This window comes from Molothrus ater, chromosome 3, assembly GCF_012460135.2.
Source record: "Molothrus ater isolate BHLD 08-10-18 breed brown headed cowbird chromosome 3, BPBGC_Mater_1.1, whole genome shotgun sequence".
In the NCBI taxonomy this organism is placed as follows: Eukaryota; Metazoa; Chordata; class Aves; order Passeriformes; family Icteridae; genus Molothrus; species Molothrus ater.
The window spans coordinates 56,855,715-56,984,462 of record NC_050480.2 but is presented as its reverse complement, the minus strand read 5'-3'; the positions used below and the strand labels follow the sequence as shown (position 1 = coordinate 56,984,462).

At 42.2% G+C, this 128,748-nt stretch overlaps 3 protein-coding genes across 3 annotated transcripts; all 3 read right to left on the bottom strand.

Annotated features, from left to right (window-relative positions):
- Positions 1–24,552: 24,552 nt before the first annotated feature.
- Positions 24,553–34,854, bottom strand: LOC118685174 (solute carrier family 22 member 2). Its single transcript, XM_036380595.2, has 11 exons — positions 34,444–34,854; positions 32,148–32,251; positions 31,051–31,205; positions 28,770–28,938; positions 27,683–27,797; positions 27,473–27,579; positions 27,142–27,356; positions 26,765–26,873; positions 26,270–26,382; positions 25,114–25,213; positions 24,553–24,619 (listed from the first exon to the last, which is right to left on the bottom strand). Exons 1-11 carry the CDS (start codon positions 34,852–34,854, stop codon positions 24,553–24,555), a joined length of 1,665 nt encoding a protein of 554 aa, XP_036236488.1.
- A 2,511-nt stretch (positions 34,855–37,365) lies between these two features.
- Positions 37,366–94,214, bottom strand: IGF2R (insulin like growth factor 2 receptor). Its single transcript, XM_036380012.1, is given in 49 exon segments — positions 37,366–39,047; positions 39,479–39,548; positions 40,156–40,320; positions 41,088–41,274; positions 41,645–41,829; positions 42,248–42,394; positions 43,264–43,378; positions 43,899–44,035; positions 45,008–45,242; positions 45,375–45,521; positions 45,909–46,110; positions 46,599–46,760; positions 47,774–47,923; positions 48,901–49,113; positions 50,704–50,966; positions 51,955–52,077; positions 52,449–52,575; positions 53,144–53,334; positions 53,920–54,056; positions 54,896–54,993; positions 55,676–55,806; positions 56,169–56,375; positions 57,777–57,864; positions 58,228–58,406; positions 59,719–59,862; positions 60,419–60,586; positions 61,909–62,083; positions 62,749–62,850; positions 63,730–63,831; positions 64,872–65,051; positions 66,539–66,701; positions 67,086–67,201; positions 67,759–67,936; positions 69,308–69,455; positions 69,849–69,980; positions 70,883–71,035; positions 71,386–71,526; positions 72,195–72,359; positions 72,735–72,838; positions 73,576–73,756; positions 73,909–74,071; positions 75,597–75,714; positions 76,841–76,899; positions 76,901–76,962; positions 77,965–78,094; positions 78,471–78,569; positions 80,209–80,333; positions 85,719–85,852; positions 94,108–94,214. Coding segments are annotated over 49 exon segments (7,410 nt in total). The 3' UTR covers positions 37,366–38,645.
- A 12,188-nt stretch (positions 94,215–106,402) lies between these two features.
- MAS1 (MAS1 proto-oncogene, G protein-coupled receptor) lies at positions 106,403–107,392 on the bottom strand. The gene has a single exon (XM_036381160.1). It carries the CDS (start codon positions 107,390–107,392, stop codon positions 106,403–106,405), a length of 990 nt encoding a protein of 329 aa, XP_036237053.1.
- Positions 107,393–128,748: the final 21,356 nt, after the last annotated feature.

Here is a 128,748-nt window from a genome sequence, read left to right as displayed (position 1 = left end):
ACATTATATTCCCCTCCCTCAGTATTTCCATGGACTGTAAGCTATTTTTACTGTCTTGATCCCAGGAGCAAATATAAATAAATGTAGTACTTGGAACTGTAGAATACAGCAACCAGAGGAATCTGTACTCATTGCTAAAACAGCAGCTGAAACAGCAGAAGAAAATAGAGACATGTGGAAAGAAGGGAAAATCAAAATGAGGGGAAAAAAAACATGGAGAGTGAAAGGAAAAGCAAAAGAGTAGCAAAGAGGTTCCTGTTTCTCTCCTCATAGGATAGGAAAAATCAGACATGACCATTTTGAAGACGAGCCTATATCTGTCATTTTGAGGAAGCCATCCTAAATCTGCAGTGTGTGCTCATTCTCACACTCCCAGCTTTTCCCCCCACTGCCAAGGTGCAGAAGGTGGGGGTCACTTGGGGTTTAAGTGCCAACAGCCCCTGGGGCTCCCCCAGCCTCGTCCTCTCTGCATCCACCAGGTCTCCCTCCCTGACACCCCACACCTTTCTTTGCACAGGCTCTTTCCTGGGGTGTAGCAGTCTCTGCTCAAGGCCAATGGGATCCTGCTGGATCCCATTGTGTTTTGTTACCCAAACCCAGTGCTGTTTCACCCCCAGGGTGGCTGCACACCACTCATCTTTCCTGTTGGAGAATATCAGGTACCACACATTTGGGTGCTTGCAGATGATAGCCTGACTCTCAGCATACTGAGGGAAAGCAGCAGAAATGTGTCTCTGCACACAGGGGTGGAAACACCTGCTTGCCAGGATTTCAGCTCAGGATCTGAGACAGGCTCGGGAACTGAAAGGGCTCACCAGTTTCCTCAAGGCCAGCTGAAGGAAAGGCAGCCAGAGGAAAAAGGATTCCTACACATGCATTTTCAAAGTCTATGTGTGGCTTCCCTCATCATTTTTCTTTTCAATCAGTCACCCAGGAGGTCAGTGAAGAGGTTACACCAGGCTCCACCTTCCTGTTCCTATAAATGTGCCATAATTCCACAGCATGTTTATCAGGTTCCTTGCTAATGACTCAGAATAAGCAAGCATTTCAGCCATAAGATAAGACAAGCCAAGTTCACCAGAGGATATTTTACACAATGGAGTAAACAAGGTGTATTTCCAGAGGTGGGTGTAAAGGTGTAATAAAATGAAAATGTTCCCTCTCACGTTATCAGACAGGTGTAAATCACAAGGTTGCTTCCTCTCTCAGCTGCACTGCCTCAAGTTCTGCTTAAAAGTCAGAAAAATCACATTGGTTCTGTTTGTGATTTCTTCATTGTTGCACGTCCCTCCCCTATGACTCAGTTTCCACGAAGCTTGGAAGCCAACATTTCTAAATACTAATAAATGGACTTTACTTTAAAGTTCATTGATCCATTTTGTGAGAATAAAGATGAAACTTTTAAATCTTATCAGTGATGGTGTCGGTACAATGGAGAGTTCTGAGGGTCCCTCCTCTCTACCTATTTACTTTCCTAGCTATTTATGAAAAGGGAATTCCATTTTTTTTAAAAGGAGAAAAAAAAACCCTCATTAAACCCCTTACAAGGTTTTTAACATTGGACTCAATTATTTACTTTCATACTGATTCTCAGTTTTACTTTTATGTTCAGTATTCCCAGCAAGCCTCTTTCTTTTTGGCCTTTCTATTGCATTTTTTTGACTGGGAACCCTCAGGAATGTAAAAGACCACTAAGGTGGCCAGTGTAACAAAATGCCAGTATTCATATACATGAGAAGAAAGTAACAGAGAAATTCCCCCAGACCACCACTGCCCATCTTATGGGCAGCTTTAGGTAGAAGCAGTATGATCTGATGTAGGAAAGAATTCGGGTTCAAAATACCCCATGAACCTTAAGACTTAGTTGATCAAAGTCCACATGGGAGAATAAATATACATTTTATATTTATGTGAAAAATTATCTAATCTCAACAGATTTCTGGTTTCTATCTTTCCAAGACAATAGCAAATTATTTTTAATGCCACTGAAAAAGAACTGAGAAACAGCTCTGCAGAAACTAAAAAAGCTGCAGGATGAGGGTGAGTTCAGAGCAGCAGCAGAGATCCAGCACACTCCAAATGGACCAGGGAAAGTTCAAGTCATCCTGGAAGGATGGATGGGAACTGGTAATTTCTCAGTGCCTTTCTCTATTCTCCCTGTCGTTGCTTTTGGAAACCCTTAACAGTTACAATCTATTTATAGTTCACTCTGTTTTTGTAGTTTATCTCTGCTATAACATCATGTCCCTTGTCCTGACTGCACAATATCAACCCAAAGGAATTCTTCACAGCTGGGTTCTCACCTCCTGCTTTATTAGTATGCTTTATTAATAGGAAGAGGGACGAGACTACTCTCATCAGGCCGCTTGGCTGGATGAACCTGCTCTCTGTTCATGATCCAGCTCTTAGCACACTACTTAAAATGGACATTTTTGGGTATGTGGCCCTACCACAGGGTACTTCAGTTACTCAGTTGTTTTAATGTTTATTTGATTTTAAATGTCAGTGTATTTATTACACAGGATTTATTTTGTTTTCCTTTCCCAAGCAAATATTCCTGAATGTATCTGAGTGTATTTAAGAAAAAAAAACCATAAGGATGTAAATATCTGACGTGAAGATGCAAAGCAAGAATGATTCAACAAATTCAAAAATGAAGAAATTGTTTACATTGGTCTAAGAACCCCAAATCCTGAGTAAAGAGATGAACTGAAACAAAGGCTGCACAAGCTGAGTGGCCTGAAAAGGATGCAGTACTTGTATCCATTTTCCCATGCAGTGACTGGATGGCAGTGTAACACCTGTGTCACAGGGAGCTGGCCCAGCTAAAATAATGGAGCTGGCAAAGGAAGCCCCTGAGATGAATTCTGTATTTCTAGGCTGAGCTTTCAGTCCCCAAAACCAGGCCTTGACAGAGGACCCTGAGTGAGGGGCGTGCAGGGACCAGGAATCTTGGAGAGTTGGTCCCTGGCAGCGTCACCACGACACAGCAGGCGGAAAGCCCTGGGCACTGGGAGCTGAAGGCATCACCTGCAAAGACTGCTCTCCCTGCTGCAAGGCTGCTCCCACTGGCATGGGGTGTCAGCAGGAGGAGTGCAGCCCTTGGCTCAGCCCCAGCAGACATGCAGTGGCCAAGAGCTGAGGCTGCTGGATGATGAAGGGACATTTTCAACCACAGACAAGGGATGGCACCACTGCTCCCCAGCTCCTTGCTGGCCAGCTGCCCTGGAAAGGGGAACCTGGGAGATCCTGTAAAGTCTGGGATAGTGCCATTTGCTGCCAGGGTGGATAGCACTCCTTGGTTGCAAGCCCACCCTTCATCCTTCAGGGGAGCAAGGGTTTCCAGTCCCACATATCTGCTCCTCTGCACGGAGATGAGGAGATGGGCAATAGACCAATTTCAGTAAACAAGAAGTTCCTGGACTAACTGCCAGCTCCTTGAAACTTAGATTTAGGAGACTGATTCAGAGATGAACTTTATGAAAATATTATTTAGAGGATTAGTTCATATGGTATTTTTAGCAAAAATGATAGCTGAAGACAAGCAAAAAGGATTGCTTTGAGTTTGTTTAATAAATGAAAAGAGCAATGTTACCATATAATTTCCATATATGCAGCAGTACAGCAGCTGGCACCCTCCTGACCCCTCAAATTACTGTCCCCTTCCAGTCCTGTTACAACAGCAAACTGCTCCTGGGTCAGTGGGGCCAAGGAAATGTTTGTGTTCCTGCACAGTCAGCAGGCACCAGCATGGACCTCATGCTCTCCTCATCTGCAGCAGGACTGCAGACATCACCCCCTTCCCATGGGGTGAGAAGAGCCTATCCCAGACTCACTGCCCACCCAGCACAGGGTGGCAGAGCAGGGATGCAAGGGGATACACCTGTTGGAGCACTTTGTGCAGCTGAGGAAAGCTGTCTGTCACACACCTCATGCTTGGCAGGCCCTAGATCTCACTCTCCCAGCACGGGGGAGGTTTAAAGGCAACTTCACCAACCTCCTTCTGCTTCAAAATCATTCTTCTTCCTTCCTTTCAGCAGCATGATTAAAATGGCAATTTATACTAAAGTACAAGGAATGCCTCATTCACATTCTTCCTGGTAACAGCTTTTGCTCAGACAAGTGGCACTGCCAAGCAATTTGGCAGCTTTCAACAAGGAAGATCCTTCTTTATCTTCTGGAAGTCTAAGGTGTTCCCAGCCAGTCATTCACTGACTTTTCTATATCCAAGGAAGCTTCTCTCCTGATTTTCCCATTACATAATGTTTTGTTCTTATATTATTCTGCTGCACTTCTATTTTCCTTCCTCTGAGAATGAATCTTTCAGGAAAGTCCTCTTTCGCTCCTGGACAAAACCAGAAACTTGAAAACCTCTGTGTACAATATGAGAAATCCCTCCTCCCATTGCTCTCCTGTTCCATACAGCCAACAATCCTGGAGGAAACACTGGCCCTGAGACCAACATAAGGAGGCCTTGCAACCACAGTCCCAGTTGTGATCCCTGATAGATTATACTGTGCCAAGATCTTCTGGAGATTCATTGACTCAGGCTGTGTCCAGACTTCTGTGTACAGACTGCAGAATTTTTGCCAGGAGAGGATTAAAGCACATTCTTAAGAAGTCTGTTTTAAGAGGCAATAGGAACAGGCTGAACTGTTCCCTTTGAACATCAGGATATATCTTTCTAGCATGAGGGTGACTGAGTGCTGGAACAAGTGGCCCAGAGAGGTTGTGGAGTCTCCATCCTTGGAGATACTCAAAAGCCATCTGGGAGTGATCCAGATTCTAGGTGCCTCTGCTTGAGCTGGGGGGCTGGAGCAGGTTATCTTCACAAGTGCCTTTCAATCTCAACCAATCTGTGATGATTCTGTGTTTCCTTTTCCTTGCAAAGCTCCAAGCAACTGCAGTCTGTGTTACCTGTGCTAAGCCAATGCACCGGAAAGGCAAGCTGGGCTTCTCTGACTTCACCTCTGCTTTCTTATGCTTTTGTCAGAAAATATTCTGTGTGTGCAAAAACAAGTACAGGACTGCCAAATAGCAGGAGGGACTAATGAGGTCACAGAAGTGAGGGGAAGCACGATTGCTCATCCAGTGGCTGTCACTGTCAAGTAGAGATAGATAATATTGAAACTCAGCACTGTTGACTGTTACAGCAGAATTAATACTGCCACCACCTCCATATGTCATCCACAGGGACATAGCATTCCTGCACCCTCCCATTCAGCCTCTGTCTCTGATCACTCCTGGTGCCTGCTTAGAAAACCTTGGCTCATTACTTTGGAACTTCTGAAAATTTTCAGACATGTTTCAGCTTCCCACTTGCTATGCAACAGTTTCATTTAGTGGACCTAGGGGCTATTCCTTAAGATTTTTTCAGAGATTTCACTGTTCCTGGGAACACCAAGAACACCACAGTGCAAAGAGAAGTTTAAACAAAGTTGTTACGTGCTATCATATGACTTTCTCAAAAGCTTTCCTCTTAACTACTGCCACCTTTAATTATCTCAGAGCACACACAAGTCTTATAGGATGTTCCTGACCAGGTCAGAGTTTGGGAGTCTGCAGTGTATTTCTCCCTGCTCAGTAGCTGTCAGATTTATTTTGCATTGGGCATGGCTCTACTATCTGTTGGATCAGCCCAGCAGAGCACCTGTATGTGAGCCACCACAAAGTACATCCACCCTGGGAAAGAGCCTCTGCTGAGCTCTACTGTCCCAAACTCAATGAAACTCCTGCTGGGTATTGTCCTTGATTACTGTATTTCTATTTATTGGCCTGTGGCATTTAAGAAAACAAGGAGTGAAGTCACACATATCCCACACACCAGAAGTGCCTGATGCACAGAGTGTCCATGCACCACCAGCAGCAACATCAGACAGAGTCTCTGGTCAGCATGGCTGTAAGGCTTCTAGTGCTGGGTAAAAATGGTGCATAAACGTGCTCAGCTGATTTTGGTTTAGCCAGAAAGTATTGAAGAGACTTAACAGTATCTGGGCTGGCTGAGATCCTTCTCTGTCTGCAGGTTGGGTATGACCTGTCATGCTGGGGCTGGCCTTAAAACTGCTGTGAAGGCAGAGCTGGCGTAGGTCCTGTGTCATGTGCACTCATTTGACAGAACCGTGAGTTGGGCTCCAGGCCAGTTTCAAAGGCTGTCTGAACTGGGAACCAGCCCTGGTGTCACTGGTATGGGACAATTCTGCTGCCGGTCACAGAGGAAACACACCCTGAAATTAGGAGGGAAAGCTGAGATCACAGTATCTTCAGCTCTAACCAAGGGGCAGATGTAGTTAAATATTAACATTGCTGTGATACAGCTATGACCTGGCCCAACAGTATTACATACACTGTGTTTTATGTGCCTGTATTACATACCTTGTGGTTTATGTACTTTGTTGCACATGTGTCTAAGTGGGTGGTCTCCACAGGTATGACTAACCACCCTGCCCACCCACTTTCAACCTTAGGGACTCAGAAGGATAATTAAATGACAATTTAGGCTCACAATTTCTTGGTACAATCACAGTCCACTTACGGGAGCAGGCCAGTAATTCAGAAGTTATCAATAATCTCTTGTTCTGAATGGGCAGCTTGCCCCACAGGAGAGTCAGGACATACATTTTACAAGGTCACTCATTCCAAAGTACCTCCCTGGAGAGCAGCCTGTGCATTGTAAAACTGCCTGTGCTGCTGGCTCTGCAGCCTGAGCCTTGGTAAAGCAGAGTTGCCCACCAGTGCTGTGGGCATGGCTGGCCATGCAGGTCATGGGGAGTCTGTTTGGCCATCACCTGCTGGGAAATGCAGGATCCCCCTGCACACACACTGTCCCGTGTACACACACACACAGGGACAGGCTGCTGTCCCACTGTGGCTCCTTCGGTGAATGCTGCCTACACTTGGTCCTTGTTTTTACCTAGATCTGATTAACAGGCTGAGCTCCAGTCACTTAACTTGCTTGAATTCATGCCTTAGTTTCAGGCCACTGAGAATGGCTCTTCCACAGGGAGCTCCCCTGCCTTCACTTCACCAATTCCTCCTGAGTCAGAAGTGGACCTGCTCTGGCTCAGCAGTGTCCCTGTGCTGGCTTTATACTTCATCCATACAAAGTGCCAAGTTCAATGATCTCATTCCACCCACTCCCTTAGCTGTAAAGTGGCTCAGTTTTCCCTTGGATATTTCACTTCAAAAGATGCTTGTTGAAGAGCAGACCAACCCTATGGTGCTCAAGGGTCACATCTCACTGAAGCACGTGGGCAAATTAGCACTGCTCCAAACAGGATATCTGCTGGTGACTATCACTGTCTCACTTCCACCACTAAGGTCCACCCACTGCCTCATCTCTTACCCTGCAGACCACTATGAAGACATTTATTGCAGCAGGGAGAGAGCACCAAAGCCCACTGGGCAGCACAGACAGGCAATTAGCATGGGAAGACTCAAGCAGAAAACATTGCTCTCTGTTTCTTATTTCGTGTGGTATGTGTTTGGCTTCAAATTTGCCTGCTAGCTAGCGTCCTTATGCTTGACTCCCCCACTGCCCTGAGCAGCCTCTTTTAGTGTACTTCTAGCTAGTCACACTGAAATTTAGTCCTGGGGCTAAAGTGAAGCAGGGCTGTCTGCATTCATGATAGATTGGCAGAGTTCAGTCTGAATTCCCTACCAAAGGTTGACTGTCTGTCTATGAATGTTGGGTCTGTATGTTCCCTTTGGACTTAAACTATGACACCTTCTTGCCATTGCTCCTTGATGGTTTTCTTTACCCTTGAAGATCCTGAGAAACTGTGTTTATTGTGTTTGTATTACCCCACTTGTAGCTGCAAGTGGATTTGCGTCATCATTATATTTCATTATCTCTCAGACGTGTAGACAGATACCCAAATGTTCACAAAACTAAATTACAATATATCAAAACCCAAACATGTACAACACAGACCAAGAAATGGAAATAAAAGTTGAGAGCAAGAACTCTTAGCCTGTCCTGAAAGGAAGACTTTGGAGCACCTGAAATGACAAGTAGTGTTGGATCCCTCCTCCCCTACTGGGGCAGCACATCACTTCCAAGCACCTTGGATGTCAGAGGCATCAGGCTTGAACACAAAATCTCACAGACCAATGTGCCGTTTCTCAGCTACAAAAGGACTATTTTTTAAAAGCAGTTTGAGCAGAAGAAATAGTTTCATTTCCTGCTGAGCAGAAAGCTCTTTTAGAAACATAAATGTCCACTCTAATAACAATTCTGTAAACAAACACTGACAAACTGCATCCCAGATGTGTGCTTATGATACTTAACTCCCCAAAGATTCAAGTTTGCGAAATATATCTGAACTCCTTTTGCATTCAGAAAAAATATTCAAATGCAGAGTCAAGAAGTCTTTCCTTAAATCTGTTGCTTAATTAGAATTAATCCCCAATTACAATTTTCATAGGTCAGTATTAACTGCTTTGTTGTTCTTTTCAGCAAGTGTTTTGTGTTTGATTCTAAGCTTTTGGCAATTTAAAGAGCAATTCATGATGCCAAGAGATATAGGTGTGTTCACTCATTTCACAAAAGTGTTATAACAATAATTTAGCTGAGGACCATATGGAAGATCCCAGAATATTGTTCATAATGACTCTGAAGTTGAAGTCTTCTGGAATGGTGTAGTTGGGGGAATTCTGTAATTGCCAGCCTCTCATTAGACCCCATTCACACCAGTGAGCCTAACAGCTGCATGGTGATATGCAAGGAGCAAGGCTGTCAGAAATTCAGAAAAATCAGTTCTCATAATGTTATACCATCTTTTATTCTACTGGGGCTGGGTTTAGACAGCCCAGTCCTCTGGTTGATGGCATTTTGCTGCCTCAAGGATCAAACAGGATTTCTGAAGGGGTTGGGCCAAAAACAGGGACGGCAGGACGAGTCAAAGGGGACTGTCACAGACTGAGGCAGGGCAGAAAGGTGAGTTAGGGAACTTTGACTGGGAGCAATTGGTCTCAAAGGACAAGAGCAGTCTCTCCTCACGCCCTCTTGTTCCTGTCCATCTTCCCATGGCCAGGACACTTGCTCCAGAGCAGTCTTGTCTGATGAGACAGAGGGTCACCACCTTTTTCAGAAGATGAAGGACCCCTCAGAGAAGCACCCCTGTCTCCCCCTCCCAGTGGGCACCTCTGCATGGCTGCCATTCCCACTGCGGAGGTGGGGAAAGGTGTGGGCCGGGACAGAGCTCCAGAAAGCAGGGATCTGGAGCCCCCTGATGATGGAAACTGTTATAGGATGTGCTGCTCCCTGTCACCTTCCCTCCTAGGCTGCTCAGAGCAGCAGCACTGGGAGCAGAGACCTGCAGAGGTGGGAACAGGACACCCCTGCTCTGGTCCCTGCAGGACAGCCTCAACCCCTGCTACCACTTTTGGTCCTGCTCTGAGCCTGGTGAGGAGCCAGGGATGGCCCCATGCCTCCCCTCGAGCTGTGCAGCTGTGATACCCTGTCTGAGCACAGCAGTAAGCACATGATTGATATGTGTAATCTAGGAACCTATTAAGCAATCACAGTCCCAAGACCTTACTGCAAAATTAAATGCTTGTAATTAATTCATTTTAAAGTCTTGGAACAGGCCCAGTTCCAAACTGCAAACCTGCTTGCTACTTGCTGGTTTGCTTTCTCCTATTCTTTTGGTTTTTTTCTTTCTTCCCTTTTGAATTTGCAAGCTTTCTTCAAGCTTTGCTTCACATGACACCTACTTAACTCGCCTCTTCCTTCTTATCTGGGCATGAAGCAGCTCCCAATCCTGCAGAGCTGGTGGTCCAAAAGAGGCTTCTACACATGGCACAGAAGGAGCCAATGTGCTTAAGCCAACTCAGAAGTGACCATGCCCAGGCAGAGATCAGTGAAATAGGCTCCACCTCAGCCCCTGACAGGTACCTTTGGGTGCAGTTACCCAGTGTGTCATGACAGCAAAGCCTGCCTTCATCACCAGCAGCAGAAATGTATGTTATGATGCAGCCTCAGTCCCCAGCTGATCCCAGCCAGGCTGTTTATCAAGTGCTCTGAGCAGGATCTAGCCTTGTAACACCCATACTGCTTGCACTGATTGTCTCAGGCAGGTCCTGCTGCCTTTACAGCAGGTATCAGCAGTTGAACTGAGCAAAAGAAATAACAAAGCAAAGGTTAGGCTGCAAGCTCTACAGGCACACTGGGCTGCTCTACAGGGAGCTGAAGCCCTGGGAGCCATAGACTTCCCAGTCTGGGTGGCTATGGTGTCACAGAGATAACCATGGATGATGGTGTGTGCTGTACCTGTGCTGTGACATCCCAGAGCTGGGAAGGCTGGTCCCTCAGCTCCATCCTTGACTCTGATGATAGATGTAGTTATCCCTTCCAGACTTGGAGGAGTTTTGTGAAGTGGATGGGTGGATGGGCTCAGGACAATTCTCTGATCAGCATTTAAAAAAACCTGTGTGTTTTTCCTGAGGTACCTAGCACACCCTCCAGGCTCTGTGCCATGAGTTACAGGGCTGCCTGGACTCCTCTGCTCACTTTGGTAACCTGTTATCAGTGCCCTTTGATAAGAGTAGCTCTACAAACCCCAAGAACACTGTGGGGTGACCTTGCCATCTCCTTGGGAAGTCAGAACAAAGCAACAGCACCCTAGGGACCATGGCACAGGTTCACAACAAGCCAAGCTGTCCCAGGGTGAATTTCCTCTCCCTGGGCAGCACAAGCATCCTCATCCTGGCCAAAGAGTGCTCACACAGCACTGCAGCAGCCCAAGAGGCCAAATGCCAGTGGTACAGCAGCTCAGCATGCTCCTGGTCTTGGCAAAAGCCATGCCACCTCATGGCTGCAGAAATGAAACCTTCAGAGGACAAACTCCAAGAACATGTCGGGCTCTGTGCCACGGCAAAAGCTGAGGAGTAAGGACTGAGCACTGAGCTGTCTTTGTCACCAAGGGAGATATTCCTGGGTTGCACAATACTAAGTGGTAATTAATGTGCAAGGAAGAAATGAGCTCAAGCTGTGACTTTTGGATCTAGATGCAAATAATCTTAAACTAGAGGGTTTTGCCAAATACAGAGTGATTATCATCTGAGAAAAATGTGTTAGTGGTATATGAGCCAGTCATAAAGTACACTTTGTTTCTCTCAGTTATAAAATAAGTTCTCATGGTGCAAATAAATACCAAGTGCAAACATGAGCCTTTTGAAATAATTTAAGCAGCCTAAAAACAAGGTGCATAGGCTCCCTCTACAGTCAGTTCTTGGGTATCCAGCTCTCAGTGCTGACCTGAAGAGCTGAGATCCCATGACTCCAGCTGCCATTAGCAGCTCTGGGTGCACAGATCTGCCATTAAGCACCGCTGTAGGCTCCTGCTTCACGTGTGGATATATATCCAGAGGTAACTAGATGCTACCTGTTCAGCTTTTACATGGCTGACATTAGCCCAGGTGAAACCCTACCAAAAACTACAAGGCAGATGGTTTTTCCATCACCACAGGGACATCCTGCTTCTTCCCTCTTCTTTCCTGCTTCCTTCTCCCAGCAGATTGAGCCATGTGATCCTGTGCCTTCCTTTGTGCTGAATTTTCCTCATCCCTTCACTGAACCCTACAACTACTACTGCTCGTAGGATTGGCCTCCGTCTTCATAGAGAGCTTCAAGCTGAGTCAGTTAATTGTATCCAGGATTAACAAATGCCACCACAGGCTGTAGGAAAGGGGATGGGGCTTTGCACCAAGAAATTGGACTGGCTCAGCCTGGCTGAAGTAGCTACATCCCAATGCACAGTCAGGGCATCTCAGTGGGTGCATTATTTGATGCTTCCAGGGATGTTTCCAGTGATTCTCCATCACATTCGTGTGAATCAAGCATGTCCTGCTCCGGTACAGAGTAGCATGTGATTCTGACAGACAGCATGCTCAGAGCTCCCTGTTAAAAGTCTATGTTCTTGGTATATTCACAGGAAACAGAGCTATGATAAGATCCAAATACACAGGGAAGTACTGAACCAAAATCATCACTAAGAATGACTCACTAGAAGGAAATCAATGCAGAAGTGTTTACTCATGCAAGAAGGTTTGTAGGACATGTCAGCATGCTCCTGGTGGGAAACTCTGAATGGGAAAGTCTGTCTAAGGTGCCTCTAGAAACTGTTTTAGCCTAAATTCTCAAAGATCTGAAAAGCAGTTTCTCTGAAAAGCTAACCTGCTAGATCTCTCTGCCTCAGTTTCTCAGTCTTCACGAGTGATTTCATGAGAGGATGCTTTCAGATCTTTGAATTGGGGCTATTGTTTGGCAGCCAACAGCTATTTATACAATCATTATCAGTATGCCTTTCATCTGTAATTTTTTTTACAGGAGTGAGGTAGGCTTGGCTTTGCTCACATTTCACCAACCCTTCGAGCCTACATCTAAAGCTCAGGAGGTCAGAGTACAGGAACGCTCACCCCAGCTTTTGAAGGCTGACTTGTTTTAAAGCAGTCATGGTAATGCTTCACTACTGCAGACTGAAGGGATTACTGATTATACCCAGCAAACCTGACACACTTGACAGTGTTTCATGAACCTGCCACTGCAGAGTGATATAGGTCTTCTGTCAGGGACATGGATGCCCTCTGCTAAAAGAGCTGCTCTGGCTTTCTTCCCTTTTCTCATCTGGCTGAATTACCTGCTGTAGGGTGGTGGGTGCTGTGCTGCATCTGTGCTAATAAACAGCCAGAAACAGCCTGCCTGACATCATCTTCCCAGACCTGCCTGGGTGTTGTGAGGTGCTAACAGGAATCAGGCAAAACAGTACTGGGGAGGGTAGTAAAGATGAAGCACAGTGGCTAAGAGACAGTGCTTGAGCCCCTGCAGAGTCATGTTTTTCAGTACAAATGTCAGCCAGCTCTCGTGCTGCCTCCATTCTCATGCACTCAGATCCACCAGCAGAACTGCATGCATGCTCCCTGCCTGCTCTGGCCCCAGCAAAGTAGAAAAAAAACACCCTAAAAACATCTTAAAGACATCGTACTCAGGGATATCGAGGTGAGAAGAGTCGCCTGCCTTTATGTTGGTGGGATGGAGCACTCAGTTCCCTCAAGACTGGTGAGACCATACACAGGAGAGAGTCTGGCCAGGATTATTCAAGGGCAGCTTGGATGACGGTAGCCAAAACCTCTGGACATCCTGCAATATGTCAAGCTACCCATGGTCGCTCCCACTGTAGGACAACACTTTTCTTCCTGGCAATAAAAGAGAATACTCAAGTGACAGTGAAGGTTTTCCAGAAGAAGTAACATTAATCATCATCAGAGATCCAACCTTCTGCCAGGATAACTGGCTTGTGAACACCACACTGGCAGCTCTCACTTTCTCCAGCATGAAACCACAGTAGGCAGAATCAGGAAAGGGAGTAAAGCAGATTTCCAGAGTTTATGCACTTCCTGTTGCACTTAGTTCAGTTTTGGCTGGGACAGGCTTTAGCTGGTAACCACTGCATCAGATACGTGCACTGCTGAGCAGTCTGTGTGCAGGAGGGTGCAAGGTTTAAAGGCTGCTGGTGCAGTGAGCTCCTTGAGCATTAACAGGGGGAATAGTCCCTTCTCTGCTTCTAATGAAGCCAGACTGAACAGAGATAGGTAAACTCTTCAGTTGCACGCAGTCAAAGGGCTGCTCTTTTCTTAGACCAAAATGTCACAAATCACAAACGGGACTGCTCCTTTGCAATAAACTTCTGCAAAAGATGTTTATTGCAAAGGAGCAGTCTTGTTTGTGATTCGTGGCATCTCCTAGGAATGCTGGTCATTGTAACTCAAGAGTGCTTGTTTGTAATAGCTCTTTTAAATATTATATTACTTATCACCTCTGTTTTCCTCATTATTTAGTTTTGTGCTTCATAAAACACAGAGAGGGCACTGAGTGCTCCTCAGGAGAAAATTAACCCAGGGACAGCAGCCTGCTCAGAGATTCCCTTCAGAAGCACTAACCAAGCTATAGAGTCTGTGTCTGGCTTAGAAAGATTTGCAGACAGAAAGATGGCAGAAAATTTTCAGGCAGATTTCGTTGCCCATAAATTTTTTTTGTCCAAAACCACACTTTCGATGTTCAGCTGCACTGAACCTCTTCCAGTCCTCCATCATTGGAGGAAATGGGGAACAACATGAAAGTACCTTATGCAATCATGGCCATGGGAACACAACATTCATTGAGAGAACACAACTCCCTCTAAAGTAAAGGAGCTGAGGATGTCTCCATTGCTTAATCACACATTTACACATTAGCATTGTCTAATAAATTCTCATTAAACAGCTGCAAACTGTTTGTGAGATGGGGCTGTATCTTGCAGCAGCCTCTACCCTCTGCCTGCCCAGGGTGCAGGGCAGGGCAGGAGGCAGAGGGCAGGATGGGCATGCAAGGGCTGGTGACCAATCTCAGGGCCACTCTCAGTTCCCTGAGTGTGGGTCAGCTGCACAGTGAACCTCTGCAACTTCAGTTTGGCCACCTTTGACTCAGAGGCCCCAGCTCATACTGCAGTGACTGGTCTGCTTCCCATTTGAGGCCCAACACTATTCTTCAACCACTAAGGAGCTAAAAGAAATTTGCCCTGCTGTGTTTTTGCTGTATTGTATTCTCCTATTCCCTCAAAAGAGCATACAAGTAATTATCTATGTCCACTGTAATTTTAAGATTCTCCATTTGTATATGCACATGAGGAAAAGGATCACATTGCTTTAATAGTGTTTATGGCCTCTGAAAATGCTGAACAGAGTAATTACCACCTGCACCATCCTGTGCATGGGCAGATTGTCAGTGACAGACTGAAATGGCCATAAGCTAAGGCTACAGATCTTGCATTTCAAGTATGTCCGATAACAACAGAAGCCAAAAAGAAGAGCCAAAGTGTGTTTAGAAACAGCATTTAAGAAACAAAAGTTGCAATGTGTGACTTGACAATTGACAAACTTAACTGATTATATGAGTTTAAATCAAACACCTCAGCTCTTATTTAGGCATGCAGTGAAAGCCAAAGCTCTGGAAAGCAACTGAGTTGGATACTTCCATGGTTTGTGACACACAAAGATGCCAGCCTTGAAGAACATTTTGGAGCACGTCAGAGAATTTGACTTCTTTCAGAAGAAAGCCTTCTTTATCTTATGCCTGCTTTCTGTTACTTTTGCTCCCATTTATAAGGGGATATTTTTCCTGGGATTCACCCCTGAATATCTCCAGCCCCGGGGTGGCTGAGCTGAGCCAGCGCTGTGGCTGGAGCCTGGAGGAGCAGCTGAATCACACAGTTCCCGAGTGGGATGGCCACGGGGCCAGCTTCAGCAGCCGCTGCAGGAGGTAGGGGACTGGAACACAACAGGCATCAGCTGCACCGACCCCCTCGGCAGCCTGGGGGGCACTGGGGACCCCGTCCTGGTGTATTTGCAGGGATCCTGTGGCAGGGAGGAATGATGAATCTGACTCCATGTTCTCAGAATGCTAATTTATTGTTTTATGATACTATATTATATTAAAGAATCCTATTCTAAACTATACTAAAGAATACAGAAAGGATACTTACAGAATGCTAAAATGCTAATAGTGAAAACTTGTGACTCTCTCCAGAGTGCCAACACAGCTTGGCACTGATTGGCCATTGAGTCAAAACAGCTCACACCAGAATCCGATGAAACAATCTCCTGTGGATAAACAATCTCCAAACACATTCCAGATGAGCAAAACACAGGAGAAGCAAATGAGACAATAATAGTTTTCCTTTTACTCTGAGGCTTCTCTCTTCCCAGGAGAAAAATCCTGGGCAAAGGGATTTTTCAGAGAATGTGAATGCCACACTGTCCCCCTTGGTCCCTGCCAGGATGGCTGGGTCTATGACTCTCCAGGGAGCTCTGTTGTGATAGAGGTGAGGCATAGCTTGTCCAGAAAAATCACTCTTGTCTGCGCAGCTTAAAGATAGAACATGCTGGACTAATAAAGTTTGCTTTTGGTGTACAGTCTGAGTTTGACTCCTAATAAACACTCAATGTCAGAACCTGCTAGGCACTTAGGGCAAACATCCACCTACATTAACAAGGGGAAATGATTGCTTTTCCTGGCACATAATACTGCAGTCTTGTCATAAATGGCTATTCTCATAATTATTATTTCCATCACCAAACTGAGGGTAGCACCCTATAGCCCAAACCAAGGAATTGCACTTTTGGATGATAATCCAGACACTCATCCATAATGAACAAGAAGCAGAGGATAGGGCTACATTTCTCACATAATGCTTTAGCTACAGCAGTGCTCCTTTATCTCAATTTACAGTATCTAAACCAGATAATCTAGAATATGAAAATTAGTGCAAAGCAGTACTAATAGTCTTAAAACCATGTAGAGACCTGAAGTACTGGACTATTAGAATGATCTCCAAACAGATCTCTTCTACTTCCCCTCCACTGCTAAATCTGTATTAGATATACCTAAACTGTGCCTAGCAGATGTTTGTGTAGCTCGACCTTAAAAAATCTCCCAGCTTCTCTGGGTAGGGCATTCATATTTCCCTGCTTCACTATCATCACTGTTACAAAGCAAGTCCATCTCCTTTTCCCTTGGGGCAGAGAAGAGCACTCCAGCTGTCCTCCACACCAGGGAAACCAAGCTGAACTCTTTGGTATGGCCCCAGCAAACTTGTCTGCGTTAGGCAAAGATTAAATAAACAGCCAAATACATTCATGCTTCTTTCTGGGCTGAAGGCTAATTACACTTGAGTGAATACTTCCAGCTGTGGAGAAGTTATTACCAATTTGCCCTCCTCCCTTTGTGGGGTGTGTCCTGACAACCTGTTAATTGTAAATCAAAAGCAAGTTTACAAGTGCCCCTTCCCTTCAAAGAAAAGCCAGCCAAATCCTGGGCCTTTTGCCAGTGCTACTGAGGTGAGGGTCACCCCAGCTCCTGGCTCCACCCCAGCAGCACCTCCATCTCTCTCACCTGGCACTGCTTTTGCAGCAAGCTTTTGCACATGGTTTGAGACAGGTCTTGGCATCTGGGAAGGAGATGATGTTCCAAGTGTCCTCCAAATTTCAAGCAGATAGGTGATGACAAGAGGATGAGATTTTTCTGAGCTTTTTTGTTTGTTCTTTCAGAGTTTTCCTCCCTTTTTCAGTTTCCTTATGTGTTGTTATGCAATCATTTTCTGGGGTGAAACTTTCACAAGGTTGGGGAAAGTCCAAACAAGATGTAATGCCCATGTCAGCTTAAGAAGATAGAAGGTTTCTTTCCCTCTGTTTTCTAGTTGATGCCATTGGTTTCCTTCCTTCTCAAACAGCCATGGTTTGGGGGAATGCCCCTGAGCTTCTAACTGTGTTTGCCCTTACAGTTTAATCTGGTGTGTGAGGACTCCTGGAAGCTGGACCTCTTCCAGTGGTGTGTGATGCTGGGATTTTATTGGCTCCATGAGCATTGGCTACATGGCAGACAGGTGGGTGTGTGTAGACAGGGATGGAATGAACTCTTTCTTCTGGTTGCTTTCTGATGTTGTTGAACAACATTCACAGTCCAGAAAGGAAATAAATGCAACCAAAACCTGATTAAAAAGGTCTGTGTGTCACTTAAAAGGGAGATGGTGGTGGTTTCTAAGGTCCTACTTTCAATGGCTGTTGTGACCCAAAAATCCACAAAAATGCCAAGGTATCACTCCACTTTTACAACCCTGAGGAATTCACACAAGTGGAGAGACTTTGTTTTCTCTCATAGGTGCAAACTGCAACACAAGCTCAGAGTCCAAGATGAAATAGTTCTTGCACCAAGAACTATTTGCTCATCTTTGCAATAAATTTGTTTCACATTAATTTTAACAGTATCCAGATGGCCATAAATCAGTTTCAAACTAGGAGAGTTTTTCTCTGAAAACAGAAGCAGAAATATTCTTCCATTTTCTACAGAAATAGAAGCAGTTGTTCCTTCCTAAATTTTATTTGATCCTCCTTTTTTTTTCAGCTGAATCTGTATTTAGCCAGTTCTAGACATTATTGTCCTTCATTTCCTCTTTTCCATCATAATTATCATTGTGCCATATATCTGCCCAGTGAATTTTTTTTAGGTTAGACTTTGAACAAATTCAGTGTTTTGTAGCTGCTCTGTCTCTGCATATTTACTAAAAATAACAAGGGAGAATGAAATTGAGATTTCAAGAAATGGGGGTAAGAGGAAGTGAACAATCCTTCTGGAGATCCAGTCTGTCTTGATTTTTTTTTCTTTGTATTCTCAATAGCCTTTTCCTCCCAAGACTGCCCCAATATTGTCTCTGTTGAACAGATATTGCTATTGTTCTCTTATTTTCACTGTCCCACTCCTCCAAGGGGAAAGGTCTATGGGAAGGGACATAGCCATTCCCCTGTAGAATTTCTGCAGTGTCACAAAATGAGGATGGGGCTGTGTTTGTCTCATTTGTCCCTGCTCCCTGGTTTCAGTGCAGGCAAACACACCATCAGTTAGGTTGTGCAGATGAATCTGCTTGTGAAGGAGCTCATCGATGCACAGATTGCTTTCCCATCCTCATTAAATCCTTACCATACTGCCAGTGAACCAGACAGGCTTTTTTAGAAGCTTCCTGCTTAAATGGATTTTTCATCAGTAGATAGTGATTTATTGAAGTAACTCTTTGTGGCCACATCTTGTGTGTGGCTACACCTTTGGCAAAAGAAATTCTCAGGTGAAAACCATCAAATGGCTACAGCAGTACCACAAAAATCCTACATCCAGTCTTCCATCCTGGGATGGAGTCCTCTGTCCCATTCCAAGGACAAAAGTGGACAGACTTATGACAATTTCTGCTTTTCTTCACATGCATTTTGGAAGACCTTTGTTTTGTTTTAATCAGAAACATTTGTCACCTCCCTCATCCTCTCATTCTCTTAAATCCAAGTCTTGATTTCTGACTAATCTCCTAGTAAACTTGAAAACATTCCATCTTTTTTTCCAGAACTGAGGCTTGGGTGGTGATGCACCCACATCCAGGCATAACAGGACATGAAATAGCAGAGAGCAGATTTCATGGCTGTCAGAAGCACCACTCTTCAGAGCACCTTTCCAAGCAATCATTTTCCCTAGCCAAGGCATTTCTTGCCACCATATGATGGTGAGAGCCAGCAGAAACCAGAGCTTCCAAATTCATAGCCATTTATAGCCAAAACGCTCTTCTGTCTCTCTCTGTCAAAATACCGCAGGATCTTTTTGCAAGGCTTTTTGTGAAGCATGGTAAGACATGAGGGAGTAGGATACAATTCCTCCTAAGATAAAACAAATACATGTCAGAGTGTTCAGAAGGGGTCTGCACCCTGCTCACACCACCCTGTCCCAGCTCACTGCTGCTCCTGCACTGAGAGCACCCAAGAGCAACACAAAGTACTATAACTAGAATGCGTTGTGCTCAGGGTAAAAACAAAACCAGAAGTCTCAAACGTGGTCTGATGAGGCTCTCATGGGCTAAACTTTAAGTCAAGTAAAAAATGTCTCTATGTCGGGCTCATGACAGGATGAGGTTGGAATGATGGGATCTGCTGATGTTACTGTGAAAAACAAAAGACACTTATTTTGGCTGGTAGTTATTTTCATGCTATTTTTGTTAGTGGATACTGACTAATTTAATGGCTTTTATAATTCATACTTCTAACTGAATGTGTATCTCTGTCAGCCAGAAATCAAATGCCTTTCCAGTGTTCCAGTCATCTTGTTTGTTTTGGAAACCCTCTATTTCTGACTACCAGTGAGTCACAGTGAAAAAGGGAATAACAAATGACAGTGATGTACAAAACCCTACTCAAGAAGAGCTCAATAGTCAGCCAGGGTTGATAAGAAAATATGAAAAGATCACAGTTAGCAAACAAATCCCCATAAAAAAGCTATGGCAGCTTTGAAAGATGGGTTGGGAAGCCATATCAAAGCAGTCTTGAATTCATTGGCCAAGTCTGAACCAAAAGTGAGCAATGACCTGAAAACACAAGGCAGGGTGTGACCATGGTCACAGGGGTTTTCAGGATGAGAGGACAGATGAGAATGTTGACTCCATGATCAGAAGGCTTGATTAATTATTTTATGATATATATATATTACATTATAACTATACTAAAAAGAAAAAGAAGGACAGGTTTCCTCAGAAGGTAGCTAAGCTGAGAATAGAAAAGAAAAGAATGATAGCAAAGGCAGCTCTCTCAGACTCTGTCTGAGGTAGCTCGATCTTTGATTGGCCATTAATTATAAACATCTAAAATGGGCCAATCACAGGTGGACCTGTTGCATTCTACAGCAGCAGACAACCATTGTTTACATTCTGTCTCTGAGGCCTCTCAGCTTCTCAGAAGGAAAAATCCTAAAGAAGGATTTTTAGTGAAAAGATGTCTGCGACAGCAGGGGAGTTCCCTAGAGGGAAATTCCATAGAGGTGGTTAATGCTGCAAATGAAGAACAGATATAGACTCCTATTCAAAATCAGCTCTCCTAATCAAAATCACCCTCTCCAGCTTCTTCAAACCCTTTGGTTTGCCCCCTACCCTTCCAGGACCTGAGCTTCTTTCTTCTCTTTTTTTCCCTCCATATTGTTGTTCTATTTCTAGAGTCCCATACCTCCTCAGTGTGTTCTTATGGCCACAGATCTTCACAGCACAGACTCCTTCTTCTGCATACTGTTCTTTCTCAGTTCAGGGCTCCATCAAGGCCCTCCCTGACTGGCTAACCCACCCCCTTTTATCCCAGTTATCTTCATTGGTCACAGCTGCAGCTCAATTAAGCACATCACAACTGCAGCCCATCAAGGACAATCGGGACCTCCGGGGACAAAGCCTCTATACAGATATTCAAGTACAATACTTCTATTTTGCTAGGACTCAAAGGCCACTTCTACTGTACCTCCACAGATTTGGGCACACATTCTGCCTTCTGGTCACAGTTCTCACCAATGTGGTTTCAGGGGTTCTGATGACCTTTGCACTGAGCTACACCTGGACAGTGACATTTGGCCTGATCCAGGGACTGATCAGCAAGGGAGGCTGGCTCACAGGCTGTCCTCAGGTACTCAGTTTGCAATTGCACCTTCTGGGCAGGCACCCCTGATTAGCAGCAGGCCTGACCCCCACTGACACCATCTGATTTTCAAAGCACTGTCTGTAACATGAGCAGACTTCCTGAGCCAGAAGCATTTTTGCTTTGCTCCCTCATGGACCACCCTGCAAATTTTTTCTATTTGCCTCCTGAACACTTTCATGTTTCTGATGTTCCAGAGCATCTGGCAGCAGCAACTCATGTGGCAAAAGTGGGAAATTCATAAAGGAACACTTTCTTTTGCTTCTTATAAAACTAGAAATTGCTTTGGGCTGCTCACTCACAGCTCATTTCTGCAGCAAGCAGGAGTGCAGTCATGAGCCCAACTCACTTCCTCCAAACTACATCTGACTCAGCACAAAAGTAGCATAGAGGCAGTATCTGATTTACTGTCATTTACTGATTTACTGTATCTGACTCCCTCTACCTCTGTTAAAATCTTGGTGCTTTTGGTCTATAATTCAGCTCTGCCACTCAGCAGTGAGCACTGCCACTGTAGAACCCACCGTGGGAGCCCGAGGCATCCACAAGCCCCTTTTCCTTCCTGCTTTTGTTCCTCTTCTTCCAGAGAAAGAAGTATAAAAAACAAGCACCTCTAAGCCCAGGCTGGCTTTTAAGATTTGACATTCCAGAATTAGACTAGATATTAGGCAAGCTGGAAAATGAAAAAAAAAAAAAAAAAAGGACAATCAGGAGTTGGAGGCACTGAATCCTCAGGACGTGTTGGGCCATGTACAATTGCATCAACATTTGGGATCAGTGACAGGGAAGGGGCAGAAAGCCCCATCACAGACATCCCCTGGGACCAGCACAAACAGTAACAGGACACTCTGCCCTGCATATTAAAGCACATTAAAGTTTGTGTTTATGCATGAATGTTTTCCTAATGCCCTCAGCTTGATTATTTACATGGCCAAACTCCAAACATCTGTCAGAAATAAGTACTGAGGCAGGGGGAAAGATAAGCCAAAAAAGGAGTTAAGGATGTGGCTTTTAAAGTAGTTTTCTCTCCATACCATGGTGGAAAAATCACTGCTGTAGTGCCTTTGAAGGTTGATGAGTCCTCTCCCAGAGGTCTTGAGAAGCTGTGACTCACAACATGTTCATCAACTTATATTTATTCTCTGGATTTGAGTTTGCCTCCTGACCAGTGCTCATTGTGGAAGAAGGCCCAATTTCTTAATATTTTAAAATATTAAGGATGTAGGCCGACACAGTGCTGTAGACGAGGGATGGGGTAGGAAAACAGAAGTGTCCAAACAACAGCTATGCTTGCATGTTGGCATTTGGATTTAGGTGCTGACAGCAACAGCAGAGGATGAGAACAGTGCTTAGAAAGGTGCAGCCCTTGGCCACAAGATCATCTGCCCATCAGATGATGCCAGGGAGAACACCAGAAAATTTGTTAAAGTAAAGCTGGTTGGCCAAAACCCATTTGGTGAAGGCTGGTGAGTATCCCAAAACATGGAGCTTTTAAGTTCTCTTCAGGCACAGCTGATGTAAAGTCCAGGTTTAAGTAATTAGGTGAGGAGGAGGGTCTTTTTTAGGGGTCAGTCCCACTTTAATTAATCTGGCCCTGTTTACTTGCTCCCAAGCTCCTTACCAGAGTCAGATGGTGCTTGGTCCTGAAGTGCTCCTTCCCAAGCTCCACTGGCACTGGTTATGCTCCAGCAGCCCCAGGAGCAGAGAGGCTCCAGCTGTTCTTTAGGGGAAGGGAAGCTGTCAAACTGTATTACCTGAGGCAGGATGTGAGCTCCACCCACAGCCTGGGGGTGACACACTCCTGCTACCCCCGGAACACAGTGTGGCTGCTCCCCATTTTGAGAGCAGCCGTGTGCAGCTGGACCAGCTTTTACATCCCTCTGACTTCCCAGCTCCAGGAATCAATCCATCAATGGGCAAAGGTCACTAGCAAAGAAATGAATGAAGGACATTTGCCCTTGTGTTTATTAAGCTGCCAGCAGAAGCAGATGCCACTATCAAATGTAGATGACTTCAAAGCAAAGGTGTGCCAGAGCCTGCCACCTCTGTAGCTCCTGCTGTGGCAGTAGCAGTGCTTGTGGGAATAAATACCAGTGTGATGGGTAAGGGTCTTGGGACTCAGCTTTTGTAATTATTTATTTATTCATCTCAGTCTTTGCTTTGCTTGACTTGTTGCTACCACCCCCATTTTCTACCTGCAGAGTTTTCAACAGGTTTTAAATCAAAGAATTGTAAGTCAGAAGTTCTGACAGATTTCTTTTAGTGCAGAGAAGAGACATGTCTGCAACCAGAGCAGGATATCAGCTCTACCAGACACATAATTACACCCCCACTGTTCCTCTTGCCCTCTCAGGACAAGCTCATTCCCCTCTGATCCTGAAGCAAATAGTAGTTTTGCAACTGCCTGGGCCAAAGTCATGTCATTCCTGATCTGCCCCTACTCTTCTCAGGCAACCTTGCCATGGCCCTGCCTCTCTGGACAGCACACTTCCCTGCCCCGGAGGCCCTCACAGCAGCACTGAACATTAACTGAGGTTCAGGTCAGCTGAAAGCAGGTGCAAGGTCACTGGGATGCAATCCTGGGGAATTTCACCCTGCCTGCTAGAGTCCAGCAGTGTCTTGCTCAACTGGGAGTTCTCTCCCTGCAGCTGATTATCAATGAGCAGAGGTGTATCTTGTACCCTGCTCACAGTATCCTTATGGAAAACCAGTGGTTTTTCCAGATAGGGACCAGGAACACAAACAGGGAAGGGGAGCCACAGGACCATTGTCCCTGTTTTGCCCTGCAACCACAGGTCTGTTACAGTCTCTCAACAGGATGGACTAGGACGTTTCTGAAGGTGCTGGACATTTCCTGGAAGACCCAGTGCTGTTCCTGATTCTCCTTGATGCCCAGAACCCTTGGTAAGAGTTCTGCATGTTCCCAAGCCTGATCCCAGCTCACTACAAAGGAATGCCCTGCAGGGCACATGTACAATGCTATTACCTCGTTAAGGATTAAGAGTGTTTCTCCTATGCATGCTCTGGAGTTGCCACATGCCCATCCTTGTCAGTATACATCCTTGTGAGTAGCCAGTAAAATAGTGGAAAATAAAATCAGTCTTTTTAAAAACTGTGCAAGCTGTCACACGACTGAACCAGGTTTGTAGTTACCTTGATTCTACCATGGTGATAAATACCATATTATGCTGCTTCTACTTAAGAGAAACCAACAAAGTCAGACTTTATGGAGACTTACAAAGTTTTGCTGGTATTGATCCTACCATACTCAAGTTAAGCCTCTTGAAGTCCACGTTGGAGTCCACACAGCTGGTACAAAATTTCCCAGCCCTAAAATATATTTCTCTTAGTGTACAGAGGTGGAAGCAGCTATGCAGGAATTGGGACAATCCCATCAGAAAACCCTAAACACTGTAAATAAAGGATATGCATAGAAATTGAAATAAGAGAGGCAAGATTTTGAGAGGGTATTTATTCTAAGTGGCATTTCTGTGCTACTGCCCTAAAGCAGACTACCCAGCAAGAGCTACACCTTCTTCAGCCACGTGTTACTTCTGATCCTTGGACGTGGAGATAGATTTTTTTGGCCATTGGAGCACTTTGCCTGCAAGAGTAATAAGACATGAACATCAACCAGGAATGAAGTTGTTCAGGGAGCATCCAAGTTCTTCACCTGCTCTGCCTTGGCCCCAATAAAATGACCATATACATTCCCTTAGGTTTGCTCTGGCTCCTCAGCAGACACTGGTGCTTCACATACCACATATGAAGCTGCTGCCAAGAATGCCCTTTTCCTCTTCAATTGTTAAGGCATTTTTTTAAACACAAATACCATTTATAATGGTGTTGCAGAGAGGACTTTTGAGAGACTAGTGCAGCTATTTACAGGCCAGTAAAGGCTTAGGCTACCTGTTCTCAAGATGCTTAGGTAGACATGGGATAAAAGGAGTCTGGAATCTGTCCAGTGAGAGTCTGGAAATTACCCAACAACTTATTGGAAACAAAAAAGGCAGCCAAGTAACCCCTGGGATTCCCCCCGGACAGGGATTTTGCCCAATTTCAAGTGAAAACTGCTACATGTTCATCATCATGACTCACCTGTGAAAGTTTTCAACATCCTCCACAGTCTCAGGCAAAACTCTTCCTTTAGTTTCAGGCAGAAGCAGCACCAATCCACCCGCAATCAAGCCAAGCACAGCTTCAAAACAGAGGCACAAAGACCTTGTAAGCATTTAGCAGCCACTAGCTACTGCCAGACTGAATGGACTTGTCACTGACACTTTATTTTGTCCTTTATACAAGGTGTGCACCTCAAGCCTCATATGCAAAACTGTCATGCTGCTGCAAAAATGGAGGATGTGGCTGCCCTGTGGAGACAGCACCAAGCCAAGTCCTCTTGTGAGTTATGCATGAACTAGGACACCTCAAACTGGGCAGATCCTTCCTTTGTAGAGGAAAGAACTCTTTTCAGTGCTAGAGCATGACAGGAAACACATTCCATCTTTATGCCATTCACATAAGATTAGAAAATGTACACTCAATGTATTATCTTCTAAGCAACACAATCAAATTCTCCTCTGATAATTTCTCTTATCCAGTTTGTATGTGTTTGGCATGTATTTTAAAACTACTAAGCAACCTTCTAGATGTCCTGTCAGTCAAAATCTGCATATTGCCATTCAAGGTATTTTTCTGAAAATAATGTGCTGACCTAAAGATTCATAAAAGTGTTGCAGGCCCTGACCTGAGAGTTCAGGTCACTAGTCTGTAAAACTTATCTTGCATTTATTTACCAGCCACTTTCCAAGTAGTTGGAGAAGAGCCAGTTGACAAAGTGTCAGAAAAGCTGAAGCATAACAGCCATACTTGTGCTCCATTAAATAGGGAATTACATTAAATTCTAGGATTTGACTGCTGGACAAAGACAGTATAATTCACAGAGGAGCAGCAAATCAGCTTTTCATCCATCAAATATTAAGCTCATCAAAATTTTTATGAGTTCTTTGCCATGTGTCAAACACGTATTTGACTCAAACTTCCTTTAAAATGCAAGCAGAAATCATAGGGGTAAGGGAGACATGAGTGCATAAACAAGTTCCAGCTTGTCATAAACTGAAGGCTAAGGCCTTGTAGAGAGCAGGGGGCTTCTGTTGAACTTAAAGCAGCTGCGTTGGTGGCTTTTCCCTCCCTTTGGAACTTGGGTCCCCCACTGCACCCTGGAAGGGGCTGGCAAAGGAGGGAAGGTGGCACTTACTGAAGACAACCAGTGGCAGATCGTGCCAGATCTCCACCAGTCTGTAGACAATGAATGGGGCGATGACTCCACCAATATCACACAAAGAGGAGCAAACCATCACCCCAAGGTTCCTGGTTTGGCAGCAAAGGGATCATGTTAGTGTCAGAGTACTGCAGTTGGAAGGGGATGGATCACAACTCTCACCCTCACATAGGACAGATCCAGGCACTATGTGGAACTTCAGATCCCTCACCCACCCTGGTGAAAATTCTCCCAAATTTTCCCTTTATTTCAGTCATGTGAGTTTCCCCTTGTCTAAAAGTACATTTCTTTTCTTTATTAAACTACCTTTTTAAGCATTTTAATTGTGCTTCACCTACGTTATGTTCAATAGTACCTGTGTAGTTCTGAAACATTTGAGGATAACTGAATTTAGCATAAAACATAACATACACATCAGCCTCAACTATTTGTTTCCAGGCCAAATGTCAACTGGGAAGAGGATGCACTTACCTGATATAAGTTGGATACAGTTCTGTGTTTACAAAGCACACCATTTCAAAAGCCATTGTAATTCCCATTCTCCCAATGCAAGCAGTAATCACTTTTAACCAATGTATGTCTGCAGAGAAAATACATTCAACACATTTAAAAGCATCCCAGTGATTTAGCAGGTGTCAATTGACACAACAGTGTTATTGTGTGGGACCTCTAGTCCCATGTCAGTTAATGTTTCTAAGGGATGTTTGGTTTTTTTTGTTTCACCCGTGTGAGTGAGGGAACGGGAACAGTGAGGACTCATGAACAGTGGCAAAGGGACCCTCACAAAGCAGCACAGAGGTCCCAGAGGACACGGTGGGACCCCAGAGGGTTTCATTCAGGTGACTCACCCTCTGGAATGAGGGCTGTGGCAAGGCAGGCAGCCCCAGCCACCAGGTTGGACACAGCCCAGGGGTAGCGCCGCCCGACACGGTCAATAGTGATGATGATGAAGAAGGCAGCTGGGAACTCAACGAGTGCAGAGTAGAGGAAATCCAGGTACATGTTCTCAGCAGCCATTCCCATGTGCATGATAAGCCCCTGGTAGAGGACGGAGCTCGTGAACCTGGGCAGAGAAGAGCATCCTGGATTTGTTAGATAGTAAGAGAGCAGACATCCATGTCCTGATGGAGTGATCAAATCCAGAGCTCCAAAACTAGCTGTCTAGTGCTACATTCTTACCAGTTGTACATCAAAATGAGTGTGTTTTTTCTTATCTGTGGTGTCCTGAAAAGGTCCATCAGTGAGGGATTCTGCTTTCCACAATCTTCCTCTTCAAATTTGATATCCTATGGAAGAGCCAGTACATAGCACATTAAATTTCACTGGGTGAACTGATGCAAGGTACTGTCATGATGCTTACTTGCACGTACAAGCAAACCCTGAGCTCACCTTAAAATGGGAAGGCATCTTTTTCTGATTTTTTTTAGCCATATTTCTGACAATTTTCATAGCTTTGTCATTTTTTCCTTGAGATATCAGCCACCTGGGAGACTCTGGGAGGCACCTACAATGCGAGTGGATGCCATTATACAGCAAAACATAAAGCCTACCTATTCTCCCATGGGTAGAGACTTTGGAGGGATTAAATAGAGGTAGATGGATTTTTTTTTTTGGTTGGTTGGGTTTCATGTGATACTTCCCACTCCCCCAGTGAGGAAAAGTAGTATATCCCATGGCTGAGACTGGAAGAGGAGGCAGTGGCTTTGGTCAAAGAGGAGTTTACTAAAGATAAATCAGGGAGAAGTTTTGAGTGAGAGTAGTGCTGTCAGCTTATCCAACCCATTCACCACAAACCAGCTCCTCTTAGGGAGCCATTTTTCACTTCTGTCAATACAGGTTAAGAAGTACTAATTACCAATTCAAAAATATGGAGAAAGAAGGCAACAAATTTCTTTCTACTGTTCCTAACCCCTTGACCCATCCAGACAATTTCTCAAATCCAAAGCACTCAAACCAAAAAATATTTATTAAAAAGAGAAGAGAGAAACTAAAATAAAGAAGTACCCAAGTGCTGTTTTTTTTCAGTTGGACCACAAAACTGCAATTTCTCTGCCTTAAAAGAACATGCTAACAGCCTGTTACAGTTATGTTAGCATTAGACAGTTTGTGAATAATCATATTTTCAGTGTAAGACAATTAAGTTATGCCAAGGCACCTATTTTCATTTATGAATTGCTTAAAGAAAGGAGTAAATTTTACTAGTCCAATTTTCCAACAGTGTTTTTCCAAGTGGTCTGATTTTTAAACACAAGAAATGGATTTAGAAATGGATGAGGTGCACAGGCTAAGATTCAACAATATCTCAGCTGCTGAGGAGTCCTGTTTCCCTCTCCTTTTTGCCGGGAGCCTCCTCTTTGCACCAAGAGGTGTGTGCAGCAGAAAGGAGCGCCCTGTTCCTCCCAGTGCCAACCCTTGGGAGGCAGGAGGAGCTGGGATTTTTGGGTGGTGGGCAGAGGCGCGCCGCAAGGGCACTCACCAGTAGTAGAGCAGGAGGAAGCAGGTGGGCAGGGTGACGGTGAGCTGCAGCCACCGCCAGTGCGGGAGGGCGTAGGCGAGGCCGTCGAAGAGCAGGAGCCCGACGGAGAAGGCGGCCTGGTAGAGGATCCCCACCATCCTGCGGTACTGCGGGCCCACCACCTCTGTCACTGCGGGCGTGCACAGCGACACGTCAGCGCCATGCCTGCCCCACAGAGCAGGAACCACCCAGGGGCACGCTGCAGGACCAATGCTATGGTAACTCCTTGGAGAAACCTCGGTCATCACAGGCTTCCCGGCATAATGCCTCCCAACAAAACCCCCTGCTGCACTTTTCCGGCACCCAGACTCCAGCAGGGAGGAAAACACTGCTGCTGGCCGTGCACTGGCCTGAGGCATCCAGGAGTGTCTTCTGCTGCAGAGATCTCAGAGTAAGTCAGGCATTTGTCACAGTGCACAGATGGATTTTGTTGTGAAATCTAATGCCAACATACATTATGTCTCCAACCCAATAACAAAGCTGAATATTTTGTTTACAAAGAACAGGCTTTCAGCCTGCTTCTCACTCCAAGTAATAAGGAAAACCTGTGTCACAGGATGGCTCTGAGCTCCCAGGCCAGGGTGGGATCACTATTCGTCTGCTCTTTGCTACTCCACACCATAGCACAGAGCCACACATCTGTGGGTCTCTGTATCTTGTGGATACAGAGTTAAAAGTAACTATTCCAGCAGGCAGGCACAAGCACATTTTGCATCCAGTTGTGTGACTTCAAGAAAGCAAATTCATTAGAAAAACAGCAGTAAGGAACTAATTAGCAGCCAAATGAGCTGCTGAGTTTTGGAGCCACAGATTAGCTAATGCTGCTCAGCTGAAGATGCACAAAGACATCTCTTGCAAAGACAGGCTCAGCAGCACTGAGCCAGAGGCAGCTGAAGGGTACATGAGCAGGATAACAAGGTTGTTCTGTCCTTGTATCCTTCCCTGGACATTTAGTATTGGCCACCCTCAGGGAGAAGATACAAATTTAAGGGAGCTTTGGGGCTGGTTCATGATCTTTTGCATAAGAGAGTTTCAAGAGATTCCAGGAGTAACAAGATATAACAGAGAGAAAATACCAGGATGGGGGAAAACATTGTCATGAAAAGGACTTCATGTTCTAAAACAGGTTCAAGTTCCCCAGAAGAAGGGATAGAGCTTTCATACATGCCAGGAAAAGATTTAAGAGGCCAAGCAAGCACCCAGAAATGCACAGGAAGGAATAATCATGTCTTAGCAGAAGACAGTCTGTAGGTGCTTTTATTTATATCAGACATCTGGATAACTGAATTAGCAAGCTGCCCAAAATGAAAGATTTAATGGAAGTTTAGGGCACTGACTTTTACATTTTTACCACTATCACAATGAACTGCATATCTCTCAGAGATATTTGTTGGAGCCACCCGCCACCCTAACCCAGTTAATGTTCTGTGGGTCAGCTTTTAAAATACTTAATCTGCTGCTTCAGTGATTGCTTGCAGTTGGGTATTTTGGACAAGAGGCTGAACTCCACTCCTGAAAAATCAGAGAAATCCCAGGCAGCTCTACCCTGAAGCAGAAAGAGGTCCTGAGATGGTCCCAGACCCAGCCTGGCCACCCAGCTGTGCCTCACCAGCAGAAACAGCTGGTGCAGGGCACTGGGAGAGAGAGGCATCCACACGGGCTGGCTCCTCCATGGCTTGGCCTCTGCTCAGCCCAGTGCATACACACAGGTACACAAATACCTCGCCTTCTTATCAGCAAATACATGCTGTTCTTCAGTTATTTTTATGTTCTCTGTTTCCCTCCTTGTGTCATAAAAATGTCTCAAGTTTTTCCCACCCTCTGCCTGCTTCTTTAATGGCCTCCTCTGTCCCCATCCTGTCTGCACCTTGACCAGAGGGGCTGTGACTGCCTGGTTACCTTCCCTAGCCAGAGCCTGATGGAAGGAAGAGGAGCCATGGGGCCCAGACAGATCTGCAAGGGTGAGCTGCACCATAGGGGAAAGCCTATCTCGAGGTAAGAGCCCTAATACACCACCACTTGCTTGAGCTTTGAAGGCTACTGTTGTTTCTCCCTAATGACAGTGCTTGAAAACATCCTAAGGAGTCAAAGAGGGAGAAAACTTCTTAATAAAATACCATGGGGGCATTTTTAAAATGGCTTCTTTTTCAAGTTTTTTGGAGTTGAGTTTTGTTCCTTCATCATCTGCAGCTAGTCTAGCATAGAAGCTAGACCTTCTCCTGGGAGCAGGTCCTGCACTCACCCAGGATGTAGCCTGCAGTCCAGCAGCCCTTGCTGACCAGCCCTTGCAAGAACCGGATGATGACAATCCACACGTAGCTGGGCACGAAGACCAGAAGGAGCCCACACACTATATTGGCAACGATTGTTGTTAAAAGGCAAAATTTACGGCCAAACCTGGGTTGGAAAGTGATAGGCATGAAGCAAACCACTAGTCATGGAAGCATTTTAAACTAGCAAGAGCTTTGTGTATATTCAGGGGGAAAAAAAACAATTTTGCTATGCAATATAGAGACACGTTTGGGTTTTTTTGCCCATTATTCACTTATCTGCTTTTCTATGCCATGAAAAGCTACTGTGCCAGTTGCTCAGCAATTCCACAAAAACTTTAAGGAAAAAAAAAATAGTCCCATGTTTACACATATTACGTTGGGACTGAAAAATAAGTAAGGGTTCCACATGCACCAGATTTATAAGGGATTTATTCACCACAATCTTAACCTTCAAAACAGTAGTAATGTATGGATCTACTTGTGAGTGGGCTGCATTTCTCAGATGGAGCAACTCAGAGCCTGCTGTGCTGACAGTCCTAGGGGAACAAGGGGGAAAACAGGCCCTCGAGTACTGGCATTTGTTTCTCTTTAACCCCAGGTGCCTGAGCCAGGGAGTCTGACTCTGCTGGCTCTGAACAGGGAGCTGGAGGGACTATCTTCTTTTTTCACAGTGACTGCTGCTGCACACATCTGGCAATGTGCAACAACTCTTTCTAAGCTTCTCCAAGCTACAGCCACACAGAGTGTGGCAGGTTAAGTGGGAGATCCAAACCATGCATTTCCTGGCTTGGTTAACATCTGAGGGCTCTGATACAGCACAGTAGGAAGTTTGGAGTGTACAATTCTAAAATAGAATGTGCTCTGCAGGGCTCTCTGAGCAGATCTGTGCTAACCACCAGGCACAACCTAAAAGGCAGGATACTGGCTCATGCTGCCACTGAAGGTCCAGGGGATGACCTTATTTTCAGAAGAGCAGAGATGTATCACTTGCACAACCTTTATCTAGGTTTGGCTGCTGAACATTGATAAGGGAGGTCAGAGGGTTTTGCTGTCAGCCCACACATACCTGTCTGCAATGTAGCCAATGTTTAAGGAGCCAATAAAAAACCCAGCGTTCACAGAAGACTGAAAGAGATCCAACTTCCAGGAGTCCTCACACACCAGGTCAAACTAAAGGAGCAACCACAGTCAGAGACAAAAGAGTGAAATGAGGAGCTGGCTCATGTCCACAACTCTCCTTCACTTCAGTTAAAGATTTAAACTTGTTCAAATGGGTCATGTTTCTGCAGTTAAAGATTTAAACTTGTTTAAATGGGTCATGTTTCTGCCTGTTTTGCCAGCACACAGAAATCCTACTAACTTAACTAATTGTCCAACATTAAAAACTGGAAAAAGCCCTTGAGCAGTTTCCTAGCATCTCCCACTCATGTCTCATCTCTCTTTTCTGGAAAGAGCATAAGTGAGTTATTATCTGTCAAAACTGGCACCCCAACCTGTCTTGGCCCTCATTGATCAAATCAGCATGGATCTGACAATCACCCTGAGTTTTTCAAACAGCTTCTTTTTGTGGCTGATGGTGAACATTTCTAAGCAGTTCTTGTTGCCTCATACCCTGGCATGGTAGATTACTCCCCACAGACCACCAAGTGTGATGCTTTTACTAGAAGCATCTTAGATGCCTTCAGGAGCCTGCCTTGTCCCAGGTCCCATGGAGCACTGGCTTTCTGGAGGAGGATAGAAGTATCTGCATCTGCCCTGAGACCACAGCATTTTCTCTCTGCTCTAGTCTTTAGCTCAGCTACATTGTTGCATGTGTCTGGAGAGCAGACATTTTTTATCCACGACCAAGCTTTGTACCGCATGGATACCGACATACATTTGCCATCTAGTCTTGTCCTACCTTACTGGTAGAAATACATAAAAGCTACTAGAGAAAAATTAATTGCCAAAACTTCTCCTAATATGACTGAGAATCCCTTCCCTTCCTCCTGGTAGCTGGGTTTAATTGAATCTATGCATCCATAATTAACATAAACCCAAATATTTCTTCTGATGCTCTTATGGGACTTCCCATGAGGACCTTCTTCCATATGCAAACTTTTGCTTTGAAATAACACGATTTACACTGCACTATCCTTTTCTTAGCTATCAGAGCAAGGGACAACATATCAGAACCTGAGAAGTTTCACAGAAACTGTGACAACAAGGAACTCACTGACAAAATGCAGAGTTATGTGATACATCTGGTTACCCCATAAAGGAAGCAGCCCATGGGCCTGGCCTTGCAGCCCTTCAGCAGGAAAGGGGAGACTGCTGATGTGAGAGCATGACTGCATAAGCTCACACAGACTGCAAGTGCTCAGCTTCCCACAGCCTCAGGAGATGATGACGGGGGCATCTGACCACGGGATCTGCTGGAGCATTTTCCAGTGAGATGTGCTGCTGAGCTGCTGCTGCATAGAAGGCCTGGCTCAGCCTGCATTTGAGGTGCCTCACTTCCTCCCTTTCATATCTCACAGCCCATAACCTGCTGAAAGAAGTACACTTAGAGTGCACCCCCTTATATCCAGGGCCAATCTCTTACAAAACTATGAATGCTGAAGTTGCTCAAACACAGATTTTAACTGCTTCTGCATTAGACATATAGGGGAAAGAATCCTGACTGCCTCTAAACATTTGGTGGCACTTTCTATGATGAGTTCAAGCTTGTTATCCCAGTAACTGGTTTCTTCCTTAAGGTAAAGCACCTGAAGTGCTAAAAGTACAGCATGTAGTTAAGGTACCACTTTCAGTTTATTCACACCCCTTCCAAAAACACAGTTTCTACAGTTTCTTCCTGACTTAGGTTGTTTAATTGTGGGAAGCAATACCTTTCCTCACACTGACTGCAATTAATTTTTATTTAAAACCAACTTTAAAAGACATTATTCATTAAAAAAAAAAAAAAAAAAAGAAAGAAGAAAAAAGGAAGGGGGGGGGTGAGAAATCAAGACCATTACATTGGCCAGTTTTGTTTGCAGCACTGCTAGCTGCACTGTTTACACACCTTCACCAATTGGACCTCTCATGTGACAGGAATTTCATTCAGAACTGGACTTTATCTACCTGGGGATTTATTTGCTGAAATATGCTTTGCTCCCCAGCTGGAGATATAAGCCTCCTGAGCAGCCAAGGCAGCACTTCACAGCAAGGACAGAGGGACGATGACTCGTAAACTCCCAAGCGCAAGTTCACAGTAAGAGCCAATCCCTCCTCCAGGTAAGCAGGGCATATTTTAACACAGCCAAGGCTCCACCAACCCTCTCCCCCAGCCCTCACCTGGTCTTTAACAGAGGGGACAGGACGAAGGGGGTTGTTTTTACCTCTGTCACGATAGAGCTCCCTGGGGAGTCGTAGACCCAGCCATCCCGGCAGGGCCCGAGGGGGACGGGGTCCCCAGTGCCCCCCAGGCTGCCGAGGGGGTCGGTGCAGCTGATGCCTGTTGTGTTCCAGTCCACCTCGTACCTCCTGCAGCGGCTGCTGAAGCTGGCCCCGTGGCCATCCCACTCGGGAACTGTGTGATTCAGCTGCTCCTCCAGGCTCCAGCCACAGCGCTGGCTCAGCTCAGCCACCCCGGGGCTGGAGCAGCGGTGCTCGGGGGTGAACCCAAAGAAGACAACCCCCACGTACACTGGGGTGAAGGAGGCAGATAACAAACATAGGACAAAAAAGGTTTGCTTCTGGAACCTGTCAAATTCGCCAACATGCTCTAAAATATCATCTAGGGTTGGCATTTTGGCACCCAGACCACCTCAAAAACCTCAACTAGGTCCTCTCTGCAGCCCTGATATATTTAGTTGGCAACAAAGCTACTTAAGTTACAAAGATATTTGACCAAAAGTCAAGACTAACTCTATAAATTATTAAACTACATGTTGCAAGCTCTATTTTTTAGGTTTCATTTGAAATCAGACCTTAATTCACCCAAGGCGAATTTCCTTTTAACCCTTAGTCAGAGCACTTATGCATTCCTGTTGTCTGGAACAGCCCCTATGGGCCACAGCCCTTCAGATTTTTTGGGGAGTTTTGAGGTTATTTTTTTAGTTAGGCAAATCAGTTCCTCAAATAATAAGCATTTTTAAACAGTAAACATAGGTGGAAAATTCTACCAACATACAAGCAACACATGGGTTTAGTGCAGAATGGCTGGGCACCACATGAGCAAAGCTTCATAACCAGGATCTGTAAAAAATAGGTGGGTACACTATGAAAAAGGAATGTCTACACATTGAGCCATAGAGCAGTAAAGGAACAGCTTTCCTGAAAACTCTGTCACATGTGTCTCACCCCTCACCCTGCACACTCCTCCACTCCCAAGGAAAACCTCTCCCCATCAGGGAACACACTTTCACCTGACCATAGTTTTGCAGTGATCCAAAAGAGAAAAAGCATTCATTACAGAATTATGCACTGGGAATAGCTGTGGAAAGCCATACTATACAGTGTCTATGGCCAAAACAGCTATTTTTTTTTTTTTTTTTACCACAGAAGACCTATAGTACTTCAGTTAGGCTTCATTGCAGGCACCTCAAATAAATGCAGTTGTATTAGGCTCCAGTGGTACATTGTCCTGCCTATGGATAGATACCAGCTACTCCCATACCTTTTACTGACAACAGCAGCCTTCCATCAGAAAGAAAAGCCTAAGTGGAGGTAACATTTAAAAGACGTTTTTAAAAAGTGAAAAATTGTCTGGAAAGCAATAGACAACAAGGAAAAAAAATTAAAGACACAATACACTCTGAAAAAAATAAACCAGCTTAGAAAGCCATTCTGGGCCAGGCATTGCAACAGAACTTGGTCTCACTGCTCAACTACAGACCAAGACTGGCCTGAGCAGTTGTGAAAGCTGCTTTGCAAACCAGCACTTCAAGACCATTCCCCGCATCACACAGATGTGCTTTCTCCTCTCCTGCTTCATTCTCTTCTCCATCAGGAACATCTACACCAAGTTAACAAGAGCTCCTCTCCTGGCCGCTCAGAGCTGCGTCACCCTCAGCCAAGCACAGCACCACCCCACTGCAGACCTTTGCCTCTCCAGCTGCAGGAGTTCCATGTGGAACTGGGGAGGGGAACAGGGACACAGACGTGCACAGCAGTCACCACGCTAAGAGCCAGGCCCTGCGACCTTCCTCAGCAGGGGGAAATGTGCAGTCAGCTGGAGCCAAGGGAACTGAAGTCAAAGCCTGCCTGGGATGTGGATGAAGCTAAGGCATTAGGCTGCATCTTAAAAACACACCCCAAATCCCCTCACATCACTTCTTTTCCAACAGTTTTATTTAAACAGTTGGTAATGGTGTGGAAAAGTTTCCCTTGAACTACAAAAGTTTGATCCAGACTGGGCCAGTTTTCCCCATTTCCCACCCTTCTCTCTACAGCCAGCCCAGAGGGGCCTGTGTAGACTCTGCCAGGCAGGGGGGTTCCTTGGGACGTTTCCCAAGGTGTTGTGCTGCTGACTAGCAAAGCTTCTGTCTCTGGCCCAGCCATTTGTACAGACTCATCTGGGCCCTGCTATTCTCGTAACCCTTCCCTCCACATAGTTGAGTATTCTTCTGGAAATATTGTCTGGTGAAGCTGGTTATGCATCCAGCTCTCTGCGAGGTAAGATCCAGCCAGGCTACCTACAAATGCCTGGGTAAAAAGTGGGCAGTAATTCCAAGACCAGGCACTGAAGTCACTCACTGTCAGATCCAAATTATAACATTGTTTTTGCTCAGACAAGCACTCCTAGACAGAGCAGCTCTGTTCTACCTAAGCCTTGCTAGGCACAGCCCAAACAAAGAGACCGTGTGATTTTACGCAGGAGAAATCATTTCATGCAATTGGTTCATGGATCAAACTCCCAAATGCCAGCCTTGATGACCTGGGCAAGGGAAGCAGAGCCCTCTGACATGCATTGAGAGAACTGTTGTAATGATAACAGATGGAATTAAAAATACACCATCAAGCCTCTCACTTCACCAAGCTCTCCTAATTATAAATATAAAAATTCCAATTTAAATTTGAGAAGATGCAGCTTAAGCCAAACTGACTCACAGCTACACTTGTAGCAGTACAAGAGGAACACCCAAGCCTGATTAAAGAAAGAACACATCCACCAGGGCATGTCTATATATTCTGATCTTTGTCATCAAACACTGGTTCTCATTTTGAGTGACATGATTGAGGTATTAGCCATCACAGCAGGAAAGGGCCTCACCAGGCTGGTGAGCAGCATACAGAATAGTGCAAGAAAGATTCCAGACTTGAGATGTGGGATTTGGAATACCCACTTCATATCTTTTATTGAAATTGCTGAATGCTTTATATTACACTATTTTGATTCAAAATGGAGTTTTTATAAAAAGAAATCATTGTTGAAACTGAATAAGCCAGCCAAAAGGAACAACAAAAAGTTTCAAAAAATTCTGACCAATGCAGGTTCTTGTACAATGCTTTGAAACCCTAATATTGTCCATAATTTCATTTAGGAAACACCTGGAGAGGAGCAAGACTGCTAGAGAAAAACTGACTTGCATTTATTACCAGCAACATTTCAAATCAATGACCATGGCCAGGATCATAGCATACAGACTACAAATTAGGCTATCAGAAAATATTGGCCCAGATTTATTTTCTTGAAATTAATACCAGAGAGAGGCATTATGCAGACTAGGGCTCCTGTAGTCCTTGGGTTTTTCTTTATGATGACAAACTGGGTAGTGCAGACTGTATTACAGGAACTCTGCCTCTACATTCTTGAAGACTCTGGCTCCCTGTGCAGTTGGCCTAGTCCAGCCATAATCAAGGAAAAAAAAAATCTTTGGGTGCTTGTCAGCTGCTTAGGCAAATACTGATGAAGTCAGTCATATGACCAGTACCAAAAAAAAAATACCATGCGAAGAACAGCAACCATTTCAGGCTAAAGCTATACAGAATTGTACCTTTCAGTCCACACCTCTGAACCAATGATCTGTTTAAATTAGAATGGATATTCAAATTTACAGGATAAATTAGACCAGTTCCAAAATTTACATCAAATCATCCCAACACACAAAAGTTATACTTTTCCTTGTCTCACAATGGGTGAGCCCATAGAAGAATACCCTGCCGGCAGGAAGAACATGTTACTATTAAGCAAACCTGAGTAGTGAGGATCAATAAATACAAGGAGTTAAAACGATAGTAGTCGGATAACTTGAGTCTCAGAAGCCAGGGGCTTCATTAAGCCTTAATCTTTTCCTTTCAAAGGTTTCTCTTTTTTAAGCAAGCATTTAACATCTATGCTGAGACTTAAAAAAAAAAAAGTGTCCTGGCTAGAGAGAGTCAACTAACTCAGCCAACTGGATGTCAGAAATCCAGTCATTACTGAACAGATCATTGTAAACAACCAAGAAATCTTTCTCTTCTTCCCTTTTCAATGGTTTCTTGTTAAAGGCAAAATTCAGAAAAATCTTTCAGGCTGAAGTCCTCGTATTTGGTTGGAAATGTTGTCCTGTTATATATAATCTCTCTATATATATTTGATTAGGCACAAGAAGGGTTATTAAATATTCAACAAGTCCTCATCACTATCATCATGAAACGATGTTGTATTTGTAGAGTTCTGTGCCTGATGCTGGCCTGGCTTTGCTATTGCTTTTGTTTCCTTTCCTCCGTTCAGTAAATAAGATTTGTTATCACTGCCAAAATTGTGTGGCTTCTTTTGTGGGTGCTTGCTCTTGTCTAGTCCTCTTCCTGTTTGAATCTTTACATCTGGTATGGTTAACACTTCATCCTCACTGTCCAGGTCATCCACATGGAGAGAGGTAAGGGCTTCAGATGTAACAGACTTGGTAGCAATGTGACCGTTCTCCTGCCCTCCTTTGGCTGTTCTTGGATTTGGTGCTGCAACTTCCTCCATAAGCCACTCTGTCTCATTCTCATTAGCTTCTTCTTCACTGCTTATCTGCAAGAAAAGAAAAGAGGAGAATGCATCTGCCACTCTAGACCGACACAGACACTGATCTCCCCAGTTGTCAGACCCCGCAGCATGCACGGCCTTGGTTTAAGGCAGCTGTGAGAGAGTAAACACTGCAAGAGTATCACTTTTCACTGTGCTGAAACTGACTTGGTTCTCTTCTTGTACATTGACATGTTATTTGGTGATTTATGGACTGCTCTTCATTTCCTCAACTCCATCTTCCTTTCCCATTTCACAGTATAAACATATATATATATATATATATATCCATCAGCTATGTGGCTTTCCTGATGCCACGCCATATGGTTTCCATGCATTAAAGGAGTTAGGAACTGAGGGGGTTATTTATTTATTAACAAAAGCTTCATATTACGAAAACTTGACAAGAAACAAATTTGATTTTGTCACTGTATTACCTTTGTGTATTTGTAAGAAACACCAGATGATCTTCTGCAGCAGTTTGTTATCTTGTTTATTACAATTTCCCTAAACAAAGGAAAGAATACTACATTAGGAACACTATATCCACTTATTAGCCCTCACTTTTCTTCTGGAATTTTACCATCAACATAAAGCATGTCAGCAAATGAGCTACAAACTATCACACTGACCCTGAACCACTATATCAAAATCCTGTCTGGGATAATGTACATCTTCCCCCTTGCTACAGCTTCAGGCTGACTGTACTGAAACCCCTCTGGCCTTCACATCTTAGGGAAAAACCCCAAAAGTCATCTGGAAAGCAGAGGAAGGAACAGCAGGACTTGCAGTTTTTCCCCTGACACTGTTGTACGGATCTAGTCTGACTCCATGAAAGTGGAGGGATATCAAATACTAACAATATTGTCATATTGTTTTATGCTCCTTAATTAGCAGCTGCCCACAAGAGACCAACTCAGTTTTACACCCCAGCCCTCTTTACATGGGCCTTTAGACAGTAATGGAGAATTTGAAGGAACCAGCAGTTTGACAGCTGATGCTGCCAACTGAAAAACAGAACCCCAGTCTCTAAAGTTTACTATTTTCCTTTCATTTCTGGCAGAAAACCAAGTCCTGACAAAGAAACTTCTAAAGCCTCTTAATAATTTCTTACCTCCTCTCTTTTTTGTAGAACAGCAAGATTATGAGACACCCAGTGAGAACAACCAGGAGGACACTAAGCACAGCACCAACAGCCTGGCTTCTCCTTGAAAGACCTTTATGTATTTGGGTCTCCTCATCTGTCTGATGCTGACTGTTTCCTGGATCATTGGTTGATCTAGCAATGTAAATTGAAAAGATAAGGTCTATTGATAAAATTTTTTTAAACTGGATTAGAAACAGCAGATTAAAAGAAGACATGCCACGCCATCCTGTCATTCCCATCTAACAACTGCACAAACTGAATTTAGGGGAGTTTGCCTGTGCTTTCAGGCTCGCAGCCAGAAAGGAAACACTCCCAGAAGTAGTCACTCCATTTTTCACAGTGAGGCTGCCCACCTGTCAAGAACATTGCAAGCACCTAGATACAGACACTCCCCTTTTAACACTGTCCCCTCACTAATCAGTAGATTAGCTGATCATATTTAATTGCAGAAATGCTTCATTGCTCCTTGAAGACCTGTAATGATTTTCCATTCCAGGTTAAAGAAGTGGGCAGATAGAGGGGAAGGCCAGTCTTTGTCACAGCTTTGAAGTTTTCCAGACAGTAAGGCAAGGGGGACCAAACATCTCACCCACAAACTGTTTGCTCCTCTCAGTAACGTGAAATAGCATGTTCTGTCAGCTACAGTAGCTTTTACTTAGGGAAAACAATTACATTAATTCCACTGTGCCTCTCCAGCTCTAAGTCCAGATCAGTTTGGCAAGCTTTAATTCAGTAGTCATGTGCCCAAACACTGCATACATTATCATCAATTTATCTATAACCCTATTGCTTTTTTTGCTTTTCCCCTTTTCCCAATAACTGTGACAAAAAAATACAAAAAAGCTTTTCGCTGAGAAGTGCTGACAGAAGCTGCTTTCAGAAAACAGTTATCTACTCACATTAATGGACACACAGCAGATGTGTACCAGGTAAATAAATACTGGCAATCTGCTGTCTCATGAAGGAATTCAGGGATGCCTTCCTTTGCTTCAGGGTTGCAGTGGAAGAAAATGGTTGAAGACACAAACTTTGTTTTATCTTTACCACATCTGGAGTCAGATGAAAATATGACATCCAAATCATCATCTACAATGAGAAGAAAAAATAGTTTACATCCTTGAGAACAGTCTGTAAACACTAGACTCTAGAAAAAAAAGTAGCTAGCTAAAGGAAATCATTGCAGTATGAGCACAGATGAAAACAGGAGATGAAAGTCTTCCAACTTCAATTCTTTCTGTCTTCAAGTGTCAAGCCCTAACCCCTATTAAAGCCATATTTGCAACTGAGCTTACACAGCAAAAAAACAGAAAAAAAAAAAGAAATCTAAATTATGCTAGACAGACTTTGAATAGCTTTACAGAAATGGATTAGCAGAGATGTTGTCAACCAAGAGCCATTTTCTGCTGAAACAATTCACAGAGTATCAAGCAATTCTGTCTGGTGATCACATACTTACCATCAACGTAGTACTTGGCATTTCTGGCAGAACCAACTCTCCGAACACGCCGCTCATTGGTTTTCACCTGGCAGATGTTGGCTCCAAAGCATTCTGGGGAACTTGAGTTTGTTATACCAGAAAGTTGAATTTGATACACATATTTATCACCATTTGCACGTACATCACCAGAAGCTGTGTACAACCTGAGGAAACAGAGGAAAAATCTATTCTTAAGTCTAAATTCACAGGTTGGGGTTATTCCCAAGACTGGCAGCAGTGGTAGATGCTATCACTGGTTGATTCCAGAGCATGCTGAGTGTGATTCAGCAACCATAAAGATGCAGGACTGTGGATTCCTCCTTGAAGTAGAAATAAGGATTATATTTAGCATAAATATAATCCTTTGCAAGCACAGAAAGCAGATTTTTCCAGCTATACTGCCCATTTAAGAGAGCATGAAGACAAAAGTATGATTCAGTGGCTCATATACCCTACTGACTGTGAGAACCACCTGGTGCTCTGCAGCTATGATAAATGGCACAGTTTAGCAATCTTCTCCAGAAAGGTAACTAGTTCTACCATTCTGCTTTTTTGGGGTTTGTTTGGGGATTTTTTACTCACTTGGAATAAACATCCCCTAAAGAAAAGTTTTTCCCAGTTGCAGGATTAATGACTGTTCCATTCATCACCTCTACCTCCTGCTGCTTCACAGCACAAGCTGCACGTGTGTCCCACGTGATGTAGTAAGCACAGTTTTCTTCATCAAACCTACCAAATAAAAGATAAAGCTGATTATTCCAAGAAAGAGTAACAAGTTTTTAGCACCTTGAGAAAAGGAAAAGACAACTGCAAACCCACATGTTGACAATGTCCTGCCTAAGTATCACACCTAGAGTAAGCTAAAATAGTCAAGCAGCACTCAAAAAAAAAAAAAAACCTACCTGAAGAATTACCTTGGATTTTTCCTGCAGTTTCATGATTTTAGAAGACTTGGCTGCACCTGAACTTCCTACTGAAAATTCCAGAATTCCCACAGTGTATCAAAGGGTTTTATTGATATATTTCAGCTACCAAACACATCAGGCTGCTTTTCTGCAGCACGTTAAACCTGCCTTTTATTTAAGCAGGACAAGAGGTATAAGCTAATGCCTTGGTTCTGGCCATGAAGCAGAAGTCCTCAAGTTTTCTTAGTATTTGTGATCATGCATATATGCCTTATTTTAGAGAGCTTCTGGTTAAATACACTGTTTTGAGGCAGAAATAACCTATGCTTTATTAGCTCAATCACTTACCTACAGAAAATATTCTTTAATAAATCGATTTTGGACAGAGGTTAGAGTGGTTTTGCAATGACATTGGCTACTGACACTGAAAACAACAGCATCCGAGCCATTGTCAGATCTAATTCAGAAGCAGAATGCTTAAATTTTTTCCCAGAAATTTCAGGATAAATAAAAAATAGAATGTTTATGAAAATGAACAATTGCACAAACTCCAGAAGACCCTATGCCTTGCAAGTACAGACCATGGATTATTTTTGAGAACGTCCAACAAAGCAGAGAGTTCCTGTCTTGAGATTTAAGGGTTTACTAGAGAGGTACAAATCAGCCATGAAGGTATGTAAATTTATTACTCACCTCTGCAGCATGGGCATGCCAACTGTTCTTGCACATTTCAGTTCTATAATTGTTGTTACTTTCTTATTTTTCCTACATTCTTGCCCACTGGAATAACTAATATATACTGTATCACCTAGAAGGAAAAAAGGTGACAAAAAGTTTTTGTAAGCAGCTGTCAGAAATTTCCTTTGCTTCTTTGCCCTCTCACAACTATAGAATCACAGATTAGCTGAGGGTGGAAGGGATTCCTGGAGGTCATCTGGTCCAAACCCCCTGCTCAAGTGGGGTCACTTGGGGCCAGCTGTGCAGGACTATGTCCAGACAGTCTTTGAATACACCCCCAAGGTAGCAAACTCCACAACCTCCTTAGACAACCTGTGTCAGTGCTTGGGCAACCTCACTGTAATAAGAGGGTTTCTTGATATTCAGATAGATAATTCATTTCTTAAAGCTTTAATGACAACACTGTGTAATTGCTTCAATGTTTTCTCATGCCTTAAACATCACATTTGGTTTTCATTTTTAAACAGAAGATTCACTGATAAAATATTTCAAAATAAAAGCTTCAGCATACTTTAAAAACTACTGCAGCCAGGCTGTAAGATTTAAATCTTTAATCTCTAGCTCTCCACAGGAAGAAAAAGTAACCCCACCTGTCACATTCAGCTTCTGTGTATGAACAAGTCCAAGAACTTGGACATCTCCATTGTAGCTTTTCCTGCAAATACTGGCTCTTTCAGGACAGCCCGTGGGTCCCTCATGTACCCTCTGACAGAGGTTCACATAGTACCTATACAGAACATGGAAAACAAAACTTCTTTAAAATTCTTTTAGACTAAACTGAAGAAGTGATACACAAACTTTAGAATCTTTGTGGTAAGCTAGACAGGTTGCAACAAACTAAATCTCAAATTAGCTGACAGACTAAAACATGTACTAAGGTTTGGCAGATTACTTCTAACTATCATTTTCAAGTAAAAGACTGTGCAAAAAATAAAATTGCTCATTAACAGTGACTAATCTGGTAAATTTTGACCTAGGTCCAGACTAGAAACTGGAAGAGAGTCAAGAAATATCCTGAAGTTTTTTCATTTATAAAAGTTATAGTACTACCCTAAATTCAGCATCTCCTCAGTTATACCAGCTCAGATATGTTAGAGCAGAGAACTGCTGGCAAGCTGGTGAATGAAGTGTTTTGCCACCCTACAGTTTATCATAAGTTTAGAATTAGATGCTGTCATCTTTGCCAGTTCGTTTCTATTTCCTAGCTGGAGGAGGGAGGCTGGAGAAGTTGAAGACTTCCTGACATCCATATTTTCCACTACACTAATACATTGAGGAGTATGGGTGAAAAGCCCCAGTAAAACATCAGAAAATAAGTTGTACATTTGAGTCAAAAGAAAGCAACTAAGTAATTAAGATTTTTCTTCAACAAGATTAAGAATCAAAAAAATAGCATTTCAACAACAAAATTACATTTTTAAGATAGCAGTTTAAATATAAAGTTTTTTTAAATAGCTTTTAGTTTAGATGTATTCATCCTTTAAAAAGGGTTACCAATAGAGGGAAAGGGTGAGAATGAAGAATGTGATTACTCAGTCCCTTCAGATAAAATGGGTTCCTTTCTCAGTTTTTTTCATTTATATGAAGTGTTAAGCACTGACAGTTTTAAGACACTGAGCGGGGACTAAATAGAAATTCTATGCCACATTGCAACTTTACTGATAAGCAAGCTGCTCCCTGTGAGTTGCTCAATACTCACGAGTTCCCATTGTGGAAAAAGATCCATGATCCTGTCAGGGAAGAGAGCATTCTCAAGTCATATGTTCTGTGTTTTTGGACAAACTTGCACTCCATTTTCTTGGGAGGACAAACAGCTTGAGTCTTCCATTCAAATGTCACAGCACAACCAAGAGTCTCACTGAGAAGGTATGGGCTCCCAATACCAGCATTTTCATCACATGTAAAGATAATGGTAGATTCCTTTCTTGCAGTTGCTATAAGCAGAAAGGTTGGAAAAAAAGAAAAAGTGTAATTTACAGGAGGCTTGCAGGCATGTATGGATTTTAGTGCAGATAAATCTCTGTGTTAGCTAACACCCTGGTACATAAAGTATAGGAAGTACTTACTGCTACTACAGAATCCCCACTTTTCATCTCCCTGGTAGTTTTCAGTTGTAGCACACCATGGCTTATTCCTCCCTTCTGTAATACATTCCTCATAGGTCTTCCCTTTGTACTTGAAGGGGAACACACAGAGCTCTCCCTTGTCAGTCACTGAGAAGGAAAGGTATAATCACTTAACTACACTCAGTAGAATAGAGGCATATCTGTATTCAGAACCTTATTCAAAGCCTGTACTTCAATGCTAAAGAAAGGTCAGTGGCAGACAACAGAAATACTGAAACACTGAATTTAAACCCGATTAGAAAACCAGATGAAGCATACAATTAGCTACAATCATCACTACAGAAAAGTTGCACTGTCTCTTCCAGGGAGATACGTGTTGATGTTGCAGATTAATATGATGCTTGTGATTTAGCAAAACTGCATGTTTCTATTGCTGTATGTAAAATCTAGGTTGCTTCCTCCTGTCACAACAAAACCTTCTGTTTTAAGGGAAAAATATTTTCAACATAAAGAATGGGCCTGCTTGGATCTCACCTGGAGGGCACCGATCACCTCCTGTGTATTGCAAGATGACTGTCTCATCCTGGTGGCTATAGTCCATTCTCATTTCCTTTATGTTTCCAAAAGATGACACACCACTTTTAGATGTCAGACACACTGCCCCATCTCTGCATTTTCCCTGGGGCAAGCCTACACTGCACACACCAATGTGGTAATTGTTGGACCCAGAAAATACCTGTGTAGACAATCAGAAGCATTACAGCAAGTCTAGAGTCAGTACTTAGAAAATCACACAAGTGTTTCATAAAACCAAGTCTCAGGCAGCATTTGCATACTGCAGAAAGAAGAGATAACTCTAATTTTTCAAGTCTGGCCTTCCTTAATATGACAAAACTGCAGATAAAGCACACAGGATCACAGATAAAATATGTTCAGCAGACCTGCTTTCTCATCCAAGATTCTGTCAAAGGTGAAGATTTCTCATTCCTTTACCCATCACTGTGTCCATTAACTTCACTCTCAAAAGCATTAAAATGTTATCCTCTCTAATATTATTCCCTCTGTCAGAAGCCAAACAAGTATCAATACTGACCACAGCACGTTTCAGCTTTTTCTCACACAGATTGCTTAAAAGAAATCCTTCCTGCATTTTTAAAATGTAGCTAGCAATAGGTTATTATAAATAAAAAAATAAATAAATGTCACACCACAAGAAAGCATTACCTCAAATGATCTTCCAGAAAGGCTGGTCAGGTTAAATGTATAGTGAAGCTGTTCATCAATCACAGAGCAGCCCGAAGTTTTCACTTTATCAGGACACACAAGTGGAGTTTCCCACTCAAACACAAATGTGCAGTCAACTTTCCTTATCATCTTTGGCTTACCCTGTTACCAAAGAACACAGGAAGACACATTTAATTTTTTGAGAGTTTGCTGTTGTCTCTGCACTTTTCCCTTTCCCCAGTAGTTAATCTCAGTTACTACCATGGCTAGACTTCATTGATTATAGGATAAACACTGTATTATAACCAGTACCAAAAAAATTTTCAAGGGAAGTGCATTCTACCTAGCTCCACAAAAAATCAAGGAACACAAGCTTTCTTCTTAATTAGAGCTGAGATTTTGATGTTCAGCACAGCTGCAAGAAGCAAAAGTGTGAGAGGTGTGCTTCTTGATGGCAGAGAGCATTAAGAAATTTCACTAAGATTTAGAGAGAATACTGTTTACTTTATCATGTTTTAAACTGAAGTATTAGTATGTGTAATATTCAGAGCTGCCTCAAGTTTCAGCTCATGCCCTATGTTGATGGAAAATGTTTTCATGATCTTCAGCACGCTCTAGTTTGACAAACATATGTAAGTGCTTCTTTACAGTTTGTTGAAGCATTAAAAAATTCAAGAAGCGTTAGATTCACATCACCATGCAAGCTCAATTTAGTGTCCAGGTGTTGACACAAAATAAAAACACAAGTAACTAATTGCAAATTTTTAAAGTTGTGTGTGATTATAGAAAATGTTACAGCATAGGAGGAACACTTCAGAGTAATACCTGTAAGGTTACACTGGTTCTTGTGTTAGCTTGAGGTAGAAGTACAAACTTTAGGATCTAAATGAGGTGCAATACAGCATTAAGTTTAATGCCAGCAATAAGTTATCATTACATTACTTCTGTGCAATCTGATACTTGAAATCATCAGAATCTGTTACTCTCAAGCTTAAAGTTCATGCCTTCAATAAAATTTTAGCCAGTCAAGAAAATAAATATTATACTTCTTGAAGTGAGTCCATCCATACATTAGAGAAACAAACCCTTGACTTAGTTTTAAACAAAGCTAACACTGGTTACTACCCACTTTCCATTACATTCCAATATCAACCTAAGTTGAATAGATGTCTTACCAGACCAGTTCCTTGGCCACAGTGAAATACAATAATAGAAGTATAGTTCAATCCATTGTTTATCTGACAAGGAGTAGTGCTGTTGTAAGTGATGTAAACTTCATTTGCTGCCTTATTGAACTGGGGAGGTTCAGTAACACGGCCAATATCCTACACAAGCAAAAATATGTATTAATACAATTACAGGACACATCTAGATTCCAGAGCAGCCCAGAGATTCAGATCAATTCAGATTCATCTATTTGGTTTGGACAGGAGCACAACTACTACACTTTCAAAAACTTGCAATCTATACTCAAAGAACAGCCATTACATCTCAATCCTAACAAAACATAAGTTGAGCAACTCAAAACAGTTTTTCACTGAGCTAGACAAAAGCCAAGGAGTTTCTGCCTCTTAGAGGTAGATTCTTCTTTACATCAATGTGCCACCTCTTAGAGGTAGATTCTTCTTTACATCAATGTGCCAAATTACCACCACATCACTTAAAAATAGCATTAACAATGGAATAAGGTCCCTACATGACTATGGAAATTCGTCAAAAACAATCACGGCTTTTTTGCATCTATCTTCAAGAGCTTGCAAACAAGTCCTCAAAAAAAAAAAACCCTAGATCTCTCAAGGTAATGACACAGACAAGTTAGTCAATCCTCTGTAACAGGCTTGCTACTTTTGTAGCTGTCAAGTTCTTACATGAAAGACGTAAATGCATTTTGAAGCATACTAGCATCTAGACTGCTTCCAATTGCAACAGGCTATCACAAGATCAATTAAGCCACAGAAAGGCTAAGACATTCTGCTTCCCAGTGTCCATATTTGGCACACAGCACTTGGGCACACAAATTCTTTTCCACTACATGAAAAAAAATTGTCTGTAGCAATTTTTAGATTTATCACTGTATTTAATCTTCTGACATCCAAAAAAGACCAGTTTAGTTCAGTATAGGAAAATACTTCTTCATAGGGAAAAGCAATAAAAGGGAACTTTGCAGAGGAGATTTTGATTCTGCATTCCATTTCTTCAATCCACTGTCAAACCTCTGGTTCAAATCAGGTCTCTAGGCAGGGATACTATATTAAACGCTTAAGGAAATGCATGTTTCAGTGATTCTTGGCATAGTACTTACTATTGGTGATTCATTAACAGGAACCATGCAAACAGCTGCTCCAGGCGGGCAATTGACATCTTTGATAGGATTGAGAGGCTCACAAACGTTGATGTAGAAGTCTGGAGAAACATCTGTAATATCTTCATCCACAAATGCCTCATAATACCCAGTGCGATGGATCAGAGGAGACAGGTCAATAATGGAACTGCCATTCATCACTGAGCACTTCACCTACAAGAGGGTACATTAATTGCTCTTATTCTTTTATTACTTGTTTGATTAATTGACAAATATCCTTCTTGGGGCCAGAAGCATGGCTACATTTAAAAGTTTCAAATGCAAGTAAAGCAGCATTTGTTATAATTTTTGCTTGTCTATAGATACGAAGCACCATATGAAAAACCTTGATCATTTAAACATTCTTACGGAATGAAGTCCCTATCAGAACAATACCAAGACAAAGCTCTGGCACACATACACCAGCATACATAGTCACTATGACTTCCTCAGATCAGGCCCCATGCCTTCCTCTCCTCATCTGCACCACCTCCAACAAACAAGCCTGGTTATAACATTATAACAATGTAAAGTTAGTGCATTGCAAGTTGATGGCTTGAGTACTACCTTTCCACAGAACCAATTTCACACACTCTTAACATGCACAAACCTACTGAGAGTCTGTGAGGAATTTGAGAAATCTATTCTTCTTTAGATACTGGAAAAGAAGCAACTAACACAATTAACATTAAATTTCAGGACAAATAATCATTGTCGCTACCTAGATATCATCACACTGAAATAGCTTGGGTCACTTTGAAAAAAGGGATCAGAATGTCACTACAGATCACCAAATGGAATTAACAGGCTAGAAAACACTGGGGTTGGGTACTGTTGATTTGCATTGCAGCATGGTACGTGTTACTGAAGGGGAAACCAGAACTGTGTGTAGCTGAAGGAGAGAATGTGACAGTTCCTGTTGGCAAAATTAAAATTGGAACATCTTTTTCTAAATGGAAGCGAGAGCTGTTGTAGTATAGTTGAAACGGTGATAAGGAGGAAAAACAACTTGTTGCAGAGAATGAGGGTCACACTAGAGGTAATCAAAGCAGCAAAAAGAATGATTAGGCAGATTCACAAAAGAAAATATTCAGGTATTAAGAAAAGATCTAAACTCATCCAATAGTTCATTTAGCCTTCTATTCCTAGTGCTGCCTTTTACTCCATGTATCCACCCTCTACTGGTCATTTTTAAATAGCTAAAATTAACTAAAGACTACCTCAATGCATTGTCTGGAGCACCAGTTCAACTAAACTGACCAGATTATGTTGTTACAGCACGTGCTGTACATCAGAAGCTAAATTCACTCTGCCAAGATCTATCAGGTTTTGCACCAAGCAAACTGATCATTCACTTGCCTGGCCTCTAGTCACCTGCCCAGAAACAAAGACCATCCCCATGCAGAGAGATGTTATCCTTCCTCCAGTCAACTTCAGCTCTGCTGGCCTGCTGCACTGGAGGATCTTCACCACTGCTTCAAACATGACACCCTATGGCTTCGATTTGAACTGTACAGAAAAGCAGGGTTATTCTCAAGTGTTAGAAGTGTTGGCTCAACATGCCAAGAAGGAGTTTGGTCAAGTGTTGCTCACCCCTGTTTAAATGTTAGTATGGAAAGCATTCAAGAACTCTTCCATGAACTTGGGTTCTGTACTACAGGAAGAAATCTTTCCCTCAAGGAATTTAAAATATACTGCTTATATATCTAAACCCTCTCAGAAATTTTAAGTCCCACAAGTGTTTTCTGCAAAAGTGATTCTTACCTCTTCTTCACAAGCCAAGGAAGTATGCCAAGAGAAGTAACTAGTGCATGTCTGCTCATCAAAAGACACAAAAACAGGCCGGCTCTCATCTCCAGCATCAGACTTGCATACAAAGCTAAAATAGCTTTTATGCTTCAGTGCAGGGTCTGTAGGGCAAGGATCTCCATCTTCATAGACAAGCTTTAACACCTGATCTTCATAACTTAAAGTTTTACTCTGTTTTCCAGCATTAACTGGTTTTTGGCCACTTGTGATGCAGACCGCTAAAGTGGAAAAAAGAAAAATTAAGAGAACAGATCAAGTCTGATGCAACTGCCCTCAAAAATTGCACCATACAACATAAACAGCAGGAAGATTAAGATTTGAGCATTACTTTAATTTTTCTAATAACGAATGGCTTTGCTACAGCATCTGGAGTTGCCATTAAACTGAGCTGAACTGCACTGATACAAAGACCAAATATTGCCTTCATTACTTCATCAACCAGCTGAATGTACTGCACCTATACATGCTTAAGCAGCCACAGAGCAGTGTTTGGTTATCACCTCCCTGAAAACCAAGCAATTAACACAAAATGTCAGACAGCTTATATATATTTTTATTAAGATGCCTCTTAAAAACCAAATCAATCCAATATTTTCTTCTAACTCCACAAAAATAATTTTCACGACAAGCAATATTCCTATTTTAGCATTTAAGATGCTTAAGTATTATTTCATATTCAATTTGACACAAGAGCTAGTAATTCAACCTGCAATTAAGCAGCTATAAAACCAGTTAATTAAGCAGAAAGTTAACTTCTCCTGATGTTTCAGAAGCACCCAGAACAGAACAAAAAGAGGATTGGCAAAAGTTTGAAGTGCAGACACAAAGCCCAGTGCAGATGTATTACAGCAATGCAGCACTATAACTTTCACTCTAGCTGGAAGATTGTAATGTCTCCATTTTCACAGCATTAAGGACATGCAGTAGAAGCAACTACATTCCTGTCCTCATGTCCATTCATTAGGAACTAAAAGGACTGGGACTTGAAGTGAGCCCATGTGAATGGTGTTGGGTAAAAATATATGGCCTCATGTCCTAAAACAGCTTTAGGTTGTTTTCCTGGTCAGTACAGCCATGAGCTGCTCCCTTCACTCCCCTCTGCATTTGCAGTAAAACATCACATTTTACAGTAAACTTGAGCATAAGCATTTCTTTTGGTTACCCTATAGTCAATGATTACAATACCAGAGAGGATAAGTTGCTTACCAGCTCCATTAGCACATGAACTTTTAACTTCAGCACAAACATTCAACTCAATTATTCTGTTGTGTGAATCACTGATGGTATAGCCAGACTCTCGCTTTAAAGATGTCAGATCAAAGAGGTGGCCTATAGGGAGATCAGGGAACAATTTAATCTCTTATTCAGATTCAAAATCAAGATATTTCTTTGTATTATAAGCTTTCAGTAACTTAATTTAATCAGAAGGTTAACCAGACCCTATTTGTCTGCTAGCTTAGAAAGGCAACAGTTACTTATTCACACTAATAGAGGAAAAACTAGTATTTCAACTATCAGCTATTTATGCTCCAAGTGACATTGCAGGACAAGAGATTTCTACCATCAGTGAGCCTGTTGGTCACTATCCAGAGGATTTGTCATACTGCTCTTTACTAACAAATTCCTCCAAGAATACAAATACAGCAGTGCTGCTTCCAGCAGCCTCTTCCACATACAAAATCCTGAGGCCTCCTCCTTACCTGTGGCAGGATTGGTTACCCGACAGTCATTTTGCACACTGCTTTTGAGAGGACATGCAGCAGCAGTGAACCATAAGAAGGTATATTCACAATCTTCAATGGCAGTTATAAGTTCTGGCTTTGATTCCTAAATACAAAATAGTGGAGAGAGCAACATCTCTATACAGTGACAGTGTAAGATTCCATGCCAACAGGGTTATCCCTGCAGGCTGTAGCTGAGCTCAGTTCAAACACCAGTCCTAAAACCTGACAGATCATCATGGTCCAGTGAATTCATCCAAGAACAGAGTATTTAACTGTGATTATGTCAAATACACAGTAGTACAGAATCATTATCAGGAGAAATAAAATCAATGAGAGGAGAGCTAAAGGTAGCCTAGGGCAATAGAAAATCCTAAAGGCAATTCAAATCTCATCAAATGGAAGAGTACTTAATGGCAAGGCATAGAGATGTGTAAGAGTTAAGAGCTACACAGTCAATAGCACTATTTACTACTTGAAACACTTCCCAACATGCACTACATTCATCTTCAAGATGTAAGCAGACAATCTGAAACTATTACAGATGACAAAATTTATGCTAACAGAGTGTACAAAACGATCTCTTAAAAATTGCTCAGCATCTACAATTCAAGTACTATAAGTCCTTCTGTTAGCATGAAGACATAAAACTCCAGCAGAAGGAACCCACTTACAATTCTGCTTTCATCACACTTGAGTCGCAATATTGTTGTTTTGTTCCGCATTTGATCTGGACACAGATCTCCATTAACATATTTCAGGATAAAAGTGACATTTTCCCAACGAGGACCATCAGCCACTTCCCCAAGACTGGTACATTTTGTACCTTCAATGAGGGAGGCAGCAGCATCAGAAGGGCAGGAACCTATACAGATAAACAAAAACTGCATTATTACTCCAAAGGTTAGTAAGGAGTACTTGGCTGGAATAAAAGTCCACTACTCTACTTTCAGGTATATCATGGCTGATCTATCTCCAAGCCATTGTCCTAACCATACTCATTGGGGTGCATTTTCCCCAAAAATTGCAAGTAGCAACAATTGTCTCACTTCACTTAAAATCATGCAAAAAGTAACGGCAGCTACCACAGGGGAAGTACACTACTACAGAGTGGACGGCTACAGTCTGGCCTTGCACTGCACAAAACATAGATTCAGTCAGAAGATGCCATAGGGAAATTCTGATCTGATTATTTTGATCTTTAAGAGCTATAGCAAACTTTGGATAAGGACTGAAGAGCTAAAGTGCCAAAGCTATTAAGAGCTGCTTTTGAATCTCACCCACTAAGAGGATGGAAATCAGGCTCACAATCTACCTTTCCCTCTGGTGCTAAAACACACCACTGTCTCTGCATGCTTTGCTTTGTGATTTATTTCACTGCCACCAGCAGTACTGTCCTACCACTTGCCTCCCTAGCTGTAGGAAGAATATATCTGTATTTTGCACTCACGTGTAGCACTATATGGTACCAAGGGCCTGCAGACATTAATGTAGTATTTCTGGGTAGTAGCAGATATAGCAATGGCCTCCCAGTTCTCCCTGTGTCGCGTCAGAGATGAAAAGTCATAGAAATTTCCTTCAGCATCCCTGTACAAAAGATTAAAGGCATGTAAAATAATTAAGGCTTTAAAGTTGCAATTCTTAAGTTACTACAGCAATTTCAACCTGATAACTCTAAGCAGATTATTATACTGGAAAAGAAGTCTGCATCAGACACAGTGGCCCCCTAGAAACTTCAAATTCAGTAGAGGGATAACACCACTGCACCAGCTATTCCCACAGAAACTGTCCACATGCACACAGCTCTCAGCCAGTTCAAGAGTAATTCCAACTTGTAATTCAAGCATGTTGGCTTTCAGTGCACGGCAAGCGTACACACAGTTACAGTGTGTATGTATTTAACACACAGTTAAAATCCACTGTTTTACCTTAGGGTAGAGACCTATAATGAGGCCAGATGTCTGAATTTTGGGCCAAATATTAGCCACATTTGACCCCACATCCAGTCTTAATGAGCTAATACTTGGTTGTGACAGATATAAATGACATTTTTCCTGAAGCACTCTTTGGTGGAAGTTCCAAACAGACAGTTGTACCTTATTTAAATTAGCTGTTGTTAAATAACTAGACACCTGCAACAACCTAACATACTCAGCATTCAACCATCAATAAATATAGACCAAACAGCTCCCTTTTATTATTCCCCAGAAGAATCTCAAAGTTGGTGGGGTTTTTTTTTCCAATCAAATTAGTTTTCAGAAGCACAAATTGCAAAACTGATTTTAAATATTATGCACTGGCATTGAATGCTACATTAGCTGGTCAAAACACAATAGGTAAAGGGGCAGGGTGCACGGAATTGCAAGAAGGCTGTATTTGTCTCTCTCAACATACAGCTCCATTTTAATTTTGTGGAAACAACTTACTTGTAGGAGCACTCAGTAGATTTAACAGGTGGGCAAGCATATGGAGTATGCCATTCAAACATGTAGGTGCAGTCTGGAGTTTCCTTCAAAAATACAGGCTGAAAGAACACAATACGAAATTAATGTGCTTTCTCATTTAGACACATGGAAACAATGAAATGCCTCAGTCATGCTTCAGGAAGATCCAAGAACCCGCATATTATTTTAAAACCACACAATGCCTCTGACCAGCTAAGCATGGTTTCTCCCAAACCAGAGTTTATCGACATGGACACTTCTGATAAAAGCACAGCCATTAGGAATTGCTGCCTCTCCCAGGAAATAAGAAGAGCAAAAGTAATTCTAGACGTAATTGTTTAAGAACAGTAAGGGAAGCACAAATTAGATACCAAAAGCAAGTAACCAGCTTATTTTAGTCTGGCCATGTAGTCCCTGCTTTCCTTCACATTCAACCTTCTACTTTTTATTTCTTACAAAGAAACAGTTGTTATTTATGGAAGAACATCCCTTCCCAACTTCTCCAAGAGCTCTGGTAATGATAGATGTCCCTTAAAGGAACAATATGCACTGATCTTCCTGGGCAATGATAAAGGTACCATCCATAAACAGGAGATTCAAAACATTCTTCATCTTTTTGTCCCCTCACAGGACCTTTGAATTGCTTGTCTAATCTGTAAATGATTAGGCATGTTCATGTTCTTCACCCTAACTTTCCATACTTTAAAAAATAGAGTAACTCTGGCAAGACATTATATATAGGAAGCATGTTTTGAAACTAACCTCAGATGTAGTCTTGTCACAATAGAATAATATAGCAGTTGATCGTTCATATATTTTATGACATTTTTCTCCCCTGGTGTAATTAATCATTATTAGACCATTTTTGAAAGTCAGTTTGTCTGTACGCAAGCCTAGAAGTGAAGAGTTGAGAAAAGTCAACAGCTATAGTAAACACACAACTGCAGTAATGCCTCTGACAACAGGGTCACAGAAACAGCAATAAAATGCACAATCAAAGAATAGATAGACAGACCTCAACCTTCCTCTAAAACTTGCAATCCAGTTATTCTGGGACTACTACTCCAGCACAGTAAGGCTGAACTCATTTCATAACTGAGTGTCAAGGTAACTACACATATGCCATTTTATCTGCACATTGAGCAAAAGCAGTGAGGTGTTTTATCTCTTTAGATGTACTAGATTAGCAAGAACCCTTCTATTACACCCTGGTTAATCTTCCTGTTCCCTAGGTTTGTTTAGGTAAGTGCAGTACCTGCTACTTTTTTGAAATTAGGGTCCATCTTCTTTACTTGACACGATGCAACACCGTGATGCTCTGCAGGGCAACGCTCTGTTATTTCTCCACAAACTCTGAAGTAGTAGTCATACTCATCTGTACTCACTTTGATGTCTTTATTGGAAAGTGGCTTCAGGTCAAAAACGTGACCATACCTTGGATCTTTCACCTGGCAATCTTTTCCTTTAAAGAGAAGTTAACAATTTAAAATACAACTTAAGATCTATTAGCCTCGCCAAATACACTGGGGACAATTAAGGCTTACTGGACAAATAAGGCCACAAAAATGAGTAGCTACTTTAAGGTAGTGACACTGAAGAACCATCTTAGTATAAATGGGACATTTCTTTTATAACTGCCACTAAAGCAAGATGTAAAAGCCACACTGTAGTTCAAAAACTGCCTCAGAGTGGTCTCAAGTTCTTCTTTCAGCTGTGCTGAAGGTTAAGTACAAAATCAGAGACACTAAGTCCAAGACTTGCTTAATTATCTGGAAAGAACAGCAAGGTCACAAGATCAAAGCAAGAGGTGTCCTAGATGTCAGTCTTGTATCTTCTTTTAACAGCTCTGAAGTTTGATGAGTTAAGAAAATAATCAGTCATAGGAAATATTTATTCCAGCTTACAAATCTACAAAGATGCATATAAAAGGAGGTTTAGGAAAATTCTAGTTTCCTGAGTCTCATTAGCTGATACATGTCAGTGACTTTGCTGTTGCTCAAGTCCTCAGTTTTAAAGTGACCCTTTTGCTCAATATTCTGAAGCTTTTTAAAAAATCATCAGATTGTATCATTTGAATATTATGCTCTTTTCGATCATACGTGTTGGTACCCAGCTAAAGAAATCAGCTTTCCTCCTTCAAAACCACAATTCAGTCACCAGTGTCCTGCACAGTAATTATGTGCTACAGAGAAGCAGTTTGTGAACATTCCTCATGCCATGTCAGATTATCAGCAGTTTCAACAATGATTAGGACCATTGTGATAGATCCTTTACAGGAAGGCCAGGAATAAGGAATTATCTACAAGCAGCAAAACAAAGCTTGCAAAGGCAGAGAAGATGCCTACACACTCCATCTTCCATCTAAGAGACAATCAAGTACCAGAACTAGAACTTGTGATTTCTTGTTGCACATCCTGGAGTCAAATACAAACTGAGATTCCCCCACTGGCCTCTCCCCCATTGTCTAACTAGGGTCAAGTTTAGTCTTGCTTCCAGTCTGGTAAGGAACAGGGAATGGACTTGCCAGGCACAGAATCAACTCCGTTCTCATGAAACCTGATGCTTTAATATTTACTAGCAATTCTGTCTGTGATATAACAAGAGAGTAATAATGCTGTTTTGATAAAGTATTGTACTACATGTTCTTTCCCTAGATAGGCAAGTACATTTGCCTGTCATCCTAACTTGCACTTTTGACATTAGATAGGATTTGTAGCTAGCTTAAAGCTCAGAATAGACATTCCTCCACAAGCCAACACTTTTTACACAAAGATTCACAAGGCAAGAAACCAACATAGTTTCATTCAAGTATTTATTACTTGTACAGTTTGACTGATACTTTAAATCTCAAATAACTACTTACCTTCTGCTTTGTGAACAGGACATGCTGCCAAAGTCCTCCAAACAAAGACAAACTCACAGTCATTCTCTTGCTCCAACACTGGTGATCCCTACAGAAAAGAGCCATATGAAGGAGGCTTACTAATAATTACACTATGAGTCTCAAAACATAAACACATGGCTTTTTTTTTTTTTACTGCAGTTTCACAGTTTAAAGTCTCCACTACCAAACTGCAGTATTCATGTTCATCAAAGAGCTGCTTTTGGTGGCTCACAGGATTCCATGACAGCTCACAATTCTGTTCTACAGGTTCAGTAAAACAGACAGCATTTTCAAGAAGAGACAAGGAAAAACCCAGTATGTAAGATTTTACTTTTTAGAATCAGTCTCTCCATTTTAAGAGGAATAAACATGGTCTATTTTGGTACAAGCACTAAAATCCTCAATAATAGCAAGTAGAAGAGAAAATTACCGTTATTTGATCACACTGGAAGATGATACGTGTAGAATAACGCTGATTATCTTTGCACGTGTCACCATTCAAGTAGATAATGCTTAAGGACCCATCAGTAGCAGCCTGGGGGTTTATCTGAATGACTCCCAGGTTCTTGCTTTTATCAGTGTATTTCACACAAGATCCTATGGCACCACCTACAGGAAAAGAACTGGGGTTTAGTTCAAGCTTTGACAACTAGTGTTAAATTGATTGTAAAATAAAATAACAGAGTAGCTTTAAGAGAGCTTTGAAGTAAACTCTCTCAAACTCCTGAAGCAGAACACACACACATTCATCAATACAGTTAGAGACACTGTGTAGCTGAAGCCTTTGAGGAATATAACAAGTTACTCCTACATACTCAAATCTTTCAAACTGCACTAATTTATCTGATTCCACAGACTTGTAAAAGACTGTTCCTTTTACAGTACAGTTAAATACATTAAACTGGCTAGAAATGGAGTACAACATGGCATAAGCTTCTCATTCTGGCTTCATTCAGTTAGGAGGCTTCAACAAGATTTGACTTTGTGTACTAGTTGCAGTTTAATTTTCTTCATTATTGGTGGTGAGTATGGGGCTGTGTTTTGGATTTGTGCTGAACACAGGGTTGATAATATAGAGGTTTTTTGGTATTGCTGAGCAGAGCTTACATAGAGCCAAGGCCTTTTCTGCTTTTCCTACTATAACATGGCAAGGGAAGTTGAGGGTGCACAGGAGGCTGGGAGGAGACAGAGCAGGGGCAGGTGACAAACTGATCAAAGGGATATTCCAGACCATATGACATCATGCTCATATAAAATGGGGGAAGGAGGAGGAAGGAGAGACATTTGGAATTATAATTATTCCATTATTTGGAATAATGTCACAAGCAGTGACATTCCCAAGTCACTGTTACATGTGATGCAGCCCTGCTCTCCTGGAGATGGCTGAACACCTGCCTCCCCATGGGAAGCAGGGATTGTTTTGCTTTGTTTGTACACTCACTTATGCTTTGCCCATTAAAGTGTCTTTACCAGAAACCATAATTTCTCATCTTTGCCCTTCTGATTTTCACCCTGATCCTACTGGTGGGGAAGCAAGCAAGCAGCTGAATAGAGCTGATTGCTGGCTGGGGTTAAACTATGACACTTTAAATCCTATCTTCTTTAGAAAATAATAATAAGCTCACAGATCCTGGCAATAATGCCCTCAATGCAATTTTCCCAAATGCATTAATATACATCTCAATGCAGGAGTCCTGATGAGCATTAAGACTGCTCTCAGCTTGCAGAAGTCTGTTTATTAATGCTCCTGCATATGTCACCCAGACACATGGGTGACATATGCCATCCAGATCTATGCTATTTCTGTGATTAAACGGAAAGGAGTCAATAAATCTTACTAAAACACCCAGGGACATTCACTCTGACTATAAGGTCTTGCATCAGAAGACACAAGTTAAGAAGTGCTTCCCACTTGGCTTACCAGGACATCCAGTCACATAGGGCAAGGGCTTGCAGACATTCAAGAAAAACGTTCGCTTTTTCGCTTCCTTTGAAGTATCTATAGCAACCCATGGCTCACCATCTTTGCTCAAGTCACTTAAGTCGTACTCATTGCCAGCAGCATCTAGAAGAAATGCAGTAAGCTGAGAGAACTTAATACTTGCAGCAGAACTGGATTTGAAATGATACCAGTTTCACTGACAAATACACAACTCAAAATAACTTTCAGAATCACATTAGATATGTATTAAGAGAATGTACTGCTGCCACAAAGACATCACCATGCCAAATGTAGAACGTAGTTCCCTTGACAGTTACTTCCCAAATGGAACTTCTCCACAAATCACAGGTGCATTTTTACAGATGGCAATACTAACTCATTTTCTTTAGAGTAGGGCTGAAGCAGCATCAGTCCCAGTAATGATTAAATGTTTTCAAAGTAATTATCAGCTTTCTTGTGTATACCACAATGTTTTAAATTAGCTTCTTTCCCTGTTTTTTAAGTTAAGCCTGCTTCAAACAACTTACCTCTTCTCCCACCCTACAACTTCTACAAAGATTTTAAGTCTTACAAATGTCTTCTCAATAGGTAATCTTAAAGCCCTCCACTGAGCCGAAGTTTGCTGTTCAGTTAATCCTTTCAACATGGGAAAGAGCCCACCTAAATTCCAGGTACTTACCTGTAACCTGACAATCTACAGGAGCAGGAGCACAAGCCAGAGCTGTGTGAAACTCAAAAAAAGTATCATGGACATCCAGCACGCTGTTTATCTCCTCACGCACAAACTTAAGCTCTCCAGGATATGAATCATTACAAATGAAAGTCACTCTGAACATGTCTGATGTTCCTATAAAACAAACATTTATCCACTGATGGTTCTGTTTGGAACATTTGAATTTAAGTTCAAGCTAATACTCGACTTCAAAATTTTCTAAGAGTTTCTTATTAATAACTGCTTCAAGGATAACACTACCTTGCTGATTATGGGGTTTCAGCTGTAAATATGCAAGCCTTCTTCAGAGAGCCATGAAACACTGCCTAGCAGCCACCATTGCCTCTACAAATAAGAGACCAAAATATGCCTTGACAATGTAATCATCTTGTTGAAATGTGTCTCCTTGACACATTTCAACAACATGATTACCTTTATTGACCTCTGCTCCCTATGTTCTTTGACATATATGAAGAAACAGAAACCTTTTAAAACACCACCAGTGGTAACAAGCAGCTTTTAAATTACATCACACAAAGTTTTGGTTTGGGGGTTCTGTTTGTTTGTAAGAAGTTCAGTGTAATGACTGCAGAACAAGTAATACTGATCCTATCAAAGCACTATATGTTAAGTTCTTTTTAGTCCTCAAGAAGTGACAGAATTATGTCAGGGAGTAGTATTTGTCAGCAAAATGCTTAGTAGTGTTATCAAAATTGTAGAACCTCTGAAAGTAAAATACATAAGAGCTTAGTCACTGTTACATATTATGTACAAAAACGTCACAACTGAGAAAATAAGAGATAGAACCCCAGCAATTAAGCATGCTGAAGCATTTGAAGTTCCTGAATACAAAACCCAGTTTTCCCAAGGTCTTTTGTTGTTAAGATGTCATTCCTTTCTACAAAGCTCAGTTTCATTATAATTGAAGAGCATTTACTATCAGAAAACCAGATATACATTTTTAATTCATTTTACCTGCAAAAGATATAATTCATGAAGTAGGTGCATATGAAGTATTAGAGCACTAATTCAAAAAATTCCATACAGGAGAGTACAAGCTTACTGAAAACTGACCTTTCAGATATGAAACACCTTTAGAAAGAATTATCCATGAAACTGAAGCTAAAAGCTATTACTTTACTTAGAAAAAGAACCTGAGTTCATTTTGTTTTCCCAATTTGACTATCCATTTCTCCATGCAAGGACCAGTATCTTTCATCTGCTAAGGAGAAAACCCTATAGGGTATTGAGTCACTTTCCTAGAGTTTTGAAATGCACATGTATTACTGAGCCATTACCATTCTGTGTAACTTCATTTCTTCCTAAAATTTCCATAGGAGCAAGCTTGTTTAAGTAATTAATACCAAGCCAAATATACTTCAGCACATGAACAAAAGAAGGAATGAAGATCACTCACACTAAGTTTTTACAATACCCTGTGTATTTCCTGAACTCACCTGATTCCACATGAAGAAGGCCTCTGTAGGTAAGAGTTAGAAATCCTTCACTGGATAGATAAAGGGTTTTGTCCAATTCCAGTGGCCTCAGAGGTGTCAGATTTTCTCTTTCACACCCAGCAGCTGTTTCGCCATTGATTTTACCACAATATGGCAAGCGTCCACAAATGTTTAGCTAGAAGTTTTGAAAACATGTAGATGTACATAGTATTAACTGCATCAGAAAAAGGTCCACATAGCCATTTCTACATCAGTAAAACACTTGTAGAGAACTATTTGAAACAACACAGTTGTCCTTGCAGTGCAGAAATTACAGACTCTAATTCAACTATAATACAGTAAGAGTATCCTCAATGTTCGAATTATGGGGTCCATAAATTCTCCCCACTAGGAGAGTAAAGGATGTGGTTCAGCATGTTTATTCTTGGCCTAAAGATATCACTATGGTATTATCTGTGACAGCCTAGGATTACTGACACACGCAGATTACATTAAAAACGCTGATATGGACAGACTAAATCCCTTTCTAGGCTTTCCCTGTCAATTTCTTCAGAATCAGCAGATAAATTGGCAGTACACAACAGAGTCCAGGAGGGGAAAATCACCTCAAAAAGGAGCCTCAAAAGTGTGGCTACCTCATGTTCTCCAAGAACCAGAAGTTTACCGCTTTCAAGATTAAGACAAATTAAGTTATCTTTCATTCCCTCCCTCAACCACAATGCTTTCCTGCCAACTCATACTTCCTAAGAAGACTGAGTGAAAGCTCCCCTAGATCACTATGCAAGACAAAAAATGCAACAACAGCACTCAAACAACATAGAATGCAGTCAGAATCCTTACCGAGAATGTTTTCCCATTGCCAGTAACAGTATACCCTTGCTCAGAAGCCAATGGCTGCAGGTTGAACACAAAGCCGGTGTTCGGATCTCGCACAGAGCACGACTGGGAAAAAAATTACAACAAAATTATTTTCTCCTTCTGCATTTCTTCTGTTTAGATTTTACCTCTAACTCGTTTCAAGAACCAACGCAGTGATTTAGACACATTCCTACCCTGCATATAGAACACCAGAAAACAGCTCTGACAGTACCTTCATTCAATTCTTTTGTATATTTGTTCAAGTCTTTTGGTCCACTGACAATCAGCCACACCAACCTATGAAAGTGGAATTTAACAGATGGCATCTATCATATTAGCTAAGAGCATGGAAATTTTAACTGAGGGCTGTTTTCACACTAATGTGTTTATGCTGAGACCTGTAGGGCAGAAGCAACTGAGTAGATTTCACAGAATGTTTTGCATTGGAAGGGACCCACAAGGATCATTGAGTCCAACTGTTTAATGTATGGCTCATTGATTCCTGTTTGATCCCTATGGCTTAGGATCAAACAGGAATCAAACCCTCAACCTTGGTTTTAGTAGCATCATGCTCTGAGCAACCAAGCTAATCTCATGGTTTAGTGTGAAAAAAGAAAAGCCTCATCTCATGATCTGCAGAAAACAAGGATATTACATATGCATACACATAAACTCAGTTTTACTAGCAACATAGCAAGGGATTGAAACATTAAATGAAGCATTCAAGAGGAAGTAAACTGTTCTCACGAGAAAGCACCTGAGTATTTTTGTCAGAAGTTAGGCATTTCAGAAACACTTCAAAAATACAATATGATAAGATATCACAAGACTACATCATAACTAACTTAAGACTTCACTTTAGGTAGTTTTCTTCAAGAGCCATTTAAACAGAGAAACCAAGAGTACTATAAATAAACATTGTACATTGATTCTATAAATACGATTTATATTCTCCTTTCTCACCTGGGAATCATCTTTTGCTTCCTTTATTGGGCAAGCAGCCTCAGTTTCCCATAAGAAAGTGGCCACACAATCCAGAATAGCTATAAACCGTGGGCTGCTACTCTGGAAACAGATTGCAGAGGAAGACTAGAGTAAGTGCAATAGCTAACACTTTGTCTTATTTGAGATTCCTCCTTAGAGAAACTGTCAGATTCTTCTAAAAGACTTCACTACAAAGGCACACAATTTCCACCCCACTTCCCTCTCCCCGGTTTATTTTGAAGGTCATCACTGAAAACTTATTCTAGTTAAGCATTTACTATGTGACCAAGCATTAGTCAAGAACAGAATCTGACATCCAAATACTCAGATTAAAGTCAATATTTAATCTAGACACGTATAACTAGATCTTATCTCAGTCTAAGCTTTGAGGAATTTTGGTGTATAATACATAGTCCATAATTAAAAAAAAAAAAAGGCAAATGTAAAGCAACAGAAATCTGTTAGGTGAGGTAACAAGGTAACAGGAATATTAATTATGTACACTTCATGTCAGTGTTTTAGACAAAAGCAAAGCAGTTTATAACTGCTCCATGTCACAGATTTTTCACCACACCTCTTGGGCTAAAGATCACGTGGGTAAGGGGAGAGCAAGACCTGCAGATTCAAAAAGCCAGGAATACAAGTCTACACAAGCTTAAGTCTAATAATCCCCTCAATCTAATCTTCAGTATGTGGAGTTGTAGCCCAAAAAGCTCTACAGATTTAAGAATTCTAGAATCAACAATCTATGGAGAATGCAGAACCTAAGAACCTGAGAATGCACCTTACAATATTTTTCTGCTTAAGAGTGTCCACAATGTTTGCTGTTTTAAGTACTCGTTTTCACATAATAGTATTTTTCATGCTAATTAGACTAGTCCGAAATACTACTGTTCATCAAGGCTGTTAGTTTGCATCTAGTTCTTGTATATGATAAAATACTCAGACATGTGCTCCTCTAGCATCTAAATCAGTTTTGGTTTTACATCTCAATTTCAAACCCTCAAGCAGTCTCCTTTGCCACAAATCTGCTATACACTACACATCTTCATGTGGCTTCATGTTATAGGATGAGAAACCTACTATGATGAAATAACAACTGGAAGATCATTTGTCCTTACAAGAGTGCCCCTGGAACAGACAAAGTGGATGGTAGTGGTGTAAGTAGTTGTCTTTCCATCAGCATTGATGCACACAGAGCCATTTGCATAGGTTAGAGAAACATGTCCAGGTCTTTCAATTACTAGTTCTTTGCTGGCAACACCAAGATTACTAATAGAGGTGACTTCAGAATAAGAAGCCTAGAAATAAAGAAAAGCATGTCAAAAACTTTTAAAAAAATAGATACAACCACAAAGAAGATACCTACTACAGTACTCTTGTACACAGGTTAATAACTTTGAAGACAACAAAGCTCTCAACATTTCTCTCCCATTCTATATTCAAGTTTCACATTTTTAACAGACAACCTCCACAACAAGGTACAATTCCATTTTGTTGTTTTTATTTTTAGTACAATAAGGTGCTTGTAGTACCTTAGAACACCCATCCGCATCTCCTGGGCTACATAGTTTAGCAATTTAGGGAGGCCTGTGTCTTCTGCAACAGATAGAATTTATTGTAGACCTCTTTGAAACAAAATGTAGAAGCCTCCAGGTGTTCTCAGCATTAACTTTAGGGAACTGCCATGCTTAGCTAAGACTAAAAATCAGTGACAGAAACTGAGCACTAGAAAGACAGTAGGTGCTACTACCACAGTCTGAAGTCATTGTCACTGCAACATAACTGGTGTTTCCTAGTTTTAAGAAACTACTTTAAGTCAATAGCAGGAACAAACTGAAGAATATACCTCCAAAACAGCTGTCCACAGACTTCTGCCCTTTTAATTTTTTTTTAACAACTCTTTAGATTGACCCAATGCACTCACCTTTTACTCACTATCTCAAGCAGTGAAGTAATAAAGCTCTAAAGTGTCTCTACATGTAAAGGAAGCAGCCTTGCACAACAATGCCTATTGCAACCACAGAGAATGAGCAATAATTGTCTCTCAAGTGCTGTGTTGGCAATGACTGGCTTCAGTCACTAACACATCCCCTTTAAGAGGAAGGTTTCTCTCTGTTTGATAGAAGGAACTAGGACGGCTGGGTGAGCCTCTAGCTCAGCTTTCCCTACAGCTCTGAGCAGCAACGAAGTCAGTCAGGGCAATGGGTCAATTCAGCCTGTCAGCTGCTATCACTTCCATGATAAATTGTTATACTTCAGGGCAATACAGAAGTAGAGGCCCATAACATCCATCAGCGTTGTTTCTTCTTTTATTTGCTTGGCAACATCCACCTAATCTACTCTTCAGATCCAAAGCAAGCTCAGGGAGGGCAGGGATGCAACAAAGAATCTTTAAACAAATTTTTTCCACAGTTCAATCTAAAACAAGCTGGAAGCATGACAAAATATCCAGGAGGACAGCCTGTTCCTAAAGAAATGTGTATTCCTAGCAGTCTCTGAGACTCCAGCAAAAGAGATGCAGCATGTCTGCCTCTGAAACACAGGGCAAAAAATCAGCAGTGTCAAACATGACATTGGTACACTTGTAAAAATTAAAGCTTTATTCTTTGAAGAGGTGGACAGGAGCTCTACCATTTTGCTATGATTATGCAACTATAATGGTACACAAAATATCCCTTTGCACAAGGAGTAAGAATTCACACGGCTGTTTTAATCTCACTCGTGTCTCTTTCAGTCTCACTCATGTGGCAAACCAGCTCTGAGTTGGGCTGGAAAGGGTACTCACAGAAACCTGCTTATATTCCATCTGACAGACAGATGCTCGCCGGTCACATCCTGGGACAGCAATCAGGGGTCGACAGACATTTATGTAGTACTTCTTGCGCTCACTTGGTCTTGAATTATCCATGGCATACCAGTTTTCACCTCTCTTTTCAGATTTTGCTAATCTGAGTAGAAAGAGAAAGTTCTGCTCTAAGGACACACATGCTTCATAGACTCTCTCCAGCTTTCTCAGTCTCAAGAAGCAGAGCAACCCTAAGGCATTCCCGACTAACTTCTCCCCCTCATTTTTAAGTGCTACAATTAGAAAGAATACTCCTGGGACACAGAGCACAGTTGACAAGGTAATATGTTTTTAAAAGCAAAACCATCCCAAAAAGTCAGTTTACATCCTAGGAGGCAAGCCAACATACTAGAGGGGGCTTCACCATACTTGCAGTCAAGACTCTCACAAGAGGTGAAGCTTCTGGTGCTGTCTACACAGGAAACCAACTTCAGCCAGAATACCAAACTAGAATAGCTAAGTTACACTGCATGTGTCACTTTCCTACCTTGACAAGTCATATTGGTCCATGGTGTTGCGATCTGTCACAACACATTCCAGCGGGATTTCTGGACAAGCATGTTCAGTGTACCACCTGAAGTTGTAGGTATAGTTATCTTCTTTCTACAAATGAGCAGAATAGCTAAGAGAGGCTTTTCACATTGACAACTTTGTGACTCACAGCTACTGCTTTATACATCAAGCTTGGTATCTCCCCTTGGTTTTGGGATATATCTTCTCAGACTGATTTGTGTTGGTCTGTCCTGTTATAGATCTTGCCATTCCCTGTGTCACCAAAAATGCTCTTGCCAAAAAAACTGCTCTGGTTCTGTTAAACTGCTGTCTGCTGGGTACACAGTCATATCTTCTGTTACTTCTCAGCCAGTTTGGGTTTTTTCCAGCTAGAAATATGAGACAACCAAAAGCACTAATTACATGGCCCACTAGAAGAGAGTGAGGTAACAATCTGGACCCAGGTAAACAGTTTACTGTTCACTGGTCAAGGAAAGCTTTGTGGCTGCAACAAGAGTCAAATATACCAAGAGAAATAACTATTTATTTTAGTCTGCTTTACAGATACTGGGTATTTCCACACATAACACCCTGCTTGTACAGACCTAGTAGCTATTGTCAGTATTTTAGGATGGAGATCCTTCCTTTCTTCATATAGAACTTCTTACCTGATACTCAGGCTGACCTATTCCAGCATCATGGTCGCACAGGAAAGTTATAAGGGTAGAGCGCTGTGTTTTATTCTCATTGTTGTACGCTGCACCATTTTTGTAGGTCAACTGAATCAGGCCATCATAATAGGAAAGTTTGGAACTGGGCAGTCCAAGACTCCAAGACTTATCGTTACTAGAAAATAAAAAGTGAGTTTTGAGAGTGAACAGAACGCAAAATTGTCTCTAAGAGAAGTCTTACAAATAGAAACCACATAAGTTTACACAAGACACCATAATAAGGCATAATAATTAAATAAGGTTGATTAGACGTCAGTGAGCTGGGATAAAAAGAACGCTGCCAAAAGGAAACTTAAAACATGAACAGATGTCCTCCTTTGAAAAGGAAAGAAAGTTACATATTGCTAAGATATCTAGAAAACTTGAGTACTCCTGTCTCTAAAAGGGCGACAATACCATCAAGTTCTCATTCTCCAAAGTGGAAGTCAAACTGCAGACACTCTCATCTTGGGGTCAAACTGGCCTCATCCAATTACACATGGGCAATGAAGACCTAGGACTGCACAACAGCTCTCTGCTAGGTATCAGCTTTGGTTCAGGAGTGTTTTGTCACTGACTTAACATTGACTCTATCAGACCTAGCTTGATCATCTTCCTCTGAAGAACATTTCTAGGGTCTGCAGAAAACTGTCCTTGGCTGGAGAGTAACTCAGGGCCAAGTACCCCATCTCTGGCAGCAGGCTGACCTGGAACCTGAAGTACACAGGTATTTCTGATGCTACCTCAGCCATAGTTTATAGGAGGCAAAAGCAGTGATGCTGTCAGAGTAGCAGTACACACTAGGACTGTACATGGAACAGCCCATTTAGTAAGAGAGATTATAAAATTGTTAAGGTTGGAAAAGACCTCCCAGATCAAGTCCAACCATCAACTTAGTACCACCACCAAATCTTTCGACTGAACCATGTCCTCAAGTCCATATCCATACATATTTTGAACACTTCCAGGGATGGCAGTTCCACCACTTCCTTGGGCAGCCTGCTTCAACGCCTGACAACCCTTTCCATGAAGAAACTTTTCCTACTATCTAATCTAAATATCCACTGGCACAACCTGAGGCCATATGGTACAACATTCAAGATCTGGGCTTCACTACTACCTAAGGCAGCCCCTGCTCATCCCAAGTGCAGCAAGCTCACATTCTTTAGGCCAGCTCTTGGAACAGAGCTGACCCTCAATCTCTGGATTTTAGGTTGCCTTACTACAGCTGCAGCAGTAATCTAGAATTTACAGTCCCTATGGATAACAAAAGGGAGAGCAACAGGCACATTGCATCTCACAAGTTAGCTGTAAGCAAGGTTACATATATGTGCATTTGGCTTGAAACAGCTGGCAGTGTAATTACTGCAAATTATATGCTAATTACCTGAATCTATTACACGTAGCCCAGTAATTACTTTACATGCAAATTGTTCATTGTTGCACACCAACAACACATCATGCAACAAGACATCTTCCCTTACAGACAAGAGAATGAGTTACTCACCTCCGCGTTACTTGGCAAGCTGCCGATTTTGTGTGACACCGGTCATCAGGCAGACTGCCACAGACGCTTATGTAAAACCAGTACTCCTTCGTAGTAACTGTATAGAAACTTTTTGCCTTGGCCAGAGGTGATAAATCAAAAGAGAAGCCTGATCAGGAAGGAATAAACTGTATCAGTTTGATTTTGTCCTGATATCTCTCACAGGTTTTGATTCAGTCAGTCACATGGCTAGCTCACCTCCCCCTGAATAAGCCTCCTTCTATGCAATTACTGCTCCAGAAACAAAGTGGAAAAGTAAAAGCATGGTTTCTTATACAGAGAGATCTACTTCAGTAAAATACATATTACATCTATTTTCCTACATTCACTGGGAGAGTATTAAGCTCATGCTGTTCTGATCTTCCATATGCACATACTTAAAACTGTGGGTACTTAGCATTAGGCCGAACTCACTTTGCTCCCGGGTATCATAAGGACTTATTTGTTGTGGCATAAGTTTTATCTCTAATGATCTTTTGATTTGCTGAACAGAAATACATACCTGCCTGAGGATCAGACACCTGACAGTCATCTCCTTCAGTTTTAGACAGGACACACGCAGCAGCAGTATACCACTCAAATGCATACGAACACTCAAGCTCTGCCATCAAGATTGGAGCACTTTCTAGATCACCTGGTATGACAAGAGCAACGCGTTACACATACAGACAGCCGGGCTGCCAACAGGAACTAGGAATCTACACCTAAGAAACTAATTTCTCCTCAAAAGCCAAGGTAACTGTGAAAGTACCTGTTCTTTGAAAATGGAACCAAAAATATTTTTCACAGACTTTGCATCGTCCTCCCCAAAAATAAAAGTTTACCCCAGAAGTAAAGGCACAGGGCTCAATCTGCTCCTGAGAACCATCACAATATTTGAAATAAAGTCTAGTTTGATATACAAAACTGGTATTTTGATACACAAAACTGGTTTTACTACAAAGCAATAGCTGTATTAGTAAATAGTGCATAATCTGATCCTAACAGCCAGCACACTTGGAAGTTCCAAGTTCCTCAGGCTGAGGTAGAGGAACGCAGGTTTTCTATTTTCCTGGGAGATAGTTAACTAGCAGGCTATTATAATCGACATGAACAATATTAACTTCCTTTCATAAACTGCCAGCAGTTTAGATACAAACCTTATTTATTGGAAAAGAAGGCTAAAGTATTTGATCTCAGTTCAGAACTACTCTTTCCCATCAAGATAACTAGAGAAAGAAAGTGCTTCCAGATATTTGTATCGCTTCCAGCTATTTGTGGAGTCTTAAACACTTAAGCATACTTTAATCACGTTTGGAAGAATCTTATTTCAAGAGTTTTTAAAGAGTATTTGCATAAAAGGTAAATAACTAAATACCTGCAATTATATTGCCATCATCCTAGTAAACAAATCCTGATACTTCAAGCTTGTGCATAGAAAGAGATAGAAAACATGCTAATATTTAGCACATGCTAATATTTTGCACTCATGTCTGGGCTTATTAGATGACCTACAGTTTTTAACTGGACCAATGAACAGGGTGTGGATGTTCTTACCTGGTCTGCATATTAGAGTGATAACCGTTTGGATTTTTTGTTTTTCTTTAGAAGGACAGCTGTCTCCATTTGAATAGATAAGTTGAATATTCTCTCCAACCTTCTTTGGAGAAGATACAAATGTTCCAAGATTCTTGCTGTTGTTTTGCTTATCTGTAAAAACAGTAAATACAGAACTTTTGTTTCTCTGAAAAGAAGTGAAGCTTCTGTTAGATACTAAGACTTTCCACTTGTCTAGTTAATGAGAAAGTATCATTAGGAGTTTGATTTTACCTTGCCAAACCACAGCTGTGGTTCTTTAGTTAGAAAAAGCTGTGCATTCTTTCTTCAAGCGTTTCTGAGATCACAAAAGAAACATGCTCCTAACTTCTGTATCCTCGAATAAATGAAGGCACTCAGGACAACCAACCCCATTTGCACAGGAAGTGCCAAGCCTTCAGAGGCTTAAAAAAACAGTGAACCAAAAAAACTCCATAAACGCCACCAACAAAAACCCAACTCACCTACAGCGCAAATAGCAGCACCATCTGAACAGCTGAAAGCTCCTCCTCTCTTCAACACCTTATGGCAGACATTGATGTAGTAATGTTTCCTTCCTACCTCTGAAAAGCTACTGTCCACAGCTTCCCAGTTCTGGGCTGACTCTGAAATATAGAGGGTCATTAAGAACAAGTCACCTGGCTAAACTGTTGCAGCATCTCCATGCCAAAATGCCTCTTATTATAGGGTAGCCCACATTTATTTGCGTGATAACCTCTCCTTCAGAGCATCCCCCAGCACACAGAAGCCCTGATTTCAGCTCCATTCCCCCACCAGCTGAGATTACCACCTACATCCGTCCCCTGAAGCCATAGCTGCCAAATCTTGCCATTTTTGGATGTGTCTCCTTTGCACAAGCCACTGGATGGAAGCTGCTGAGCCATGGTGGATCCTGACTGGCTCAGGCTTCCCAGAGAGATGGTGGATGCCCCCTCCCTGGAAGTGTTCAAGGCCAGGCTGGATGGGGCTTTGAGCAAACTGATCTAGGGGAAGGTGTACCTGCCCATGACAGAGGAGCCAGGCTAAATGATCTTTAATGGCCCCTTCCAATGCAAACTGTGATTCTGTGGCTGAAAACCACTTATAAAGGCAGTCATGGACATGGCAACTAAGGCGCTCAGTCTGTTTGGAATGAGGGAAGCAAACACCAGCATCCCAGAAATTCACTAAGAACAACAAAAGCTGACTAATACTCAGCTAGAGAATTGCACTGGAGATGGCATGTAAACTCAGGACTGCAGAAGTAACTGAAAGCTAGTTTTTATTGCCATACCTGAACTGCGGATAAGAGGTGACAAGTCATAGTGTTTTCTCTTGTCAGTAACTCTGCAAAGGAGATCTTTTTCCTCTTTAACACATGCGTATTTTGTATCCCAAGTGAAAAAATAGGTGCAGTCAACTTCACCGGTGAATACTGGAGTTCCTCTACCATCATTACCTTAACATGGGAAACAGATGAACACATGTGAGGTTTCTAGAGGGGGAAGGGGAAAAAAGCAAAAAGACTTGACGACTAGCAATGAGCAAGGAAGACAAAAAGTCCTTTTGCTGCAGAGGACTTGTGTTCCTGGTTTTTTACCACTGGCTAAGAAAAAAAGGCGCTTTTATACTTCCATCTTCTCAATCATCAGTGTAAATTTAGACTAGCAGTGTTACTACACAGCACATCCTGCCAGCCATCAAAATTACTGCTTGATGTAACAATTTCTTGTGTTAGCTGTGGCTCAAAGCAAGTATTCATTTGAGCATAAGGTCTACTAGCAAGCATGGGAGTTAAACCCTGAGCAGAGCTGTCAGAGCTTGTTAAACTCACCTGCTGTTTCGTTGCACTCGAAGTTTATGACAGTCATTCTCTGAAAGCCGGAACTACATGCATCCCCATTCGGATAAATTAAAGTGAGATCCCCATCCGAGTATCTGAGGAAGAAGTCAGTTTTAGATAGAAATATAGGGTCAGACAATCACACAGTGTTCTTCACATAACAGAAGTCACATTCTTGTTCAATTATTAATTGTTTCACTCCAAGGGAAAACAAATGCTAGTTCAACATTAATAATGACATTTCTACAGCAATGAAGGCTTGCATCCACTGATTTTTCTGATCACTTTTCATTAATTTCTATAGAAATTAAAGAATGCTCTAAAGCTCCCCTAGGTATGATGGGATATTTATTCCCACTAGTTTATTGTGTGGCTGTTTCTGCAAGAGGAGGAAGTCATACTTCCTGGAAAATCACTGCAACAAACCTGTCACAGGCAAAATGGAAGATCATATCCACATGAATTAATCTCTGCTTTACAATCTCATGCAAACTATTATCCCTATATGCCACTTGGGAACCAGCTTCTACTGATACTGCTTTACATGTAAAACATGTAAAAAGGAGGACAACAGGCAGTGCACCACAATCTGCAATTGGGACAACAAAGTCAGTGGAAGTCTTTCTGTCTAGCCAATGGCCTCTGCCAACCTCACCGGCTCCTTTGTTTGCTAATGCTATCCTGCTATACTGTTACAGTTTTTCTGACAAAAAAAGTGACAAAAAATGCTTGCATTTTGTATCAATTGTTGATTACGTGACAAGTAAGTAAGCATCAAAGCAGGAAACGGACCAATCAGATCAGTCAGCAGGGCTGAAGAGCATTTACACACCTTAGGGTTTGGTTCGCAAATCTTCCTGCCACTTTTTGCTGGTTATTTGAAAGTTTTACTTGGCAAGATGAAACGTATCCTGTATCATCCTTGCAGTTACCTGCAGTGGTTTTCCCACATACATTCAAGTAATAGTAATACTCCTCTTTGTCATCTTTGGCTGCATATGGTGTGACATATTCTGAATGAATAAAAAAAAGTATTTTAACATACATCAGGACAGACATGAAACTCCAAATATCAACCCAGGACTTTTTTTTTCTGTCCCTAAATAAGGAAATGCAAAACTGGCTAGTAAAAACCACAAAAACAAAAGAAAAATACTGAGCTTACCAGAAAATTGATTAAGTGGACTTAAATCAATAGAGATATCATGTTGCTCATTAGTCAGACAACAGTTCTTACTCTCCAGGTAATCCCTGTGACAGGCATACTCAGTAACCCACTCAATTTCATACCGGCAGTTTGTTTTTGCTGTAAGTTTGGGACCTGAACTCTAAAACAGAAGTTGAACAGAAATTAAATTATAAGTAGACTTACTTGAAATATAATCTTTAAAGCAACAGTATCACATTCCTCTAAGATCAGTAACAACTACTTCACCTCTAATACTAAAGATGTGCAAACATTGTTTCTGGCCTCTCTGAAATAGGTGTTGAGAAGAAATAAAACAGGTCTTATAAATGATGTAGTAAACTATTACAAGTCTAAGCAGAAGTAAAGCATCAGACATTAGGAGAAAGACAGCAAAAGTAATAGTGCTTTTAAAAGTACTTTTCCTTAATGTGCTGGAAAAAGCAAAGATGTGAGCCCAAATGGCCTAAGCTAGGATTGTGTTTGCCTCAGAGAAGTCCTCAGTGCAGGAAATAGAGATCAAATGCTCTCTGAAGGCAAAGCAGACTTTTAGACACTGATGTTTCAGCAGCTTTGATTCCCTCAGTCCAAATCAAAATAGAGATATTTGAGAACTCTTTAGCCAACAATTCTGTCAGATGAGTTATCTGTCGTGATATATTTTTACACGTCTGGGAGAAGCAATAGTCTTGGCTTTCCCCGCTTTAAAGTGAAACACTAGAAATGCAAATTGTTTCATAAATCTGTATTCCTGCCATCCACTGGAACAACTGGCAGATACACAGGTATGAGGTAAATTACAGGCACAAGTATCATCAGTAATACTACTCATCCTACAAGAGTGCATAGCTATAGCAAGGTAGTACAAAGTGACAGTACAAAAGAGCCGGGTTTATTTCTGCAGCAACAAGAGTGAAGTGTGGTACCTATCTAGGTCATATGAGGGACTAGACATTAAACCAAAAATTAGCCAGACAAGAGCTCCCTCTTCACTAATCTGCAACAAAAAGCATCACTATATGAAATGGCAGAGCATTAGCAATTGCCCACTTCAAGGAGTGTAGGTTGCTGAAGTTACCCAGCATTACTTTGAAGTTACTGTCACATTGCATTCAAGTTAGGCCAAAACAGTGTCCTGCACAAACTGAGTTGTTGCTGAACACTACAGATTTTACTTAAAAAGAATTCATGAGCCTGCTTAGTAAGTGACAGACCCTTGCCACGCAATGACACTTACTAGCTACTTTTTTTCCCTGAGGAAGAACAGATTAATAAAGAAACCAAGTAACAGGCAACAGCTGTAAGCCTGCCCAGCCTGACTGAGGAGGAAGAGTGTTCATTAGCAAGCAAAGCTCTGTGCCAATGTGCCCAGGATTAACTCTACACTAAGTCCTCCTATGCTTAGAAATAAGCCTTGAACCCTTGTTGCCCCCTGTAAAGGGACAACCAAATTCACCAATACAAGAGACAACACACTCCTGGGGAAATTCCGTTCAGGTTCTTATTTCTTAAGTTCTAGAAGACTTTGAGTACATCTAGAATCTCACACTCTTCACAAGCTACAAGCCAAGAATACTTACGCTCTCTTCAGGTCTGAATAAAAATAAATAATAAAACACAAAAGTTAAATACCAACCAGTTAACGCAAACTAAAACTTTGAAGTTACCTCTTCTCCCCTCTTTGATGGGCAAACAAAAGTGATTGTCACTGCTGGATTGTGGCCTAGGCAGAAGCCGGGCCTTTCTTCATCATGCTTGTATAGTGTCTCATAACTCAATACAAGCCTAGAAATAGAAAACAACAAACCAAAAAGACAGTTAAGACACCACACTCTACAGAAAAAGGATATTCTTGAAATGCTCAATCTTTGCTAGACACTCCAACAGAATATACCAATGCGGCCCTGCTCCTAAAAGCAACTTTTAGGGAGATCCTCATTCCTTTAATCTTAAGAGTTAATTAAAATAGAAATTAAAATAGTCCCAGCAAAATTACTTAATACAGTATCTTCTGGTACCCTACTTAAGACTATGTTGAATGCCTTGTGACTCATATTGTAGCAAGAATTTAGTTGATAATCACAGGAACACAGGATAATCGCAGTTTTGCTCTCAAAACTACTGCTGGAGAGCAGATGTGGCAAATGTTCTTGCAACTTTTGAAAGCAGTGTCCACTCAAGTTTTGTCACATTACGGTACTTTATCACCTCTCTACATATAAACTCTTTCCATTCTGCCCCCAGAATTAACAGCAAAATGAACTCATTAGCAAATTGACAGGAGCAAGGCAAGTGGGTCAAATCAGGTGAAGCAGGAGAAGGAGAATAAAACATGGTAACTAACAGGGAGACAAATAGCAAGATGACTTGGATGAGAGAACAGAATGATCACCACAACTTCCCAGCTATGCATTATTATTCTGCGCAGTTTAACAGGCAGAAGACAACAGCTCCCAGAGCAGTGACATTCTGGCTTCAGATTAGCCACAGCACAGAAAGGCATCATCTGCTCCTATTCCCAATTTTTCAAGTACTCCTGGGTAGTAGAGTGAGCCAAATGCATTTAGCCAGTGGGGCCTCAGACAGTAGACAGACAGGACCAAATCTTACCCTGCTGCCTGTGGGCCAAGAGCACTTATCGCCCCTTGCTTCTATGAGTTCTGCAATTCTGTAAAAAGGAGTCTCTCACAACAAAGGAGAAAATTTGATCTGTCGTGGCAGTACCACAGGACAGAGTGCTCTGACAGTATTTTTGAACAGTTTTCTGCTAATGCTTCAACACTGAAGAAGTATTAATGTTACGTTTTAGGAGACTCATCTGTTGCCAAGAACGTTGTTTCCAGGCCAGACGACTGAAGTGCCCACAGAAGTATGAAGTGCCCACAGAAGTATGACCACAAAAATTGCATACCTGTCTTTGTCTTGAAGCTTCAGCTGCTCCTTTGGACGGCCAACATCATACGCCAGACCGTTCATGTAACAAGCAAGCAGCACTGCCAGCAGGGCACTTTCTGGTCTCTCCACTTGAACCTCCTGGTTATAGCACATAGAAAAGAAGTTATAGGACTCAGTTTCTAAGCCCTGCTCTACCTGAAGTATCTCGCCATTTCATCTGTGGGTTCTTCTAAAAATAGTTCTAAAAAACAGGCTACATTAGACTGTAAAATTGACAAGATAAAACCTGCAGTGCTTGTGGTAATTCATGCTGCCCTGGTTGGGGACAGCAAATTCATCCTTCCTGACAAACAGCCGCAGCTATTTGCTACTACAGCTGCTGGATAAACAAGGCTTTGAAAACTTCCAAAAGTGTGCCAAGTATTTATTTTTTTTTCCCACAACCAAGTCAGGGGTAACCCCTCCTTACTCCTCCCCTTCTTTGTCTATTATTAACCACCTAATTCAAAGCTGTGAGCAAAAAGTTTCATACTAGTGAGATGTTTAAAAGAATAGACCTCTCACTACAACTAGAAGCATTAAACCCTTAACAGGGGCACAAACCACATATTTAACTACTAAGTAAAAATCGCTGTGAGAGTATACAGCTAAACTAACCTTTTCAGCAAGTTTCAAATATGTTTTTTTCTGGTTTAATTCCTTATACATATAGCTCTCAACTGAGAGGGAAGTGCTAGCTATGCACCAGTACTTAAGCAAGCACCTAAACAGAGCTTAGATGCACTTAGATGCTTTAGATGCACCTCAGGACATTCATCAGGAACTGGGCAACAACCTGGAGTCCAAAGGAATAAACCTGGAACACATGAAGCCCTGTGAACAACACTGGTCCTATTTGGCAGTAGATACAAGATAAGCTGCCCTCTCCCACTTAGAAAAAGTGTACTGACAGTACTTGCACATCCAGAAGGGGCCTATCTCTGAACACCTCAACACTTGGAGAGTAGGGAGTTCAAAATAATTATCTAAGTCTTGAAATACTGATCTTTGAACATAGGACAACTTTAACGGAGACAATGGCGAAGAACCACATTACAAGAAATTTACACACTGACAGGTGACATAAACAACCATTCAAACCTATATCCCTGCAGACATTTATGAACAAGGAATCATCATCAGAATCATCCACCAAGTAGTGTCCTGAAACTTGGATGAGAGGACTCAAGTCATGTTTCTTGAGATCTTCATCAAACACATAGCAAGGGACCTAGAACAACAACAAAAAAAATTACATGCAAACCATGCTACACAAGTAGAGGGAAGTTATGAACAGAAATATATGAAGCCCAGTTAGTATTTGGAAAAGTTTTTTTACTTTTGGAAGCTCAAAGTTAGACATGCTGATTAAAATGAGGCATCCAAAGTTAAACTAATTTGCTCCAGCTTTTAAAAGGGCTTTACTATAAACAACCACCCAAATTCTCAGCTCCACCAACTTCCAACATTTATTCTTTACATATCTGTGAAAAACATAGGTTTATGGAGGTTGTTTGAATTAATCTGGGGTGGGGGCAGGTAATCAGAGTAAAATTGTCACGTATGTGAAGAGTAACTTCTGCATGGATAGTACATAGATTAATTACCTCTTTCACAGGTTTAAACAAGTCTTTCTTGCAAGCCACAAAGGTCCTCCATTCAAAATAGTGCACACACTCTGTTGCTGTTACAAATTCAGGGGTACCCTATTTTAAGTAAGAAAAAATAATGCTTTGAAAAACAGACTGGTTTTATTTTACATCTGTAGGCATTAAGAAGGTTATTCAAGAAGTTAAGAAAAACAGAATACAGCACATCAAAGAACAAGGGCATACAATTTCTTAATGGCATTTGTTTACAGCAAGATTGTTATGTAACAGCTTTGTTGGGCCACTCAGGAAGATGCAGGATGCCAAATCCATAGTCTGCACCAATACTCAACATATCCAGTCCTAATATGCAGTAACTGTATTCCATCCTTTAGAAGTGCTCACTATGTCAGCTGACAGAAGCACCAGTCCTATCTGCTTACTAGAAAGGAAGGAAGACACCAATAGAAATGCATATAAATAGGTTAACACAGTGAGGCAATGCATGGTTTATCAGTTCCCTTTTATCCTACAGAAACAACTGATTAGCAGCCTCTTCCGCTACACAGAAATAATATCCCTGACCTGAGCTGCCTATTTTTATAGGCTCATGTTATACATATTTGTATATATTTCAAGATGGGTGTTCTACCACAGTTCAGGAATGGATGTTCAACTGAATGTCAACAGTGAAAACACAACAATTTTTCACTTGGCTCTCCATCCCCTCAGCTAGAAGCAGTTTAGCACACAAACTGACTACCTCTCTCATTTAACCCTGCCATAAAAGGGGACGAAACAAGTTGCTCCAGACAGTATTACAAAATCCTTTTACTATGTCACGAGACAAACAGGTATTAGAACTGAGCTAACCAGAAGAAGCCTGAAGATCAGTATGATCTGGTGTTACAGTTGAAGTTGAGCAATAATTTTTAATTTAGTTTAAAGAGTCATCTGCTGAAACAGAACAAGAAGCTTTTAAGTCTCTGCTGCACTGGCACTTTGTTTGAATTGGCTGGATTTCCAAGGGGGGGTGTGCAATAGCATTGTCAGTGCCAAGAGCAGCACTAATAAATACCTCTCCCGGAAACACCAATATGGGAGCTGATTACAGCCCATAGTGAGCCCTCCTGTCTCTTAAGTGTGTGGAGGGTGTAACTCCAAAAGCATTTTGAAGGGAACTGCTTGTACACAGGCCCCTAGAAACTTTTCAGGGATCTCCAATCACACTTCAAACACATTCTCACAACAAACTATTTCCTCAGAAGCCCAGCTGGCTGTATAAGTACTGTTAGTTCAACAATGTGCAGACCAAGCCTAAGGCTTACTGCTGTCAACTATGCTGCCCCACAACAGAGGTCAGTCATTTAAACAGTCCTGCCAGATTCACAGCTAAGGCACAGCCAACAATTAAACAACAGCTCACACTGTTATGGTACCCTGCACACTGTTGACTCATTCCTCCATATTAAGCTAATAAAATACTACAGTGCCAACCATGTAAAAGAACTGAAGACAAAGAAGAGCCCAGAACCAGAGCTAAGCTGCAGACCTGCAACAATTTTCTACCAGAACTGAATTTTGAAAGCCACAATAAATTATGACTTTTAACTTAATAGTAAAACATAATTGGCTCTTCTTTAAGCTGCGAAGCTCAGTAATCAGTACATCCAAAAGCACAGCAAGTCTCTTTAAAAAGCAAGTCAGAACTACTTGTCATTTCCATTGAAGATAACAGCACATTATTTAGACTTACCAGTGTTTTCCCACAAAGGAAGTTAATATTGCTTTGAATTTGGTGTTCACTGCCTTGCTGCAAGCAGTTACGTGTAGTGTTGAGCTCCAGAAGACTTTCAGAAACTTTCTGCAAGGCTAATTCACCTAGGGTTTAAAAATGAGAAGGTGGGGGAAAAAAGACTGTTATAATACAACACCTTCCTAGAAGCTCAACAGACAGGGTCTAGTTTCAACCACTGAGCAGCACAGGAGATACCAGTCCACTTGAAGACAGTACAACTAAAGATCTTTGTGGATTTTCTGATTTGGAAGATCAGATCCAAGTTAAGATAGTATTTGACTCTCTCGTCACACTTGTACTTTCTTAAAGGTTTTTAGCAAACACTTTCTAAAATAAAAGTAAAACAGCAGGTGCTACTACAATCCAGTCACCTCCTTAGGAACAAGGAAAGCTGTTACCAACTAGTTTCAATCACAATTCACTCCTTCCTCCTACGAGTTTCTATTTATCAGTTTCTCAACCTTTATATCATTTATATTAATAGCATCAGCACAAGATGAGAGAGAGTCTATCACAGAATGGTTTTTGTTTAGAAGGGAGCCCTCTGCAATAAGCAGGGACATCTTCAACTCTATCAGTTGCTTAGAGCCCTGTTCAGCCTGACCTTGAACATTTTCAGGATGGGGCATCTGCAAACTCTCTGGACAAACTTGTTCCACTGCCTCACCACCATCATCACTAAGAAATTTATTCCTTATATCTAGTCTGGATCTACCCTCCTTTGGTTTAAAATTATTACTTCCTGTAATAATTTTATTAAAGAGGTAATAATTTCATTTCCTCTAACTACAGGCCCTGCTAAGTCCTCATTTTTCCTTATGAGCCTCCTATAAGCACTGGAATGCTGCAATAAGGTTTCCCTGGAGCCTTCTCTTCCCCAAGCTAACCAACCTCAACTCTCTCATTCTGTCTTCATAGGAGAGGTGCTCCAGCCCTGTGAGCATTTTTGTGACCTTCCTCCAGACCTGCTCCCACAGGGGCATGCCCTTCCTGTGCTGAGGACCCCAAAACTGGATGCAGTAGCTGAGGTGCAGTCTCACCAGAGAGAAAGGAGGGGCAGAATCACCTCCCTCGACCTGCTGGCCACATTGCTTTTGATACAGCTGGCTTTCTGGGCTGCAGGTGCACATTGATGGCTCTACTTAATCTTTAATCTACTTAATGAAGAACACACTGGTGCCCGTGCACTGGCACTCTCTGCAGACAAACCCAGCACAGATCCACTGCCTCAGTGCAAATCCCCCATCCCCTTTAGCACAGCTCACATGCTGCATGATGAGTAGGGGCAGTGCTTTGTCACTGCACACTGCTCTCCTCCCCAGCACTTGACATGAAGGGGAAAGGTGGAGCACATTTCAAGTCACACTGAGCACCAGCTCAGGCCACTGAAATGTTCCTGCTCAAGCCCATTTTGGTTAATATTAAACACCAAGTGCTTTTAGACCTTACATGCTAACACCAGCCTGTTCTTTTTTTTTTTTTTTTTTAAGGAAGTAGATTTTAATTCTGCAATGAGTTTGGTTTGAACAACAGAAAATACTATAAAGTGTGAGCATGGATCAGCTTCCCTGTTACCATTTTAGTTTATGTCTACACTAGGGAGAAAGCAAGTCGAATCTGTAATCATTGCAGATAGCAGCTTTGCACTTAGGCCAAATGTTATTTCATTTTAAAAAACACACTTGTAGGAACTTTGCTGAGCCTGTTACCTCCTCACTTAAGGCAAGGAAAACTACACTGCACCCACATAAGGCAGCCTAGAGAACAAAAGGGGAGCAGAAGCCAAAAAACTGTGCAGAAAGATCATACATGTGGTTTGTGCCTTTGTTATTTCCTGTATTATCAAAAGGCCATCTTCAGGTTCTACAGCTTCCAGCACTGATGCTAGCCAAAGTGCCATGCAGCTGTCTTAAATCTAAGAGCTACATACTGCTTTGAGAGCAAGAGTGTAACTTATCACATGATTGCTTAGAAGACACTGTCAAGGTGTCCCCTTTTCTTCCACAGATTAGCAGAAGGAAGCCAACACAACTTTCTAGGCAAGAGATGTATATAGTAACAATATGCACATGACTTAAAACCCCTCCAGTTATAAATGTATACAGCTACAAGCTCCCATTTAGCAGGGAACTTATGGCAGCACCATCTGAGGACTTCGTGCTCTGTATGCACTAGCTTCTCTCTGTGCTAAAAACACAGTGCATTGTGTTAAAGGCACTTCTGAGCTGATTCCAATTTTCTCACTTAAAGTAATATTCAAGAAAAAACAAGTTTAGCCAGTAAATCTTGTTTACTACAGGCCAACACATATGCTCTCTTCCCCTTACATGCTTACAATTAGTTTGAGAACTTGCTAAAAGTCTCTTCAGTGGCACATGCCTCATCACACCCTTGCTCACAGGGCAGGGAACATCAGCCCCTCACATGATCAGCTTCCTTCCACAGCTGCAACCACTTTTACTGTAGCATCAAGCTCCCTCTACAATCATCACTCATGTTTCTTCATGCCTTCAGAGATATGTTGCTTCCACAAAGCAACACTACAAATGCAACACTACAAAAAGCAACTTGCTACAAATCAGCTAGTACTGTTCACAGAAATTAGTACCAAATACTTCATATTACACAGGTGTGCTAAATTAGTACCAAAGGCACTGTCCACAACAAGTTCATTGACTCCATCTGTTTAGCTACTTAGCAGGATAAAGGCACTCATGGAAGGTATCTAATCAGTTGTCCAGGAGAAAGAGGGACTTAGGTGGCAGCTATCATTTCATGTCCACTCATCCTACAGCAGCTGGACAAAGTGCACCTTCCACCATCAGGTTAAGAGACACTTAAAGTAATAGCTCCATTTTCTAGGAGCAGTCCAAGTACATAGCACATGAGCCACTAGGCACCATGGTAAGCTGAAAAGTTAAATAACTACCATGTAATTTTGATCCTCACTGATGTTCATGAACTAAACATTTGCCTACCCTTGAAAACTTCTAGGATTTCTAATCAATAAAAAGCAGAGGAGAGGCCTCTGGGGTCTCCATGCAAACCCTGGTATGTCATTGACACACAGTTATGATTAGCCACAAGGCTTGCCTGGGATACAGGCTGATTACTGCCACAGAGCATATGGCCTAAACACCCCTCAAAGCTGGGGGCAACAAGCAGTCCTACAGCTGTCATCCTCTGCACAGCTAATATATATTAAAAAAAACCCAAACAATTGTTTGCACTGTTGTTTGTTGTTTTTTTTCTGGAAGAATGAAGAAGAGAACTGATTTAGCCCATATCTGAAGAAAGCTTACTACTTAAAATTTATCAGTTAACAAACTGCCCTTCTTCCCCAAAATAAATGTCCTTCATCAGCCCACAGCTTTGGCATACAGGTAACCTCATGTCATCTGGATTGCTTGAAGACAAGTATGTGGTTTAGCTGGTTTAGGTAACCAGGAATCTACACCTGCCTAGACCTGGATAAGAGAGATTCCTCTTTTCTCACTAGGAGTGATTTTTTTTTTTTTTTAACAAAAAAGTTTGATGACCCATTAGCATGATCTAAACTCAGTGTGATGGTGATGAAGCTTCAAGACATTTAGAGGCATGAGCAAGAACAAAACTTGGACAATTTGACCAATTAAAAAAACCAAAATTCAATGACAATGTTAACTGCTCACCTTGTTTTTGCACTTTATTGCAGGGTAGTTAAAAACATATCCCACTTGAACAAGATTCATGGCTTAGCCTTTGAAAGTCATTTCAAATTGCCATGGCAAGACCACAGTATATATCTATTGCTAAATCCTCTTCCACTCAGAAGCACAGAGGCACTCAGGAACTCAAGGTTTGCACACAGAGGAATATTTGATACTGCTCAGTCACCACACAGCTCTGTTCACCCTTCCTCTCTCCACAAGAAGTGTGCAACAAAACCTACACAAGCCTCTAGTTCTCACACCTCCCTGTGGAGAACAGACTTCCTCAATCTCACTCCACCTGCCACATTCCAGTCTCACCCAAAGCAGCATGTTAAAACAAACGCTCAGATGCTGCTTTCTTTTCTAACCCACAGGCAACTGAAGCCTCAACAACATATGAGCTGAGACCCCCATCAGCAGAAAATAAAAATGTTTTTCATTCCTAAAATGTACAATAAGAAGAACAGCATCAAGTGCTCTAACATGCCATACTCCTCAGAGAAGATGCTACACTACATGCAGTTGCAGTTTGAATACAAATGCCATCTTACCAGTCATCCCAGAGAACTCTGGAGCCTGAATATACCTTTATTCATGCACTCAGCGATTCTGAAAGCCTGGGTGCCAACATTAACAGTTTGTTTGAAAAGCACTCATCGACCATAGACTAAAACCAAAGTATCTCTACTGTTAATAGAGAGCTGTGGGGAGAATGGCAGCTGACTAGCTGCTGTGCATTGGCATACAGATGAGAAACTTTCCTCCTCACCACATTCTGGCAGTTCAAGCTCAAGCAATTCAATGAAGAATCATAGCTGCTTTTAAGAGCTATGTCTTTAAGAGCTTGTCTGCCAATGGCTGGCAAGATTGGCAAGCACGTTAAATCAGACTTCAGATCTGCAGATACTATGAAGCAGTCTGAAGAGATATTGCTCTTCAGAATGCTATTACTTTATTCTGTTAGAACTTACAGTCAACCGTGAGAAAGCCTCTTGAACAGTACTCATATATTATTGTATCATTAGCCAAAACACAAGGGCAACCTTGAAAGCGACAAACATGCATGAAAATAAATCACATGAACTCATGAAAAAATAATACTGTTCAGAGCACAAGTTGCTTCTGACTGATGAAATCACGTGTACATGTAGAGGAATACGTCAGTTTCATATTTAGATCAGCATGCACAAGTCCGCCTCTCCTCAGAATACCAAGGACATCTGTGAACTCCTGAAGCTGACACCAGATTTCACAAGTGTAACCACACCAAAGAACTGCATGTAATTAGCTTCCTTTCCGTGTGGAACAACTTGAAGATGACACCCCAGACCCTTAGCAATACTCCCAAGATTGCATTACAAAGAGTAACCTGCCTCTGAACAAAGACCTGACATTACATCAGGCTAGGCTGAGTACATTTTAGAGCTGTAACTCAAGCTCTGTCCTGTGTTCAGTATTTACAAAGTCGTGCACAGCCGATACCCTGCCACAGGTAGATGCACTTATTGTACCAGAGGTAGCCTTGCATACTTTCACACTAGATTACAGTTAACTAGAGCGTAAGATACATTTCACTGTCCCATAAAGTCATTGTCTACAATCAGATCATGTTTTACCAAATCTCCCTAGTAAATCTGCAAAAAACCAAAGTTGTACACAGTTCCAAGGTGGGGGGCAGTAGGGGGAAATCTTTGCTAACGCATCAAACTTTGCAACAGTTAAAAGATCATCCATTAACATGGTACTGAACTACCTACAAGACACTTACATACTTACCTACAGACAGATGGGTATTCGTCTTCGTGTCATACGCACAGACTGCACTTGTCCTTCCACACTCTTCAACACCAGAACAGAAATTTATTTTATAAAGCACCTCTTTGTCTGCATCAATTGCTTCCCAAGTGTAACTGAAAAGACAAAAATGCCTGTCAGTTGGTATTCAAATTGTCTGAATTGAATCTCATCTAGATACCAGTCCCTGAAATAACCAAGTTAAAGGCTAAGAGCACCACTAACTTAAATTCCTATTCATGTTCTATATTTGTAAATGCCAGAAATAATTGCTATTTTGTTGGAACTAAGAGCAGAACAGATTTAGCCACTTGTGGAATGTAACATCGAGTCCATTTTTCCCTGTCTGGAACACCCAAGTATCCATTCTTCCCCATCAAATCTCTGTGAAGGCTACCCTAAGGATCATCACCTGTGATATGTTATCCTTGACAGCTCAATAAATTTCTCAGATGACTTTGGCAGGCTGGACACTACTGCACCTTAGTGTTCTGCCCAACAACAGTGGCAGAAGTGCTAAGTCTATGTGGAATAGAGCAGTAGAGTCTCCCAGCTTCAGGGTCAAAACTGGGGTTGAGAGTCTTACAGGATTCTGACCAAAAGATGCTAACAGTGCTTATTAGGGCCTAGCTGCACCTTTAGGCATTACATATATGTGAAAAACTGGAAACCAAGCAGGGCTATCCTCAAGACACCCAGTGAAAGATCACACTACCTAGCTACAGGCCTATCAGAAAGCCAGCTGTCTAAAAACTGGAAAAGGAACACGAAGCTCAGGTTAAATATAACCAGGAATAAATCCGAGTAACAGCGGAAAAAAAATGAAATGCAGCACAGTTCAGAGGCAGAGCAAGGATTCCTTCCCCTCACAGCAGGCAGTATGACTGCAGTGAAATGTGGTCAGTTGCATGACACAGCACTGCTCAGTTTTGAGGCAGGCCCAGGTCATCTAGTTTAGAGCCAGGAGCTCTTTAGACAGCCTGGCTTACTATCAGGGTGCTCTGGCCAAGCTCTGTTAAAAAAACACAACTCAATAAATGTTTGCTGTCACCTTGGCTCAGCTATCCCTCTTCTGGCACTGGCAGCAGCCTACATCTTCTGGACACTTGATTTTTGCAACTTAACAGATTCCCCAGCTGCCTTTCTATTCCAAGTGGAAACTTCAGTAGGATTAATACACATTCATCAACACATCAGAAAACTGAGGACACTACAGGGACTTATTAGGCATTCCTGTTATTTAAAACACACAAAATTTAGTGCACCTATCTGACCCACAGAAGCATTTGTCTTAATGCACAAATCTCAGTTGATAAGAAGCTTCACCCATCAGGTTTTTTTGCCTTAATCTCTAGGGCATATGTGTTGCACCACTCAGCATTATCATACTCCAGATCCCCCCAGGAGGAGAAACCATTCCTGTTCAGCTCTGAACTTCCAGTCCGTGGATGAGAAAGGGGCAACAACAGTTTATCTACTTTATTTTAAATTTTAAATCCTCTGAGAATTCCTCTCACACCCAATGCATCCCATATCTAATCAAAGAGCCAGCAGTAAGATATCACATACTTTTCCATTTTAATTACTGACTACGGGGCTCTTGGATTCCCTGTACTACAGCAGGGAATGTTCAATTCAGACTGCTGATGGCTGGAACAAGTTAGGAACAAATACAAGCGCATTCTCTGTGAACTAAAAAAAACAAAGCAAATCTTTATACATTAGCATAATATTATATTTGAGGCTTTACATCCTAATATAAGGGTCAAAAATAACTTGCCAGGTATTGAGTCATACCCAAAGCATCAATAAGTATGTATTCAAGGACTGTGTCTCTGTCAGTCCTAGACAAATACTTGCCATTATTCTTTCCTCATAAACAGGCAGACCTGACCTTTTACAATCATACTGATTAGTTCTCTCAGCTAGTCTGTTGCATTTCTGAAGTGGACAGAGGCAATATTGATGCAGGAGGATGATGAGAATTTAGCTACAGTACAGAATAACCAAAGTTCAGCAATGGAATAAAGCTTCTCAACACACAAAAAAAAGAAGTTAGAAGAACCTGACTATCTTCAAGAGCTCTGAAAACAGCAAGAGATTAAAATCAAAGCTTGTTTTACATCCAGGATAAAATGCATTTCAATCCAAATTTCTTCACAGTGAAGTTCCAGAAAGTTAGCATTTCTCAAATTGAGAAATGAAAATTTCTGAAGGGCTTCAGTACTCTTTTTATTTTTTTTTTTTGACTGGTTTTGGAAGATGACAAAAAGGTAACATATAATACTAAGGCACAATGTTTTTGATCAATCTGGGGTGTTCTTCAGCATGTTTTTGGTTTTTATAGAGACCTTGTAAGCTAAAATCTATTTGTGAATGGAACAAGAATTTAAGTCCTTCACACAACAGAATTATCACTCTGAGATTAAGGTTTTGCTTTTCCAGTTCCATGTTATGAAATAGAGGAAATAAGCATCTTCAAGTCAGTTCACCCACAGGCCAGAAGCAAAACAGAAACAAGATGTGCAGCTTACAGAACAGAAGCAAAGCAGCCACTGAAGCCAGACCCTCTGCCCTGTAACAGGCCCCTGGACAGGGAAGGTTGAGGAATCCTTCAAAACAGTCTGCACAAAAGAAATATGAAATCCCATGTTCAATCATGTTCCAAACCACAACTTCAGGGGCACACAGAAGTGAACATCTAGTGCAGTTTCAGAGTAGTATAACTTTCATAGATGTTACAGAGACTTCTATTTTTTCTAATGTGTAGGAGGAGCAAGGTAGGATTTATTCATTGTGAGTAACAGTAGCCCAGATGTAGCCTAAGCAGCTGTTCTCACAGAGATGCAAAGTACTTTCACAGTAAAAGCAAGAATTATTCCTCACACAAGTAAGACTCCGGGCATTAAATCAGTACCTGCAAATAGTTTCAAGTTGCATGTGCTCTACTTTCCAGTAAGATACAAGCTGACCTCTGTACTGCAATCCATAATGGAAACAATCTGTTGGCAACCACACTGCCCATCCTGACCATGTGACATGGACTGGCTTCCTCCAGCCTGCTCAGCACTCACCTCCACCAGTGGTGATGCCTGATGTAATCACCTCTTTGCCAGGGCCAGAAGAAGTTATCTTGTTTGAAGGGCTTAAGCTACCCTGCTTCAATGCAGTTGAGCTAGTTAGGGAGCTGTTATATCAGCACCTTTAAAAAGCAACAGCCACAATGGTGGTGGGGGCGGGGGGCGTGATGCATCCTCTGATCCAGGGGGCTCAGTACAGATGCCATCTCACAGATTAAACCATTCAAACAGCCATTTCTGGAGCAGTTCAAGGTCAGGGCTCAAACATGCTGTCAGCCCTAAATAAAACTGTCAAACAGTTATTTTTGCTGAAACCACAACATGACGCTTGTTTTCTGATAAACCCAACTGCGAGCTATCCCACAATTAAGGGATGAAACACACACCCACGTCAATCCCCCCAGGGCAGGCTCTCCTGTCTCCTGCCAGCGTTGCTGGCCCAAGCACCTGACACAAGCTGGGCCCAGGGACTGTCCTCTCTCCAAAGTAACTCAGCAAAAACAACAGGTGCATGTGAATGTGTGTAGAGGGGGACTAAGCCTGGCCAGTTCCCCGTCTGGCTCACGGTGGTTTCTGGCCATGCACCAGCAGCAGGAGGCACAGAAGGAGGCAGGGCCAGCTCAGACCACTGTCAAAAGCAGTTGTGCAAGCAAGGTCCAAATGAGTTATTGGGAATAACCCTGCCTGCAGGTCAGTCTTTTCAGCTACCTAGCATTGTTCTTGAGACACTGAAGCAATCATATGAAAAAGAAAATTAATCTACTTTTTGGCAAGCTGCAACATCAAATGAGAGCTCTGTTTTTTTTAACAAATCAAAGAAGCAATATGAAAAAATAACATGAGAAAGGGAAAAGCAAGCCTAGTTTACTTTGTGATGAGAAGCTGAGGCACTGAAGTCAAGCAAGGTGCAAAAGGCTAACTCCTGTCACAGCAAGCGCATCCTGTGAAAAATGCCAATCACTTGTTTTTAAAATTTTAAAGGTTTAATAGTAATAAAATGGTTATAAAAATAGAAATATAATTACAGTAATAATAATTTGGACAATTTGGGTTAGGAAAATATGACACAATAGAAACAAAGAGTTACAGACATCTGGGTACCTTTTTCTGGGCAAAATAAGCCTGAAAAAGGACACCTGCTAACAAAGGATTAACCCTTAAAAACAATAGCATGTTGCATACTCATACACCTCATACACAATGCATAAATTCTATTCAAACACAGGATTCTGTCTGGTCATCATCAACTTCTTAATCCTAAAGGCATCTTCAGGGCTGAGCAAGGCAGGAAGAATTTCATTTCTTTTGATAAATTATTTTTTTCTGAAAGATTTAGGTGTCTCGTGGCTGCTATTTCGGTGCAAGTCCTTTCTTTAAAAAAAGTATCTTACATAGCATAGTTTCTATTTTAACCTTATGTTATAACCTAAAACTATATTTAACACACAACTTAAAAATTAATACAGAATAACTTTCTAACATAACACATGTAATACTAATTTTAAAATTTGTGAAAAGCCAATCATAAAATATGCATTTTTCACAATCCCAATGCCAGCGCACTTTGAGGCCTGAGTGCTAGGGAACCATTTCAAATCAGCAGAGCACCAGAGAGACCACTGCCACCAATCCCCAACAACAGTTCAAGCTTTTTGGCTCTCAAAGTGTCACCCACGGGATGACTGCTGGAGGAACAGCGCACCCTGCTCCAAAGGGCTGTAAAGCACAGTCGCAAAGAATCATGTGTTCCCTCTCGGGGGAATGCACTGAAATAGCTCATTTTGCTGAGGGGGTGTTGTACAGACGACCTGGCAGAGAGACAAGGCAACCCACAGCCACAGAGCTGGAAAGCACATCCACATGTGATTATGCAGCCACACGATTTTGTGCCCAGATGCTTCTCAGCTATTAGAACACTGCAGAGATTAAAGAAGTATCCAAAGCTCTTCACCAGCAGTTTCAACCAACACAATCTCAGGCAGACAAGATCCGAACAATTTCCAGGATGGCCACTGTAAATTTGAAGCTTCAGCTTACTTGCCACAGAAATTACTATTAAATGTGACTAGCCTTTTCACACAAATGTGTACAGTAAAGAAATCTCTATGTCAAAGCAAGCTCTCCTTACAGAAAATGAGAGCCTGAACAGTACAAAGCACAGCCATCATTATGCCTCAAGAGCTTTTTAATGCATCCCTATCCAGGCATAATTCTGCTCTAGCTCACCCGTCCCCTTTTCCAGCTGCCACGCACACTGTGTATCTTCAGGCAAGTTTTCTTGCGTGTGTATCATGCATGAGAAGCCTCAGTTACACTACAAGCTCTTCTGCTTTTTGCATCCAGAAGACATTTGGTCTTTCATGCTGCACTCTAAACCACATCTACTACACCATTTCAAAGAATGCTTAAGAAAAGGGGTAGCAACCTGGAGTTTAAGTAAGCAAGAGCTATAGGAGGAGGCTCATGTGCTGAGAAATCACACTCAGACACTACAGTGGCAGCTTCCCAGGCACGTGACACACCCATTCACATCAGTATATAAGTCCAGTAATATCTTATTTATGACATCTCCCACTTCAATATGTCAAAGCACTTAATAGAGCTGAATGAGTGCACTCAAAGGTCACCTCTCTGTACTCAGCACGTGCTTCTTCACCAAGGCCAAGCTTGGGCTTTCAAGCAGCACAGATGAGCACAGTTGTGGTTTCAAAACAAAGGCTGAACAGACAATGTTTTGAATGAGCAAAAGTGTAGGTACAGTCAGCTGTAGGAGTTGTTATTAAAAACTACACATTTAACATAAAATAGAATTGACTTACAACTCCAAAATTTGGAGTCTGTGTAATAGCAGTCTTGTGTTGTTCAGCAGTTTGAGATTCCCTTACATCCACAAGTCAAAAAATCATTGAAGTTATGCATCAGCTCCTATCCTTGCAACGGGGCAAAAACATCACCAGTCATTAAATCACCTCTCATCCAGTATAGATTTTCAGGCAAAACAGCTCACAGAGGATGTAGTTTGTATTTGCTGCTCTACCATCACACTTAAAACATATTCTGCTTTTTCTTTAGAAAGAAAGGAAAATTACACATCAACTTTTGCAGTGTAATGTAGAAGGTGAACCCAAACTGTCGAGATTTCTTTTGAAGTAGATGGACTTAAATAACATGTCACAAAATTAACTCTGACTCCAGAATTTTTCCTGCATTGTAACGTGAAATATATAAGGGGAAGAAGAAAAACTGGGAGAGACCAAGCTGGCCAGTAACTTCCTATATCCAACCAGTTCCCTGTGCTCTTTCCCAGGTACTCATAAGGCAGCAATCCTGGAGAAACCTCTACACAGAAGATAAAAAAAGAATTCCAACTGCAAGTCACATGACAGCCACAGTCAGCTGTCGGAGCGCACAAGAACAAAGGAGAAAGCATAACAAAATCAGTGACTGAAGCCATGCCATTAGACAAAGTTTCAGGGAATGAAAGCTTTCCTTCTTTCCTAAGACCATCCAAGCATAGCAGCAGTAAGGCTACACAAAACAAACAATGAAAAGCTCCAACTCAAGTTTAAGTAGCCTCATGCCGCAGTTCTTGCGCAAAACAGTTTTGACACCTTTCCTCCTCCCTGCAAAACAGCTTTCTTACTCTTACTTAAAGGAGAGACAGTGCCCCTTCTAACCTCCAGCAATTTCCTTCTTTGCCCACCTTCTGACACTCACACACCAGACACAACAGCTGCTGCAGTTTCACCAGCCCTATTACAGCACACAAAACCCAGGGCGCTGTTTTCTTAACAGCTGTAAAACAAATAAAAACCTTGCTTTAAGCCAGTATAAAAATAGGTTGGTCAGGGACTTGTCCTGCACACCAACATTGTAACTTTTGGCTGGGAAATCCACCAGTAGTGTGTTTGCATTGCCTGCATCGTTCCTCACTTGGTAAAGTTTTTTGGCAACTGTACCCAAGAAGAAACTTCACCACAGAACTCCATGGGGACTTCCCACCTATCAGAGCACAAGTTCTTATTTTTTCTTTTACCCATTATGGATTACTGGACATAAATCCTCCAAAGCAGTTTTTTCCCCACCACGGCACAACAGCAAATACATGTTTTTGAAGCAGTCCATCTTAAAAGGAAACCTGCTGATTGTGCTATCTACGTGCAAATTATTTCCACTTGCCAGTAACAAAATGAAAGCAGCTGAAGTAATTTGCATCCAAAATGAGACTGCATGTCTCTCCATAGGACTCTCAAATATTCCTCTAGTCATAGACACACAACAAAGCCAGAGAAAAAGGGAAAAAAACCAACAATAACAAAAATCACTCATCAGAGTAGCTAAATTCCCTCCAAAAGCTACACAATAGTGCCTTGATTCTGCAATAAGGGTGGTCATCTGACAAAACCACAAACCAATTTTTGCCACCTTCATGGGTTATTCTTGCAAGCCAACCTACATTTTCCCCCCTTTTTTCATCATTTAAAAATATCATATTGCGTATTATATCATATCCCAGATTCTGCCAGGTGGAGAGCCCATTCTCTCCAGCGATCCAACCTCTGCCCGTAGTGCTACATTCACCCTGCTACACTGGTGCTTCCACAGTGACACTGATTGAAATAATGTGTTCTTGTATGCACTCCGCATATTCTGGCTAAATAATTAAGAAATTAAGACTGGCGAGATATTGGTGCTATATTAAATTCACGGATGAAACTGGAGCAGAAAAATGTCATGACATGAATAATGGTGCCATTTGCACGTGCTAAGTTTCCCAAAGCTTTCTTAACTCACCTGTAAGCAACCGAATAGCTCATGGTGATACTTTTAGCAAGGAGCCAACTCTCAAGTGACATCCCTTCCAAACCAACACCACTTTGTGTTTTTCAGACTAGACCGACCACAGGCGCCTTGCAGAGCGCAAGCCTACCCATCCTCTCGCCCGCAGATTTCCTGTATCTGCAGAGACCCACACAGAGAGGTCCTGCAGGCAGCGGCCCCTCAGGCTCCCAGCCCTGCTGCGCCTTCGCCACGGACCAGCCTCGGCCTCACGCCGGGGACACGGCCGCCACTTCCCCCGGAGATTCCCCCCGGAGATCCCCGAAGGCCTGACCCTTCCCGGGACGGGCGAGCAATAGCCCGGGGGACCGTGCCCGCGCTGCCGAGTCCCGGTGCTGCGCTCCGCGGAGGGCAGGAGCGGCACGGGCACCAAGATACACCGCCCCTCCCTCCCCGTACCCCCCGGTACAGCCCTTCCCCAGCCGCCCCATCGCGTCCCAGCGGCCGCCTACCTGCACAGGTCCTGGTAGGAGTCGGGGAGCGCGGCGGCGGCAGCCGCGGCGACGGGCGGGAGCAGCGCCAGGAGGGCGCCGAGCAGCAGCGAGGCCATGGGCGCCATGGGCCGGGCTGCCCCGGGACGTCAGGCGCCGCCGCGTCATGTGACCGCCGAGCGCCCCGGCCATGTGACCGCCGCCGTGCGCGGACAGGACACGGCGCTCATGTGAGGCGCGCCCCCTCCCCCCGGGCCGCGCGGCGACGGGGGGACACCGCGACAGCGGGGACACCGCGACAGCGGGGACACCGCGACAGGGGGGACACCGCGACAGGGGGACACGGCGACAGCGGGGACACGGCGACAGCGGGGCACGGCGACAGCGGGACACCCGTGTCCTCGGGGCTGCTGTCCGGCCGGCTGAGGAGCGCAGGGGCCCGGCCGGTGGGGCGCGCCGCCAGCGGGTTGCAGCGTCCCGGAGCGAGTCCCGCTGAGGGCAACAAAGGTGAAGGGACTCGAGCAAGTCTTAACAAGGACAGGCTAGGGGAGCTGGGCCTGGAGAAGGGATCTCGTCAATGTCTGTAAGTGTGTTAAGGGGGAGTGCCGAGAGGGTGTTCCAGGCTCTCCTTGTGGTGCCCAACAGTAGGACAAGAGGCTGAAACTGATTCACAGGAAGATCCCGCTGAACACCAGGAAGAACTTCTTTACTGTGCGAGTAACCACGCACTGGAACAGGTCGCCCAGAGAGAGTGTGGAGTCTCCCTCCCTGGAGATTCCCTCACTGGAATCACCTGTACGCATTCCTGTGCCATGGGCTCTGGGACCACCCTGCTTGAGCAGGGAGGTTGGACCAGATGACCCACTGTGGTCCCTTCTGACCTGAACCACTCTGTGATTCTGTGGCTTGGTGCTTGAGTCAAAGAAATGCTGTTTAGGAAACGTTAAGTGAGGTTTTAAATAAGTTATTCAAAATGTACAGCAAAATCTTGTGAGAGATCAGGAGACAAAACCCATTAGGGACAAAGGCTGAGGAGGCAATGACAGTGGTTAGTTGTCTGGCTGCAAGAATTATTACTGCAGCAGGGATGCTGGTGTGGTGTGGAAATTGCCCCCATTTCAGCAGAGGGCAGGAGGGGAGGCTTGCACAAGGCAGCCACAGCCTTGTCAGCAGGAAGTGAAACACACACTGTCCTACCTCCACTGCCTCCTGGCCTACAGAGAAAAGTGACCCAGCCTGGAGCTTGCCTAATTATCTCCAGAATTTAGCAAATTTTAACTGCAATGTAAAGATTCAAGAAGGAATTCATTAGTAAATTTTTATGGAAGTGCAGTTAAGAAGAAAAGCACCTTTGAGAGTGGTAAGTGGCATAAGGGTGGGAGAGAGAAAGAAAACTAAAAGTTACACTCATTAAACAGACAGCTGTCTTCTGTGAAGAAATCCTGTTCTCTAATAATGAATACGTTCCAAAAGCCGTTTGCACAAAAAAAAAAAAACACCCAAAAAAGGCCTAAGACTGAAATAGTTTTTCTTGCTCCATTCCCTAGCATCCATGAGAATGAGGCAGCACTGAAGATCTGCCTCTCAGGCAGTTCAGCATGGTTCCAGGCTGCTGTGATCTCCTTCTCCTCTCTTTTCTCTCAGATAGAGCCCAGCTCTCTGGTAGCATTAGCTCTGCAGCAGGGCAGGCAGCTGCCTGAAGGTGCTGCCCTGGCTGAAAGCTGGCACACTATTCTGATTGTTTTGTGCAGGTTTGCAGCTGAACCTCTCACCTGACTTGCTAGGCTCACTGCATATCTGCACAAACACCAGCAGCAGCTCCAGAAGGGGCAGAGGAACTGCAGAAAAAGAACTATTAAAAGGGACTGAGTAAATGCTATTGTCCTCTGCAGTTTTCTACTGCAATATAATGGATTATTGTCAATTCTTTGTCTTTTATTTTAGCCTTCAGTGGATTCCTGAAAGTTCTAAATCTGATTACCCAAGAATCCCTGTTGTCTGCTTTTAAGACTCCAGCCTGTATAAAGAGAAGCTTGATGATACCAACTCAAAGGCTCAAAAAGACAAAACAAAAGCAGTTGACAAAAAGAATACCAAGTTTGTTAATTTCTGGGGTTATGTTTCTTAAACTTTGCTGCTTTGCTGGCAGGACTAGCATCACTCACTTTCCACAGAGCAGTGCAAATAGAAGAGACTTGGTGGAAATCCTGTCTCTGCTTACCAACTTGAATTAAAAATGTATCAGCCAGGAAATTCACTGCAGACAGCAGAGCAGGCAGACATTCTGTAGCTGCTGATCCTATTAGCTACCCAGGTTTCTGCAAATAGGGCTTTATCCCTGAAATTTTCTTTGTGTAGATTTAAGTACCTAAATACCACTGAAGACAATGTGACATCTCACCTTGTAACATGAAGAATACATATAAATATTGCAGTGTCAGGGCCTGGTAGTGCAGAAACAGTTAATTTCAGTTATCTGGTAAGAGCTAACTCAAAGTTGTTTACTGACAAAAGAATGAAGAAGTTTAGAGTGGCATTCTTCACTCTTTGTACTACTATAAATGCTTAGGCCTCTGTATTTGCACAAGAATTCAGAGCAGTTTCTTTGCATACAGAGCAAAGTATGTGAACAGCTATCTAGCAAGAAGGAAAGAAATTGACATACCTGGGGGCAAAATCCCAGTTAGAAAGGAAAAGGAACAGACCAGAAATTCTTCTTTCATCTGCTGTGCTAATACATAAACATCAACCTAACAATGAACCAGTGTTGCAACACAGCAAGGGTGCTGCAGAAATACTGAAATACACAATGTAAGTGCAAATACCTTTAAAATAAAATGAAATAAAAGTTTGCAAGTTCCAATCATGTGACTGTTTCCATTTACTACATATTTTCCTTAGCCTTTATAATCTGGTGGATGCAGCAGTTCTTTCAAGATTCATGGATTTTTTGCCATGTTTCAAGCTAGCTACATGCAATAGAAATTGTCAGGACCTATGTGTCAGTCATTTTTGTATCCTAAACTATTTTGCAAATAGCCCATAGGAATATGTCATTCTGAGTGTGATTTATAAATAATAAAGTAAATATTTACCTCCCATACTTAATCATACTGGCATCTCAGCTAACCATGTACCATGACAGAGTGTTAAAATATTCTGAAACTATGTAATTGTCCTAATCTTACCTTTTCCTTTCCCTCAGGAGAAGTTCAGCACGATGGCTGTTAGTTATATGGAGTAAATCCCAGTACACCTGAAAGTCTTGCTGCAATTTCCATGTTGTGGATGGTTTTCAGTAGGCACAGTGTCATGAATAAGTGATGGATACACGGGTCCTCCAGGATTCTTCTTTTCCTCTTGCCAGGTGTCAAGTGTCGCATCATTTTTTGTTCTTCTGACTCAGAGTCTTGCTTCATGTGGCCACCATCAGCTGTGCAGGTCAGGCAGGCTGAGAGGCAGCTCACTTTTACTGCTACTGTCTCAGTTCCCTTTAACACTCATATCTGATCTCTAATTTTTTTCAGTAATTGGAACAAAAAAATTTTCAGCATCCAGAGCTGTTCTTACATTTGATCGTGGGAAATTCCTTATCCTGTGAGGTCTGGAGAGTTTCTTTCTATCTGTCTGTAAGCTACATTATGTTGAAGTAATTACTTTTATACTTCATGGAAACTTCATAAGGCTCTTCCGTGGAGCTGTGCAGTTTTTCAAAAAGCACAGATGTGCCACTCACTGGGTAGTTTATTTTTCTTTCCTGTTCTCTTGCTTGCTGTTCTATACTTCAGTCTTCTAACATTACTCCCATTGCCATTACTTCTAAATGCTCCTTATTCTTTTTGCTGCTTGTTTCTGATGCTTCCTACTTCTTTCTGTTCTACGTCTACTCTCCTTAGCATTTTTAAAGGCAAGCTCTCGATAAGAGCTACCTTCTGATTTGTTCTGATGAGTTACCCTGCTTTATAACAAAGAAAACCAGTCCCTTATGACCTTGTTTTGCAGACTTAGGTTTAGGCTTCCCAAAGCAGTTAGGGAGATAATGAATGACATTTCCTAATCTAGATGGTACTGTTCAATGCTACCGTAAAAGAACATCAGCTTTGTCTGAACACTTTATGTGAAATCTTTGTCTTGTTGGGAACGTCCTTACGTGCTGTACTCAGTGTTTGCACTGAAAAGGGCCCTGTTTTGTGCTGTGGCTTAGGAGTTAGTGTTGATAATATAGAGGTGTTTTGGTTATTGCTGAGCAGGGCTCACACAGCATCAAGGTCTTTTCTGCCTCTCACCCCCCCCACCACCACCACTGAGAGGGCTGGAGGTGCTGGGAGGGGACACAGGCAGGACAGCCAAGCCCAAGTGACCACAGGGATATCCCACACCACACAGCACTGTGCTTACATGTGGAGCTGCGGGAAGAAGGAGGAAGGGGGGATGTTTGGGGTGACAGTGTGTGTCTTCCCTAGTCACTGTTCCACATGATGAAGCCGAGCTTTCCTGGGGATGGTTGAACACCTGCCTGCCTGTGGGAGCAGTGAATGAATGCCTTGTTCACTTTGCTTGTGGCGTGCCTTATGCTTTCCCTATTTAATTGTCTTTATCTCAGCCTGGAAGTTTTCTCACTTTTACCCTTCCGGTTCTCTCCTGAAAGAGAGAGCAAGTGGCTCATGGGGATTGGTTGCCAGCTGGGTCTAAACCACAGCACTAACCTAGTGCAATGCCTGAAGCTGGAAACAGCTGTGGATCCTCGGCTGGAAGAAGTGCAAGCTGGTACAAGATGTGTAAAGACCACCTTTTTACAATGGCAAAAACCTGCAGATGTCTCATGCGGAGCTGAAGTGAAAAAATGAATCATCTGGAAGTCTTACTGCTTCATCATGTTTTATTTTTATTGTAAGACAATAGGCAACATTTCTTTTTCTATTTCAGAAGTTATTTCACCTAATTCAGTAGTATTATGTAAGAAAATATGTTGTCATCTGTTCCTTCTTGATTGTTACAAGGTAGCTGATAAATTTCTGGTTTGCTGTATTTTTCCTGGTTCTTTGTAATGGGAAATTTCAAAGAAAAACAAATTCTTCTTTCCCATGTAGCTGAAGGGCACTGAAATCAAAATGGTATTTTCAGCATCACACTTAAAAAATAACAAACTTCATACACAGCAGAGAAATTTAAAAAAATTGTTTCATTTAAAGCATCAAGGCTCAACCTACATTTTCTTTCTTCCTAGTCCTCTCAGGGATAAAGAACTGAGCAATAAATTTCTTGCATAATATGATATTTGTGAAGGACTAAAATATGTGGTATACTTTATTCAGGTGATTTTTCTATTACCCTGCCTTGCTTGAATTTCTTGATATATTCTGATGATAAATTTATATATTCTGTCCATGCATATATATATTTGTTTTTATAGCCACATTCATAAATAGGTTTAGGCCAGTATTAAACTTCTTCTAGGCATGCATTTTATTTCCATTACATTTGTCTGTAAAACATTTTAAGATATCTGAAGCAGAAGAAAGAAGTGCACATATTAATTTACTTAGAAGAAAAGTAACAATCTGGGTTTTTTTAATAATAGATACCGCATTGCCCTAGATGCTTTATATTCACAAGTTGCTGAAGGAGATAGGGTAGAGAAAAATAAGTATCAGTGTATGCATGAAGGCCCAGATAAGCCATTACAGTATTGAATAAATGGTTCAATTAGAGATTCACCTTAGATCATAAAAACCAGTTGCACTTGTGGATCACAAGACAAGAAGGAAATCTTCATACTGCACAGTTTCGGATCTGTAATATTGCCATCTGAATCTGTGCAGTAATCCAGATTTTCCTTGCCTTTTTCAGTCAGAGCCAGAGTAAAATGAACAGAAAGTGTACAAATATGATAGTGAATGTGCTAAGAAATATGCATCAGATAGACATGGAATGACAACTGTCTTGAAGAGTTTTCTGGCATTTTTTCATGTACTGATATGACATTTAAAGATATGATAGATGTTACAGTGGGGAAGAAAATCTTTCAGTTCACCCTTACTGAAGTGAACACCGTAGTGGAAAAATTGCTAGTTATAAATACTGATATTATCAGACAGTTATTGCCTTAGCAGCTGAAATAAAGTAATATTAGGAAATGCCATATGTGTTCTCATCCAAAATAGGATAGAAGGTTTGTCCCACACAAGAGAGAAAATAATTTTCTCTGTATATTATTTGTCTTTTACCTTCTCAATGTTCTAATGTGTGCTCAAGCTTCAGAGTCTGCTCTCTGAAGCAGGTGTTGGAGCTTTCTCATGAGCTAGCAGTAATTTGTCTTTGAAGCCTTCAATAAAACTACTCAGAGGGATTTTCTGTGTCTTTTCTCTCTTGCTGCTCCACACAAAGCAATAATGAGGAGACTGAGACTGTTTGATGATGGGCAGTGATGCTGAAAGCTTGTTGAGTCCCTTGGGCAGTGTTTTGTTATCCCAGAGCTACAGCAGGGACATGATGTCATGAGCATGGCCAAGAGAAGAACGTGATAGCTGCACTGACTCTGAGTAGACAGGATAGGAGGCATCAAATCTATGCAGGATTTTACAAGCCTTATGTGAATAATGAAACGGGGAGGTATGAGTGGAGTACACAGTAGGAAACTCAGGGTGAGTAGATAGCTGAGAGATGCAGGGCATGTATCTCACTGTGTCTGCCCAAGGAGTTAAAATAGCTGTGCTGTTGTAGGCTTGAAGTCTCCTGCCACAGGGATTAAACAAGGGAGAACCCACAGGATGGCACATGCAGTGGCTGAATGGTGCTTTGGGAGGTGACATCAAATCCGGACACAAAAGTACAGAGAAAAGTTTCTCCACATTGAATGGTGCTAAAAAACAGAGGCCAGTGTTGTACTGAAATGCTATATGTGCTGACAGATAAATGAACCAAAAGAGAGGTGACAATATAAAGAATATAGTGATTGAGCAGAGCTATATTTACAGAGGACCTCAGCCAGGCCGAGGTTAGCAATAGAGATACTGTTTACTGTTCAGGCACTGGTCTGACAGGCTCAGCCTGTCCCCTGGCTAAGGGCAGGTCCATTCCAGGCCATGCCCAGGGAAAGGAAAAAAAAATTAGCCAAAACAAAAGTTACTGCTTGTATATATTTATTTTCACAAAATAATTACATTTTGCTGTAGTATATAATTGAGTACAGTCATTGAGCTTAGCATATGTGGTCATCTGAAATACTTTACTTGTAACAAAGAGAACTTTTTTCCTATAAATAATATAAAAAGTTATATCTGAAAAACATATATCACTCTTTGAGTTCAAAAATAAATCCAGATAGACCAAAGACAACATGAAACATAAAGCACCCTCCTCTAATGCATTAAGCAAATGGAGTTTTTGTTCTAAGACAGAGCATTGATACCAAGGTGTTTAGTCCATCTCCTGCATGTAGCTGTTAAATTTTACATCTCTTTGAACACTATACCTAAAAATACTGATTCTATGAATATTTTAATTTATTCTTTACCTCAAAATGCTGATAACTTTTATCATTATAATTGTTATCTATTTGCTATAATGTCCACTTTTCTAGAGCCATATATTTTATAAAGCAAATTCTTAACAGGAGAAATAAATAATTAAAAGTTACTCCAATTCCAGAGATGCTTTGTGTCCTGAGGGAAAAAAATGTGTGCTCTAAGAGAAAAAAATTAGTTGCTTTGTATTGCATCTTGCTTAGTGGTGTTAAAATGATAGAATCCAAGTAAGAATTTCATTCTCCAATTCCTGAAGACAATCCTTCAGAATAAACATGAAATACTTCTGTGAAAGTGTTGAAGACATAAAAAACTCATATGGATTCCATGGAGGTCAGATGTTTTTGTTGGAGAAATCCATTGAAAGTTACCAAGTGTAAAGATTTCTAGAGCAAAGTGTTTCTGAGCTGATAACTGCTGAAGGCTTGGAGAGGATGAGAATGAAGAATGATATGGGTTTGCTCTGTTCCTTCTCCTCTGTAGGCATCTGCTTGTGAACACTGCTGGAGACAGGATTTGGGGCCAGATGGATACAGCCACAGCCGCTCCCTCCCTTTTCCTACCCTTCATATCTCTGAAACACCTGAAGCAAGGACTCTATAAATACTTAACTAAGCCAGCAGCAGGTCTAGTCTTGTGTATTTAATGAGGCAAGAGTCCAGTTTGGAGAAAAAAATAGGTTGCAATAATATAATTAAAAATGGAATGTTATATGCAAGGAAGAAGTATTAGAATAATTCAGGCTATCTCAGTAGCTCTAATTTGAATTCAGAGTTTTGCACCTGTAATACTTTTGTTTGAATGTAGATCCTGATGCTTCATCTTTTAGGCTTGTGTGAATCAACTGGAAAATAAAATAATTCCATGTGGACATCGCACAAATGCCTGGGCAACCAAATAGAAAGCAAACTGGCTTTCCAGTTGGATAGGCAGCTAGAAACCCTGTGTAGTGGATTTTAATGAATTATTTCTGCATGGAGTTGGGAAGAGAAGCAGCAGGCACACAAATGGCAAGGCAGCATTGTATGGTATGAGCTACACATAATCTCACACTGACTTTCTGCTTTCCCTTGACCTGGTACCTTCTGAGAGTATCTTCTGCTGGCCACTACCATCACTGCAACGTCTGCTCATAAAACCCAGTGTGTGGGTCGTGCTCTCCCTGGGACTGGCACAGCAGGAGGACTTGAGAAGGAAGAATCTCTCTGGGGGGAGCCAGACAATCTATCTAGGGTTTTTGGAGGACCCTGCAAAGGAACCATCCCTCTTACCCTCCCTCCACAAAGTGACCTGAGGCATTTTACCAGGGAATGCTATGGACTTGTGGATGGTTCTCATGCTGAGAAAGGGAGGTTTGTTGTTTGCAGCAATCAGTACAACTGGGAAACATTTCAGCTTCCTTTAGAGGATTTCCCAGGGTATGCTCCAGGCTAGAAGTAAACTGGGCAATATCATGTTCCTCACCTCTCTGTCCTTGTTGTCACAAGGACTGTTCACAAAGTCCTTAACTCACAAAGTCTGTGAGTTATAGAGGAAAGCTGCTGCATAAACCATCACATCATTTTGGGCCTGAAACAGCAGCCTGTCCCATATCATCCTCTGCACCCAGGGAGTAGCTAAAGAACAAAAACTCTTCTGTGTCTAGGGAAGTGACTTTTCTCCTTGTATTTCTAGTCACACTTTTACAGCCCACAACATTCATTAGTATCAATTTGATCGGAAGCCTGGTAAAGAGCATTTTAATAAAGCAAGCTATATACAGGACATTACTTTCCTGAATAATTCCTTGTCTTGGCAGCACAGCAAAATTACATCCTTATTATCCCAGACATTACAAGAGATAACCAAGAGATAGTTGCTGTTCTAAAGTGCCTGTAGTGCAAATGTAAAAGCACAACACTGGAGGCAAAATAATACAACTCTCGTTTTATAGGTAGGAAAGAGTGGTACAGAAAAATTAGATGCCAATACTGCATTAAAATAGAACCCACTTCTCTAAGCTCCATCGATAGTACTTGACCCTCAAGACAACCTTTCCTGTTCTGCACCACTAAAGAATGCTAAAACCATCTGATTTGCACAGTGGTATTTCAATCTCTCCCACAGTTGCAAATAATTTTTAAAGATGCAAGCTGGTGGGGAATCACGTCCTTGTTGTGCAACAAATTGTCACATTTTCCATGTCTTGGGTTTTGGTTTTTTTTAATCATGGAATCATGTGCTTATTAGTTCCCCTTGTACTGCAGCCTGTCTGCACAGAGAACAGTCACCAGGTGCTATGATAAAGAAGAAAGAACATCCATAAGTTATTTTTATCAATCCACTGGGAAATATTAGTAATTTTTCAGCTGTTAGATGTTCATTCTTATTTGTCCTTCTGGATGTGCATCTCATGCCGAGTGTTAATTTTTGTTGCTTTGGGAACTGATCTACGGACCGTTGTCCAAAATCTGAAACATTTGGAGGCATGGCCAGGTGAAAAGGGGTAATAAGCTAAAAGCTAGAGCACTATTCAGCTCACAAGCATCCCCATTGCCCTGCTGCATATTATTGCCTCTTCAGATCTACTGCCCTGGCTGCATGCATGGTGATCTTTAACCCAAGCCTGTTGTAATAATCTGGATATGTTTAAGCACTGGAAATCATGTGCCTTACCTCACCTGAATCACTCTGAGAGAACTGGGTTGCATGTGTGGCTACAGCAGAAGCATGTGTTGAAGATGCTTCCTGCAATGTTGCCCCTGTCTCTGGTTCTCTGTGTGATTATTGTAAAAGGTTTTGAGGTAAGGGTAGGGAACAGCTTTAAAGGAAAGTCTGGGGGTTTTTAAGGGGGGCTAGATCTATCCCAGTATTTAAGTTTATGGCATTCATCAGTGTTGACAAATTTCCCTGCAGTCCCCCAGCCCTCAGCAGCTGTGTGCACACACATGACACATGTATGTGGACATCACACTCACTTTTCCCCCTGGCCCTCCCTCACAAAGTGTCCAGAGACCTCCTTGCCCTCTCCTGCACTCCCCATCGACAAGGGGGTGCAGCTCAGCTGATGTGTCATTCCAGCAGCACAGTAGATCTCTGTCCTAAGAGAGAAGCAGACTCCATTCATCTACCACCCGAACCAGTAGCTGTGACAAGCCTGGGACTGGAGTTTCAATGACAAAAACTGGGACAGGGGGAGGGGCTGTCATAGGTAAAGGTTTTGATGGAGTGAGGGACTCAGGAAGATGTAGGAGTAACCTCTTCCTTCTCCCAAGTCTTCTACAATGACACATTGCAATGCTTTAATGTAAGGAGGAAGGGGCACGTGTAGAAAGAACATTTATTCTTCTGAGATCTCTTTTCTACATGAATTCCCATCTGATCCTCTGTCTAAACCTACAATCTTCCTTATTCCAGGACTGGCAGTCTTTCAGCAAAGGAGGGGTGGGTTGTATTTTTCTTTCCCCAGTTAGCTATTAAGTGTGCCAGTGGAAACTTGGCGGGAAGCTGAAGATGCTGCTTTTGCTTGTGGGGGGAGGTCTCAGCTCCTGCTGAATTTGGAGCTCCTTGGGGGCCAGAAGCAAATGTGTGTCTCTTTAAATGTGCCACTGTGCTCTGACTGACAAAATCTGCCATGTTCTGTGTGATAAAGCTCATCTGGCCCCATCATATCTTTCCTATTGTCCTCTGCACTCTGCAGCTTGGCTATAGTTGGGCAAGTGACCCTGGGAATTAAACACCACAAAATAGCAGCCCCAGTGCCCTGGTATACAACAGAGGGAGGCAGGCAGCTGGAAAAGTGTGGCTGGTGTGTAGCTCCAGTTATTCATTGTGTAAGGCACCTTTCTTTTTTCTGTTTTTTCAAAACTGGTTGTTATAAAACAGAGAGGCCACACAGGGGACATATATTCTCCAAAGAAGAGATAAATACTAACTATGTGGCTGGGACAGCAAATGTTGGGACTGACTTTCTCATAGACTCCTTGAATATCTAAACCTACAGGAATGCTGACATTTTTGGGGATAAGCCCGCCTCACCCTTCATAATTAGGGCAAAAGCCTCTGTGAGTTGGCAACAAGCCTGTGTTGCCAGATTCTCCTATGTGTCAAGTACTGAATTATCCAAGGACCCAGAGACATCTTGGTGTCAGTGGAAATTATGCAACATATACTTTGAAAACAAATTCTGAAGTTTAACAACAGATTAATTAGGCCATTTAACATATACTTAAATGTCTTGCTAGATCAAAGTTGCACCGTATGTGCCTTGCTATGTATGGGGACTTCCTGTCATGCATGGATTTCTTCCTCTGTTTCCCCCAGGGAGCAGCTCTTTTGCGCACTTAAACAAGCTGGAAACAGTTGAAATTAAATCCCAGTATGTAACGTGAATCCTGTGTTTAGTGGGTTTGACTTTTAAAAATGCGAACACACACAGGCCCTGATGACTTCAATAGCATTTATGGGTGCTCGGTGATTTTATAAATGTCACACTATTTATAACATATTTCTGTGTCCTTTTTTAATATTCTCTGTTGGCCTATCCATTTTTCACTGTGGTATCTTTGATTGGTATAGTCACATCAGGATGTAGCATGTATTTGAATAATTAAGAAAATACAAATTTAAAAAAAAAACAAATAAAAGTTATCTTTATTCTAGTCCCTGTTTTTCCATTGCTCAACCACCAAAGATAACAATATCATTTCACCTTTGCTTTTTACATTCTATGAAAAATACTTTTCGTTTTGCAGAGGCTTATTAAATGTTCCACGTTCAGTTGTTTGCCCCTACAGTTTCCCCCCTAAGCTTTAGAAAATTGTTTCGGCTATATCCAAACTCATGCCCACTTCCTGGCTTCTTGGCCGCAAGCCATCAGTGAGAGCTCTGCTAAGAACCACTTTGAGGCTCTCCTTGAACCTCCTCTTTTTGCTGCTTCCTACAAAGAAGTAAACCAGGGGGTTGATGCTACTGTTAACGGTGGAGAGAACAATGGTGACGTGGTTCTGCTGGCTGAGCAAAGATGACCAGTGGTGGTAATTCAGAAGATACAGCAGCCTCATAGGCATGGCAAAGATGAGGAAGACAATGACTGTGGCCACAATGATGATGTAGAGCTTTGACGAATGAGGTCTCAGGGAGTTACGGCGAATCCTGATAACCAAGATCAGGCTGGACAGAATCATTAGAGGAATGAAGATCATGAAAGTCAGGATCCACGTGAAGATGAGCAGTGCTTGGCAATGGTTGCCGTCGTCGAATTGTTCCTTGGTTGAATCATCTTTGCATGTTAAATATTCGGCCACTGTCATGAAAAAAGACAGAGTCCACAGAATGGCGCACACGATTGCCGACTGGTGCTGCGACCGGTGGCATCGGTACCAGATGGGGTAAACAATAGACAGACACCTCTCAATACTGATGGCTGTCAGGAGATAGAGACCAGTATTATAGCCAAGAAGGAAGACAATAGATAGTGTGGTGGTTACATAATAGTAAAAACCGTATGCGAATCCAAAACCAGCAATGTACTCAATTGACAGAATAAACGTACAAAACAGTAAGGAGATATCAGCAATGGACAAGTGTGTGATGTACGCAGTGAATGGGTTTCTTTTGATCTGGAAGCAGAGGCACCAGAGGACAATTCCATTTTCACAAAAACCCAGGAAGGAGATGATCATAATTACCCAAAGTGGGGTCAATATCTCCCAGACCCTTTCCTGTGTAGAAATGTTTCTGTGCATTGAGATGTTCTCTGTGCCTTCGCTGGGATGAAACGTTATGTTTGACTCATCCATGGGGAAAGCTCAAGTTTGGATAGCACAGCTCTTCCTTCTGTAAATATGTATAAAAATATACTGTGAGCATTGTGTGCTCCTCCCCTCCCCCTTTTCCTTCCGTTTTGTGGACCCTCAATTTCTGGACATACATGAAGGCCTTGGAAAAAGGCACACCAGCTTTGATATACTGATGCTAGATAAAACCCAATTAGAACTGCTCTTGCCAATGTTAAAGGTCACTAAGCCTATCATGCTAGCAGAAATCCTGAGCTGCCTTCCCCAAGGGGCTCAGCCTGTGAGTGCTAAACCACAGCTAAGAGATTCTCTTAAAGAGCTCTTGGACAAGCAATGTCCCCATCACATTGCACAGTTTCATTATATAGTCATGACAAATGGCATTGGTAGCTCTTGTTAGAGCCCTGGATTGTTCCCAGAGAGGTCTCTTCAGTTCCTATTGAAGTTAATGGCATTAATTTTAAGTTAAACTTATGCATTTGAAGTGAACTTGGCACATAGGTTTTTTGGCTTTAAAAAAAAAAACGTTGATACCAACATCAGTTTTCCAGAAAGGGATTTAATTAAGTAAAAATAATTTGTAGTTATTCAGCATTGTATTTCCTCCAAGTACAGAGGTGGCGGGAAAGCAAAATGGCACTGTTTTGAGAGAGCAATTTCTTACCTGCTTTAAGTGCCATTTATCACAGCATAACAAAATTTAAACATGTTTACACACTCTGAACACTTAACATGACTGCAGGTATCTTGCAAACATTATAAATCTAACCCATCACAAGGAGATGTTGTTCATCACATCGTGTTCATCATCATCACCACAATCTGTTCAGTTTCCCTGCCATTGTTACAATGGTTTTAACTGTTGTTTTGATGAGTTATGGGGTAAGTTCTCCTTTTATCTCATAACAGAGAGTTGGTAGCATTGGTTTCTGCTGATTTTCATACAAATATTTCATACCCCATTCCCTGTTAACTTCCCAGCTGCCCTGTAACGATGCACAGTCACATTCAGGACACTTCTGGATTTACTGATGTTAACAGGGACTAACTGTTGACAATGAGCTTGCCTAGCTGACTTGGTTCATCCAGATAAGTTACCTTGTTCATCAACATGCCATAGTAAGAATTTACCCACACTGTCAAGTAGTTAAGAAGATCAAATGCAAGGTAAAGAAGTTTTATTGGAGTAATGATTATTTAAAGAGAGCCATTCACCCTAGTCATAATTTTTCTCTCATGACTCTTGCATTTCCTGATTTTAAAATAGCTCCTTAAGACAAGGATATCACAGTCTAAGAATGAGCATTCTGTAACAACCTGGGAAGCCTCAGGCCTTGCTGGCATTTAAACCTGTGCAAAAATGTTAATGATGATCCCACCTGTATGCTGACCATGCTACCACCTGAGACAGTTGAAGACAACAAACAACATAGCTGGAGATGTGGTAGGGGACAGTGAATGCAGCAAGTAAATGCAGTGACCAGAATGAGTGGCAAGCCTCCCAAAAGCAGTGCTCTGCAAAAACTGCAAAGGAAAGGTGCTCAAAGAATGTGCTGTTAGAAGTCCAGTAAAGGTTCACAGTAAAAAAAAGGAGAGGAGAATCTACTTCAAGAGTTAAAACAAATAGGAAAGGAAAAAGAGAATTAAAAGACTCAAGTATGAAAAAGCAACAGAGTATGAAAATATTCAAGCAAGTTCTGGATTTGTATCACTGTAGGAAAGGAGTTTTCTCTCTGGAGAGTAAAACAAAGAGGAAAAAGTTCTTGACTTACTGAGGTCATTCCCACATGATAGCATTCAGAGATGAGGATGGAAAGAATCCTCTTCTTCCAGATACATCCATGGTTTGTCCAGATTTCCTTGAGGCTGTTGAAGAACTTCCTTGAAGAAGCTGAAGTTCACCTTCTCCAACCATTTGCCTTTGGTAAGAGGGGGAGCAAACAGGGACTCTGACCATGACTCAAAAAGAAGTGTGCAGTCCTCCCATTGCTCCAAAAGTCTGAGGCATGCCAAATAAAAGGTCCCAGGCTCATCATCTGAGGCTAAGCTTCAAATGGCATCACTCAGTAGCTGGCAACCCATCTAGCTGAAAGCCTGGGATTTAACTCTTGTGGGAACTGAAGGGCAGTATATGGAAAGTTGTCCTGAGCTGCTACAATACCAAGAGACCTAGTTTAAACAAACAAACATGAAGGGAGTAGAAAATCTATTTGGGGATGTTAAGATCCAAAGAAAAAAATCTCAATTTAGAACTTTGCCACCACATGCCATCTAAAAGAAAAAAAAGTCAATTCGCAAATTTGTTTCATATTTTTTTATATGAGAAAACAAGAAAGTGAGAAAGACAAAGAGAAAGTGAAAAAAAAGAGGAAAGGAAAGGAAAGGAAAGGAAAGGAAAGGAAAGGAAAGGAAAGGAAAGGAAAGGAAAGGAAAGGAAAGGAAAGGAAAGGAAAGGAAAGGAAAGGAAAGGAAAGGAAAGGAAAGGAAAGGAAAGGAAAGGAAAGGAAAGGAAAGGAAAGGATCAGAGAGGAAAGAAAATAGCCCATCATTGAGTTAGTCTCATACATCCATTCCTCTAGGTAAAATCTATATCTAGAGATTATTCTTTAAAAAAAAAAACAAAAAAATCAACCAAACACAAAAATCTTTTCATGAGATTTAAATAGTCTCCCCTGAAAAGTTCAAACAAAACTAGGAGCTTGAAAAGTCTCCTGAGGATACCCCCTGCTTTTGTCCCAAGTATTAGGTTGTTTTTACATTCAGATATTAGCAGAACAAACATTCTTAGCCAAATAAGGAGAGAGTTTGCTTGGTCTTCTCCTTTAAATGTTTCACTAAAAGTACCAAATCCCCAAACGGGAAGAGCAACTAACTAATGTGAGAAATAAATGACCCCAAAGGGAGGGTCAGAATAAAGTTAGGAAGGGAACACAGTGAAATAAAACAACTTCTAACTCTTTTGTTGGCTTAAGTTGTAACCTACCTTACATTCAACACCTATGGGACCAAAAATTTCAAGCTACATCTGAAAAAGGAAAAAACCTGCTCCTTTCCCCAAAAAGGAAATATGCATACAAGTAATGAGAGAGTCATTACAGGAATATGTTAACATGTCAAGATTGACCAGGTACTTGTGTTTGCAGCCCACTGCAGTCCAAAGTTGGAAATGCCCTGGCATCCAGTCTCCCAGAGGCAGTTTGTGAGATCTCCCTCAGGCACACGGCCCCTCCTGCATGACTGATCCCTGTAGCACCCTCAGTCACCATCCACATGGCCAGGGCACCAGACTGAAACCTGGTCTTGAGGGAATGGGTCAAACACACCTTATCCTTGGTGATTTTGGGAGTAAGAGGAAGGTTGAATAGCAGTCTTTACATCAGCTATTTCTGAATCAGTTTAAGTATTCAGATATGAACAAGGGGGCTACAATAGCACAGTGTGGAACTTGAACTGATTTTGGGACTAGAAATTAGTACTGACAGTAAAGACATGATGGGCAATATGGAAACTCTTGTAATTTTGATCTAAACTGAATATACAGCAAGATGTCACATGAATGATAATTTATCCTAAAATCTTTCTCTCTGACGCTAACTTGGTGGGACAGAGCAGCTTTGCAGTGGGTGTAAACTGAATGGACTAACACTTGCAAGTATCCTGTATGTAGGAAGCTAGTAGTGTTACCTTTTATCTTATACATTTTTCTTAGAGACTTTGAATAATTTAATTTTCTCCCATCTCCAATTCCTGGAAGCAGAAGGCAACCTGTAAAGAACTTCCAATTTGTTCATTAAACACAACCCAACAACCTAGGATTTATAAACCAGATTAGAGGGGTTTATGTGGTTGGTACAGGTGCCAGTGTATAAAAAAGCCTCTGTGTACCCAGGGGTCAGGTCTCCCACTTTATATTTATATGAGCTTATATATATATACTTATATATACTTATATATACTTATATAACCAAAACCCATCAGGGATGAGCTTTGTAGCACTTTCAGGAAGTGCAGTTTTTCCTGATGGTCATTCAGTCATTACCACTTTCCAGCTGAAATTTGTTCCTTAATTATTCAGCTCTAACAAAGGTAGGAGTTTGGCTTAAGTTTCAGAGTGTGGACTGAAGATCTGGGTGCAAACCACTTACAGAGAGCTGAAGAGCACACTGAGAAACAGGGGTTGTAAGAGGGCCAAAAACTAAACAGGAGGCTTTAGAGTGCAAACAGAGGATATGGGACACACTGAAAACAAGCTGGAGAGGGACTTCTTACAAGGGCATGTAGTGACAGGACAAAGGGACATGGCTTTGAACTGAAAGAGAGTGGGTTTAGATCAGATTTTAGGAAAACATTCTTTACTGTGAGGGTGGTGAGGCACTGGAATGACTTTCCCAGACAAGCTGTGGATGCCCATGCCTGGAAATGTTCCAGACAAGATTATGGGGCTCTGAGCAACCTGATCTACTGGAAGGTGTCCTTCCTCATGGCAAGGAGATGATAACTGGATGATATTTAAGGTGCCTTCCAACACAAACCATTCTGTGACTACAAAATGCATGGATCCTAAGAGTTTTAAGACCCCTTAAGTCTCACAGAGACTGGAAGAGCCATGATGACTTATGGATACTCCTCAGTAGGTGATGTGAGAGTGTCATTAAAGTAGGAGTTAGGTGTGGGGTAAACTTAAGAATTAAGGTTAACCTAAAATTCACCACAGAACTTGCTGGACATCTTTTATCCTACTCCTACCAGCCATGATCCTAGCATATACCAGTTCCCTAAAGGGTGGTAACTGATGGCTTGTGTTTTGTAGGCAACAGGCATGAAAGCTGGCTTTAGTGCTGCTTTCTGCAAAACAAGGTGAAAATATATGTCACCAGCAAGCTTTGAAGCCAACACAGGTCATCTGTTAACAGCTGAAAAGTAAGGTTATGGTAGGAGTTAAAATACAAGAAAACATAACACAAAGATGACTAAGTCTGGAATTGGTATAAGGCTGAAGACTTCTTGGTGGCTGCTCAGTTGCTGTAAGGTCAATTGTAAAATCCTATTAGTGGCAATAACAGGATTGTGCTTTCATGAGAACAGTATGAAATAGCAGGCTCTGAATCAAGGATTCCTGCTTAATCCTGTAATCCTGAGAAATTTTGACAGCTAAAGTTGGTTGAGGTGAATTAATCGTATTATTTTGTGGGTGATTAAGACCCACCACATTATGTTTATGAAAATGGATTTAGGGCCTGAAAGCCAAGTCTAGTGTGGGAAACAGGGAAGAACCTTACCTGAAGAAAGAATTAAGCATATAGTGAGAGATGGGGTGGTTTATAGCTGGTGTTGGGACCATACAGGCTCCTAAAATTGTTTGGCAAGGCTGTTTTCAGATTACTTGTCAGTTCTTTGTCAGAGAAATTTTTGAATGATTGATGAATTTTAGGTTCTGCTCTGAAAATGTTGATGAGAAAAGGGTAATCAATAGCAGAAAACAAGGTAGGGCCAGGCAAGCCCCAAGCTGGTGAGCAGATCTCTGGAAGCAAAGTGAAGTGTCTGGCCCATTACTCTGGTGGTGTTGCCCAGGCTGGTGGAAGGTTAGAGGACTTGCTTATGTGTCAACTTTATGGACTGACTGTCTCATGAGCAAGGGAGGATTTGGAGATGTTCCTGCTCCTGACTTGAGCCACACCTTCTTTTTTCTGACCTGCACAGCTCTGGGTGGCAAAGCAGGGCTCAGCACTCGGGGTGATGCCAGCAGCAGCCAGAGCCGAGCTCCAGCTCGGCAGCCTCGGGGCAGGGCGTGTGCTGCTCTCCAAACCCGTGACTGCTGAATTTTGTGGGGACACGGCTGGCTCCACTCCCCACAGCCAGAGGGGAAATTGGCCAGTTTGGCTATAGAAGCTGTACAGACCTATTCACACAATAGCAGATGTCCGTGTTTACCCACCTGGCTGGCAGCACACGTGGTGTTCTGTATCTGAGCTCATACCTCTGTGTCTCGTCACAGCTGGTGAGAAAGCAGCCAGAGTAAATTGCAGGGAGTTTCCCAAATCAGAGAGAATATCATAACAAGTGAGGAGCTCTTGGTGTTGCTGTGAGCTGGGGAAAATGAATACAAAATAATTGTATATACAAAAAAATATAATAATAATACTATAATAATAATAATAATAACTAATACAAAATAATTGTTTCCTAATGCCCATCTTTATCCCCTGTATCCTTGGGTTCCAGAGGCTCCCCAGCTGTCTGCAGACCTGCCTTCAGCCATAACATGAATAGCAGGTGGTTGTTCTTATCTTGAAGATAGTGAAGTCTGTCCCCAGTGGAAATCTACCCTTGCTAAAATCATTCTCAGACTTATTTCCCTCTTGTTCTGGTCACTGACGGCACAAATCCTTGCACCAAACCCAGGGTCATCACGCATCAAAAGAGAAGATACCGTGCACCTGTCTGCTGGCAGCCCAACAGCAACCAAGCATGAGAGCCACCACTGCTGTGCAGTGTAAGACAATACAGGAAACAGTGTTTTCTCTCTACATTTTCATTTTGTATATGCAAAACAATGCAGGAAACCACTGGGGAGACAATTGGGTAAGAATGGCAGCAATAACCTGGCGTGTATGATTAGTATAGGCGGTTTAAACCACTCTAGCTTCAGTTGTGCAAAGAAGAAGTTACAGTTAGAAAATGTGACTGAGGCATGATAGAGATGAGTCAGAGCTTCCCATGAAAAAATGCTGGAAGGAAAGCTCTGAATGGTGATTAGCCAGTAGTGCATATAGAGTAAGACATTTTGTATTATTGATCAAGTTAATGAAAGAAGGGTCTGATACCATGGTGCTCTCTCTTTCAACACATGTTGTTTCTGGATGTTCCCAGCAACATATATCCAAATTCTTCTTGAAAAAGTGTTGTTTGTCAGACTGAGTTGTCTGTCAAGTGCCCACCCTTGTAAGAAAGATCACCCTGAAATAATCTTTAATCTTGAATGTACTAATCTGCCTCTTGTCTTTTAATCTGCATCACATATTTATCATTTGCATGTATTTCCAGCCTTCCATAAATTAGCCATTATTCTTTATTTGCCTTCTGTACTGTAGGAGTAGGTGGTTGAGTAAGATGCTTGATGCATGGTACTGTGAAACCTCTGTCTCTAGTGGTCAGTTCACTGAACACTCAGGATTTTTCACCTGAAGTCTGATGGCTCACCTGTCTCCCTGTTCTCTGCACAAGAGAAATAGCTATACTGCTGAAGATTCCTTGTACTGGAAAATTGTTTAAAAGGATGATAACTGGTGTATGGAGTCACCAGGAGTTTAAAAAAAATTATGTAGATGACACAGGAATTGTTAACAGCCCTTTCTGGACACTCTGTGGAATCAGCCAGGAGAGGTCTGTAACTCCTTAGGACAACATCTTTGCAAGTCATCTAATGACATGCTGAAAATGGAACTACTGTGTATGACTGCAGTTAGATAATAAGCAGTAAACAACAAGAGCTTTATAATGACATGCCTGAATGAGGTGTGTATTACAATGTGTTGGTGGGGCTTAAAGAAGGAATTTCCACCAGAACTGTAAAAGTGATCTAAAGGTCCATGAATTAATTCAGTATTTTAAAAATCAAAATTTCAGTGTTGTGGTGGGTGTGTGTATATCAGATTGTGGTTTTGCAGGGAAACTGTAGCCCAGTTTTCTCATGTCTCATTTCTCCTTTTTGAACAGAGCCTCCCACAGTGCACCATGGAATATGACTTTGTATTACAATCCTCTTTTCTCTTGGTCTCCAGCTGGGAGCATGACTAATAGAGAAGAACCAGAGCAGAGTGCATCAAAATATCATTGCAGAAGGAAAATATTTCCTCCTGCTTTAGGATTTTTCCCAAATGCTGAATTTTTAAATGAAGACTCTCAAGAAGCTAAACATTTTCCTTTGAGTAAAGTTCTTCTATTATTTCTAAATTGCCTCTAATACCCGACTCTTTCCAAAGACAAAACATAGACTCTGAGATAATTTTTATTTTTCAAGGTGATGTAACTTGAACACAAGTGCAAAACAAGCTCATGCAGTGGGTTTACTGCATGAAGTCAGAAGGTCACTGAATGAAAACACTGAACTGTCTCTTCTATCAAGTGTACATATATACATGGGGAGGGTCTAGAGTCCTAAAATATAAAAAACGCCATTATATTTTCTGAAAAATGAAATTGTTCAAGTGTAGCAAGACTACAGGACAATGACTCTGAGGGTAGAAATCATGAGGCCTGGGATTACTCTGTTTCAGACTGCCTCAACATCATCAGAATTCCTCCTCTGCAAAAATGGGAGGAGCATGGGAGCACTGGGAGGCCAACTTCAAATCTGTGAGACACTTATCTAGCACAGTAATATAAATACTAAAAATACAAGGAATTTACTGACTGCTTCAACCTCACAAGAACAATAAGAAATTAGTTTGAGCCTCTTGCAGGAAAAACAAGGAGTCTTGGCTTTTTATTTATATATTTTCACCTTTTTCAACTTTCACCTTTATACCTTTGACAGAAATGGGACTAGATGCTAAGCTGTGGTAGTCATCACATGGAAATCCATGTCATGAAACCACATCATAATTCAGGCCCTGCACTGTGGGGGAACAGAATGTAAGAGAATAGTGCAGAAGGCAGTCTCACCCCTGAGGAGTTGCAGCTGTACTAATCACCAAAGATTAGGAACAGGCCTGCCCTTAATAGGCTACAGCTGTGTCCAATAAGAAGAAGAGTGCCACAAAAGAATGGGTTAGCTGCCTTGAGAAGGGAGTTGGAGTTTGGTAGTTGTGCTGTGAAGAAGGAGTCAGTGCTGTGAGGAGCTGCATGTGAGAAATCAGTGAGAAGGTATGGGAACTTTGCAATAAAATGCCAACACTGCACATGAAAAAAGGCTGTCCTTGAGGACTTTGAGTTCAGGACTTCTGTCTCCTACAGTGATGTAGTGGTACATCTTGCCAAAGTTCCAGCATAAATGCCTATATTGGTTATGTCATCAGTTTGCTTTCAGAAACAGCATTGACTTGTCCTCTTCTATTCATAGTTTGATAACTTTGGTAACAAAGTATTTGCCCTGCAGAGCTGAGATAACACTATGTAAGCTGTGTTGTGGACAACAACCAACTGAATTGCAGCTGGAGATAAAGAACCTGAAATTCTGTGGTTTTAGGTGTTCTGCTTCTTCCTCCTGGATTAAAACATAAATTTCCTTCTTCCTCTGAGCTGGAGGGATTAAAGACACCACTTCTTTCTCTTTCCTTAACAGGGACTTCAAAAACTAAAATATGTTGAGTCAACTGAAGTTTCTATTTTCTTTATTTAATAGAAAATATTTTCCTTGAATTTAGATGTTCCAGGGACTACTGCTGCCTGCATTTCCTGCTGAATACATTTCCCAGGACTACATTTTTTATTCCTGATCACACTTTGCCTTTATCTTTTGATGGCAAGCACCCATGATTTTCCTTGCCCTATGAGCAGCACACCAGCATTTCGTGTGGCTCTTAGCCATGCAATAAGTGTTGCTGATCACAGTGGAGGCGGATGCAGGTGGGGCTCCAGGGCATGTCCCAGGGGGGCGGCTGTGTCTGCTTGTGCACCCAGAGTGGGATGGAGTGGGCCTGATACAGCTGTGCAGTGTAGAAATGCTCAGGTTACCACCAGCCCCCATGTCACCACATTGCTCTTCACGGAGAAAAGCAGGGTACAATTCTTCCCAAGAATATTTCTGGTTTTCACATTCTCTGAACCTCAGAGAAAGAAAAAACAATTCTTATCTCATTTACTGCTCCTGTGTTTGTTCACAAGTGGAATGCATCATGGAAGATTGTTTACCTGAAGGGAATTGATAATTGGATTCTGGTATGAGTGTTTTGATTCACTGGCCAATTGAATCCATGTGTGTGTCGGGACTGTTGGCTGACAGCCACGAGATGCTGGGCAGTGGAGTGCAGTTCAGTGCTTGGCAGATTCAGTTTAGATGTAATGTAATATAGTATAGAATAATAAAGTAATTATTTAGCCTTCCAATAAGATGGAGTCCTCCTCATCATTCCTCCCCTTTGTTGGGGATGGAAATATCTCCTATACCCCCAGGTCAACACAGTCCCACGGGACGTAGCCCTGGCAACAAAGCACTTTGCACTTACACTGCTCACAAGGCACCTACACAAAAAAGACTGAAGGCTGGTGGCTCTGTATCCTTTATCCTGTTTCTCTTTCTCAGTATCTTTTATTTTCTCTCTCTCCCTCTCTGATCCTGGCTTAATCTCTTAATGCCTTGTTGTGGTTTACGTGTACCCACATTCCCACTGACGAATCCACGTTTTCAGGGAGGTGGACAAGCAGAGTTTACAGGCATGACTCAGGGCACGCCTAAATACACTTAATAAGTTTTCTGCAACTGTGTTATGTGGATTGTTCTGCTATGGTACAAAGAGATCAGACTCTAATCTGAGACATATTCTTAGCAAAGCTATTTCCTAGTCCTCCTCCAGCTAGGGTCGGTGGAAGGAGATGGGAGGTGTCAGTCACAGAGCTATACAGCTCCTCCTCAGCAGGCCAAGTGTATCAATCACCCAGGTGACTGTGTAGCGCATAATATTTATATCTTACCAAAATTAAACTTAGTACTCTCCCAGGTGAAGAAAGGCTTGGTTTCTGGCATTGGGGTATTTTTTTGAGGGACAGAGATGAGGGAAGGAAGAATCAGCAAGAGACTAGAATACAGTTGGTTGTGTATAAGCCATATGAGTCAGCGGAAAAAAGTAGATTAAGAGATTTGTAAAATAACCTGATACTCTGTATCTCTTTTTTTTCACTGGAAAGTTTTGGAGACATTGTGATGGCTGAAGACCAGAATCAGAGCTGTCTTTTGACACTGCGCAGAGATGGAGTGCCAGCATTCAGAGCTGGGAGGTAACTCCAGTGACAGAGTCCTGAAGCAGAGCCTCCTGCAGCACCATGTCAGGATGGCATGGCAGTGGGGCTCACCCCTCACATGGCAGATGAGTCACTGGAGTCCATGTCTCTTGCACCATGGCTGTTGGTTTGATGACCCTGCTGGGACAGAGGAGGCAATATTAATAGATGCTGGCCAGAATCTGTAAACATGGGGTGGTTTTTGTTGCTATCACCTGTGATAGTCTCAGTGGGCATCTACTAATTCTGTTTTGGCAGAGCTAAACTACACTACAGCATCTGTGAGCCCAAAACCAGGGAATGAGCCCCAGGTGCTGCCTGATCCCAGCTAACTAGTTTTACAAGGGTTTCTTGCATCCTCTCAGCTACTTAAGCGAGTGGCTATCTGCACCTCAGGATGGGATCAGGGTGCAGGTTCTGAATACAAGGCTTTGTATGGTATATAAAACACAAACTCTTCTGAAGGGCAAGCTCAAGTCAGGATGGAATAAGAACATGTCTTAAATGCCACCTAAATTCTAGCTTCTGTTCAGGCACTTTATTCAAACAAGGCTTAAGTTCTTCAGTCTTCACATTTTCATCAGCTGGGAAGAAACAGCTGAGGGTGGTGCTGCCTGTTCCATAATTGCAAATGTAAATCTTTCTTGGAATGATCATTAAACTGTAGGTGTGTGATTCCTGAAGGAACATTGTGCCAGGCAAAACAAGGCCAGGCTTTTCAAGCATTCATCCCCTTGTGTCAGTGGTGAAACAGACTTCCCTGGTGGGAAACATGGGATTGATTAAGCCTAATTATCCCTTCTGGCTTCCAAGAACAGGCTGTAGGTTAATGCAAGAGGAGATACAGTCTCTGCCCCAATTCACAGCCAAGAGCACTTCCCCACTGCAGTAACTGGCATGATCTGTGACTGGCAATACTTGTATTGTCTCATGTTCCTCAGACATCTCAAATACACCATTATACCCCGGGCACATGACCCCCTGGTATCGCTCTCAGACATGGCTGTTGTAGCACCATGAGGCAAATTATGTGTTTGTGCACTTCAAAGCCTTTCTTTCCATAGAAAGTATTGCCTAAGAGTCAGAATTCTCTGGAATAGGCACACGTGGCCCCTCTCTTCTAGGGTCATTTCTTTCTCATATATCGAAGCCAAGCTCAGATGAGGATTTGGAAACACTTCTGGGGAAAGGAGGGGAAGCATTTCTTTTTTGGGTGTCTGCCCTGGTCTTTTCTGCTCTTGGATAGCTGCACAATCTGATGGCTGTAGAAGCCAGAGATGTTCTCCTGGGGCTAGGCAAAGGCCTGGGGTGCTGAATCGACTGCTCAACAGCTGATTTGAAAACAAACAGACCTTAAAATAGTATTTCTGCCATTCCATTGGCTGCAAACTTTCAGCCCTGTGTTGAATTAGACCAAGCAGAAGAAGCAAAATAAGCAGTACTGAAATTACTCTTCTGCCTCCTTTGTCCACCATATTACTCCTGTGTCCACAGCTTTGGGTGTTTCTATTTCCTTCTTCCTTCTTTATGGCTTTTTTTTTTTCCTGCTCTGTCCTTTCTTATCATTTCTGAAGCTCTCCCTTGAGGTGTTCACTTTCTTCTTTTGAAAGCCTGAAGTACCAGACAAGACTTGAGAGACTGGGAAAATGGAAAGAAGAATGATCCAAAATTAAAAATCTCTGAGGTAAAGAGGTGTGGGACTTTCCCCTTAACTTCAGTGCAGACAGAGCCATCAAAGCATGAGTAAAACCAATATGGAGAGTGTGGAGAGTGCAGGCATCTTCAGTATCTCCGTGCCACATCCTCTCTGCATTTCTACTCAGCAAGCCACTAGTCTGATCATAACCTGCTTCAGACCCTTCTCCTGTCTCACCACCAGCAATTAAAGTTCTTCTCTGTCTACATGCTGATTTCAAACTCACCCAGTGGCTCCAGGGAGCTGCCTTCACCCCCTCTTACATGTGCACCTTCTACCTCTGGGAGAAAATTTTTTGTCCAATTGTTTATGTAAAGTCCTTATTTGGTAGAGGTCTTCCAGGACACAGACATACACACAAAACATGGAATCTCAGAAGTTTCTTCCCTTTCCTAATTTAGGCAGAAAAGAAAACCTTCTGTGTCACCTTAACCCTTTAGATACACTGAGCATTGAAGAAATGTTACCTTTTGGGAGGGATTATGCTGTCCCTCCAGTTACAACATCAGCCCCAGAGCTTGTCCAAGTGCATGTGGTTACCTGCCTCAGCTTCATCTTTCACTTTCCTCCCTCATGGCTCATCTACAGTTGGAATACCACTAACACACTTGGGAAAGGAGTCATGAGTTGGACTAGCTGGGGGTCCCCTCACCATGAGCATGGCAGCTGCCACTGAATGTCTGCAATTCTTCACATGCACAAGTACCATCATCTGCAAAAAGTAGCATGCTGGTGTTTTTTAAGACAAAAATAATTATGTCTAACACATATCTTAAACCTTTGAATTACCACAGCAGCTCCCACTGAAACCTCCAGCAAAGCTCATCCTTTGGCTTAACTGAGAGCAGGACCCAGCCTGACACTTGTTTGAATGTTGACTTTACACTTTTTGTTCTGAAAGACTGAGGAAAACTGCCTGTGAAGCACACTCTTTTCCACCAGTTAGGAAATGATATGATTACTTCTGTTGGACATTATCTAGAAGTGTCAGAGTGACTTGGCCTGGATGACAAGAGTGTATCAATCACCTCTAGAACAACAGTGAAAGTGGGCTGGAAACTGATCTGGTGGCAGAGGACTATGGCTTTGGAATAAGCCTGAAATAAGATGAGGCAGAAAATCCTGAATACTTTCAGGAAAGAATATGATCAGCTTAAAGACTGGATTTTGGGGGTTATTTTAATTGCAATAACAAGAAATTCACCTTTGCAAATAGCTCCCTTCTAGTCCTGCATTCCTTCTTGAGCACATTAATGATCTTACTTCAGTGTAGTGCAAAAAAAAAAAAAAAAAGTCAGCATATTCTCCTTTGCATCTCTTCTGCCCTTGGGGATTCTGGATTCAAGCACTTTTTGTGCAGGAGTGGTACTAATAAATCTGCTTATTTGGCTTTAATCTAGTTCATGAGTATGTCTGTGACTTTCCATTCCTGTACAACCAGTGGAGCCTTCAGCATCCCATTTGCTTCACTTTTCAGGCCTTACAAGCAGGAGTTGTGGGAGAAAGAGGGTGGTTTTCTCCTGCGAGTCCCTGGAGACCAGAGCAGTCTCAAACAACTATAATAGCAAAAATACACACCCTTGTGCCCACAGTTCCTCCTTCACAGGAAAGAAAAAACACATGAGGCTGCCACAAGGCTCACGTTCAGCCCCAGCGAGAAGGACGTGGGGCTGGGAGGTGTGGGCACCGTAAGCATAATGCAAGAGTCTTAGCAAATGCCTCTGAGCCACTTTGCTTATGAGAGAAGACAAATAATTTGAATTATAATACTGGTTGACTCATTGTTTTAAATCAATGCCACCTAGTAGTCAATTCTTTTTTTCTGTGTCTTTTTTAATAAATAGAGTACACAAATAAGTATTTTAACAGTCTAAAGGGTTTCTGCCATTTCATTCAAAACTCAGCGATCAAATGCTCCAAAATAGATTTAATTCCAAACTTAATTTTTTTAATAGTCTCATTTTAAAGAGCAGTGGTAGAGCTTTATTCTCACTTATATTCTCTAAAAATGCCCTTGCACATTTGCTGCTAGGTCTCTAAAGGCAGACTGATAAGGTTGGCAGGAGATAACCCAGGACACACTGGGAAAGGTCACAGTGACAAAGCAGAGTGCTCAGCCCTTCCTCACAACAGAGGCATTGAGGCCAAGTCTCCTTGCCTTGAGACACAGCCTCAGGGAGCACAAGACCAGGGCACAACCAAGCTCTCCCTTTGATGGATATAGAGAATCAACTGAAATCATCCCACCGGAGCTGGAGAGATCAGTGCTGCACCCCCAGTTGAGTCCTTGGAAGCAAATTACAACAAAGTTCATGACTTGTGGAAAATGTAGGACCTATTCCCTCCAAACTTTGACCATTATCAGCTGGTACTACCATAAATGGGGTAAAAGATTCTTGGTACTTTGTGCTTTTCCAAGTCTATGTAAATATGAGCAAACTACTACTTTTGCTAGATAGCAAAAGGCAAAAGATTGAAAGATACCATGAGTTATAGTTACATTCTTTTATATATTTATCTATTAACACAGTACATTAATTACCATTTTAACACAGAGAAACACAGACAACTGATAAATGACTTTGTGTTCTCTAAAAAATCACGAACTGTTCAGTTAGATAAAGAAGACCTTATCCAGATGTTGATTTTTTTCTTTGATGGTAGTTATGATTTCATCAGATTGGTTTCCATGTTAAGTACCTAGTAGCTGATGAAGCACTTTGTAATTCAGGTATTTGCCAATGTGGTTATATTTCCTGGGTCTTTATCAAATACCTCAAAAGAGGAGAAGCATCTTACATTACTTTGGTTGCAGTGGGATGGAGGATTTCAAGAAATTAAGGTCTCTCAAACTGTTTGCTAAGGGCTCTGGGAGCAATGATGCAATCAGTATCTTCAGTAATTAATTACCTAATTTTTAACTCACTCATAGTTCTCTCCAGTTTGATCTTGTTCATCACTGTCTAAAAGTGGCCTCCAAATAAGGCTTGACCTTACCATAGTGGTCAGTATCGTGACATTCCTCATCTTTGCCGTGCTGTCAGACTCACAACCGCTGTAAAACAAAGGCTTCCTGCATTGCTGCCACTCAGGCTCCTGTACATTTCTGCTTCATTCAGCATCACCAGCAGTGCAAAACCCCCAGCCTCCTTCTCTGTCAGGGCACAAAAGAAGATGAGAATTGGAGAAACCATTCAGAGAGCCCTGCAGAAAGCCTTAATGAATGGGACATGGGGAGCAAGGTGAGAACAGAAACAGAGCCAGGATGGGTTGGAAACGCAGAGGTTTAGTTACACCCTCTTGAAGGGATGCACTCTGCAGATGGATGAGTTTTTCAGATTTTTGAAGACTACAAAGACAGCAAATTGCTACATGGTATTACCCAAGAAGAGTCATAGTCTTCAGCACAAGTGGATTTGAGGGGGAGGTGATACCAGTGGCAGGAGGCGGTATCAGATTTGCAGCGTGACACAACCAAGCATTTTGCCATTGGTAAGGGAAATAAGTTTTTGAGGGGAAAAAAGTTAAATTTCACTTTTTTTTTGTTTTAAAAAATAGTCCCATTTTTTGTGGTGAAAACTCCATTTGTCAATGAATTTGGGATTTCTTGGAAAAACACCAAAACCCACTAAATCTTTTAAACTTAAATAAGATATAGCATTTCACATCTCAAAAAAAATGAAGCACAAGTGGCTACAGAACAGGAAGCTGATGCTTGGGTATTGCAGGAATAAGGAGTGAAGGAAGGAATGCTTAATCCACCCTACCAGGTAGGCACCCTGCCCCTGGCTAGAATATTAAAATCACACAGGGTCCTTGCCAGAGTGATTCGAGGGAAATTTCCTCCCTGTCTCTGCCCCAGCTGAACAAGCCAGCTGAGCAGACTAAAAGGGGCAGAGAACCCAGCTCCAGCACAGAGGGCACTGGCACCAGTCCAGGCTGGTTCCTGCACCTGTGACAGGCTGGGGGCAGACTAGGGCAACCTTGGATGTATTCAGCTTCCTGGGACAGCTGCCTGACAATGAGACACAGAGCCAGCACTATCCCTACACTGGAAAAAGTGTTGGTGTCAGGGGAAATCTATACTTACAGAGGAAGCTGCATTCATTTCCCATCTTCAGAGCTGTAGGAGGAGAATAGCAGGAAAGAAACACTGACCCTTCCTGTAGGTTGGCAGGTCCACACAACCACATCCATTGCTCCATCTCTGGTGGGATTTGTGGTGAATGTGGCAGATTAGAGGGTGAATGTGCAAAACCCTGAGAGAAGTGGTAACCTTCAGCAAGGAGAAACTCATGTGCAGCTGAAGTGCCAAAATCTCAAGTCTAAAGACGAGATCTTTTCTCCTTGTTTTCTCCCTGACTGACTATTTTCTCCCTGCAGATCATCATTAGCAAAGCCTTTCACATCACCTCCAGCTCCCAGCCACCTATTCCTGCCCGTTCTCTCCAAATCCAACTTTTTTCTCCCAGTCCTTCTTCCTTGCTGAGGAGCAAAGCCCATCTCTCTCCTGTGCTTGCTGTTCCAGGGATGTGGTGGGGGCCAAAAAGTGCAAGAAGGGGGGGACCAGGGTTCACGATTCACAGAATATTCTGAGTTGGAAGGAGCCCACAAGGATCATCGAGTTCCACTCTCAAGCAGATATCCCGTACAGGGACTGAACCCACAGGCTCTGTGTTATCAGTACCATGCTCTGAGCAGCTGAGCCAGTCTCAGGGTTGGGGTCCTCCTGCCCCAGCAGCAATGAGGCTGCTGATCCTGGCCTGTGTGTCAGGAGCTCATGGCCACTGCTCTAGCACAAATACTCATAGAAATATGAGACAGGCAAGCACATCTTCCTCAGGAACTGCCTACAGCAAGGGGATGGGGTGGTGCTTTGTGAAGCCACAGCCCTGCCTCCTGCTCGATTTGAGCCCACCGTGAGCCAGCAGCCACAGACAGGCACTATTTGCTCCTCCTCCTTCAGCAGTGACACCACTGGAAGCATGCAAGTAAAGGAGGGAAAGTTCAGTGAGGAGCAGATGTAGAATCAGAGGTGCCAGCCAGACTGTGCAACCACTTGGGAGTCTAAAGATGGAGACAGATGCCTTTAGAATTGGGAAGAGCTCTGGTTGCAGTTCTGTTCCCCCATCACCATGCAGTACTCTTGTGTTAAGGTGCATTTAGGACATTTATCAATGCAAGCCATGGAGCAAGAGCATCCCCCCTCACAGGGGTGCCTCTGGCTGCAGAGAGCCCCTCACTGGGCAGCCAGACCCAGTCCATCCCCTGGAGACTGCCCAGCTTCTGGAGGCTGTGGGACCCCAAGGGAGGCCCAGGAGCCCAGCATGTCTCCTGTGGCACTGCTTCCCATGACCCAGTGGCCCTGTGGAACAATTGCATCAAGCTGCTTCTGTCCTGCATCCCAGGGGAGGGGGCAAATTTTGAGCACTGCAGGCAGCTGTGGGAGCCTGTGGGTTTGCAAATCCTCACACTTGTGTAGGAATGGCAGAGTCAGTTGTGCAGGTTTCACGCACAGGACAGATGAGTTCCAGAGTGAGTGAATGACTGCCTGTTTTGGTTAGGCTGGCTGCACTTGTAAGCAGGCATCTTGTTAAGTGGTGAGAAATTAAGACAGCTGTACCTCTGTTAACCAAAAGCTGGAGGCAAAGCAGGAATTTCTAGCAGCACCTTTTCAAGCAAGGTCACAACATGTTACAGATCTGTCCAAACACTAGTGCCAAGTTTTATGGGGCCAGGCCAGTAAAATAGTTTGTATTACTTCAAGATTCAAAATGAGGATTGCAGATTATCTTCCACTGCTTATAAACCCAGGTAAACTCCAGGAGTGTTCATGGGTGGACCAGGTCCAAACTTAGTAGTACTTTAGGATTTTCTTAATTTGTGTGCACCTTTTGTTTAATAAGCTGTCTTTAAGTTTTAAATAGCAGTCTTTTTTATTTTCCTTTTTAACTGGATGTGTTTCTGGCAGGGCACCATGTGTTTCCCCTGCACAGTGGCTATTACCTTCTACAGATTTCCATCCCACAGATATTTTAATGAGGTTCTTTGCCAACACACTTGCTGCTGCCATCTTCTTTTAAAGCTTGACCATGGAAGGTCAATAGATTAACACAGCCATCTCCAGAAACAGGAGAATGAGTGCCAATCTCTCCTGTGTCTGGAAGGGGTCTTTAGCTGTCCTGCATGGGGAGGAAGTGGTGCAGGAGTCCCATCTCCATCTTACCTTTGGTGAGACATCTGTCTGTTTATATGATCATTTGGCTGGGGAGAAAATTCAAGAGGATGCAACTATTCAACTGCTTGTTAGGATGCTGATGGGATTTGAATCACTTTCTCTGAGGATATGAGTCTCATTCCCCTGCCCAAGGTGCAGGGCAGGGGTCTGAATGTCAGGTGGGAACATATCTGCATACTGTATCTGTGGTTAAAAGGGAGCAACCCCAGCCCAGGTACCCCTCAGAGATGGGACTGTGCCAAGATCCTTCCCAGAAGGGAAGCCCAAAGGCACTCCTATAACTACAGCAACCAGTGGAGAGGGGCTGTTGGGGAAAGCCATGGGAAAAAGAGAGATTAAAAACCAAAAAATAAAAGTTTTATTGCTGCTGCATATAAAAGAACATCACAAAAATGTGTTAACAGAGCAGTTGCACAGCAGGGTTTTTCCATGTCTAAGGCATATGGAAACTCTGTCAGTCTCTTCATCAGCACACGAAGTTCTGACCCAGCTGTGGTGCTGCAGCACAGCCAAAGCTGTTCTGGCTTGAGGGAACCTCCCACCAAGGGGCTGAGCACTGCTGGCACTTGGCACCAGGCTGTTGCACTTCATTCATCCAGCAAGACATCTGCAACCTCACTGTTCCAAGGTTTTCTGCTATGATGTCTTTTGAATGAAAACAAACTGTGAAGAAGAACTGTTGGTTCACACCATTTAAAACCACAGAACTATAAAAAGTTTTCTTCTATATGGAAAAAGTATCTTTTCAGAGAGGTAAATCCTGCTCTCCTCTCCTCCAGTGCCAGTGGGAATCTGGCCTATTACCACTGAAGCCATGAGCTGCAGCATGAACAGAGGAATATTTAGAGATAGGTCTGCCTTTTCCATGCCTTCTCATTTAAGTGGAGATGTTATATCAAAACTCATATATTTTAACTTGAACACATCAAAAAAAGTCAATGTATCAAAAATCAAATTGTTCTTGTAAATAAATATATTCTGATCTGCAGTGTTCCATTTGCAGGGCTATATTTTTAGCATACACCTTCACAACTTGAATTGTAACATTTTTTTCATTGAGGGTTGGAATTATCCTTTCAAGCCTTGCAGCTGAAGTATAATTTTCTCACAGAGCTAAGAGGCAAGTGGGCTGTAGCTGCTGCTAGGGACTCTGCTGTGGTTTTACCACTGTCTAAGGGAGACAGGTTTGATTGTCTGAACTGCCAGCCCTCAGAACAACTCAGGAGCTCTGACATGCATCTCCTCAGGGCCAGAGTCACAGGTTGCACCACCATGAATTGGCCTCACAAGAATCTAAATTATCTCCTACTGTCTAAATTATCTCCTTCTTGCAGGAGACAGGCAAGAACAGGTATAACCTGAAAAACTTTGGATACTTCCAAGTTCAATTAGTAAGAATTCCCTAGTATGGAGCAAAAGCAACGGCTGAGGTTGGAATGGCCAAACTGACATATTCAGGAAGTTTTTGTCTTGATCAACATGAGCTCAGAAAAACTTGCTGCTCTGTTCCCAGGGCCAAATGTCTCTGCTCTGATTTATTTGACTAGCCCCCAGCTAACACATTTCATTGGAAGTGGAAGCCAGTACATCACAATGAGCCCTTCAACAGGCTCCAAGCAGCGCAGTACCCTTGATTATCAGAGAAGGCAACTTGTTTCTGTGAAGTCTTCCCTTGGAAGATCAAAACAGACTTAACTCACTCTGATCTCTTCATGTTTTTACTCTGCATGTAAACTTAACTGATTTTTACTAGGAATATCTAGTAGTTCTACAGCAATTGTCACTTCTCCCAGCTCTAAAGCAGGAAAATCAAGTCTCTTGATTCACTACACCACGTTGCTACATGAACTGTGTCTGTCTCTTAGAAATGGAAAACACATGGTCAGACCCATAGGCTATTTCTCCAAAAAGGGTGAGAAGATCTCTACTTTTGTCCACGGGAAAGTGTGCTTCTCTAGAGATGAGGCAAGAGAGAGAACAGCACTGCAGGGAACTGAGTCATTATGTGTCTGTATGCCACTCTGAGAAGAAAATGGGAGGAACAAAATTTAAAGACAGCACAGTTTCTTGGTTCCTTCAAAGTGCATGCTCTCTTAGAAACTCCTGGGCTTCTCACAGGTAACAGCATCTGTATCTTCATAATGCCCAGACTGTAAAGATCAGGTGCAACTGAGGCTTTGTCTCCCCACATTTAAACAGCTAGCTGAATCCAGACCTCAGAGAATAAGGGTATTATGTTTCCCAAGAAGAGTGTTTTTATGTGAAAACACATGCTACTGTATGTAACAGCCAGTGGAAATCTTCCTAAACCTACACAACACAAAGAGCCTGTGCTCTCCTTGACACAAGGGGGGTGTCTAATGATGCTAGAAGACAAACTAACATTACAAATAAGCAGGGAGACACACTGGTACTTGAAGGAACACTGTGACAGAGAACCCCATCACTAAAGGGTTATAAAAAAGGTCATCAAGAAGTCCATTACTT

Bases quoted from the DNA above. Each gene is read 5' to 3' on its own strand.
- LOC118685174 (XM_036380595.2), bottom strand. From the start codon at position 34,854: ATGCCAACCCTAGATGATATTTTAGAGCATGTTGGCGAATTTGACAGG. The intron at 27,357-27,472 runs GTAAGAATGTAG...TTCTCTGCCCAG, and splicing joins CTCATTTTGATGTACAACTG to GTTCACGAGCTCCGTCCTCT. The intron at 26,383-26,764 runs GTAAGTGCATCC...CTGCCAAACCAG, and splicing joins CTGTATCCAACTTATATCAG to GAACCTTGGGGTGATGGTTT.
- MAS1 (XM_036381160.1), bottom strand. From the start codon at position 107,392: ATGGATGAGTCAAACATAACGTTTCATCCCAGCGAAGGCACAGAGAAC.